Source organism: Colossoma macropomum, unplaced genomic scaffold (genome assembly GCF_904425465.1).
Source record: "Colossoma macropomum unplaced genomic scaffold, Colossoma_macropomum, whole genome shotgun sequence".
In the NCBI taxonomy this organism is placed as follows: domain Eukaryota; kingdom Metazoa; phylum Chordata; class Actinopteri; order Characiformes; family Serrasalmidae; genus Colossoma; species Colossoma macropomum.
In genome coordinates, this window is record NW_023494789.1 from 28,893,849 (window position 1) to 29,008,049 (window position 114,201).

General features: G+C 39.1%; 5 protein-coding genes and 1 non-coding gene across 17 annotated transcripts; 4 read left to right on the top strand and 2 right to left on the bottom strand.

The window, feature by feature from the left end:
• The first annotated feature begins 2,668 nt into the window (after window positions 1–2,668).
• On the top strand, window positions 2,669–13,275 carry stk35l (serine/threonine kinase 35, like). The gene is made up of 3 exons (XM_036570751.1): window positions 2,669–3,295; window positions 5,379–6,135; window positions 10,568–13,275. The coding sequence occupies exons 1-2, from the start codon at window positions 2,824–2,826 to the stop codon at window positions 6,104–6,106; spliced, it is 1,200 nt and encodes a 399-aa protein (XP_036426644.1). The 5' UTR covers window positions 2,669–2,823; the 3' UTR covers window positions 6,107–6,135; window positions 10,568–13,275.
• A 7,370-nt stretch (window positions 13,276–20,645) lies between these two features.
• Window positions 20,646–32,476, top strand: bin2b (bridging integrator 2b). Its single transcript, XM_036570752.1, has 12 exons — window positions 20,646–20,846; window positions 21,870–21,950; window positions 23,807–23,861; window positions 26,117–26,211; window positions 26,293–26,388; window positions 26,671–26,778; window positions 26,899–26,984; window positions 28,049–28,124; window positions 29,204–29,286; window positions 29,886–30,552; window positions 30,635–30,730; window positions 32,177–32,476. The coding sequence occupies exons 1-12, from the start codon at window positions 20,742–20,744 to the stop codon at window positions 32,288–32,290; spliced, it is 1,662 nt and encodes a 553-aa protein (XP_036426645.1). The 5' UTR covers window positions 20,646–20,741; the 3' UTR covers window positions 32,291–32,476.
• Window positions 32,477–34,666: 2,190 nt separating this feature from the next.
• slc48a1b (solute carrier family 48 member 1b) lies at window positions 34,667–39,814 on the top strand. Its single transcript, XM_036570759.1, has 3 exons — window positions 34,667–35,135; window positions 36,434–36,601; window positions 38,404–39,814. The coding sequence occupies exons 1-3, from the start codon at window positions 35,006–35,008 to the stop codon at window positions 38,538–38,540; spliced, it is 435 nt and encodes a 144-aa protein (XP_036426652.1). The 5' UTR covers window positions 34,667–35,005; the 3' UTR covers window positions 38,541–39,814.
• An 802-nt stretch (window positions 39,815–40,616) lies between these two features.
• hdac7b (histone deacetylase 7b) lies at window positions 40,617–67,195 on the bottom strand. 4 transcript variants are annotated; one of them, XM_036570754.1, is made up of 22 exons: window positions 66,921–67,195; window positions 58,470–58,580; window positions 58,166–58,271; window positions 57,415–57,517; window positions 55,864–55,958; window positions 55,570–55,659; window positions 53,769–53,866; window positions 51,528–51,720; window positions 51,265–51,407; window positions 49,655–49,861; window positions 49,405–49,540; window positions 48,037–48,161; window positions 47,774–47,944; window positions 47,396–47,451; window positions 47,092–47,173; window positions 46,869–46,982; window positions 45,446–45,543; window positions 45,200–45,318; window positions 42,168–42,301; window positions 41,999–42,083; window positions 41,303–41,441; window positions 40,617–41,037 (listed from the first exon to the last, which is right to left on the bottom strand). In XM_036570754.1, the coding sequence occupies exons 2-22, from the start codon at window positions 58,554–58,556 to the stop codon at window positions 40,956–40,958; spliced, it is 2,463 nt and encodes an 820-aa protein (XP_036426647.1). In that variant the 5' UTR covers window positions 58,557–58,580; window positions 66,921–67,195; the 3' UTR covers window positions 40,617–40,955. The 4 variants fall into 4 exon arrangements, with proteins under 4 accessions (XP_036426647.1, XP_036426646.1, XP_036426651.1 ...); XM_036570753.1 differs by lacking the exon at window positions 66,921–67,195 and adding an exon at window positions 62,173–62,279; XM_036570758.1 differs by lacking the exon at window positions 58,470–58,580.
• An 11,005-nt stretch (window positions 67,196–78,200) lies between these two features.
• vdrb (vitamin D receptor b) lies at window positions 78,201–102,868 on the bottom strand. Of its 9 annotated transcripts, none has more exons than XM_036570761.1 (11): window positions 102,699–102,868; window positions 101,939–102,080; window positions 100,135–101,242; window positions 88,138–88,282; window positions 87,647–87,777; window positions 87,288–87,472; window positions 86,597–86,696; window positions 83,013–83,199; window positions 82,134–82,285; window positions 81,540–81,656; window positions 78,201–80,602 (listed from the first exon to the last, which is right to left on the bottom strand). In XM_036570761.1, the coding sequence occupies exons 3-11, from the start codon at window positions 100,223–100,225 to the stop codon at window positions 80,349–80,351; spliced, it is 1,362 nt and encodes a 453-aa protein (XP_036426654.1). In that variant the 5' UTR covers window positions 100,226–101,242; window positions 101,939–102,080; window positions 102,699–102,868; the 3' UTR covers window positions 78,201–80,348. The 9 variants fall into 9 exon arrangements, with proteins under 9 accessions (XP_036426654.1, XP_036426656.1, XP_036426659.1 ...); XM_036570763.1 differs by having other exon boundaries at window positions 80,349–80,602; window positions 100,135–100,434; XM_036570766.1 differs by having other exon boundaries at window positions 80,349–80,602; window positions 101,172–101,242.
• Window positions 102,869–109,966: 7,098 nt separating this feature from the next.
• On the top strand, window positions 109,967–110,038 carry trnaq-uug. The gene has a single exon. It is a non-coding gene; the product is annotated as a tRNA-Gln (tRNA).
• Window positions 110,039–114,201: the final 4,163 nt, after the last annotated feature.

Here is a 114,201-nt window from a genome sequence, read left to right on the forward strand (position 1 = left end):
TCATGAATGTGACGTAGACTTTTTCTGAGGACATTTCTTAGAACAAATTTAAGGAAAAAAAACTTGAAGATGTTGGTAAATGAGGCCCAATGAGTCTTTGTCCAACAGCTTAAATCAGGGGTGCACCTGCTTTGTTGGAATGAAAACCTGCTGCTGCACTGGCCCTTTGCAGATACGACTGGTCAGCCCTAGTTTAAACAAAACCTGTGGGAATAGGCTTGTGTTTTGTCAGTAAAACTCCTACAGCAATATCTATATCACTACTCCAAAAGCCTATAAGATTTCTATAGTGCTGTACAATACTACTGTAATAACGTATAGCAGTTTTACCCTCCAACAGCCACGTAGTGCTGTCTGACAGCAATCAAAACATACTATCTTGTAGTCCTGCTTTTTTTTTATCCTGTAGTACTTCCTGAGTGGGTCCACCGAGTGCTGAACTACACACCACCTATCCTCTGTTGCATCACTCACTACAGAGCTCCAAACTGCATCTGGAAGAAGCAACATCAGCAAAAGAACTGTGTGCTGGGAGCTTCATGAAATGGGTTTCCATGGATGAGCAGCTGCACACAAGCCTAAGATCACTATGCACAATGCTAAGTTTCATCAGGAGTGGTGTAAAGCACACTGTTACTGGACTCCAGAGCGGTGTTCTCTGGAGTGATGAATCACGCTTCACTATCTAGCAGCCTGATGGACAAATCTGGGTTTAACAGATATCAGGAGAACACTGCCTTTCGGAATGCATGGAGCCAACGATTCAGTGAATTATGGATAACAGTCTGAGGCTGTTTTGGGGCTTCCTTTCAGAGTCTGGGCTCGGCCCCTGCCAGTGAAGGATAATGTTAATGCTACAGCGTTCAAAGACATTTTAGACAATAACACTTCCAACTTTGTGGGAACAGTTTGGGAAAGGCCATTTCCTGTTCCAGCATTACTGTGCCCCAGTGCGCATAGCGAGCTTCATGGTTTTGACTCCAGTGGCCTGACCTCAACACCACTGAACACCTTTGGGATGAACTGGAACATCGAGCCAGGCTTGTCCAGCATCAGTACCTGACCTCACAAATGCTCTTTTGAGTGAACGAGCACAAATTCCCACAGACACACTTCAAAATGTTACAGAATGCCTTCCCAGAAAAGCGGACAATCATTTTATAGCTGCAAAGGTCCAACTCCATATTAATGCCAATGGTTTTGAACTAGGATGTCCAACAAGCTCATATGGGTGCGATGTACAGGTGTCCACACACTTTTGGACATATTGTGTATCTGTCTAATCAGTAAGAGCTGTTTTCGTAGGCGTCATTAAGTTTTCATATATTAACATCCACTTTATCTGAAATCCCTCCTGATCCTCGTGTTTATAGTAAATTGAGGTATCAAGATCTACTTTTTTCAGCACGGACTATTATAATTCACCCTTTGACTTCAGATCTATCTACGAGGACCGATATATTAGCAACTGATTGCTAACTTACTTGCCAAGGCGCGATAAGCAGTGATGTACTTCACGTAGTCGCTAATATCAGCGACTCGCCTGGTCCAGACTTGCTTTATTCGTAACCACAGTGACAAATCTTTATTATTTTTTTCTTCTGTATGTAATTTTTCACGGTTAGAGCTCTGCACTATGAGCACGAACTACTCCGTTCAGCGTGTTTACCCACGTGCAGGCGACACACAACCAGGCGCACGTGTACATGACGTGCACGGGTCGAACCATTCTGGTGTAACTCGGGGGGGGGTGGGGTTGTCAGTCAGGTGTTGTAGCCGGTTGTTGCCTGCCGCTAGTAAGATGGCAAAATAAGCCATTATTTTAACTCTTTAATGTTCACATCTAAAATTTTAATCACCTTTGGTCCATGTGTTCCCTGAGCTTGCCTGAGTCTGAAGACATTTTTCAAATCAACCAAAACATATGGCTACAATGAGGTTTTATCACTTAATATACCATATTAAAATAAAACACCTTATCAAAACAATAGACAACCCAAATTTGATTGTGAATCAGAGTATTAACATTAAACAAATCAATAAAATAAATCAATGTGACATTTTTCATTATCATACTTATTTTATTTTAGCTAAGGCCAGAAGAACGGTCTAAAACGTATTTTAATCATATTTTTCTTATTTTAATCCATTCATGGTGGAGGGTTATATGAAGGGTGTTCTAAAGCAAAATAGTCCCCAATTTTTTTTTTTTTTTTAGGTGGACCGTTATTTTAACCTTGTCAATGTTACCTTAAAAACCCTTAGAAGACAGGTGTGGGTTCAATGGTGATTTGGATAGTAAACAAATTGGCTATATTTGCATTGTGGACATCTCTGCAAATGAATTATTTCACATTAAACCCATCTGAATGACTTTGTTTACATCTTAACCACTACCCAGAAACTTTGAAAAATCAGTGGAACTCCCCTTTAAAACCTCGACTGCGCTGAATTACAGAATAAAATATTATAAAAATTATAAGAATCCGTTCGATATTTTTAAAAACCATGTAAATGACAAGTTTTGTTGACAAGTTTATCTTTGGTCCCAGCCCTAATAATAAAGTTGACTTAAGTTGAAGATTCGCTACACGGATAAACCCCCCGCCTGGGTAAGTGGGCTGCTCCGGCCATGCTCTCACCTCATTCGAGCCTCATTCAGTTCAAACTGAGCTGAAGTGCTCAGCGGTCTAGCATGTCTTTGAGAGCAAAACAAAGCGGCCGCGAACACCTGCGTTGTCAAAACAAGTCCGCGGCTGTTCTGGTCTAGCTATGTGTGCGGAAGGAACTCCCGAAAGTGCGCTCGCGACGTGAGGAGATGTAATGGACGCAGGGGACAGAGAGCGAAGACGGCTGACGAGAGCCCGCGAGAGGTCGAGCTCCCGCACCGGGTCGGGCAGTACCGTGCTGCGCGCGCTAAGCGTCGGGAACGTGGACGACAATGACACGATGGAGGACGAGCGCCTCAAAAACGACCTTCTGGAGCGGAAGGTCGTGGCGCCGCGGTACAGCCTGGTCCGGGAGATCGGCAGAGGCAGTTACGGGGTGGTGTACGAGGCCATAGCGCGGAGGTCTGGCGCTCTGGTGGCCGTGAAGAAGCTGCGCTGCGACGCCCCCGAGAACGTGGAGCTGGCGCTGGCTGAATTCTGGGCCCTCGCGAGCCTCGAGAAACGGCACGAGAACGTGGTCCACCTGGAGGAGTGCGTGCTGCAGCGGAGCGGCATGGCGCAGAAAATGAGTCACGGCAACAAGCGCTCCAGGCAGTACTTACGCCTGGTGGAGACTTCCCTAAAAGGTGGGAGTAACTTAAAGCTCTTCTCATGGTCTTTATATCGCCTTTTACAGAAAATGTGTTGTTTCGTTTGGAAACAACGAAGTAAATTGAGTTAGTGGTGGATTCAGGATTTAACCTACATATGACGTCAGCCCTGGCCTGTGTGCTCTCTCTCTCGCTCTCTCTCTCTCTCTTTGTTATATTTAGCTCTCAAGCTAATTTCATGACAGCAGTCAAATGCTAACTTTTGACTTCCTGCTTGTTTAGTGACTAAAGCCTTACTGGAGAAGAGTGGGATCTGCTTTGTTTGAGGTGGAAATTGGCCCAAACTGGATAAAACGAATATGAGTGAATGTGAAACTGTGGTTGTTGCTACACTTGAGGATGGCTAGTAATGGAAGCCACGTAGCCTGTTGTGAACAGTTTTCTGTGTTTTAAAAAAGGGTAAATGCGGGTCAAGCTTTGTTATGCAACCTTGATTTTTGGGAAGAGGGTCAGGGAGCAGTGTCCGCCCCCGAGTGGCTCGAGTGAATGGGTTGACCTGATTACTTACGTAATTTTGTTTTTAACAGGTCATCTTAAAACATATCTCAACACACAGCTTCTGCTTTGTCAACACTGTTGTTGATGAATAGTGACCCCATTGTTCACACAGCCTTTCCCCAAACTGATTTTAGAGGTCATAAAAGGATGAACAATGAAGAGGAGCTCCCCACCATTGCTTTTTTAGTGTTATATATACACAGAAATATCTTACTATTGTCTATAACGCATTTAGGCTAAACTCCATCTTAAAAACTGGAGGAAGTGCTGCAGTTTTACGGATGTCTTAATATCCAAACAAAACCAGGCTGCAGTACAGTTACTGCATGTGATGTGCAGGATATGTCTGTCTTCTTCTGTGATCTGGCCTTTTAAAAAATGTGTTGTGTGTAGTATGGAGGTGAGTTGATGGCCATCAGTGTGGACATTTGGACAGAGCTGTCATCAGAAACTTTTTTGTTCCTCTTAGTAAGACTAGTCTTAGTTCTAATTTGGATAAAGGTGTTTTAAATGACTGGGAATGTTTAGTAATGAATGCGCTGTAAATGATGCATCATCATTCTTGTGAAACAGAAATAAACAACTAAAGTACTCTCCAGACTAAAATGATTTAGATTTAGACCTGTAGGCTTAAATGTGTTGTAATCTAATGACTTTCAGTGTGGTTGGGGTTTGGACGGCTGACGAGTTGTATGCATTCAGAAAGAGTCAAAAACAAACAGCCTTAAACTGGTTTCACAGCAAGTCAGCCTGCTGGCACTAATGACAGAGCAGCAGTCAACAACACTCTTCCCTTCCTCACTCCCTTCCTGCCTTCAATCTCTCTTACTCACGGCCACCATCTTACCCAGCTTTCTTCTCTCACTTCAGGAAACAGATAACGTGTTTGCATGTTTTGTTTCGCGTCACATTTGTGTTGACCCCAGTCTCATTAAATTTCTAAATTTTGGATTAAAATGAGTCTGCGTTTTATGACAAACACTGAACATGTAAACTTATAAACCATGTAAAGTGCTTACAAATATTGTTTTCCTTTCAACATTTTCCCTCGGTATTTTAGCAGATCTCATTCCAGGACTGACAGTTCAAGGATACAGTGTGTATTTTAAGGATTGGTTCAACATATAACTCATTTAATCAGTCCATCAATTAAAAGTCTAGCTAGTTCAGTTGCAGTGATTCTCTGATAGCAGGGCCTCATTATATCACATTTGCATCAGCCTGAATCTGTTCGAAAGAGGCTAATAAATGGAATGACCCACATTTTTGAAAAGCATCATCTAGGAAGAATGTTTTTGTTAATAAATGGTTATTGATATTTTTGCTTTTTTTGGCTGCAAAACTACAACTTGACATTACTATATCGAATGTCCATAATTTTGTCATCTCAAAAGGTTTGTGTCCTGTTTGTTTCATTGCATAGAAATCTTTAAAGGAATGTAATGAAGTAGATAACAGTTTACATTATTGAATAATTTCTGATAGAACAATTACCTTTTTTCAAATCACTTCAATGGATTTGGATTGTTCAGTTGCCTCATATATTCATGTCTGTGTGCAGGTGAGCGGGTGCTGTCCAGTCCCCAGGAGCCGTGCTACTTGTGGTTTGTGATGGAGTTCTGCGAGGGAGGAGACCTGAATCAGTTCATCTTGTCCCGTCGGCCCGACCCGCACACCAATGCCAGCTTCATGCTGCAGCTAAGCAGTGCTGTGGCCTTCCTGCACCAGAACAACATTGTGCACAGGGACCTCAAACCAGACAATATTCTGATTTCTGAACGCTCGGGCACACCCGTGCTAAAGGTGGCTGACTTTGGCCTGAGCAAAGTATGTGCAGGCCTGGGGATGGGGTCAGGCTGTCGTGCTTCTGATGAGACAGAGGACAACAAGAACAAAAATAACATCAACAAGTTTTGGCTGTCATCAGCATGTGGTTCAGACTTCTACATGGCCCCTGAGGTGTGGGAAGGCCACTACACAGCCAAGGCTGATATTTTTGCCCTGGGAATCATAATCTGGGCCATGATTGAACGGATCACATTCATAGACGCAGAGTCAAAGCGGGAGCTGCTGGGCACGTATGTGCGGCAGGGTGCAGACATCGTGCCAGTGGGAGAGGCTCTGCTGGAGAACCCAAAGATGGTGCTGAGCATTCCTCAGCGCCGCCGCTCGCAAATGTCTGATGCGCTCCGGAAACTTCTGCAGGACATGCTGGCCGTTAACCCTCAGGATCGGCCCGACGCGCTGGAGCTGCATAGCAGGATGGGGCAGGTCACCTGTGCTGCCTGAACCCAGACTCCTCCCGCGTGCTCACCCAGGTATGCTTTTCACTTTACAGGTTTGGGGCGCACAAGCATGCCTGAACAGCTGGGCTGCACAGATTAGCTGTTATAGGCAAATATCATCGACAACGCTGGTGATGGGGGAGGGGGGGGGTGCTCTGTTTAAAAGTGCTCTGTAATTTTCTGTGATGTTCATATGATGCACGCGGTCATTCCAGTAGTTTGTAGTACAGAAATTGTTGGCGATAGTGTGGCTTATACTGTTTCATTGTACTACAATAGAACAATTTGTTTATCACATGGACAGAAGTTTGAATGATGGTAGGACAAAGTGAGAGGAAAAGATAGAAAGCATCATGGATGAAATAGCCAATTAAACAATTATTAGTTGATAAAGTAATCAGTTATATAGATGATCCCTAATTGCAGCTAAAGTTGAGTGATATGGCAAAACATAACTTCACGATACTTGAAAACATTTTCACAGGATACAATATGGCTCACAATCGATTGATTTTTCTCAGGTATGCAAACAAATTGGAATGGAAAAAAGCAAGAGTTTCAGAATCAGCACATTTTATCACATTTTTCAAAGGCTATAAAATACAATGAATATATATTTTTTTTAATTCAGACTTTCTAAATTTGTTCACCTACGATGAACCTTATTGTAGTATAAAATGTGCATTGATAGACCTTTTAAACCCATAAACTTAGTTTTTTAGTGTTTGGTATCGTTAAAGACACTCATATGTCTTTAGTAGTAACTGTGGGTGTAGGGACATAAGGGCAATATGACAAATTTTTATTGTTATAGTTGTGATATTTATTGTGATTAGTTTTATTTTAACAATATGCTTTACTGAGTACACTGAGGATATCGTCAGTATTTACAGAACACTGATTGACTGCATGTTTCGTTAGAAAAAGATCATAATTAGTGCTGTTTAACTGGATTTAGTGTAGCACATTATACAAAATGAATGAAAAGTCACTGTACACGGAAAGATTTTTGATGGTTGTTTTTAAATATGACATTACTAATGCATTGTGTCTGTGTGCCAAAATACTGTGATACATATTGTATATCATGACCATGTCTTTAAGTATTGTGATATATTTTTGCCATGTCTCCCACCACTATAGAAAGGTCCTCCAACTTCCTCATCTGTTTGCGTGTTGAGGGGATTCTTTTGTTTTTAGAATTGCATGCTGGGATTGCTGTTATGCAACTGAACCTATTCACCCCCACTGCCTCTCTCTCTCTCTCTCTCTCTCTCTGTCTCTCTCCCTCTCTCTCTCTCTCTCTCTCTCTCTCTCTCTCTCTCTCTCTCTCACTCATATTCCTCTCTCTCTCATCTTCCTCTCTCTCTCTCATCCCTCCTTCTCCCTCCCTGTGCTAAAGCCCTGCGGGACTCTTCAGCTGGCAGAGCAGGTGACAGGGAGTGGCGGTCTGAGAGTTTGACTCTATCATACATTGTCTTTAGGAATCTAAAATGGGGCATTTTGGCAGTTTGGGTAGAAAATGTGCCTATACTGACTGGAAACTTCAGAGCTTTGCAGTATAGTAATGTGCTAATGAGCTAATATTAAAGTGGTTTAATAATGTGCCACAGTCTGCGTCACCATAATGCTTTTATGAGTGGTGTTGGTTGTCTTGACCAATTAGTGTGTAGCATTTGTGGAAGGCTTGTTTTTGAAGGAGAGCAGGGCAGGGTGGGGAGGCTCTCAGCCATAATGAGAACATTACAGCTGTCTGCTGTTCACCTCCTTTCCCCATCCCCCGCTCCTTCCCCTCACCACACATACCACTGTTGCTGGGGCAAGCAAGAGAATGCCGCAGTCAGGCCCATTCACCACAGCCCTTTGTGTGAGTGTGGATGGGTGGATGCTTGGTTTTGAAACCATATTAGTAACTTGTGTACATACATGTTTCCATCTAGTTTATACTTGTTGTGGAGATCTTTTGCTGGTCCCCAAGGGCAAGTGATTATTTTTATTTTTTCAGAACACCACATTTGTCCTTTTTTCCTTAAAGAGTTAAATTTCATCTATAAGTTGTTGAGATTAAAGATGGGGTTAGGTCTGAAATCAGGTTTATGGTTTGGGTTAGAGTTAGGACTAGGTTAGGGTTAAGCTGAGTTTAGGTTTAGTCTTTTGAACTAATGATGCAAGATGAATGAAAATATTTAAGGATTATTGTTTGATTCAAAGGAGACCTTGTAAAGAAACTACATTTTCCTTGCCAGTTTACTTGTATGTTACATGCCTTTATATCTAAAATCTGAAAAATACACCATTTTGGCATATTTCACTTTTACAGAACGCCTCTGATTCTGCAGTCTCTTTAGATTTGTTACGTCATATCAAGCAAATGTCCCGCCCCACTCAAATATCCGTGCCCACTCACCCTTTTACTTCACCAAACCAGCTGCTGTTTCACATACAGATGTATCAGAAGGACAGGACTGTAAAATAGTGATGTAATGTCACATAGAAAATGTTACATTTCTGTTAGTGACTGATTCAGTACATTCTTTTTACTGATTCAGTACATTGATGTTAACATACGTTCTGCAGGATAATTTGCACTAAGTCTGCACTACTGCACAAAGGCCACACCCCATACTCTGCCCTCTCCATAGAGATGGCCAATGAGAACAGTGGTGATTAGCACACAGATTCAACACCCTGACAATTAACGCTTTTTCACAGACTAGTAAATAATGAGGTAAAACACATCGTACAAAGATTGATTTAAGGTGTTATTTATTTTGTTATCTTCAGGTGTCCTTCAGAGGGAACTTTGTTAAATTGATAAGAACAATAGGTAAATTTGTGTCATTTAAAGTGTGTTTAATTCAAAGATGATACAAAGATGCATATTTGTCATTTTATGACTTGCTGAAAATTTTGAGAGATTGATTTTGTTTGAGAGCAGCCTTGGCCCACTGTCTATATGTCTGTATGACTTTTGGCATAGTAATGGATTATAGAAGTTTGCACATTTTCCATAGTGGTCATCTAGAGCCTCTGTATCTTACATGGTAATAGAGATACAAGCTTAAAGTATTGAATACTATCTGTTGGGCACAAAGACATTATTTTCAGAAAGCATTAAGCAAATCTGAAATTGTCAGTCAGGAACATTTTCTCTGGTGATTTGAAGCAGTTTTGAGCTGTACACAAATCTACAAGGAGCAGACAGCAAAACGGGTGTGAGAGAGACACAGAGAGAGAGTGATTGCAGTAAACTGCTCTCCTGCTGTTCATGACTCAGCACATAGTCTGAGCTGCAGTGGAGAGTGCAGGGGGAGGGGGCTCGTCATTACTGTATACAGTTAAGAGGATTAAAGAGGGAACAAGATCGTCTCACTCTTTCTTTACTGTGCTGATGAAGTCACAGGCTAGGTGCTGACACCATGCTGTATTTATTTTGATTGTTTATTGCCCATAGACATCTGAGGGTGAGCTGGCATTAACACTCAAACTAGTCCTCGATTTTAAGCTGTGTTTTTCTATTGAGAAACAAAAATGGTGCTCTTATCACACTTTCCAGTATGGTTGTTAACACAGAATGGTTAAGTAGTCAAAGTAGGAATACTGCTACATATATGCTACATGCAAGCTAACAGTCCTGCACATTGACATCTTAAGTAGGGATACACTGTTCATGAATTTTTATGGCCGATTCTAATTCAAATTTTTTTGCAGCCAAATTGGCCAGTGGTCGATTGTTAGTAGCCTTTTTGTTATTATAACTCCAGGCTCACGCTGTGGGGGCTAAATGAATGCATGGATCACACTAGCACAGTTCCAGTAGTTTCTGTTGGCCAAAGTTGCAATCTAAAGAACATTGGGCCTCATTCACCAACTGTTCTTAAGAAGAAATGTCTTAAAATCCACTTACACAGTTTTCACTACTTACTCAAGAGCATGAAAGTGTTCTGCGCTTTAAGAACATGTCATGAATCTGACGTAGTCTTCTTCTTTAGACCTTCTTCTTTCTCAATAAGATTTTTAAGAAAATAACATAGGAAGATACTGGTGAATGAGGTACATTATTTGCTGTTAAATGGGTGACATTTGCTGTTTTTAATTCCGAGAAAAAAAATTGTGTGCCACATTGGAAGTAAGATGCTGTTTATTACAATGAATCAGCTGATTTTGAGCATGCATCCCTTATCATAAAATGTTATCCTAAAATACTTTGCAGAAATCAAAAGGCTTTGTCAAAAGTAGTAGTCAGGTTGTTTTGGCAATAGTATAGACTAATTTGAGTAGCTGATGGTACACAAAGGTATTCTAGTGTAGAACTTGCTTACACAGAACTTGTGCAGGGGTGTTGGCTTTCTCGCAGCCTGTATTTAGCAATATTTGTTTTTCAGCTTCTTAATGACATTAATTCAGTGATCTAGTGGTATTTAGCGATATTTCTTGAACATTTTTACCTATTCTGTCTTTCCAGGTTGTTCCTTACGGGACCCCACATTTCTGCACAGGTGAAGGGACAGCTGCTGTGGAATACTGTGAAGATTCCGTTGCAAATCTAATGTGAAGAAAAGGAAGCCTCCATGCAGTGACCTATTAGGATGCAAAAAACTGAAATGTTTTTTTTTTGTTGTTGTTTTGTTTTTTGTTTTACATTTTTGAGTGTTTCCATTCAATCTTGTTTACAATGTATTGTATGTTTGTAGTTGCCTGAGGTTGATTAAGTCTCTGTTTGCGAGCGGTTGTTTTCTGAGCTGGAGGTGCTTTTAAGTTTATGTACTTTACAAAGGTTAATTGATTCTGCGTTTTGTTTTTTTCCCTCCCTAAAAGACAAGGATTCAGACATGCACACACACATTCTACAATTCTCCAAATTGGAACACTAAGTGCATTCTGCTAAGTTCAAATTGTTACCAAACATGCTAAGATATTAAACCACTACTGAAGAAACTGTACAATGGTTCGTACCATAAGACATTACAGTAGAAGATTTCTAACGGCCTGAACCCTGCTTCTTGTACTATGGGGTATAATTTATGAACAATCCTAAACTAGAACATGTTCTCATTTTAGTGCCCTCAGACATGGGAAAAGTGTGAGATTTTTTTAATATTATTGTAATTTTTTATTTTTTTAGTTGTGAGATTTATTTATCCCCTTTTTTCATGTCTCGTTTCATGCAGTCTCTGTGCCTTGAATTGCAAAATGTGTGGAGGTGGAAATTAACACTTTATTTTCAGCATGTGCAGTATAGTCTCCATACCTTTTACGTACTTACCTTTTACCCTCGAATGCTAACCAAATGCAGTTAAAACCAGTGGGTGCCAGTTGTACACAGAGATTAACCCCCACTAAAAATATCACTAGTGCTCTGCTAAAGAGCCCCAAAAACACTCCCATACAGACATATGCAGTTGCTCAACCTACTGTTCAGCAGAAATAGGGATTTTGTTTTTGATAATCAACAGAAAGCAATGGTGTATTTCTGATGTTTTAGAGAACAAGTATGAGTGCTGTTTTTTTTCCCCCACTTGTTTTTAAGGATCATAGTCAATCAGTGATATGTTTTGTAGTTTCTATTTTAAAAGGGTTGATTGCCTTTTTTATTGGTTGATTGTAACAACCCAACACTACCTTTTAATATAGTTAATTTCTTAGTTGAAGTGAAACTGCTTGTGTTCCTGGAACAGAGTAAGAGTATTTCATCTCACCTTTCACTAGATCTGCCATGGCAGTGATACTGTCACATAAGCCAAACATACAAACAGGTCCACTTATGATTTGATGGGTTGATCTGAACTCTGAATGAGAAAAAAGGTGTGTGTGGGAGTGAGTGACTGTAAGAGAGTGTGTGCCAGCATGCTTGTGTGTGCTGTAGTTCTACCTCTTGTGTGTTTAGAAACTAATCCACTAAATGAACAGGCTTGCTGGTTTTTGGTGAGACATAGTGGTAGCTGGTGTGTTTTCTGGACACGTTTTTAATTCCATTTAACTATTCCCTTTTTGTTCAAGACTTTGGACGAGAAAGATGCCAGTTGAGACTTCGCATCTAACCAGTATTTTAGTTTTTCCTTGTTATTTATCTTTTCTTGTAGGTTGTTATCCGCTGCTGCTGCTGATACTTGAGACTTTTCATCATGTTTGATGCAGAATTCTGAGAGATTTTTTTGTTTTGATTGTGGTTTGGTTTTTGTTTGGAGCATTGGTACCAAATCTTTATCCCTTTGCCTAGCTCAGTGTTTCTCAAATCCAGTTCAGTGCGTAGTCTACATAGGTTCAGATTTACTTCTCCTCAAGCACGCCTGACTTGACTTATCAACTAGTGGATGAACCTTTCAAGGGTTTAGAACATGGAAGCAGAGATGTTTGGTTTGAGAAACACTGACTTTGGTCCTCTCTTACTGGGGAGAGTCACAGAGGGTCATTGTACGTTTCTGTACTGTTCAGCTATTTTTTTTCTGTACTTCTTAGCATGTTTGCTGTCATTGTTTTTCATTTTCCTTTATTTTACACCTAATGCCACTGTACCTCATGGTTCACTACCTTTTTCTCAGTGGCATTTTGAATGACTATTTCTGATGGTTAAGTGCAGACCAGAATTCGCAGTTGATCATCAAGGAGGCCACAATGGGTACAGGCACTGATCAGGCTGTTTTTGGGAGCAACAGAGGATGAAATGGCCAGTCTAGGACCTTCATTTTCAAAACTATGACTCAAAGGAATTACTAAATGGACTATACCATTTTACTCAGCTCAGCTGCCTGTAATCCAGAGTATGAGTGTATTACAGGGAGGAGAGACTTGATGCTGCTTCCTAAAATTGCTGTGGTCCAACATTTTCACTCCATATCGCATCCACGACTATGCAAGCTCTCCACCTTCAGTGAGAAACACTGTGATGTTGCCCTGCTAAGCTCATTTCCTCAGTCCACCTCTTCTCTTTTCCCTGCTCTGTCACGCTTTGTGTGTTTGGGGAACATCTTGTGCTCTTAATGGTTGAGCATTGTTTTTTAGCTGATTTTACATAATTCTAAAACATGTAGGGGAACATCTGTAAATTATTAACGTTATTCCTTTGTGCTTGTGACACTTTTTCCTGTCAATAAACTGTATCAATTCAAAACAAACATCTTTAGCCCTTTTATTGTCTGTTGGGACAGTATGAACTGTGAAAGAACTTTGTTTGTAATAAAAAAAAAAAGTGAACTAATGAACATTGTACTACGTTATAATGTAGAAGTCTATACGTCAAAGAGAAATCAGTTTATGTATTGCAGCGCTGAGAACAGAGGCACAGAGTGCTGATCAGCAGCCACAGATAAATCCCTTTTCAAAACAGTGATCAGCTCAGGCCACAGCCGTCTGGCCACTCACTGTATCAGGCAGTCAGGCGTGAAAAAGAGGATAACGTGTTCCTGTACACGTTCAGAAAGAAAACAAGCACCTGCCTGTCGCAATACACTGGTGCTCAATGTTCATATTCAATCCAACTCCAGTATCAGCATTCACAATTCCAAATGACGGTCTTTCTCATGAATCATATGTAATTCTTTTCAGAAATGAGGCCTAATGTTGAAATGCATTTGCTATGGCCTGAAATCTGAGCCTGGCTGAAAGGTCTGTCTGTTGTGACGGGATCCCAATGGCAAATGAACTGGCTAAAGCCTAGAAAAAGTGCGCGAGACGTGGGGGAAGGGAAGTAGGCCTCCAGCTTAGTGTGTGCTGTATGTGCCCGAGTGAAGGGGGATGGTTTGTGTGTGTAAGTAGGAAGGGGAAGGTTTCGTACTCAGTGACCCTGAGAAACGAGGGAAAACGTAGCTTTGCCATGGATGCTGTTGCGTCACTACTCTAGAGCGCATGCCTTGGAGTGTGGATGTGGTGGCTGCAGCTTGACTGACACACACCTACACTTTCAGTGCTACTTCTGAGGCTGGATGATGAATCAGAATCAGGCTTTATTGGTATGTTTGCACATACAAGGAATTTGTCTTACATAATAGATGATGATACGAGTTGTACATTTCAGGTATTTTCAGGGTGTAAGGAGTCAGCAATGATTTTCTTTGCCCACTTTTTTTCCCATGTGCCTCATCAAATTTTAAAGGTATTCTAAATGTACTCTGAATAGTGTTTTATGTATTGTAATAGAATATGTTACTGAATACATTTAGGACAGTGTATTCAGTTTTTAGCCATCACTACTTTTTCAAAGTATTCTGCCCAGCCCTGTTTATCTTCTTTATTCAACGCTTATTTGACTAACTCCATGTTTATGTGGAAGTGAAAAGAAAAAAAGATGCTGGTTTAAAGAAGGAGACAGATGAGTGCGTGACAGAATCAGGCACGGGGGTCTTACGTAATAAACTGATTCTGCTGATCTAGCAGCTTATATAATGACCAATCCAATAAGCTACATTTCCGTTTGTAAGGTTGTCCAAATCATTCTTGACAGCTTAAATGCTTTGTTTAATGGTCTTTAATTAAGAGCTATCTTGTTAACCTAATTTCTTGTTTTTCTAAACGTGGCTGACTGACTAGGCATGCATCATAATAGTACGTTTTGTGATATGCAGTGACATATGCAGGACTGCAGTGTTGCATTGGAACACTGTGACTATATTATGTGTGCTTTGACCTGATTTGTTCCGTTTGTCACCTTTTCTGTAAAAGAATGAGAAATGAAAGCATTTTGAGACACGTTATTTACCATCTTTCTGCTAATTTCAGTCCATAATTTCTATTAATTTACAGAAGTTTTATCCAATATGTTAAACAATAATTGCTTGTCAGGAAAATAAACTCTCATAAAAAGTAAAGTCAATGGAAACTCCTAAATGAAAACACTAATTAATTCTCCATGCACAGGACTGTAATGATGAGACTTTCACATGGGGAGAGAGGTCAGGAATGCGTGAGGCCACACATGCACTCAGAATGTACCATGAGTCCGCAACCAGGACTGCAGGGTCAGTTTATTTCACACCACTCATTCTCCATACATCTACATACTGCTGTACTGACAGTATCATTACGGGACTAGAGCAGCTGGCACTGGCACAGTCTTACGGCCTCCTTGCTGTTTAATTGCACAGAGCAGAGTGAAGGAGATGTGCATATGTGGAGAGAAACTACAATTTGTCCGTGTTTGTTTGGAGTGGAAGCAAAGGAGGGGGGTGGGCATCAGCTGAATGAATCCATTCATTCTGTGCTTTTTAGGCTGCGGCTCTGACTACGGGCGTCGCTTCATTTTTGGTTGTGCTGTCTAGAAAGTTTCAGTTCGCCTTCACTCTGGCCTTTATTCATGTCCCGTCATGCCATCCAGGGTTAATCTTAATCTCATTGGCCCTAATAATTAGTAGGCGTTATTGGAGAAGGGCTCTGCTTCTTTCAGGGAGAGGATATGACACTGGCAGTCTAATATTAGAGATGTGTGACAAAGAGAGTCAAGAACAAGAATCACTAGCAACTGCAAGAACTTGCAAGCACAAGCTTAAAACAAACCATCCTACAGGAGAACAAGCATACAAGTCAGTACAAGTTAATCAAATCAAGATAAATAACTGCTGCCTGTGACAAGGCAGGGTTTACTCTCAGTCAGACTTGCTCAGTTTCTCAGTGATCCAGGCTTCCTTGAGAAAAACTAATGATAAATTGAATTCTGGAAATTGCAACAGATCCCAAATATAAACAATAAAGGTAAATTCAACTGATCTTTCAAATTTTTCTGCATAATTCAATCATTAATCAATCAAAATCTAATTCTTTAGCTATTCATGGTGAAGAGATACATGCAGGATGTCCCCGAAGAAAATCTTTTTTTTTCACTTATTTATAACTTATTTATCAATGTTTTAAATGTTATGATCAACATTACATATTAAAACTCAGCATACATGGGTAAGTTCACTGGTAATGAATAATGGTTATATTTGAGCTGTAGACATTGTGGCTCTTGGTTCCTATCACCACCACTGTGAAGGAATCTGAGTTGGTAAGTTTCTCTACAATAAACCATTTCACATCAAACCACTCCATTGAAAACAATGTGTTGTAGGCAGTGCGGTGCGCTACCCTTGACCCTTTTTCTGCCCCAACTGTGTTGCAGGCAGAGCCTCCATCTTGCCTTTCTCCACTTACAAGTGCTCTGTCTAGACAATGGAGGGTCTGTTGTATTGCAAAGTGAATAAGATAAGCTTTGCTTTCCACTATTTGTTAAGTCCTTAAAAAGTCCTTATAAAGTCCTTAATAGATTTTTTTAAATAACTCAACCCATTTAAATGATCTTTTTTATAAATAAGATTACATGGAGGCAAGCCACATGTTTTCAGTTCCAAGATCTTGCAGTTTAAGTTCTTTTCTCTAAAGCTAATATTAGCTGGCTAATACACTACTACAATAATATAGGCTGAGTGCATGTCTAATCATTTTGAACACAGTCACTGACTACTGGGTGAGGATTCTCCTTTGAATTCCAATCATGACACTTGTCCCTACATTTCCTTTAACCAGGACACTTAACTCCAAGAGTGCTAAAACATCTCAACCCCATTGCCCTCCCCCCAGGGTGTGCTTAATCAGGGAGCTCACTGACTGCGTTGTGTAAGAGGGCCAGACTGTGTCCCGGAGAGATGAGCAGTGGCATTGTTTGAACTGGCCTGGATTAAGCATTGTCAAATGTGATTCGCTCTGTACAGGGCATCACAGGCCTGGCTAAACATGTTCAAACTTAGACTGGCCAGCCTGGAGCCTTGGTCAACCCATTTAAAACAACACTAGCCAAATTCACACGAATCAACTATTACTTGGCCTGCATTTTAATATTTTTCATGCATTTTACCAATGCCTTCGGCAAAACTAAATCTAGATCTAAAGCCCTCATGTCATTAAACCATTGTGTCAGAAGTGTTGAAGGGTGTTTTGAGATAAGCTGTGGTTTCTGTAAGTGAGTGGGGAGATGTGGTAGAGTTGTCTTAAATGGTGATGGTCAAGGTCTGTTAACGCTGTGATGAATATTTCTGGAAACTTGCAACAGAGTGCAGCCGCGTCTCTACAACTGGGTCAAGGCAACTGCAAATGTGTTAGAGAAATAAGAGCCAGGAGGAAATTGTCCTGTGCACTGAAGAAAGCTAATCTGATATATAGATAAAAATTAAGGCCTAGTGGAATCAGTAAACACTCTGCAGGGTTATTCCTACTATCGCCTACTATGTCTATCTGTTCCTATAAAACAATACTTATTACATGCTGTTTAGAATTACTAAATATCATAAGAAAATGGATAAAGACATGTAAGAATTATGAAATGTGCAAACAACGTGTTCAGCACACCACCTGGTGTGAGTTAACATGGTGGCATGGTAACAAAAACACTACCAACACTGCCCTCCTGTGGTGAAAAGGTAGCACTGTTCACAAACTTGGGCCTACTACAGGATGTTCACCAGAGCAACAGGTGTACTGATGTTCATCAGTACACCACTTTTTCATATTTCAACTGTGTAAATGTGACTTTAATGTGTGTATTCAATGGTTTTTTTAGATATGTATTACATGATAAGTTTATTTACATAAACAGATAATCATGGGTGAATTTTATTTATTTAATTTTCTATGTAACAATAGCCTGCTCCCTAAGTTACATTTGGTACCTCATTGCTAACAGGTGAATGTTAGGAGCAAAACATGTCAAAATGGCTAAATACAGTCAATAAAGTACTGTAATTTGGCAGGTTTATAATTTGTATAAGAAATAAAGACTATCAAAACAAAGAGCAAGCACTCAGGTCAGACAAGATCCGTTCATTTGAGTCAAAGATCTGCAAAACTGGCAATTAACTATTCTTGAAATCAAAGCTGATTGAGCTTACGGATCAATGAGTCAGATTTGAATAGGTCTACATTCTCCCTCTGGGTATTAGAAATAAGATGAAGAGGATGAGTTCATGTACATGTAATGTTCACACTGCTGATCATGGAGGATACTGTGGTGATCTTTTCCATGTCATACTTACTACTTAGGAAACAGGTCATTCATCAGGGTTACAGTTAGTGAAGAAGTCCTTCATTCTTCAGAAAGATAATAACCCAAAACACTTCAGAATTGGGCAGGAAGGAAAGTTAAAGGCAACTACCTCAACCACAAAAGCCCTATTTCTCTGGATTTGGCTGCAGAAGAGCTGGAAGGATAATATTGATTGATTTTCTCTTAAACTGTGTTATTGTTATCATCTGACGATGTATATTTACTAGGCAGAAATTATGAAAAACTAAGACAATTTTTTTATTGTGTATATTTTAAAGTTGTATGTGCTCAAACAAACATCATTAAACTGTCGATTAAGCCATGAAAAATGTGCCCTTTCTTCATTATTATTGTTTTACAAATTATTATTATTTTTTTTGTTCATAATGTGGTTTAGTGTAGGTAAAACTAAACAGCAGGCCTAGTAATCTTAATCCCACATGTCTGTCAGTGACAATCACAAATTATTCAACTAATCTCACTTTAATCACTGTAGCTGAATAAACAGTGGGTAGCCTGGGTTTGTTTCCCTGGCTGGGTGACCAGGGTTTCTGTGTGGAGTTCTGCATGAGCTTCCTCCCACAATGCAAAGACATGCAGTCAGGCAAATTGGAGATACTAAATTGCCTGGTGATCTGTCCAGGGTGTTTCCTGTCTTCTGCCCAATGACCGCCGGGATAGGCTCCAGTGACCCCCCGCAACCCAGGAGGATAAGAGGATTAGAAGGTGAATGAATAAACCATGCTTATTAAGCTAGTTGGCTATTTCATCCATTTAACTTAAAGGAGAATTCCAGCAATTTGTGAAACTATGGGAAAAAACTGCATAATTTAACAGTTGAAATGTAACCAAAGTCATTCACAGTGGTTTGATGTATAATAGCTCATCGTAGAGACACTTGCAGAGACTCAGATTTTTTTGCAGTGGTGGTGATATGAACCAGAGAGCAGAAAGCCACAATGTCAACAAATCAATTATAGTCATTTTATTTACTATCCAGAGCAGCAAGTGAACCTCTTTTAAGTTTTATATGTAGTACTGATGATGGTAAAATAGTGGCAAATGTGGAAAAAAGAAACGTTTTCTTTGGATACTATTTTTCTTAGAACACCCTGCATGTATTTGTCCTTTATAGACCATTTACATTTACATTTAGCAGACGCTCTTATCCAAAGTGGCTTACAAAAAAGTGCTTTGTCCAACTAGAGAAAGTATCTTTACTAAAACAGAATTAAACATAGCCCAGTACAATACATCTCAATAAGTGCAGTACAATACATTTCTACATTTCAATGAGTACTTAAGTAGCTTAGTGCTCACTTAAGTACTGTAACAAGAGATGTGTCTTCAGTCTGCGTTTTGAAGACCGCAAGAGACTCTGCTGTTCGGACAGCCAGTGGGAGTTTGTTCCCCCACCTGGGTGCCAGGACAGAGAAAAGTCTTGATGCTTGTCTTCCACGCATCTTGAAGGATGGCGGGTCCAGCCGAGCTGTACTTGAAGCTCGAAGGGCTCGAGGCACAGTTCCGAATTTTGAACTGTACCTCAACCCTTCGACCAAAATCTTACTGCAAAGCTATCATAAAACAATATCTCAGGCATCAGTCAATGTATTCATAACCATTTTATGTAATAGTTTTCTGTGAGGTAGACTATAGAGGCATTAAACACTTCTGATGTCTGTTTCCTATCACCAGCACTGTGAACAACTGAAACTGTGGAACATCCTGTCAGTGGGAAAAGGTACAAACTCTGGACATCCTTTCAAAACTGGATTAGGACTAAAAATATTGAGGTGCGTCCACTTTATGAAACGCCTGTGGAGGTCGGCCTATTCCTGGAAGAGTGAAATGTGAAATTTTGGTGAATATTTTGATTATGTTATGCAAATACTTTATACACAAGTGTTGGTGAATTCAGGTGATTTCTAAACTAAATACATGGGATCTTCATTTGTTGTATGAGCCTCTGGCTAAGTATGAAAAACAAGAAAGCCCATAGACTGTTTAATTGACCAATTTGTGTTGATTGATGAAGACCCTCATTAAGCTACTTCCCCCCATGGTGGTCTTTCAGTGCCCTGTTTGCATTATGTGCCTTGTATATCTGTACACTGTATAGTAATAATAATAATAACAATAATAATAATAATAATAATGTTTACACCGAATATATTACCCAAAATCTTTAAAATTCGGTCGAATTCTCTTTTACTTCACACCTAGTTTGCTCGACACATCCATTGAGAGAATTAGCCTCTACCTAGAGAAGCTCTGGACCACCAGTAACGCTAACCATGCTGGATTTGACGCCACCTCCAGCTACTTTCTGTGAATCTCTGAGAGGCGCATTTAACGTGTCTTCGCTCGTCATTTCCAGTTTAGCAGACAAGTTTGAACATGATGAAGGTTAACTGCATGCTACACTTGCTGAGCTGTGAGCGGTGTGTCGCAACCCTGAAGTCCTCCAGTTTGTGACTGACTAATGTGTTTTTACACCCCTCTCTCTCCTCCTCACTCCGCCCATGCTAACATTGAAGGAAGTCACAAGAGCCACCACATAAAAAGGAAGCAAAGAGGCGCTCGGAGAGAAAGTGTGTGTCTGAGTGCTGACAGACCTCAACACGTAAAGATGGCTGAGAGTAAACTTAGTGGCAACATTGGGGGCAACATAGGCGCTGGAGCTGGCATCCTGGCTAAACGCTTTCAGAAATCAATGAACAGAGCTCAAGAGAAGGTACGTGGTGGAGTTAGAAATCAGAACAGCGCACATCGTATGATGTGTGTGTGCTTGTGCTCTGTGTTTGTCTCTGCGGTAGCTACTCCTATGAGCCATTCTAGTCCTGAGGATAGAAAGGCAAGACTATATTAGCTGTCCTGAGTGGTTTGTGTGCTTATTTGTGTGGAAGCTGTTGTAGTTGGGTTAAACAGAAAAAAAAGTGCTGCTTCCTGCCCTCATTGACTTCCTCTCCCTCTCTCTCTCTCTCTCTCTCTCTCTCTCTCTCTCTAGTGCTTGTTTTGTTGGCATGGCAGACTTATTCATTGTTTATACTGAAAAAACAAAAATACTGAAAAAAAAGTTGGAAAGATACTGATGATTATGATAAGAATCAATATAAAGATGTTCAGTATTAGGAAAATGATCAAACTGTTCATTATCTATTGTAATATGCCAGCCTATCAATGGCATCAGTACCAGCCACCAGTCCAGCTTGATTAATGCCTGTAAAAAGAAAAGGTTCAGGCTAGAGTATATTGCTGTGGTCAGAACAGAACCTCAGATCTCCAGAAAAGTAACTGTACAGGAGAAGCAAACATGAAAGAGTGTTCTTACAATGGAAGTGAGTTATTTTGGGCCTATCCATAGTCTATTCATGATGGAATTTTGATACAGTCTAAATGGCAGCTTTCAGTTTCAAATGATGTAAAAAGAAAAATGAAAAAGTTTAAAAATGGAGATACAAGGTTTTGTTCCAACACTGACGATGTACAGAGCACTTGAGTCGGGCTAAGAACATTTGTGATGTCTCCACACCTCAGGCTGTTACTTACTGATGCCGCCTTCACTGGAAGTGCTTAACTGTCTTCCTGTCCAGCGATGAGCTGTTTGGATTATTTACTCAGAAACATTTCACAACACTAGAAGAGCAGAAGAGATCAGCAGGATCAGATTCAGTCTCAGAACACGTGTTTTCATTGCTTTGCTCTTTCTGTCTAGATGTGATCTCCATGTTTGAAGTGCTTTGTATTTTTGATACAGGTCCTGCAGAAACTTGGAAAAACCATGGAGACGAAAGATGAGCAGTTTGAGCAGTGCTCAGCCAATCTAAACAAACAACAGGTAACTTGTGCATACGGATCCTGAAGAAGGGTGTTTACATTCAGGAAAGTCAAAGGCTAACATGGCTTATGTCCTCAAATATGGCATGCATATAATACCATTGTTTTCACCATCATTTTTATCTTTAATTTCTGCATAATTCAGTGGTTGAGATGTAAACAAAGTCATTCATAGCGGTCGGATGTGAAAAAGTTAATTGTAGAGAAACTTGCTGACTTCTTTACAGTGGTAGTGATAGCAACCAGGAGTTGTGATGTCCACAATGCAAATATAGCCATTTTATTTACTATCCAAAACCACCAGTGAACCTACATGTGTCTTCTGAGTTCTTATCTGTAATGTTGATAATGGCAAGATGATAAATCTGAAAAAAGCCTTTACAGAGCCCTGCATATATCTCTGTTTAACAAATCTGCTTTAGGCCAAACTCGTATCTCAAAACAGCGTATTTGTGACCATGTCATGTAACCGCTTTCTGTGAGGGAGCTTTTAGAGACATTAAACTCTTGTAGGTCTGGTTCCTCTGACCACCACTGTGAACAATTCTCACTTGTTTAGTTTCTCTAGAATGATGCATTGCACATCAAACCACTCTGAATGAATGATCGTATCCACACCATTATGCAGAAATTTTGAAAAATTGGTGCAGTTCCCCTTTAAGCCGTTAATTATTTTTGTCTTTCGTTAGTGTAATATAAGTTATATATGCTCCATGAAATATGACAACTAATGCTACTGCTGGTCACCTCACTGAAGTCTTAGGCCTCTGAGTGAAATCAGCTTCTGTCAAATGACGAGGACCTTTGTAGGTTACCCTTTGCTCCCAAAGTCCAAATTGTTTAGAGTCTTAATAAGTGTACAGTGTTTATAACGGTTAGTAAATGTCATTTTTTGTATCAACATTAGCAAATGTATCACAGGAAACACCTCCACCCATACTGTGCAGTCAGAATGCTCTCACTCTCACTCACTCGCTCACTGTATGTGAGAGTGTGTCATAGTTTGTTTAATGGGCAAGTCTTTTTCAAATAATTGATTGAATTATAGATTGAATTATGTCACACACACACACATACATAGATATGTGTGTGTGTGTGTGTGTGTGTGTGTGTGTGTGTGTGTGTGTGTGTGTGTGTGTGACATAATTTAAAATGATGTATATCAGCATATAACCCAAAAATCTGTCAATGCATCATTGAATCTCCTTCAGTTCCTTATAATATGAAGGCTGGTAGCTATCTACCTCACTTATATGAATTATGCAGTCGTGAACATCTTAGTGTGTGGTATCTTAGTTCATTCAGAATTGTAACGCTATGAACACTTTCAGATTTCCATTTCTTCAAGATATAGGAATTTCCACATGCATTGCAGTGTGTCTCATACTGACACCTGTCTGAAGTGAAATCCTATGATCAAACATCTATGTGTGCTTTTGCTCTTTCTGCTAAGCTTAAAACTCATTTGCACATTTTCTGGACAATATGTTTCACCCACAGAAAAGGTGTCCCAGTACTTTTGGTAGGGTACTAAACACTTGGAATGGTACTGTTGTGTTCTTGGTTAATGCAGAACAAGGATTTATAGCAAATAAAGAAGACAAAGTGAAATGTACAATACAAGAAAAGTATGTAGTATTAAAGGGCTCATAGGATAGAGGGCTGTATTTTCTTCACTTTTTTGGAAATGAAATAGTCTGATGTGATATGTAAGCACTGTTAAAAAGTACCATTCACTCCCCAGTTCATACAGTGCATACATGGAAATTAAGCTGCAAAGCAGAAAATGTTTAATTAATTGCAATTGTTTTTGAATGAAACACATTTAATGTCAAAATTGCCTTTGCTTTCTGCCAGACGGATGGTACCAGATTGTTCAAGGATGTGAAGTCCTACTACAATGCAGTCAAAGGTACAGTCACCTTTAATAAACAACTTACACGCACAGCTGTTGATAAACTACCCCCCACCCCAATTTGCTGCAGTAATACTCTCTTCTGTGAAGGCTTTATACTAGATGTTGGAACATTGCTATGAGGATTTGATTGCATTCAGGCACAAGAGCATTAGTGAGGTCAGGTACGGATGCTGGATGATTGGTCCTGTATAACAAATGCTACTCCAGCTCATTTCGATTGCATTAATGGCACTATGGCACTCTAAAGAACACAGATCCACAGATTAATTCGTCCACAGTCTAGTGCTGGTGGGCCTTTATACCCTCTAGCTGGCACTTGGCATTGGGCATGGGGACCTTAGGCTCATATTGACTGCTCCAGAGAGTCCTGTTCTATTGGCAGTGCTTTTTTAATGGAAGTTATGATGGAGAGTATACAAGCTGGGTGTTTGCAACTGAACACCTGTGTCAGTAATGGGTGCTCCTTAAAGTAGCTGAAATCACTTATTAGAGGGCGTGTCCGAATACTTTTGGGCTGGTTTCTTAATCCTAGACTACATTTTCCTTCTGATGTAGAATCTCTATTCGGAGTGCTGTGTAGCCCAGAGCTAGGCTAGGAAACCAGTAAAGAGGATAAATGTTTATGTTGCACTTACATCAACACATATGTAGGGAAGTTCACTTATGTTATCATTTATCAGCTAGCTGTTATTTCTTCCTTTTTTATAGAACACTTTGTTTCATGGTAAAAAGTCTTTGTAGTTATAAGCCTTGAATGTCTTTTTCAGCTGTATCTATATAGCTATATTTTTAAGTGTCTATACAGTACTTCAGGTAAATTTATTGGGAGTATGGAACTAAAGAGTTCTCTTAACACAGTGACCCTTCATGACGTTGAAGTGATGTTTTACACTTAGTTGCATGTACGTTACCTGTTCCACTCTCTATAGAGTCATTGCGGAATGTTTAGTGTTATGTCTTCAGGTGGAGAAGAGAAATTGAAAATATTTCCGTGCATGTTAGGAAAGGGGAGTGGCAGAGATGACCCTGGTTGTGTTTCTCTTTTCCTGCATAGGCTGAGAGATAATGTGGAAGTGAATGTAAGCTATTAATAGTGTGCTCAAAATGCTTGTTGTGAAATGCTGTCTATAACTGCATGTGCCAGGCTTTGCCATGTAGGAGTAATTACCACAGTGTCGTACTGTCAAATACAGCAGCTTATTTGAAAAAGAAGAGAAGAGTTTTTGAGAGTGTTCTCTCCTGATTTCACAGGAAACCACTGTTTGTTTTTATACTTGCCGTGTGGTTTCTTTTACATGTAGGTGTAGGGGTGTAGTCTTCATGCAGGAAAGATGTTATGGCTGTTAACTAGACATGATGACTAGAAGGCAAAAATGACTATAATCCTTGTCTTATCACAGGTTTTCATAGCTCTGAATTGTGTAGAGTAGTTTAAATGTTTATGCGTAATAAAGGAGTAAGAGTATACATATATAATGAAATAAATAAATGTATAATTTTGTAGATTTACAGCACACATACAGTAAGCTGCAAAATACTGTTACAGTACAAAGTACTGATGCAGTAATTTCTCTAGCTCTAAATTGTAATGTAGTTACATTTCTTTTCATGTTAAAAGTACAGGTATAAATAAATAGTGTTATAGATTAACAGTATAAATTTGTAGCTCTTATGTTGTAAATTGACATATGAGATAAAGTTACGTGCTGTTTTCCTCTTCTTGTGAGACTTTCAATCTAAAGTAAAATGACCAAGCAGTCAAAACATTATAATGTTGGAATTAGGGCTAGCTTTTAAGATATTAAAAATAATTAGCAATGAAATAACTATATTCTTTATATTCAAGTTCTAGTTTATAACTATATTCAAGTTCTTCACTTGTCTTTCAGTCTGTCTACTCATATGTATAAAATACTCATATAATAAAATACCAGTTTGTGAAGATTTTATGTAAATGTATGACAGAACCTCACATCTGTGGAATAGTACATTTTTCATGAGAAAGAACGTTGTTAACCTTTAATGGAAGTTAATGTATTGAGATTTTATGTCTAACTATTTTACCTAATGTAAAGCAACTGGTGTTTTCAGGGGATGTAAAGTTGATAGTTGGTAGAAAGTGTAGTTGAATCAGTATAGAAGAGTAGAAGAATTCAGGAGGTGGCTCCCGGGCTAAACTCTCAGGGTACTGCCATATGTTCCTTATGGCCTTCCTGATGGTGTGTGCTTTTGCTCTTTCTGCTGTCTAGTGATGCATGAGACGTCCAAACGTCTGTCTCAGACTCTGAAAGAAATCTATGAGTCAGACTGGCAGGGTATAGAGGACCTGTCTGTCATTATGGAGGTGAGTCAGTCTTCCTTAAACCTATCACTGTATATTTCATTCAAACATAAAGCTAAACTGCTCTCTCCCTCTCCTTCTCAGAGTGAGGACCTGCTCTGGAATGATTATGAGGAGAAGTTGAGTGATCAGGTTATTCGCACAATGGAGAACTACACTAGCCAGTTCCCAGATGTCAAAGTGAGAATTTCAGTTCCACTTGTAAACCAAGAATCGTTTCTATATATCAAGAAATTTCACAATGAAGCTTGGCCATTAATGCAAATAACGTCCATAAATTAATGGCAAAAGCAGTTTGCGGAGCTGATCAGATTAACGAATGAAGTTGTCATATAAATACATAATCAGAGTATGAACAGCTTAATATGAGAGATTGTTTTTAGCTCGGAAACTGTTGTGAATTCTAAAGAGCTCTTAATTTAGCCCTCTCCAAAGACAGCTAAGAGTGTCATATGCTTTTAGGAACGTGTAGCTAAGCGTGGACGTAAGCTGGTGGATTACGATTCTACTCGCCACCATCTGGAGGCACTGCAGAACGCCAAAAAGAAAGACGAAGCCAAAATAGCCAAAGTGAGTAATCATTTAATTCATTTTCCTGTAAAACTACTACAGGGATAAACAGCCTTCACTCAGCTATGGTATGTGTATGGTGATGTTATTATTTGGCTGACTATTCCTGGTGTTCCTCAGGCAGAGGAGGAGTTTAACAAAGCGCAGAGTGTGTTTGAGGACATCAACAAAGAACTGCGAGAGGAACTGCCCGTCCTTTATCAAAGGTCAGTGTTTCACTGGATTACAAAATGGAAAAAACAAAACAAGACAAGGCAAAACCTTCTGGATCCCACATGTGACAGCAGTATCTTACACCAACAGAAATGTCTGGATCTTTTGATTAGAATTTTTTATAAGAGCCTGGTTGATAGCTATCGATGAGAGATAAGAAAAAACTGCTAACTGTAACTTATTCCTCAGTAATTCAGAGCCATTTTAGAATAGTCTATTCAGTGAGCCTTGCACAATCTCTAATCTAGAACATTCAGTCCTAATGTAATAAAGTGAATGTTACCATATTCATTTTACATTGTAACAAATGCTTCAGACATGGCCTTGCATATAGAGCCAAAGATGTAGTTCCCCGTATCAAGACACTCTCACCCCCATATGATTTGCTACATGTAGTTAGGGAAGTTCAACCAATTTTTCGAAATTTCTGCATACTTCTGTGGTTGACATGTAAACAGTCATTCAGTGCTCTGATGTGAAATAATGCATTCTGGAGAAACTCTGAATATGAGCCAGGGGTTGTGATGTCTACAATGCAAATATAGCCATTTTATTTACTATCCAAAATGACCAGTGAACTTACGTGTCATCTGAGTTTTTATATGTAATGTTGATAATGGTAAAATAGGGGTAAGTCTGCAAAAATACGTTTTCTTTGGGTACTGTTTTACCTTACAATACCCTGCATGAACCTCTAACTTTATGCAAGTGAGATTTTAGAGGCATTAAATGCTTCAGACATGTGGTTTCTATCTACCACTATTGTGGATAATTCTGACTCAAAGTTACGCTAAAATGGCACATTGCTCTTCAGACCACACTGAATGACTTTATGCTTTAGAGGAATTTTGAAAAGCTGGAGGAATTCCCCTTTAAGTGAATGTGGACGGTTTTTGCACAGTGTATGCAGCTCTGGTTAACAACTTTTTTTCAAAAAGATTTTCAAAGATCATATGACCATATGGTCAAGTTGTCTGCTGCTTCTTGTTTATTTATTGGCTTTAATGTTTGAATGTGAAATGTAAATGAATCTGTTTTCTGTCTGTTCTGCTCTCAGTCGCATTGGCTGCTATGTGACAGTGTTTCAGAACATCTCCAACCTAAGGGATGTCTTTTACAAGGAAATGAGTGTGGTAGGTGTGCATCTTGTCTGTCTGTGCATGTTTGTGTTGGTGTGAGCCATCAAGAAGCATCCATTCATTTCAAACCTGTAGGTTTATAACACCCCCTCAAAATGTTGCCTGTCATACATTTTTCCTTTTGCTCTTTTTACTGCTTGCTAGATTTGAGAGTTCTATAAATGTTTTTATGTTTATTGTTCTTTTTCTTTAATGTTGGCTGTAATTAAAAATCCTAGTCATTGGCTATGACGAAAATGGATCTCTTCCCCCGCAGTAGTACTGTGCTTTATAGGGAACACTATTTAGTCTATTAAACAGCAGTAAAAATACATTAATCATTAAATGAACTTGGGCGCTTTCTCATGAGCCTGTGCCAGTATTCACCAGTTGTATTAACAGACCAACTTTAGTTGCTTGTGAGAGTTTGCACTTAGAAACTTATTCGTAGCTGTAATCATGGCTGTAATATTTTGGAACGTGTGAGGGACAATGAAAAAGTGAAGAAACTTGACTAGGGTTCATATTTAATTCTTGGTCTATGACTGCATTAACCTGCAGTTACCAGGCAGTGTTTTTGCTGCATGATCAACACTAAGGTCTTGGTTATAAGCTGTACAGAGGTGTTGTTTTTAAAATGTTTCTCTAGAGAGTCTTGTTTCATTTCGTCAAGTTTCAATTTCAGTGTTTCAGAGGTCACTGTTCACTTAACTGCTCACTTAACTTCTGTGTCTATTGCATAGTAAGAGACTCATACTGCACTTTGGTATACATTCTGATGAAGAGTGATCTACGGTGTTTACTAGACATTACAAGTGCATTGGGTGCGATTGTAGCACCCTCAGAATAGCTCTGGAATTTTATGATTAGGATTTTATGATCATTTTACAATTTGGTACTAAGAAAAATAGTTGACATACTCATTAGCTGCCCGAAAATGCAAATGGGGATCCGTTTTGGTCATAGCCATTGCATCATATGTCACACTGACATTTGGTAGCCCTTAACACTTTAGCAAGTTTTTGAGATTTTACTTCAGTCTGTTTGATTAGATGAAATGAATGCAGCTGACTGATGTTGTTTTTTTTTTCCAGTTAAATCATGACATATATAATGTAATGAAGAAGCTTGAGACGCAGCACTCCACAAAGACCTTTATCATCAAAGGCCTCAACAGGTACAAATCTCAATGTCTATATGTCATTATGTGCATATTGTTATGTCTGCTATCAATCTCATTCTTTTTTTTGTGCAAACATTTTCACAGTGAATGGACCAACAGAAATGTTCCAAATTTAACATTAATGTTGGGATGCACAGATATGGTAATTGTGGGCTAATGCTGATATCCGAGATTGTTGATGTACATATTTGTCAATGCCGATACATAAACATTTACAAAACTTTAGAAGCTGGATGGATTATCATTACAGAGAAGTTTATCCCAATGTCACCTAAATGTTCTGCTCTTCTTGAGTACAGTAAATACAGTTTGAAATATGGGTCAAAACTAAACATCTGTCCAATGCAGATTATTTTGTTTTTAAAGCAATTACCTGCTGATTCTGCTTGTTCATCTCTACACCAATGTACATTTAATTTAACAAAATTTTTTACTTTCTTCTGTAAAAGATTACCATTTCAAAGATTTGAGAGGTTTTGTTAGGACAGTAAATATTTCATAGCCAACACTACTAATAATATTTTTCAAACGCCATCTGATTAAATAGCCCCTATGCACATTCTTGTGTGTCTCTTTTTTTCTCATTTTATCAGCACTAAGTCAAAGAAGAGGAAATCTCTCACTATCTCTGCACCCATCCCCTGTAACACCGCCTTCCCTGCCGATCATCCGGGTCTGGGCAAGCTCAGTGTGCCTGATGAACTCATGGCCAAAGACACAGACTCAAACTCTACTCCAGTAAAGGCTGCAACCACAACAGCAGAAACATCAGACTCTGATGACTTCAGCTCTGTTGATAGTGTGCCAAATACACCCAACAGGCAGTCTGTGTGCTCAGAGGGGGAGGGGGTCAAGTCCGGGATAGCCAATGAGAGCACAACTGAAATTGCTGCTGACCAGTCGGTACAATCGGTCGATAAAGAGCAGCCAGGAAGTTCAGCTGCCAGTGAGCAGGATGAAGAAGAACAAAGTGAGGATGCTGCATCTTCTGCACCTACATCTGAGGATAGAAATGCATCAGAAGCCACACCGTCTGAAGGTGCAAGTGAGGAGCCTGTGCCTTCACAGAATGAGAATGAGAAAGCAGCTCCAGTGCCTGCTGCCCGATCACTCGCCCCAGTAAAGGTAGAGGAAGCAGCAGATGGTGAGAAAGCAGAAAGTGGAAAAGTGGAGGACCAAACAGAAGAGTTAAAGACAGGAAAAGAGGAGGTAACGAGCCAAAAGGCCAACAGCTCAAACCCTCCGGGCTTCCTCTACAAGGTACAAGGAAACTGTTCTATTGTTCTATTGTAACAGTCCAGACTGTACGTTGTTAGTGATGTAACGTGTTTCGTTTTTTCAGGCTACCGCTTTGGAGAACCAGGAATCGGATGAAGGTGTTCTTCTGTTGTTCACAAAAGGAGATGTGATCCTCATATATGTTGATGAAGAAGAAAAGGTAAGTGTACAAGCATAGTAGTGCATTGGTTGCTGATGTACGAAATGATGTACGAAAGATGGATTATCAAGCAGGATTATCAGTGTCGGTGCTCTCATTAGATTAAACTATTGGATAAACATATGACATAAACTTTTTTTGGATACAGACAGTTCTGCTGCTACAGCAATGTATATAATTAGACAAATATAGACTATACACATTTCCACCAGAGAGGTCTCCAAATCTCCAAAACCTGCTTACTGTAGCTTTAAATAAAACCGTCTGATGTAGTTTGTAAACATTGCTTCAAAACATACCATTCACTTCCCAATCCATACAGTCCACATACGCAATCCATATACATGCCTTGTTCAATTGCAGTGTGCTAAGCAGTGATCTCATCGATATACTTAAAATGTGTTTTAAGATCATTTACAGATAAGCCTGGTTGTATTCATTGCCATGGAAAGCAACATTTACATATATCTGCCAATTTGCCAATACCAATTGCTCTGCCCATTCACACTGACATTATAAGTGTTTCAGCCTGGATTGCTTTTTTGAATGAGGCACAAGGCAGGACAGCCAATCAGAACAGAGGTTAATCACATTAATCACAGAGGTTGGTACATAAACCTACAAAAACATTATAAATAGACATGGAGAAAAAGAATAAAATACAGGAAAAATATGGGTTTATCATGAATTTACAGGAATAAATGAGTTGGTTCTTCACAGAGTTTGAAAGGTCTACTGAATGGAATAAGCTGATATTTCTGATGTATGACTTGAACGGGGAATCCCATATTTACTACTGTAAAACAGATCTAAAATCTGATTGGCTCAGCCATGCACACAAGATTGCACACATGGCTTGAATTTTGTAAAATAAATCCATTGTTAATAGAATAATCTTTGACTGCTGTGTTGCTAGGCAACCATAGCATAGCCACCTGTTAATGAACTACATTGCTTGGCATTATTATATATTAGTATTTTAGAATTAGAATTGTCATTAATAATAAATTAAATAGTTTATTGAACATTGATGTATTATATCATATTGTGTTTTGTTATTTTATTAAAGCAGAAAACCTCACCTATGTGTGCCTAACAGCTCTTAACTGCAGTCACAGTAATCTTTCCCTTTGGGAACCTTGATTGTAGAAAGTACACTGAATGTATTCTTGTTTTTAAATGGACTCATTATTTAAAACAAAACCAAAAATATATACAGATAGATGCTGCCTGCCTAGGACTGAAACACCTTGCTTAGCGTTACTGCTCAGTTCAGCAACTGCAGCCCTGCAGCTCCGATATAAGATCATTGGGGTCGAACACGCTGCCCCCTGATTACTGATTGCTATGTACTTTTCTTGTTGAGACTTGACTGGTAACGCTGAGTAAACCTTGTGGAAACATTGTGCTAAGTTCTGCAAATGTTGTCTGAATTCTTTATTGCAGCCAGAGGGCAGCGTGTGGGGGGTGAGAGAGCAGGACTGGATCCAATATAAGGACTTGACGCTCCTCTCTGGCATCGTCATGGAGACAATGATCCAAAGAATCAACTCTGACTAGACAGGACTGCAACTTTTAGTGACTCAGCTCATAATCTGGCAGCAGAGCAGGGCTGTGTACTAGCCCTGTGACCAGTGAACGCCATAGTGTGGACCTTCATGTTTACTCCAGGGTTTTCCTGGAGTCGCTAACTCACTGGAATCTTTGTGTTTTTTACACTAAAACAGTAACTTCATCTGTTTAAAAGTCTTCCCAGTATTCGCAGAGAATAGTTGATGCTGACAGCTATCCCAATTTTCATAATGTACCCTAAATTTGTGTACCTTAAATTTAAGTCAATTCTATGTTTAAAGTATAACGTCCTTTCTGAAATATTTGAAGTAATTAAATAATAATTTACAAAACCAGTCGCAGATATCTTTGTCCCTTCTTCTTTTTCCTCTTCAGTTACAATATTCAGTTACATGCCTCGTTCAGTTGCAGTGTGCCAAGCAGCCATTGACATGCTGAAAATATGTTTAAGATCCTTTACAGATAATTATAGATGATGACTGTGAAATTTCCTCATGGTTTTATATATGTTTTATATATGTTTTTTAAAAAGGTATTGATTGTTTGGTGTTCAATAAAGATCAAAAGAAACCTGCCATGTCTTGTGTGATTTTTGATAGCCCCCTTTTACCCTGTTCTTCAGTGGTCAGGACCCCCATGGACCCTCACAGAGTAGGTACTATTTGGGTGGTGGATCATTCTCAGCACTGCAGTAACACTGACGTGGTGGTGGTGTGTTAGTGTATGTTGTGCTGGTACGAGTGGATTAGACACAGCAGTGCTGCTGGAGTTTTTAAACACTGTGTCCACTCACTGTCCACTCTATTAGACACTCCTACCTTGTCAGTCCACCTTGTAGATATAATGTCAGAGACGATAGCTCATCTGCTGCTGCACAGTTTGTGTCGGTCATCCTCTAGTCCTTCATCAGTGGTCACAGAACACTGCCCACAGGACACTGTTGTCTGGATATTTTTGGTTGGTGGACTATTCTCAGTCCACCAGTGACACTGAGGTATTTAAAAACTCCAGCAGCACCGCTGTGTCTGATCCACTCGTACCTGCACAACACACACTAACACACCACTACCACATAAGTGTTACTGCAGTGCTGAGAATGATCCACCACCACCTGCTCTGTGAGGGTCCATGGGGGTCCTGACCACTGAAGAACAGGGTAAAAGGGGGCTAACAAAGTATGCAGAGAAACAGATGGACTACAGTCTGTAACTGTAGAACTACAAAGTTCACCTATATAGTAAGTGGAGCTGATAAAATGGACAATGAGTGTAGAAACAAGGAGGTGGTCATAATGTTATGCCTGATCGGTGTATATAATCAAAAACCAATTAGCTGACTTAACTGTGCTTTTTGACAAAATGTCACTTTATTCATGCATTTGCTTTTGTAATTTAATATACTTCCAGTGGATACATTCACTTCAACTTTACATGTCTTTTGACTTAAATATAAACAAAACATCTACAATCACAAGCATCAACAAAGACATGCTTAAAGCTAAACTGATATGACGCCATATTACATATAACCCCTCAATGTAACTTACTGAATTTGGCTTCAATTGAAACCCACCTACCTTCTTTATGTACTGTTTAGTCTTTTTGGGTCTCAACCAAAAATGGCAAACATTACATTTGGACCCCTTTGAGACAAAATGTTTGTGCATCCCTGTCCTAGATCACTGAATTTAAACTGAAATATTTTTTCAAAATATTCTACTTAATGAAATCACTGAGATGTATACAAAGCTATTCAGAGTGGTTTGGTGTGAAACGCTCCGTTCCAGAGAAACCTGTTGAGCCAGAAATGCTGACAGTGGTGATAGGAACCAGGCGTCCACCACTAAAAGCGCCATCACATACATGAAATAATTAGATATATGCAGCTTGATGTCTGACACACTGTTTTATGATAGTTTTTGTCATAACGTGTTTGCCTAAAATTTATTTGAATCCATTTGTTTTAATCCATTCATGGTGAAAGTGTACACGCAGGGCGTTGTAAGGAAAATAGTCCCCAAAGAAAAGTTTTTAAAACCATTATCAACATCACATACAAAAACTGAGAACACACGTGTAGGTTACTGGAGGTCTTAGATAGATAGTAAATAAAATGGCTATGTTCCTGTTGGAGACATGGCGACCCCTGGTTCCCATCACCACCACTGTAAAGAGTCTGTAAGTTTCTCTACAATTAACCATTTCACGTCAAACCACTCCGAATGACTCTGTTTACATCTCAAGGACATAAGTTTTCAGACATTTTTTGAAAAATTGTTGGAACTCCCCAAGTGCTTGGCGTTTTCTTTGCATTGCGTCTTCCGAGCCGGTAGGTGTCGCAGTTTCATCTGAATCCGGTGAAGCGGAATGCTGTGTGTGAAATCCCCTTGGCTGGGAATTGCATAATAAAGCCATGTTATTGGAGCTATAAATTGAGCAGGGCGCTGCTGAGGGAGGCGGCGAGCCGTCTGAAAACCGCTCTGTAACAGCGCAGGAACGAGCCGGTGACCTCGGTGTTTTATGGTGTTTTTCGGTGCGGAACCGGCGCGCGGAGTCTGGACTCAACACGAACTAGCCGCGGGTTCGGTTAGCACTCGGCTACATTTTACACGACCTGCTCTTAGTGGCATGTCCAGTTAATTTGAGCTATTTGACTGGGTTTAAGGACACGTGCCGTAACAACAACAACAACAACAACAACATAATGGCTATCAAAAAGACGTACATTAGCCTCGGCTACGCTTGTGTCGGAGTGCTGGTCGGGTTCTCCGCTTTCCTCGTCTGGAACATCGCCTACAAACAGCCCTGGACCGCCGCCATGGGGGGCTTAGCAGGTAACGGTGCCAGGACCACCTGGTCCAACTGGTCCACTAACAGTTACCTCGAGAACTTTCATGTTTTATGATAAACTGATATCAGACTCGCGCTTATGCTTATTCTCTTCCTCGCCACCTGTTTATTTTGTAAATAACACAGAGATTTAGCCGCCCGTAAGTAACTTGTAGTTACGGTGAGTAACACTGAACGTATACATTTTGAGAGGTGTTCCTTTGGTTCTTCAGTAAATACGTTTTTAGAGAGGTCTGACCTCGCGTGTCTCCTAAAATCACTGTTTCTGAGAACAGTCATATCACTGGTTTAGCAGGAAGATGCTCATGGAAATGTCAGAGGTGTTACAGCGACCTGTAACTCAAACACAGTGACCTCTCCTCCTGAAATCACGGCTACAGAAAAGTGTAAAACGTGCAGAAAGTGTTATTTATACCTTTTCGGTTAGTAATAAAAATTGTACTATTGTTGGGAATAGAACTGAACTTTGAATTGTGTCTTAAAATTTTCTTACATTTTTTTCGCCAAATTTGTTTATCTCAGAACTTAATACACGTCATATTTCTACAGTGTGCTGACTTCAGTTGGGTTCTTTGATACCCGAAGAAATTCACAGTAACGTATTGAACTGTTTAGTCGGGTTCGGGAGGGCAGTTGCTCAAATCAAATCACGGAGAAACACCACAACGTAATGTCCTGCTGGTCTAAGGATCATCTGTGGAGGTGTTCACCATGTAAATGAATGATAATTAAGAACTCTGTGAGAATGACAGTGGAGCAAGTTTCCCCTCATGATGTTTCCCACCGTTCTGGTCATGAAACAAACTGGGCTAAGCATGCATTTATTTATCAACCAAAAGACAGCAAGATGTTTATCTGCTTGGTTAAAGATTATTAAGTATAAGTGCAAATATTTTAAAATAAAGTTTAGAATCACAAATACATAGTCTTGCTGTCTTCGATGCCCCCATTTTGAAAAAAAAAAAATCAATTCGTCATGTTTGGTTTTTTTAGTGGGGTCAGTGGTAGTCTGCTTCGACCCTCTTGTACTTTGAGCTTGAATGAGCTTCCCCTTTCAGCAGCTATCAGATTAAGTGTAACTGACTTCATTGGAAAGTGCACAGTCATGAAAATCACACAGGAAGTGTGTGTGTGTGAGAGAGAGAGAGAGAGAGAGAGAGAGAGAGAGGAAAAAAAAGAACCAAATGCTGCACACAGATAAGGAGTAGGCCTTCAAAGGAGATGTAATCAGCTGGGTCATATTTGTGTTTTTGATCAATGTCTCTGTGTGTTTCTGCTGCAGGTGTTCTTGCACTTTGGACTCTGGTCACACACATCATGTATCTGCAGGACTACTGGAGAACATGGCTGAAGGGGCTGAGGATCTTCTTGTTTATGGGCATTTTTTTCTCCCTGCTGTCAGTCATCGCATTCATCACCTTCCTCTGTCTCGCTGTGTCTCGCAAAGAATGTAAGTAGAGCTCACCTCCAAAGATCAAAGTCAAAGTCTTTTATTTATCATATTTTGTCTTTTATTTATCAGGGTTGGAAAATGCTTAAATGCTTGTTACAAATTTCAACGGTTATGTGATTTTTGTTTTTTCTACATTGTATTATAATAATGCATTTTATTTATAATGCACTTTCATTTAAATTGGAACTGCCCACAACTATGCTAATTCATCTCCTAAGAGGAGGTGGACTTACAAGTGTAGGCGACGTAAAATATGTTCAACGTATGCCCTCAAGTATTTGCCCCAAAGCCGTTGCAGTTTTTCATAAGTTCCTCCCACCTTCAAGAAACATCATCAGACGGGGCTTTTAATATTATTTCAACACAAAGTGTCACATTAGAGACTACTGCTGTAGAAGGCATGTAAGTTTGTTGACAGATGTAGTGGTGGGTAAATAATGCCCTTACATAAATTAGATTTGAATTGTGCACTGTACAGTGACCTTAAAGTCCCCTCATGTATACTAGGGTAATATCTCAGAGCACTGTGGTATTTGAATGTTGATGCTGGCCAGCTGTAATATTGGGACAGTTTGTGATACGTTTCCAACTGAACATGCATTGTATTGTGAAGCCTGCTTGGGCATTGAGTTGTTTCTTAGATCATCCCTGCCTGCAAACAGAGCTGCGCTTTGTGAGAGAGTCAGCAGTGTCTGACTCTATCTAGATATATTGCCTTGTTCCCCAGAAAACACATTGGAACTGCTTGGCAACACAGAGTATGATTAATAACACCAACATTGATTGATAACCATGATGACTTTCACACTAGCCAACGTGAAAAGAGGCGGTTTACCGTAGTCCATTAATAACATGATTTCTCAGTGCTGATGTATAAAGATCTAATATAGAATATCTACAGAATGTGTAGAATTTCCTTTAGGTTGTCACAGCCTTCCTTTTTGAACAAAGGAAACACGTGGATAGGCATATAAACCACACATTATTTGCATTTTATCATTACACTGATTAAACAAAACAATAAGTGTTTGCTGCTCTGAAATAAGCCCTGAATGTGTGCACACACCAGGAAACAACAATAATGTATGTCTTGGTTGGAAGCCCATTCCTGCCAGGCACAAGAGAAAAAAAATGTGTTGTTTTTGTTTCTGGCAGTGGTATGTCAAAACATTGACATATTATCTTGAAATATTGGCTGGCCCAGTTTGTTGAAATATTGAATATTGACTTATTTTTTCAAAACAAACACTATATTTTTCAGAATATTGACTTAATATCTCAAAATTCTCAAAATATCTCCAAAACGTCTAAAGATTTTGAAATACTATGTAGAAACAGGTAATTAAATTTGGTACATAATTAAAGCACATAATTATTTCAACATAATTATTTCAGTTATTTCGACTTAAGTGGCTTAAGTCGATATTTTGAGAAAATAAGTGATTATTTAAAGATTTTAATTCAATATTCTGAGAAAATAAGCCATTGTTTTTGAGATACATGGTCAGAATTTTGACACCCTGCTCCCAAAACAGATGTCGGCTTCCGTAGGCTTGTATATCTTTGAAAGATATAGTGAAAGAAAGCAGTAGCACACAAAGATCTTTTTTCCATGTTGATACATTTCACTTTGGCAAATGTGGACAAAAACATGCCATAAATAGTCTGGCAACAGATTTAAATGAATTAAATGAAATAAATACCAAATATGGCTGATCCTATGTTATTCAGCACAGTGAGAATGCTCTGAATAAGAGAACAGTTTTGTTACTTTAACTGTCCTTGTGTGTTTTTTACAGCCCTGAAGGACCCTAACAGCCTGTTTCTGTCATGTGTGTGGAGCTTCATGAGTTTGAAGTGGGCGTTTCTGCTGGCATTGTATTCTCACAGATACCGCAAAGAGTTTGCTGACATCTCCATTCTCAGTGACTTCTAAAACACACTCCCTCACGCAAAGACACACTTTCATACACTAGATAAAAACACATATCTAACAAGTTGATAAGAAAATGCTGGGCAGTTTTTAATAGATGGACACTTGATGAGCAGGAAGGACTAATGAATCACTTGAGTAACAAAGGTCTGGGTGGACTAAGGATGATCAGAGGTGTAAAAAGAATTGTTATGTATTTCTATGTCTGTCTTTCCCTTCATTTTTTTTACTATCAGAATACAGAGTGGATGAGGGTTAGGTCTTATTTGAATCCTTAGCTTAACGCACATTATACGACAAGTTCCTTGTTTTCTGCATCAGCACTTAAATATTGTTTTGAGTGCATGATCAGTGTGGGCATTTATGAGCCTTTGGGCAGTTGTCTTGTGTCAAATATGCAGTTTTAAATATTTTTACCTTTTATGAAAGGCTCTAGCAGATGTGTCCTGTCCTCCTTGAGATATTTAGGATTTTGTTCCACGATTTCCCCTGATAAGGGACATAGAGAAGCACTATAATTTGTTTTAAATGTTTTAAGGGTGCTCACTCTCTATCCTGTCATAACTACCTAAAAAATTCTTTTTTATATCTTCTATATGTGTGTTTGTCCCTGTTGTCTTGTTCTTTCGACAATATGTGTGGCTTAACCCATTTTGTTGAAAAGGCCTTTTTAGGACCAGCGATGCAGGAATGTGTCTAGTTTGATGACTGTTGATTTTTGAATGAGCACTTTATAACCTGTTATGGATGAGGATCAGTGATTGGTGGAAATGTGCAACCAATCATAGACGTTCTTTCCAGTTAAGAGTGTCTCGACTGAAGCAGGTGGTTTTCTGTTGGTCAGATTGTCGAGTTTTGGTAAAGGCTTTTTAAAAAATGTTCTCATGATTTTAATATATTTTTAGTATATGGAGCCATTTCATCGTTTATTGTGAATGTTATGATTTGATGTGAGAAAGAAATGTAGGTGTTCTTATAGTCTTTTTTGTTTGTTGATGTCAGTGGGTTGAATGTCACCAAATGATGGGCAAAGCTGGGCTGATCAGGTTTTAGTAACAGTTCACTAAATGTACTTGCCTTTTTTTGGTATTGTAGCCATCTTTTTTCTTTTATTTGCAAAGAAGCAAATATGTTGTTTTAATGCTGTTTTGACTTTTAATTGTCTTTCAAGGCATTTTATAAATGTATCCATAAAACTGTGTAAGGACTAAAAATTGTATAAGGATGTATGAGTGTCTGAACACCATGTTAATAAAATAAAATACACTTTTATGTGAGCGAAATATTTACTCTTATACCCAGGTTATAGATTGTTGCCATCCAAAAAAACCTACAAAATGGCAGCTTTGCAGGAAAAGGCAAAAACATTCATTACTTTTAAAGTATTTAAGGAATTTAGAACTTCTAAATTTTCATGCATTTTAAGGCTGCCTTATCAGCACACTCATACACATCATAGAAGAGCACAGTAGTCACATACATAATTTGAAATGCAAATTGTAGTTCGTTTTGATCAGTAAAATGCTATCACCTGAAAGTTGTTTGTTTTTGTTTTTTTTAAAAGACCTTATTAATGTAAACATATTTTGAACGTAAAAAGCCACAGACAAAACTGCTCACAGTGGCCTGCAGAACTAAAAAGTACAGCACTCAGTTCAAAGTACTGTATAAGGCATTACAGGTAGCCTCTTTGAAATGGTCAGTAAAGAATCAGTGCAAACACATTTAGTAAAAGTTTGTTTTGCTCTTGATAAGGAAATCAGTACTCTATTGTATTGACATATCTCTGGCAGAAATTGTCTCTAAAGTACATTCCTCCAGAATCTAGATGCAAACAGCTGTCTATGCAAACTATTGAATCTAATCAAGGTCTGTATTCAACCACATAGCTTTTCTTACATTCTGCCTCAGAGCTGCCAAACTTTAGAAACTTTGACATCAGCTTTTTAGTTTGAGGTTTGAAAAATGTGATAGTTTTCCAAAAGCATTTTACATTCTTCTAAAAATGTTGAATGCTGTATTTAACACTGCAGATCAGCTTTAACACACTGATGCTTTTGGCCATTTTGAAGCCCATCACTCACTCTAAAGACAGCACAAACCTCAACTTATTGTGTTCTTAAAGTCATAAACAAGAAGTGATATTTGTTCATCTAAATGTGTGATAACAATATGCAGTATTTATTATATATATATGAAACACATAAGTATCACTTTAGGTGACTTTTTTACAACACTGAAGGAACCTTTGGTTAGGATAACTGTGATACTGATTGGTGTAAAAACACTGTGTGTCTCCAGAGCTGTGTTCAAGAATTTAAGTAAAGCTGAAAGGTCTTGTCACTGTTCTCCAGTTTCAGGGGGTTGTCTTCTTTTCGCCTTACTAAGGGGGAAGTTTTTATCATCCATCTTTCTGCATCACGTAGTCTCGTTCTCATCGTGCTCCATGGGCTCGTTTTGGATGCGGCGGTAGTAAAACAGGCCGCCTGACTCAAGTGCTCTGCAATGGTTACAGAAATCAGGTAAAGAGTTCTGTTGTGGTATTTTCTTTCCTGATATTTTAGCAGTCCTCTTACTGTCACAATTACATATCCATCTTTAGATATTACACTGTCCATTGTACTATGAAGTGGAATATGTATGTAAGTAAGGTATAACAAATGCATACTAATTACAATAAAGCTACAAAAATCAGAACCATTGCATGTTTAAAGCTGGGTTAGAGTGACACTGCTGTGGCAGATTGAGCAGCACAGTGGTCGTACCTGGTTGTGTTTGGTCCAGTCATGCTGAGAGAGGCCAGTGCTGAGGCAGCATCACTGTCTGTAGAAGATCTCCTCACAGCCTGCAGCCATGACTGAGATAACATATCATCTACAGACTTCAATGAGCTCCAGTACTTACCTGAGGGGGAGAGAGAGAGAGGTAAAAAAAAGCATGAATAAAGGGTGGGAGAAAGGGTAAGAAAAAAGAAAAGAAAACCTTCTGTCTCCAAAATGGTAACTTTACAGGAAAAAGAAAAAACCTACTTTACTTTTAATGTAAGTCAATGGAACCAGACTTTTTTCCAAGTCATTTTGGGACATTTCTTTTGTCCATTTATCATGAAATTTACATACAATTTAAAGGACAACAGGTACTTTCAAATTATGTCAATAACTGAAAAACTACAAAAATGGAGATACAAGGTTTTCTTCCAACAGTAGTGATGTGTATGTGTGTGTATATATATATATATATATATATATATATATATATATATATATATATATATATATATATATAGATATATATAGATATAGATATATATAGATATAGATATATATATATATATATATATATATAGAGAGAGAGAGAGAGAGAGAGAGAGAGAGAGAGAGAGAGAGAGAGAATAAAGGACAGAGGAGGTAATAATGTGAGTTGGCTGAAGTGAGAGCTGTGAGAGCTCACTGTGGACTCACTGTGGATGTGCAGCACTTTCTGCAGGGACTTAAAAGCCTCAGCACAAGGTCTCTTCATCAGCACATCATCAGACAGAGATTCAACCTGGAAACACACATATAGTTCTCATGGTATTGTGTGTTATGGTGGTGTCAGGTTGAGGGCTGTTGATGGAGCAGCATGTATTACCTTGTTTTCCAGCAGAGCGTTGACGCATGCCTCAGATGCGTCACATATGGGCGTAAGGTCATGACCTCCCTCTACAGCCAGGACCACCCGACCTCTGGCCAAATCCATCAGCTTCTGTGTCAGCACTCCAAAACCTGAAACACACAACACATTTCCAAACTAAACTACAACTCTGACACTGTGAATATCTCTGGAAAGCAACCCCTTCTGACACATACTGAGTCATGGTTAAAATATACATGACATGGTAAAAAGAAGCTGCTGAAATGCTACATCATTCCATCACCAAGTTCTGCTTCCCATTTTGAACAACAGTTTCTCTTTTTTTGAGGAACAAAGAAATATTTTTGACCATGTTGCGTTTATATTATCCATGCAAACAGACAAGTGAAAGTGAACTCACATGGTGTCAAGATAAATGGGGCATTGACACGAGGGCAATGAGAAATAAAGCAAGGCTTTCCAAGGCGTCCACAGAAGCAGAACAACCGTGACAAAACCTGACTCATTGTTTTGAAATGCTTACACAGCACACAATAATGACTTTTACTGTGCAATTCAATATACATTATAAATCTGCTTACTGAAAAAATTCTAGTCTTATGATAGAAATCTAGTGACGTTCAGCAGAGTATACTTTAAAGTCAGCATGGACTGTAAATCATGTAAATCATAATGCATTTTCCTTTCAAACCACTGCATATTTCCAATGAAACGCAGTATGAGGGAGGATCTATGAGTTAGCGGAGCATTTTCGCTTAATGTTAGGTGGGGATGGTGGGAGCAGAAGGTGAAACATGATATTTTTGCTTAATATTATATTTCCCTGACTTCCACAGAAACTCCATAGAAATGCACTGCTAAATAGAATGGGATGTTGCATGGTCGCCATGCCCAATGCCAAGTGTCAGCTAGAGCAGTATAATACACCAACATCAGTAGCTGATCTCATGAATGCTCATTTGGTTGAATGTAATCAAATTCTCACAGCAAGAAGAGCAGAAGTTTTTACTGTAGCAAAGGGGGCAAACTATCTGTTAATAGCCTCGATTTCAGAAGAAATGTTGGATGAACAGATGTCTACAAACGTTTGTGCACATAAACTTATGGAAACATAAAATCAGATATTGCACATTTGTTCAAAACACATGAGGGCAAAAATGAAACATTATCACAAAGAAGTTTTCATAATATCAAAAATACAGCCATGTGGAGCAATTAATCAAACCGAGTATCTTACTGGCAATCCATTCTGAGAATAGGGCAATGACCCCTTAAACACGTATAAATCTGCCACCAGAGAAGTTATGGTGCACACATGTTCACACTGGTCAAAGTGAAATGCATCAATGTGTAGAATCAGAGCTTTCTGTGAGCTACAGTGTTTCTTCTCACGGTATAAAAGATACAACGATAAGGTACAGTAATCACTGTATAAAGCAATTATTTCATTGTTGTTTTGCTAATTCAGAGCATTTTGGAACGGTAAATGCTTATAACAAATTATTGATTTGTTTTTTTAGAGTAACAATAAAATGTGACTAATACGTTAAGCGTATTTCTATTCAAGTGTTTATGTTTCCAAAAATATAATTTGTGGGACAATTTTGTTAGAATGTTCTTTATGTATCAAACAAACGCAATAACAGCTTCAGAAATCACTTTATTAAATGAGAAGAACAGATTAAATAGCCATGTTTATAAATAGCTATGGTTTTATTTGGTCTTAAAAGGTTAAATATTTATTGAACTACTCAATTTGCACTGATAAGAACTTGGTGTGGTAAAACTCGGGCAGCTGCAGTTGCTTTAATTTCTCTGCCCTCTCCTCAGTATTTATTGTAATGTCCATGCTTTGTTTCATGTTTATTGACATTAAACTCACTACAGTATTTTGACATATGAGGCAAATGTATTTGCTGTGTTGAAATTTCCATCTTGCCAAAATCACAGGTTGTCAATGTCAATGTTTGTGCTTTATGGCTGCAGGCTTGACTAAACTAAATGCCGTAATCAGGTGAATGGAAAAACTGCAACGTATTGGCTACCAGGCCACTTATAACACCTTCTTAAGCAGAAGCCGTGGGCCACTTAAAATCTGCCCATAGACCGTTTGGACCATTTGGACAATCCTGAATACTGAATTCAGCGACATTTCATAAATGCAAAATGGAAATGTCAGTATGTTTAGAAAACAAAAAATGGCTATTAACTTCATAAATTACATAGTAAGTCTGTACAAGTGAGATTATGGAGTCCATATTTTAGTTTCTGTTGTTGTAGTTTTTTTTTTTTGGTGCAAAGCATCACAGTCAGTCAGTCAGTCACTCACTCACATTTAGCAGGCTAAAAAACTTGCAAATAGCAGTCAAATAGCTTTTGGTGCTTCATAAGAGCAGTGCTTTGCATACATGACATGATCTTGCTGAATTTCTTTGCACCCAAATGTGAACTAGTGTTGTAGGGCTACGCTTAAAGGACTCCACAATAAATGACTGCTTTGATGAATGAATAATAATGTTAAAAATCTATTCTACACTGTTAGAAATAAAAGCTCTGTGCAGTTATATTTTTCATTCAATGAGGCACACACAATGTAAATGTACCTCAAATGTACAACAGTGGTTTTAAGGTCTAATTGTGTACCTTAAATACGTTTTTAGAAGTGGAAAAGTACATATTTGTACCTTTTATAACCTAATGTTTTAAAACAGAACAATAAAATAAAAAGCCTGGAGATGAGATGGGGTGTGTGGAGTCAACACAGCTTAGAAAATATAATTTCAATGGATTATGGTACAGTTATGTTCCCTGACAAGAGGGGTACTGCCCCAGGTCTCATACCTTTATTTCTGAGAGTGTATCATAAAAAAGTCTTTAATTAGACCGTAGGCTTTAGTAAATGTGCACTAAAGTATCTGTTTTCTGTTTTTGGTGTATGACATGAAGTCTTTGGCCCATACCAGTGCTCTGTTTATTTACCAACCAACAAATGCACAGGACTGCACAGTTTGGATGTGTTGGGTACTTACATTTAGCAGACACTCTGTGTCCTCCTTTAGAGGTTGGGTGACCATCAACAGCATTAAACTGAGAGGACACCAGAATCACATCAGGGGAGAACTCCTCTGCAATGGGGGTGACCACAGTCCTGCAGAGAGAACAAAAACACAGACAGTGCCCTTCACACTCTCAACGTATACTCCGACCTCACACTGTCACTGTTACTGTCACTCACACAAAGTCCTACACAAGAGCTGTAGATTATGGTGTTATACCTAAACGCAGCCAGGTATTCTGCATCTCCTATTGGAGTATCCAGTCCACTTGGCCATGCCACGTTAACGTTGAAGCCCTTTCCTTCACCTGAGCCCACCTGCATGAAATAAGCACATGCCTTCACATGCTGAGGCGGTCTGACTGTATGCAGCAGCGCTACGATGACAGAGGTTATACTGGATTTGTGTTTCAGTGCAGTGTTTATGTCTACATTATTTTACCTGTAAAATGCTCTATACTTATTAACTAGGAAAACAAAAGCAATTAAGATTTTCTCATAATTTTATGCTATTTCTATAAATACAAAATCAAATTCCAAAAGGACTATGAAGTCCAAATAAAACACAAACTAGTGATTTGTAAGTCCATTATGACTTGTATTTAAACAAAAACAGTACTATATACTTCATGTTTTACCTTATCAACTTCATTGTTGTAAATATATATCTATTCTGAAATTGCTGCTTGCAACAAGTTCCAAAAGAGTTGGGGCAGGGAAATGTTACAAAAAACGTCTTAAAGAGGTGATGTATTCATGCTTGAGTATAAAAGGAGCGTAAAAGGAAGGCCTTGTCTTTATGAGCAAGGATGAGTTGAGGCTTGCCCCTTTGACAAAAATGCATCAGTAAATAATCCAACAGTTTAAGAACAAAATTCCTCAATGAGAAATTGCAAGAATTTTCACCTGCCATTGTGAATAATAAGATTCAGGAAATCTAGTGAATTCTCTGTGCATAAAAGGCAAGGCCGAAAACCACAGCTAAAATGCCATAACCTTCAACCCCTCAGACAGCAGTGCATTGAAAACCGGCATACTTTTGTGATGGATATCACCACATGGGCTCGGGGATACTCTGCTGAGGCACATTATGCATGTGCAACTGCTTAATCAAAGAGTGCAGATGCTAGATTGGCCTGCCTGCAGTCCAGAACTGTCTCCCATTAAAAATGTAGGACACATTATGAAGCAAAAATAGGAGAATTAAAATGTATGTAGTTGGGCAGCTGAAAATGTATCTCATAACAGAAGAATGGCAAATATTGTGTTTCTGTACTGCAAGGCAAATGTACTAATCACTGCTTTCTCTTTTTATTTGCATTTTGCATTTTACACACTGTCCCAACTTTTTTGGAACTAACATTTGTCCTATAATACTATAATATTACTAAAATACAGTTGGTTGGTTTCCATAGCTCTGATTACTGTTTTCAGATTTATTTTGTTCTAATTTGTGGTTTAAATTTCATAAAGGTTTGATTTTTTAATTTTGTCTTAGTCAATTATTAAAACACTCGACACACAAACCAGTGCAGTTTTTGTTATGACGGAAAAACATCCTCCTGCTTAAACAAACGAAGATGACAAGCATTGTGAATGACCACACTGAAAGCACTAAGGAAGTATAGCTGTGTGGCACTGACTTCAGTGGGCTCTCCTCCTCCACAGCTAAGCTCATCACAGCGGTGCAATGAGATGCAGAGGACTTTTGGATCTGTGTAGAAAATGTTCTGAACGATGTTATCATGATGAACATCCTGAAACAGTGCAGCAAAGACAGAACTGTATGTTAGTGGAGCAGCTGTACAGATAATGAGCTGATAAATCTCACTCGAGTAGAAGACTAAGTGTGAGTGTGTGTCTCACCCAGTTAACAATTATAATCTTTTTGTCACTGAGTCTCTGCTGAAGCTGCTTAGCAGCAATCGCTACTGAACTAGAGAAACCACTAGAAAGAGAGATGTGGAGAGAGAGAGATTAAACAAACTGGACATATGAGTGACAAACCAAACAGATATGAGTGTGTACACGTATTGCTGTCCTTGTGAGGACTACATGTAGGTGTAGGATTATTTGGCTACAGTAATTCAAAAATGAATGTAAACCTATGGAAGTCCTCAGAAGGAATGTAAGACAAGATTGTGTGTGTGTGCATGCATGTGATACTCACACTGCCTCGTAGTTTGACATATCATGTCCATGTGGTTTAACTACTGCAAAACCATTCTAATTGTAGTGGAGAGAGAGAGAGAGAGAGGGAGAGAGAGAGAGAGAGAGAGAGAGAGAGAGCACAAAAGAGAAAGAGGAGATCAAGGGAAACATAGGGAGATGGGAGAAAGAGGACAGCCAAAGACAGAGAGAGTGGAAGAGAAAGATGCTGTTAGCCTTCATATTTCAGACTGTGTGAAGAGCTGAGAATCTACTATATAATTATACTGAGCTGAGGTCCTGGTGGTCCTCCGAGCCCACAGTTGCCCTCCCCTGATGTAGAGAGTCATTTCATATTCAGTGGTGGATGTTGCACTGTTACTGTCTGCTGCAGTCTCACCCTCAGTTCTCCCTGTGCCACACGCAGTGCCAGCTCCGTCACACAGCCCGCTGCCATCCTTGCTGCATTCAGGTGCAGACGACCCAGAGGATTTGTTCCATAAGGAAAAGCATGGCTCTCTTGAGGAACCACCTGGATTTCCTCAACAGTGGCTTTTCTCGCTGGGATCAACTGAAACATGGCACAGCAACACACTGATTGGATCTGTGGTGGTCAGTAGTGTGTTTGAGAGAGATGTTGACAGCATCAGCTCTGGTCTGTACCTTACACTGTTTACTGAGGCCTGAATCCTGCAGTCTTGTCCACACAGTTCTGATATACTCAGGGTGAAGAACGCTACGACCCCAGGAATAATGCTGCTTCATCATCTGTGAGTCATATACCAAACCTGCAGACAAACAATCATACGCTCACTGTCCACTGTTCCTTTTTTTAAGTATTTGCACTTTATTAAAGTGTTTCCATTTATTGAAACTGTAAAATATCCTACTTTTTACTCCACTACCTTAGTTTCCATATATGGACCGTATGAACTGCAGCATGAACGGTTCATTTTTAAACAATGTTTATGTAGTATACTGTATTTCAAAAAAACAAGGAAAGATTGGTTTTTCGATGATATTGGCCCTTTAATTATTGAATATTATCTCAATTGTTTGAATATTCTTTAAAAATAAGGAAAAAAATATGTTCCACTTTTATGATTAAATGAAAAATGAAAAATTATTATTAATATTATTATTATTATTGCAGCATCAGTAGAGGCCATGATTTCCACCATGAGAAATATTCTTTATTATTGCTTTTTATTAAACAACAGGGCAAAAAGGCACATGTAAAGCACTGAACTTGCAGGAGAGGTCAGCACTAGCCATACATTTTACCCTTATGGTGACCAACAATCCACACTAACCCACTCTGTATGGCCACACCTTTGGAGGCTCTACAGCCATGCCAGCCAGTAGTGGGATGCTACATTATTATTATTGTCATTATTATTATCATTATTATTATTATTATTATTATTAGTAGTAGTAGTAGTAGTAGTAGTAGTAGTAGTAGTAGTATTTATCATGAAACTTGAAATACTCCAAGGTAGTGGAAAAACGTCACTGATAATTATTAATTGTACTGCTACTGACTGATTAAAATCGATGCACTGAAGCATGTGCTTTCATAAAAACAGGTATCCCAGTGGTTGAAACTTCTTTTACGTTTTCTCCAAATATTTTAATGATTAAATTGTATTGAATCACAGCTCTGTGGTCAAAAACTGACCACTGATAAAGGGATGGAGGATGGCTAACACTGTGCATCAACAGATGGGCTAGAGTCTCTAACTATATAATAGCGAGGTGGATCTATGAGCTATGTGTTTCTAATAAAATAGCCTGTGTGTGCAGAAGACAGCAATACAAACAGTCTATAAACAGTCTTTTCTGCTCTGACAAAACCAAAATGCTGGCATTTTCCCTACTGTTTAGTATAATGGAAAACACTGCCTAGTCTCAGGGTATAAACTGCAAGTGTAAGTGGTGTAAAGCTGCACTGTGTCGGCTGGGAGATTATAGTCATTTTTGTACTTGTTTTCTGTGGTGTTCACTCCAGCATCGCGTGTCTCCTGTTCTCACCTGTGCCGGGCAACTCTGCGTTGTCAGTAGGGCGCTCTGCGCTGCCAGGCAGGTAGAAGCCAGGAGAGGGTTCGATGCGTATCAGAGGCCGATGGGATCCAGCATTCATCCTCTGTGCTGACCTTTGATCTAAATGCTAACAACAAGATAAGGAGAAGGATGACAAGGAGAGGGAGAAGGATGAGTCCAGACATGAGAACAGCTATAACAGCACCTGAGAGATGGGAGGTGTAAATGATATGTAGGTCACCTTGTCCTGCTCGCTGCTGATTTGTCCGCATTCTTTACTAAACACCAGTTCAACCGCTGTATTGCTTTTCGCAGTTGTTGGCGGTCTGTCTCCATCCCTACAACTACATCTATATTTCTCCCTCCATGTGGTTTTCTCTGGTTGCTGCTCTTTGTTCTGGTCCTGCTGTCCTGCCACGGCCTGGCGTATTCCAGGCTGGACCAGCACCTAGGGAGGATATACACAAGAAATTATATGTATAATTATATAGTAAGGCCGCACTCTTTACTATAGAACCATGCTGTCGTAATACGTGCAGAATGTGGTTTGACTTTGTCTTTGCCTAAGTAAGGCCTTCCCTGAAAAAAGACGTTGTCTTGATGGCAGCACGTGTTGCCAAAACCTGTACATATCTTTCAGCATTAATGGTGCCTTTATAGATTTGCAAGTCACTAATGCCACGTGCACTAATGCCCCTCCACACTATCACGGATTCTGGCTTTTGTACTGTGCACTGATAACAAGTCGGATGGTCTTTAGCCTGGAGAATGCAGCGTCCATGATTTCCAAAGGAATTTTAAATATTGATTCGTTGGACCACAGGACCCTTGTCCACTTTGCCTCAGTCCATCTTCAATAAGCTTTGGTCCAGGAAAGGTGGTGGCATTTTGAGATCCTGTTTATGTATGGTTTCTTCTTTGCATGGTAGAGTTTTAACTTGCATTTGTGGATGCAGTGATGAACTGTGTTCACAAACAATGGTTCCTGAGCCCATGCAGTGATTTCCACTACAGAATCCTGTTTATTTTTAATGCATTGCCACCTGAGGGCCTAAAGATCACTGTCCTTTTTCGCCTTGTCCTCTTGTAATACAGAGATTTCTCTGGATTCTTTGAATCTTTTAATGATACTATGTACTGCAGGTGATGAAATCCCCAAGTTCTTTGCTATTTTATGTTGTGAAATGTTATTCTTGAATTGTTGCAGTATTTTGAGTGGTGAATCCCTCCCTATCTTTACTTCTGAAACACTCAGCCTCTCTGAGATGCTTTTTTTATACCCGATCATGTTACTGACCTGCTGCCAATTAACCGCCAGGTTTATTTTTTAGCATTAGACAACTTTACTGGTCTTTTTTGCTCTGTCCCAACTTCTTTGAAACATGTTGCTGGCATTAAATTGAAAATGGGCATATATTTTTCAAAACACAATAAAATGTTTGAGTTTTAACATTTGATAAGTTGTCTTCCTACTATTTTAAATTAAATATAAAGTTTAAATGATTTGCGCAACACTGCATTTGGTTTTGATAACAGATTTGGGTTTATATAGTAATTCCAGGTCATTGTTGAGGTATTGTTAGGCCATAGCTATGGCATTTCTTTATGATGGTTGTATGCTTATGATGGTTGTATGTTTATTGCATTATTATTATTGCATTTACAAGTGATTTCCTTGCTGTACACCTATTTAGGTTGATTAGTTGTATCAGGTGTGTGAAAACATTGAACTGTAGAGGGCGCTCCACAAACAGGACTTGGAAGTGTGAGTGTGAAGTAAAAAAACACAACACACAAAGTCAGAATGTGTGTGTGTGTGTGTGTGTGTGTGTGTGTGCGCGTGTGTCTCACCTCTTGTGTGTGTCTAGGCCTCTTGTGTCGTCTGCTACTGTAGGTCCGGTACATACGCTGGGTCTCTGGATAATGATCCCACTGAATTACGGGCTGTGATTGGGTTCTGGTCAGTGGCCTATGCTGCCTCACCACCATATGTACTGCAAAATTACACAGTTGTTTCTTTGTTTTTGTTTTTTTTTCCATTGTGACAAGATATGTAGTAAGTCTACATGAATCCACGTAAAATGTTGAATATTCAGTAGATGCGGCAGGTTAACCTGGTTGAACTGGTGTGTGAGGACTGGGGAGGACTGGAGTCTGCAGGAATCCAGTGTTGTTCAGGAAAAAAACTGGTTGTACAGTCGAGGGGAAAGCCTCCACCACACCCTCCTGCCCATGTGAGATATACACGTGTTGAGGAGATCCCATGGGTCTGTTCTCTATCTTTGCAGAATTCAGATGTCTTTCACTCTACAGAGAAAGATCAAGTGAACTGAATGAAAATCAGAGTGGTAAATGTTTGGTGCATTATTCACATCAACCTACAGGTGGGTTGGAAAGAAAAGTGAAGTGGTTTGGAAAAGCATGCCAGAAGATTCTGAGTGTTCGTTTGTAAGTGTCTTTTTGCACTACATTTTCCCTGCTGAAAAAAGACCATTGGCTTAATGGTTACCATAAGACACCACTAGTGTTTTTGTAGGACATCTTTAGATTTCCATGAGAAAACTACCAAATGCATCTGAAATCTGTCCAAGAACACCTGTTACACCATTAGAATCATTTGCACTGCAATATTAACCCATCAGGAAAACACAAAATACCCTTAGTGTCTATTGGACACCAGCAGGAACCAACAGAAACATTTAATGTTTTTTATGATTTTTTTCAGCAGTGTTCTTATATTTTATGTTTCCATCCTGAAGTCTTCTTTTAGATTTACACATTTCTCTATTTATACAGGACCATGTGATGGAGGAAATGTGCAAAACTACACACAGAAACAGACTTTCTACTGTGAAATCTAAACAAAACAGACTCTCTTTAGCTAGTCTATATTTTATATTTTCTGTAACTGGTCTATATTAGGCCCTCATTAAACGTCAGCAGAAACCCAACATGCTAATATGCTAACAGGCCAATAAAATTTAAAGACAGAATTTAAATTCATATATAACTTTAGGATTTCTATTAAAACTCTTCCTACAAATAAAAAATACCTGAAGGTCTGTATGAAGCTTAAATGATTTTTGTTTAAGCCAGAGCTAAAATGCTAACGCTAACAGGGATGGGGATGTGGGGGTGCTGAGGGTGCTGCAGCACCTCCAGATTTCAGGACTGCAACCTCTACAAATAGAACAATAATAAAATATTTTGAACTATATAATAATTTGAGCATAGTAAAGACGTGTTCTGGTTTTAGGGTGAAGTTTGTATCTTTATATGTTCTCAAAACTTGCAGTAGCTGTGCACTGTTTAAATTAATGCTGTTTAAGTTAATGGTGGCAACAATCTGATTGGTCACCTCTCAGTTCATTTGCATAAAGCTCATCCAGAACCAGAAAGCAGAGAGACAATGTGTGTCAGTTTGGGTAGTTTGTGTCAGTTATAGTTTCTCATCTCATAGCACATGACACATTCTGTTTGATGTAGATTAGCAAAAATCAAATGAAAAAAGGCAAATATCAAATCATGACGTCATCGTTCACATCACATCTACGCTGCTTAAAATTTCAGCACCTCAACTAAAAACATGAGTGCTAATGTGCTACCCTTACCCCTCTACCCCTCAGTGTAAATAAAAAGGGAAGTTAATGTAATGTCCGGAATATAATATACTCTGCTTCATGTTCACATGTTTCTGATCTCAGCCTGGGTGCCTTCATAAGGTTGCTGTGCTCTATAGGATGAGCTATTTTGAGTGTTCAGCTCATTTTAGCTGAATATGTCAGAACCTGCTCATCAAACCTGTCGGTTTGAGTGAATGATTATACTGAACCGAATAATTTGGAGAACAATGTAAAGCTGCACAAATGCATACCAGGTAACAGGTTACAGTTACAGGTAACAGATGTAAAAGATGCAGGTCCTAATATGTTTTGTTTTGTGTTACAATTTTATTAGGGCAAATTTGTAAAGATTATTACTCAATTCAAGTTTTGAATGATTTCAAGTGATTCATTGAAAAGAACCGATTCAATAATGTGCAACACCAACATGCCTTATCACTTTGATGTGAATGTGTGAGCTGAGATACTGTAGGCTGAATGGGTGGTAGTATGTAAATATGTTCATGGTTGTGACATCACAGCACTCAGCAGTTGCCATAAGTACACTGAACCAGCCAGTCAAACACACCATTGTAAGCTGGTCAGTTTTCCGTTCTAATTTCTAAACACAAAGGTCCACATTAGCATATGTCACAGGAAAGGGGTAAAAGAGAGAGAGAGAGAGAGAGAGAGAGAGAGAGAGAGAGAGAGAGAGAGAGAGAGAGAGAGTGGGAGAGGGAGAGAGAGAGAAACCTCTTGAGTCAGTCCTCTGTTGTAGTCCCAGACTAGCAATCTACTGTCTGACTGACTGGAGAGTGAAGTGTACTCAGATACTGGAGTGCTAGGGCAGTCTGCAAACACACACACACACACACACACACACACACACACACACACACATACACAAACAAACATTGACAATGGGTTAGAAATAAAAAAGTGACACTGTAAAATATGCACTGCAAAATTAACTCCATACATTCTTCTCTTTTTAAATGACACACACAAAAAGAACTTGCCAATAGACTTCCTCTGAATGCCCCTTATAAGTATGAGAAAACTGCAAAATAATATCTAAGTGTTGGATATCCTACTGGATCAATTGTGAGGAAATTGCAGCTGCGTCATACCACCCAGGCACTGCCTACACAAGGCTGTCCCTCAAAACAAAGAGTAAAAAGGGAACTTGTGAGGGAAGCCAGAAAGAGGCTAACAATCACTCTGGAGCTACACAGTTCAGTGTCTGCAACTGGAGTGAATGTGCTCCAGTCAATGATATCAAGAGCTCTGCATACAACTGACCTGTATGGGGTGGCTAGATAGAAGTTATTACTAAAGACAAAACACATCTAAAATTTGCCAGAAATCAATGGAGTGACCCAGCCGAAATGTGGGAAAAGGTTTTGTGGTCAGATGAAACAAAAATTAAGCTTTTTCCATTCCTCAACAACCAGGATACCAAAAATGAAGTATGGGGGTGGTATCATAATGCTGTGGGGATGCTTCTCCTCAGCAGGTACTGGGCATCTTGTTCAAATCGAAGGATGAATGGATGGTGCAAAATATAGAGGGGTATTGCAAGACAACCAGCTTCAGTCTGCTAAAAAACTAAAGCTTGGGAGAAACTTTGCAGGCCAAAGTAACACAGGAGTGGTTGAACAATAAAAAGGTCTTCAAGTCCAGATCTCAATAAAATCTAGAATCTGTAGCAATATTTGAAACTTTTAGTCGTCATCCAATCATGCAGTGTACTTTCACCAACAGACTTCGAGCTGCTATTGCAGCAAAAGTTGGTTTCACTAAGTACTAGTCTGAAGGGTTTGAAGACTTATGCAAACAGCATTTTTCAGTTTTTATTTTTATTTTGAAAGATCAGCTGACAAATAATAACGTTTGACTTTGAAAATGTACTATATGCGCATATTGGTTTGGGGAAAAAATATCATCTGGAACAATCTGTATAAGTATCATTTGTAAACTAGATAAATCTGATGCCTTTTTTGGGGGTTGAATACTTCTGCAAGGCACTGTATTTCTTTGTGGTGGTAGTTATACACGCAGTTCATTTTGGCTAAAGGTATTTCCATTTTAAAGTAATTAATTAAATGCCACAGTAACAGAGTGTAGAAGAGGTTGGAGAGAAGCTCAATACAAAAGCAGCTGAAAGGACAGGAGCTGACCATACAAGCAATAGAGACAGCAGGGGAAGTGAGAGCTGGCAGCAAGGGACAAAATAATGTAATATGCATTTTAGTATTCTGATTATAAAGGCATGCCAGCATAAACATCTTTCGTTTTTAATTTCTTGGTTATTGCACATGCAGTTAATTCTTTTTTACATACAGGTGCTGCCAATTTTTTTAGTTTGAACCGGCAAATCATTTTTACAGTGTATACTGGAGGCGCTCTGGAATCTAGAGGACAGACTGTGCAACCATGTGACCTATGGTAAAATATGTCACGGGCTCAGCTCCTGACGTTGATACAGTCTAGTCTTGCTCCTGAATGTATTATTATTATTTGTTTTATCATACCATGTGTGCTGGCCGTTTACCTGTAGGGGGAGCACTTGAATTACGGTGGAGAGGATTCTTTCTGCCTGTCACACTCCTCCTTAGCTTCGATTTCAGAAGGGGCTCTGAAACTACAAACACACACACACACACACACACACACACACACACATGCCAGAGTACCCGGCTGCTAAGCCTTCAGAGAGCTGGTATGTATGATGTTGATCTGATGAAAATGTTTGTGGCGAGTGAGAACTACAGCTAATGAGCGAACACAAAGCTATTGAGTCTCTCTGTTAATAATACTGATAATCAGAGATCTGTGCATGTGTCACCTGTTCTCCGCAACTGCTCACTTCTGTAGTTTTGAGATGAAGGTGAGTTCCGTTGATGATGTTGAACCTTCAAGTCCGGAATAGGAGCCAGCGACCTAAACAGCCACAAACTTTCGTTATACCAACACTCACAATCACGAATAAGTCTTCTTGATCTGGAGAACAGCAAACTAGCGATTCTTATGTGGTGTTAAAGTACTTGCAGTGTTGGGACATCTTTTCCTTTTAGGTTTACTGTGTGATTGTGATAGCAGATGTAGGTGGTAGATGGCTAAAAACCCTGCTTTGCTGTGGTGCGAGAGGACCACCAACAGACTACCAAGTTCAGTCATAGGAATTCAGCTCTACAGTTGAGCTTAGATTTTCATGTATGAAACCTTGAAAGCAGATTGGCTTCCAAGTAAGCCTAGATCACCTCCATTAAAAGTGTATCTCTGCGGATGATGATGGCAATAGTTTGCATAGTTTACAGTACTTTTTTTATTCCTTAAACCAACAATAAATCTGCTAGTTCACAGAAGAGCAAGCAGCACAGTACAGTCATTTTTAATTTCATGGGTAGGTTTGGGTATCATTCAAAGTTTTTTTGGTAGTGATACCAGTAGAGGTGGGCGATATAGCAAAAAAATAATATCAAGATATGTCAGAATATTTATTTTTTCAAACATCTGATCAGTTGGAACAGAAAAAAAGAACAAGCAGTGCTACATTTTAAATAATACTATCAAAAACAATAAATATAATGTTTTTTATTCAATATTTGGCATACTGTGCTGCACTAAATCCACTTAAACAGGACTAATTTTGCCCTCTTTATAATGAAACATGCAGTTGGTCATTGTTCTACACATACTGACAATATCCATGATATGTTCAGAAAAGCATACTATATTGTATTATGACATAATTTATCATGATAATGATATATATTATCATATTGCCCAGCCCTAGATACTAATACTATTTAATGACTTCATTACTGATACCTGTATGATACTTTTTTCAATAATAAAGACGCCATATTGGTAATGATGGGTATCAGTTTTAGGCCGACATTACCAGCTAAAGCTAGATTGGATATTGGAGGAAAAAAGGATAAATTCAGTTCAATCCTGTAACAAATCTATCCTGAAATAAGAAACACTCACATTGTGTTATGTGATGTTGTTAGCTGTGTACTTCTTCCTGTAGGGTAGTGTTTGAGTAGTTTGCAGAAAGTTCCACTGTTCCAGTTTTGGCTGACTGATGCTGATTTGACATGGAATTTTTCAACATGGAATTTTGCAAAACTCCGGGCTACTGAAATAGTTCAGACCGTGCCATAAAAGTACTGAATTCTGATATTCAGCTCTGCTGTTAGTTCAAGACTCAGCTTACATTTCCTTTACTTTCATTTACCAACACATAAAAAATCAAAGAATTCAGACGGGGCAAAAGTTGTAACTTCATGTGGCAGTTAAACATTAGCACCCCTAAGAGTCCACAGGAGTACAGTATTCAATAACAGTAGTTTAAATGCTGGCCTAACACTGGAAGCAGTGTTAGTCTGACCTGAATCCTGTGGGGAAGCTGCTGAGGGTGGACACTGCTTGGTACTGCTTGTGTTTAATCAACTGTCGCAGCTTCTTTCTCACCCAAGGACTGGCCACTGCACCTGTCAATCAAAGCAACAAATGTGATACCTGTGATATATATGTAGGAGCTTTAGCTTGTGACTGAAGAACGTACTTAGTAAAACAAACACTTTGTATGCACAATGTTGACTCAAGTGTAGACTAAATCTTACACTCCTGATAAAGAGAGAAAGAAAGAGAAAGATAGAATCAAAAGCCCCGGCGCTAAGCGACTTCCTACTGATTTAATCAGAATTGTGGTGACACTGCTTAAAAGAAATTCCCCTGAATGCCCAAAATATAATACTGGAACATCTCTCTCTCTTTTCTCTCTCTCTCTCTCTATGTCTCTATTTCTCTCTCTCTCTACTTCTCTGTCTGTCTTAAGCACACTCTCTCTCATCACTCTCTCCTTTATGACTCTCTCTCTCATTTTTCTCACTCTCTTTCTCTGTATCACACTCTCTTTCTTTATCATTCTCTCTCTTTCTCTCTTTCTACATCTGACGTTCTCTTCATCTCTGCCTCTCTTTCTTTATCATTTGCGCTCTCATTCTTTATCAATTTCTCTCTCATTTTCTCTTATTCTCTCTCTCTCTCTCTCTCTCTCTCTCTCTCTCTCTCTCTCTCTTTCTTTGTAAATACTGTAAAATCGACATAGTAAGAAAGTTAGATAGGGAGGAGATTACTGTATTGGCTCTTCTCTTTATCCCAAAGCTGTTTAAGCCCCTGTCTCTCTCTGTCTCTTTCCTCCCTCTCTCTCTCCCTCTCCAGCTTCAGGTGCTGCTCAGACATCTGTATGGAGAGAGAGAAACAAGCACTAGGAACAGCGAAGGCACAGAGCAACGCACGTCTACATTACAGGTCTTTGCGCTTTTGCGCTTTTGCACTTTTGCGCTTGACAACAAGAAAGGAAAGTAAAGCTGGTGCGGTGAAGCTCAGCACACTGAACAGAAATAATGAGCTGCACAGCACTGGGTTAAAGGCTGCTACCTGTCTCTGTAGGCTGTTAATGAGAGGGTGGCATGACAGCACAGGGGTCACCAACAAAGACCACCCTGGAGAGGACTGCGGATCCATGCAGAGCACAAAACACAACTTGCACTAGGAAAGAAAGAGAGAAATAGATGTCCATGTGTGGAGTTTATCACCGTTGTCATAAGAAAACTCCATGTTAATGAAAAGGATAGGATTATGGGACAAGAGATCTGTCTATAAGGGGTGTAGCCAGAACCTTTTCAGTGGGGTGACCAGCAATTTTACTGAGGTGGCAAATTACTAAAGAAAAAAGGTGTGTGGTGACATTATGAGAGAATAATACTTGGCAGGGTAACAAGCTAATCTACCGCATTAGCAGGAAGATATACTCAGCACTGGATTCGCCTGATTCGACGAAATCTAGCCTGCATCTTTAGTCGTAAAATTATTTAGCTCACATGATAAACAATAGATGTGACTATACAGTAGTACATGTTAGTAGTTACAAATTTCTGATAGTTACCTTATCTTACAATTGTATTGCTTACGTCATATAATGTAGCTCATGGCGGAGCACTGCTGAAGCGTGCTGGCCTAATTATTACTGTTGTCATAATTCTATGGAACTGGAAGTTCACTATGTAAAAACGGAAAGTGACTTTATCCAGTTCTCTATTATGTTGAAAAATATGTCCAAAATATTGTACGTTTTGTTCCCTGTTTCGAGTGCTGAGCAGTGTTAAAATCTTCAGTTACAGTAATGTCACAGTAATCCACATAGAGCACATGTGATAAAAATACTGTCATACACTTAAGTTTTCTTTTAGGTTCTTTTAAATGTTTTCCTAATGTATAAAGACACTGTTAACTGCAGCCTTAAGCAAAATGAACACAAAAAATGGTAAGGTTTTGTGCAGCATCCACCTCCTGTGAGATATGCAGATTGAGCAATCAGATCAAAAGTGATTGGTAACTGCCCTGATGGCAGATTTTCACTGTAAAAAAAAGTTCACATTTCTGTAGTGGCCACGCTTCATGGGAGGGTGGCATTGCCCACATTTTGGCTACGCCACTGTTGTCAAAAAAAAAAAAAACTTTTGCGTTTTTGCCACTTTAAAAATTGTTGACACAAAAAATAATTTGGTGTGGTATGTAAACACTGTTAAAGTCCAAGATAACCCTTCCACTCCCCAGTCCATATTATCCATATCAGAATCAGAATCAGAATCAAGCTTTATTGGCCAGGTATGCTTACACATACAAGGGACTTGGCTTTGGTTGCTGGAGCTCACAGTGCACAGTATCCAACACGCATTTTATACATATTTATGGAAACTAAACTGCAAAAATGGTCAGTTTTGAAATCACTGTTTTTGTGATTGTCACTATTCAGCCTACATCAGTTTAGCTCTGTCCATTCACAAATTATAAGGAGCGTTTCAGCCCAGACAGCATTTTGAATGATTACCAAAACAAGACAGCCAGTCTGAATGGAGGTCATTCACATACATCAGTCTTAAAGGCACAGAAACCAAAACAGCCTGGTTTCTTTTTTTACTGATAAAGAGAGGTCATGTTCTTTCGGTATTTAAACATAAGTTGACCTTGAAAAAACACAAGAATTGGGTCCTTTAAATGATCAAAAAATGTAGGTTACAAGATTTGTTATGATAGCAATGACATAAATAGTGTAAGACTGCTGTGTTTGTGTTGAAGAGTGCATATTTTCCAATTCACTGATGATATATTTTGTCATCAGTGAACTGGAATTTATATTAAGTTCAGCTTCCCATAAACAAGACCACAATCCAAGCTTCTGAATACATCATGGCATAATAAGGGGCTCTTTTGATCTAGAAGGCCTGTTTTTAAACTCAGCGACAAGACAGAAGGTGAAAAAAGGTGTAAGGAAAAAAAGACCCTTGCAAAAGCTGCAGACACATTTTTGGCTCTAGAAGCATGCTGACTGTAGGTGCAGTGTGGGCTGGCAGTATGTGCACTGGTCTTCCCCTCCAGCTGTTCTCTTAGCCCTCGCTGTCAGCGCACCACACACCTCAGTGCTTGCAGCTCTTCAGGCTACCACAGAAACCACCTCATACTCCATCTGGGGCGAATTGCTATGGTAACCTTTCAGCTAATGAGGAAGTGCCCTATTAAAGTGTGCATGTGAAAAACACGTCTTCTTCCTGTAGTTATAATTATGCTGGGTTTTCCTGGAACGATTAATGTCAGCATGTTCTGATGTTCTCATGTGCAGACCTCCCTGACCTCCACTTAGCCTGCTACTAAAACAACTGGACAGACACAGGTCCACTGCAGATAAACCTGAAGAAAACATGAAACTGAGTTGTTTCGTAAGAGCTCGCCCTGATTTATGTTTTTAGTGAAAGCTTGTGGTGAGCTACTAGTTTTAATAGCACAATCCTGCATTAAACAAGTACATGTTCTCAGATGAGGCGAGATGTACTGTGCATTTAGATTAAATGAAAAGGAGGATTTAGATGTTGACACCTGCAATCAGCCTGACTGCACAAGCTCTTGTTTGTGGTTTTGGTTTCCGTTTCTGATGGCCGATTATCTTGACTGTTAAGTCACTTTTGTTCTATTTTGGTCTGAAAGGCTTCTTATTAGGTCATACTGTTCTGCAGTGTCCCTTACTTGCTCTTTCTGCTTACAGCTGTGCCAAAACAATCAAGCATCATAGTTACAGCCATCATTAAACCATAAACCATCATTACAAATGACTGGTAAGCGATGTGCTCTGCCTTGCAGGTAGTACAAGAGCACATATTTACAGTGAGCCACTGCTTTTCAATTCATAACAAATTTAGTCTATTATTATGATTTAGTTACACTAAGTGAAGGGCTTATGGTTTTTAACCCATTCTTGTCTATGAACTAAATTTAGTAAAAAAAAAACTCCACAGAACATGTTCTGATTGGTGTTTAAATTTTCTATAATTATACAGTGAAGGAACATCTAACAATCTAACAGGATCCATTGGATTTTTTTTTGTTTTGTGTCATTTTCATCCACTCTTCAAAAAGATGGTTCTTCAAGGGCTCTTTAGTAAAGGCAATGGTTCTATATAGAACCATGAACACTCAAAGAACCACTTGCATGGTGAAATGGTTCTTCAGATTGATAGAGAATGTGTTGTATATGGTTCTATATAGAACCTTTTTAAAAAGGGCTTGACATCAAACCCTTTTTGGTGCTATATAGAACCATATACAACACACTCTACATCAGTCTGAAGAACCATTTTACAATGCAAAGAACCATTTCACCATGCAAACACATGCAAATACAGATTGCTTTTACTGAAGAACCTTAGAATAACCATTTTTCAAGAGTGTCCTTTAATTCACAATCAAAAGCCAATTTTTGCCAAATTTAGCCAGTGATATGATCACTTCAGATTTGTGCTCAAGCAAGCTTAGAGAACATACAGATCAAAGGAAATGCTCAAATTTCAGATACAGACATTAGTGGTTTAGTAGGCGGTGTGTGGTCAGGCAGGTGTGTGCTAGGAAGAGAACTTTGTTTGCTTCACTGCATCCGCATCACTGAATCTGTGAGTTTGTGGCGGTGTGTATTTGTGTGTGTGTGTGTGTGTGTGTGTGTGTGTGTGTGTCTATGTGCGTGTACGCTGCGCTTAAATAAAGCAGAAATCAGAGAGCAGGTAGGCGAAGAGAAGAAGCGGAGCGCTCTCACCGTGCTCAGCTCCGGCTGCGTCTCTTCAGCTCGCTGAGGGAAACAGGACGCCACTTCCAGCGCCTGGACCGAACGGCAATAGTTTTTTCCCCACCCGTATTCCGACAAACTAGCAGTAAAGCTCCGACTGGTAGTTCGTATTCACAAGCGGTCCGCGAAAGTATGAATTACTAACCAACCAATCCTAGCGCTGGACCTATCACCCGCCAATCGTAACACACGGGACGAAACATCCGTAGCCAATCGTAGCGCAGGAGGCGGGGTTTATCCTTATACGGGTGGACAAAATACGAAGTCATAGCTGAACGGCTGGATGTAACTGATCAAGAACAAATACATATAAAAACATCTTGCATCTCTTAGTGTTGGTAAGCTTCGGCTAAAGATGCTGAGCTTTTATTCACATCCCTTTCATTCTGCTTTTTTAATCGTAGTTAAACTGCTTGAGCACTGCAGGTACTTCACTCTCTCACAGTTCACTCAGCCAAACAGTAACAATGACCTCTAGGCTGGAGCTGAGCGTCTCCACACATTCACATTCACAAGTACATGAACTGTGCAGCTGAGACAGAAACAATAACAATAAATAAGGTTTTTAAATCATCACCAAATCAGTTCATAAGAGAGTTTATAAGAAACCCACATATCTTTCAGCTTTGCTCCTGAATTGATTCCTCAGTGCAAAAGATAGTTTGCCAAACTTAATCACAAGGCACCCCACCCCAAACCACACAAAATGATGGTTCTTCAAGAGCTCTTTAGTAAAGAAAAAGGTTTTATATAGAGCACTGATTGCGTGATTAAAGGGTTCTGTGCACCATTAAAGTGTTCATCAGATTGATAGTGTGTTTTAAATGGTTTTGTATAGAACCTTTTTGAAAATAGTTCTATATAGCACCAAAAGGTGTTCTTCTACTGTTACAGGCTTGACATCATAACAATAGAAGAACCCTTTTTTTGTGCTGTAAAGATGCCTTTTCAGAAAGGTTCCATATAGAACCATCTACAGCATATTCTCCATCAATCTTAAAACTCTTTAACGATACAAAAAGCCCTTTAATCACACAAAAGCTTTTTTGAGTGTTCATGGTTCTATATAGGACTATTGTCTTTATAAAAAAAAACAAAAACATTGAAGAACCATCATTTTTGAGAGTGCATATATATGAGTGCACCGTTGAGGTCACGTAAAGCAACTGTGGTGCATGTGTATTGAGGAAGATAAGGTGGGCAGAGGACCCCTCACAAAAGTAGGCCTGGTATTGTGCCAAGTCCCACCCGTACCAACTGCTAAGAAACAAAAAACAGGAGAGAAATATGACTGCTGTATCTTTCGTGCTGTAGATCTAACCTCTGTATAGGAGTTCAGTGAAGAACTTTCAGAAAATTTTCCTCACACAAAACCTTCATGTAATGCCAATTTTTTTCTCCAGTAATGTCTTCATTAGAGGGATTAGAGATACTAAAATCTGCACTTCTTCGGCATTTAACCTGTTGTAGATTTTCCTATGGAGTTTCCTACTAAAAGAACATTAAAAGAGGAAAAAAAGAAAAAAGAACACTATTATTTGAATCAATTCAATTGGAAGTGTAAGACAACAAACTCTGTAAAAAAACGGATTCTGTTTTTATTTCAGTTTTCCGATTTTATATTGTCTCTCTCTCTCCTATCAGTACCATAGCACAGATACCCTTCGAGTGGTTTTAATTAGCTTATTAATGGTTATTTAAAAGGTCATAAACACCTTAAAAATCACTATTAAGCAGTCATAACACAAATGAAAAAGGCAACAGTGACCTGTTATACCTGATGAATATGAATATCTTACAAAGCTGACATATATAATGCTGACTGATGGAGACAAAGTAAGATAAGTAACCAGCAAGATCGGAGTTTAACAGTATAGAGGTTTAAAAGCGTGAGCTCACTATCTGACTGATCTGCCTCATTTTTTATGTCTTATAACCTTATTAATTATTTAAAAGTATTCCTTATAGTATAATAACCATTAATAAAATAACATTAAACCATTCATAAACCCTTTATAAGAGTAGTCTTATTGTAAAGTGAGACTGACTTATGTCTTTGAGTCATTTTTTTCATCCTAATGAGAACAAGGCCAGTTGAGTTGTCGACACCGTGCTCTGGACACAGATGGCACAACAGTTCTGTAGAGTAGGGCACTAGCTGGGGCAATCAGAAGGCCAACAAGCAAACTCTAAAGAGCTTCCAGGGTAAGATCACACCAATTCCTCTTGTAGCTGTTTACTGGGCATCAGAAGTGCGGGACGTTTCCCTGAAATGGGCTACTGTCAGCTAGCTATGATTGCAGGAGAACATACTGAGAGGACCCTTGCTATTAAAAATTATGTTAGTGCAGGACCTCATCATGGTACCCTGTCTGCAACTCTCCCTCTTCTTAGGACTGTGCTTGATTTAATGATTACCACCTCAAAAAAACCCCACCTGGACAACCATTCAAGATAGAACCATCACTCCTTTCATGAACACTGAACCCGGCTTATGAACTCCCAACCTCGGATGGAAACTGAAAAGCCATACTTAAGTAAAAGTACTGCTGCTGTAGTGATAATTTAATTAAGTACAAGTATTAAAAGTGAAAAAACTCAAGTAAGAGTAAATAAGTAGTTTCTTGGAAAACTATTTGACTAAAATAGATGCTTTTTGGTCTATCCGCAATCACAGTCTGAAAATATTGTTGACTCATCTACATGATTGGAAATAATCTGCACAGACAAAACTAAAGGAAAGCATGATATTACTGTGCTGAGACTGATCCCAGAATGCTCTGCTTGTGCACATGTAGTTTGCTTCCTTTTAGTTAAGTCTATACTAAAAAAAGATTACTTGATTGAGTCAAAATTGTGAATAGATTGCTTAATTAATAATGTAACTTTTAGTGACAGTCCTATTGTCCATCAGCTACCCTGAACATTAGCCTACATTAATAGGCATCAGCCTCTACAGAAAGTAAACATTGTTGCCTTCTAACTGTATAAATCCACACATTCCTGTATAGCACATTTTTACCACTATAATTATTAGCATCAACAGCAGTTTATCCAGTGCTGATTTTCTCTACTGTGATATATTCCTCTGGTAATCATACACACTTTGAAAAGATGGTTTGTCAAGCGTTCTTTAGTAAAGACAATGGATCTATTTAGAACCGTGAGTTCAACATAAAACCATTTCATGCTTAAAAGGCTCTTTTCATGGTGAAACAGTTCATCGGGTTTATCTGTATATATTTATATTGGTATACGATTCTATATATAGTTTTATATAGAACCTTTTTTAAAATGGTTCTATGTAGTATCAAAAACTGTTCTTCTATTGTTACAAGCTTGACATCGTAATACTTCAAACTCCAAAACTGTGACAAAACCGTAATGCTATTTTATAACGGCTAAACCAGGTTGACACCGATGTTAAATAAAGAAACAGCAGTTCGGACACTTGCAATAAAACACATGGAACAGCTTTTAAGTTTAAATAGCCATCATTTTCTTCTAAAACAGCAAAGCAAGAAGAAAATAGTGAACGCAGTAGGTACCTGTTTAGCTAGGATTAGCTAGGTTAACTAGTTGTCAGCTATGTTTGGAAGCTGATAATAATGGCGTTTACTTCAGTTCACTTCAAAATGAATATGTTTCGTGAGTGTGCTTCTCTTTCTTTCTCCACTAAACTGGACTCGTCAGCAGTGTTTCTGCGGCTGGGCGCTGCTCTGTTTTGCTCTGTTTTTTGACTGTGATTCAGAACCGAGTCTTTTAAATGTAACAATGTTCTAACTGGTTTAGCTGATACACTCACAATTTAATTTTTACTAGGCAATATTTTTAACATGTAAAGTAGCAAAATATGTCATTAAAAAAGAACTCAAGTAAATTATCATTATTATTTTTATTACTACTGGGAAAAATGTCCTCAAGCACAGTAACAAGAGTAAATGTAATTCATTACTTTCTACTTTTGCTCCCAGCCTGCATCATCTATCATCTACTCCTCACCTGTCATGCACTAGTATTTCTCTATATCTTATCCAGGGTAGGGATGCAACTGAATTCAAGTTATTTCTCTGCAACTGAATAAAAGTGGTGAGCCAGTTATTAATCTTTGCGTTACTAAACTCTTTTGAGGGTTGATCAAACTGAACAGTCATCAATAGTGGAAGTGTTTACAAGTAATAAGCTTCACATCAGTGTTATATTGGACTTGTGCATGCGTTTTATGGCAAGTTACAAACATGCCATTATGTGACAATCACATACTTGTCCAGTTAATAGTCAAATTTGCAAGAATTTTTTTATCAGGATATGGCAAATTGTTTGTTAGTTCCTGAGATGGCAGTGGGGTTCTGGAAGCATCAGTGGACAGAAGCAGGTACTTGGAAAGTGCTCTACAAATAAAATTAAACTGAAATTGAATGGAACCTTGCTACTCAATGAGAGCACCTGCAAATGTCCTGTCTGGCCATCTGGCTATGAAATTCTTGTGGTAAAACAGCACTTGAGCTAAGCTGTAGTGCGTTATGTGGGTGAGCTACTAAGGATATACCTTTCAGATATCCACAAAAGCAAGGAGGAGAGAAGGGGGGGTTTAGGGGGTTAGGAAAGACCCCTGAGCAGTTTCCAGTTTCCAGTTTATACTCAAAAAATAAAAAGTTGTGTGTTTATTTTTAAAGTTGTGTTTCTTATTTGTCAGGAATTCAGTGATTCAGTCTTACCTGTCAGTGATTTTAGTTCTTCAGTCTCTCGTCTCCATCTTGTGGTGTTCGGATGTTGACCGATCGTGCTGAGCGTGGGACTCTGTGTTGGGATTAAGAGTTGGATTGTCTGATCTCATACAAGAAGAGGCAAATGATTGATTTAAATACACCTAGACCCCCCCCCTCTCTCTCACACACACTCTCTCGCTCTCTCTCTCTGTCTCTCCTCGCTCTCTTTCTCTCTTTGGTTTTGCACCTGCTCTTGCTGCCTAACTAACTGCCTGTCTGTCTCTCTGTGTTTATGTTACGTAGAATATCTCTACAGGTGTCAGCAGTATCTCCAGCTGGTGCAGCAGATAGAACTGTGTGGTTTTACTCAGAAATATACACACACTCTTGACCCACATCAGGACCACCACAAGCCACTTACAAATGCACTCAAAATAAACCATGTCCACACAGCCCTTTAAACAACCTTGTTTACTCACATAGACTGTGTGATGTTTTTGGCTTCTATTCCCGTAAACATCGCTACTGTCGTCACGCTACACTTGCTGATTCAGTGCACTTATGCAGTGATATTTGAGGTCATAGCAACATGCTTTAGGCGTTTGATTGATTTAATTTCTTAGGCAGTAATAAAATGGGGTAAACGCCAATGCCTGATAGGTAATTTATCAGTTTTGTTTAACATGATATAGGAAGGCTTGTTTTCTTAGGAGGATTGTTAACGTTGTTGTCATACTCAGGAACATATATGTAAAACCGGAAGTTATACAGTGGGGTGCAAATGTCTGAGACCAGGATTTTTACATTTAAACCTAGAGATGAACAGAAAGTTTTCAAATTTTGTAAACAAAGAAAAGTTAAGACAAGTAAGATGATGAAGAAATATTTAGGATTCTGCGCTGCTTCTAGGTCGCTATTCAAATTTAAGCACATTTGTGACACGGACCAAGTTTAGTGTCTTATCCTTTCCGTTGAAAGGGTTTAGTCTAATCCCTTCCATTGAAGCATGTGTTAAAACAACTCTCAGGTGGATTTGATCTACTCATCAGAAGCGTGTTTACATTATTCTAGATCAGGGAGTTTCCCTACTCAAACACACCCACTAAACCTGGCAATTAACAGATAAGTGTGATCAGGTGTGTTTGAGTAGGTAAATCACCAGACTGTGATGGACACTAGTCTGACAATAGAGCAGGCATTATTAATTATTAACTGTTAATACATTGATTTCATGTTGGGTGAACAGGAGTCTACAAACTTTTCAGCAGTATAATGTAATTCAATAAATATTTCCTGAAAAGCTGCCTAAAATGTAGAGTGTCCCTATGTAGTAAAGAGTCTGTGTTTACATGCCAACTGAAGCACTGTAACCGCGCTGCCCTGCGCAATTCTCAGTAAGCAGTACGGTTGATTTTAACAAGGAAATTCATATCAGCTCAGGTCAAACGGCTACGCCCTCAATATTAATATCTCCCACACAGCCAAAAATAGAGAGCAGTCAGGTTCTCACTGCACAGACAAACATGCCTGCTTTTACACACTTTTATCTCAGAGACCCATGATGCTCCACCCTCCTTCTAACATACACACAACTCTTTATCCAGCTCCAGACACTTGATTTAAACCCACTTGCTCCTTCTTTTTATCTATCATTACACTAACTGACTGTAAAACTGGTCAGATTAGTCTGACCCCACACACGCACACACATAACCAGGGACCCTACTGTCAGCGACCCTACTGTCTCTTTCACCTCTCTCCCATGAATTTTCCCATGAATATTTCAAATCTGTATTTCATTTCAGTGGAATAAAAAAGAAAACTAAGTAGAAATTAATATTTTATTTACTTGAACTCAAGATAGTAAGTAGAATTATTAGGCAAAGCAATTGGTATAACAAAAAAAGTTAAATCAACTTGCCTTTTAGGCATGATAACTTATGCTGACTTTAGTTTTCATTACACATTACTTCACTTTTTTAAGGCAACCAATGTTCTTAATTTTTTAAAGTAAATCCGGGCTTACAGATATTACACTCTGCTTTAACCATCATGATCTAAATGACCTGGACAGACACACAAAGACATATGAGCTGACACACTCAAACTCAGAAATCAAGTCTCAGGTTCATTCCAAAATGCTATACATCCATCTGCAGCTATTTTAGAAGTATAATTAAGTTTTTGAAAAGAATAACATGACAGTTTGATTTAACCCCTTGCCAAGCTATGGGCCTGCTGACAGGCCCAAAGTATTATTACACACTTCTATAACCTAAGAATAGCTCCATTAGTTTGCACTGAAGTCCCTGTAGTTAATGAATAATAAGCCTTAGTATGTAATAAGCCTGGAATGTTAAGGTGTTAATAAATGTAGTAATCAAAATTTTGCATTGATATTTCATCTATGAGTAAAGCCAACTCCCAACAAATGAAAACCAAATCTTGAAAGTGGTCTATAATGTGTATTAGAATGAAACACCTTCAAATGTGCATGATGAACAGTTCTTTATAATGTGCTATTTATCTGATCACATAGGTCACACCCTTCTAAACATATACATCAGCACCAAAGATAGAAGATCATCAGTGTTTTTTTTTTTGTACTATTTTATTTTTTTTTGTTGCAAATTTAATGCTATACTACACCATGACAAACTGCATACTGTCTGTCTCAGCTTTCAGAGTTCAGCACTACAAAATTCTGGCATAAAGTTGGTCATAATAATAATAATAATAATAATAATAATAATAATAATGGGTAGTATATTATCTACGGACGTATACCTTGATATTGACACGTTTTTGCTTTTCAGTATTGGTACCATATTTGATAGATAAAGAGTGTTACAACCATGATATAATACCCAGAATGGTGTTTCTGTTGCCAAACAATTTATTTTATTTTATATTTTTGAACCTCTTAAAATCCCAGGCTTATTACATACTAAGGTTCGTTCAGTAACTACAGGGATGTCAGTGCAAACCGGTTGAGCTATTCTTAGGTTATAGAAGTGTGTAATATAATGTTGGGACCGTGGGCCGTGGCCATTGAAAGAGTTAATTCTGTTCTATGTGCTGTACACACAGTATCAAGAAACTGACAGTTAACCACAATATATGACATTTGCTGGTGGCTCCAAAATGTTTTGAAAGAACTCCTCGAAGCATAAACAAATAACTAAAGACATAAGTTTTCTTTCCGTAAATGTTCTTTCTGTTTGGCTGGCATTTACAGTGCTGTGTGTAATCATAAAAGAAGAAAATAAAACATATCAGTCCAATCAAAACAAGCTGTGACAGGTTTGTAAGACATTCTTTTAGTGTAGAGTAGCAGCACTCTGGAAGGTCTCATTAACTTTTTTAGCTGGCATACTGCAAAGTGTCATCAGAACAACAGGGCTCAGCTCTATACTGCACCACCAGCACCACTGACCAATACCGACCCTCAGATTAAAGCAAACTGATATATAAACGGGCTACCAGAGTGGATGTTAAACAAGAGATACACATTTTCTCCTGTATGAAACAATCATTCGGTTTGATTGCACTGAATAAAAACTATAGGAACAATATGCAGTGTGTAAATCTGTAGACATACAGTAAAACTTACAGCCTCAGAACTGCATGACAATGCTTATGAGCTGAAGGGTAGTGTTCATAAGCCTACATGGCATCTACATAAGCTCATCATGAAAATTGATATAACCCTGTATAAATGTTTGTAAAGGCTTATTCCAATAAGCATCATCTGCCATAAAGGATACTTTGGCTAACTTTGATCAAAATTAGCACATGTAACCTTCATAGTGCCTAAGGGAATAAGCGTTTATAAACATTTATGTAGGGTTATGTCAGTTATCATGACAAGCTTAAGTACCCTACAGTAAAGTGTTACTGATTGTTGTTTGATAGTTTATATCAATATTTATCAATGTTTAACAAGAAAATCTGCTTTTGTGAAGTGATTATGTTGTGATCTCAACAAAAAAGGACAATGTTTCAAAATGACAACAATTGTTTTAACAAATAAACAATGAAAATAAATAAAATGAACTTATTATTTCAGGAAAATGTAATGAACCTATGGCCTTTAGGGTTTCTGTACAATACCACCTGGCACTTAATAATAATATATAGTATTTAGTATATAGTGTATAGTAAAATCAACAGCAACAACAACAACAAAAATGAAACAGCAGGAAGTGTGAGACTACAAATGATCTAAGCATGTCTTGTGCATGGCTGCAAGGCCTGATTAGAAATAACCTACTTTGGATTTAGGACAGAGATCTGTTTTAACTGGCGGTTTCCTGATCATTTCTAGAAATGAGAAACCTCAGTGTGACTGTACTGCCCCACTGTCTGGGGCTCAGGCTAGCAGCCCGTGGCCTCTGCTGTGGCCCAGATCATCTCCTATCTCCTCTCTCTCCTGGAAATGAACATCAGCCCACACAGTGCTAACGATTAGCCCCTGATAACATCCACTGTCTCTCACTGTCTAACACATGTGCACACACTTCCACACTGACTCTGCAACCACGAGAAGGAAATCAGGCGAGTGTAAAAGCACGGCTGCTCTGGAGGAGATACTGACGAGCTGCTTAGTAAGTGTGGAGATGCAACTCAGCCTGACTCAAGCAACAAACCATCACTCTTGCACACAGCAACGCACTACAGTATAGCCTGTAAGAAGCTGAACAGCTTCGCTCCAAAATGCTGTATATCCATTTGTAATCATTTTAAATATAATGAGTTTTTGAAAAGAATAACAGCAGATATATAATAGAAAACACTTTAGCTTTGTTTCTCTAGTAAAGGTGATGTTCATCAATATAATGCACTAATATAGCACTGATACTTCTTGTATGTGTAAAGCCCACCCCCAACAACATACACTGAATCAGTTTAATAGAGTCATTGAGCTGAAAACACATTTTGGATCTTTAACTGACTTGGACTTAAGACGAAAATCTTCTCGCTTTAAATAACCCTATACTTTAATTATGTTCATTTTATTTAAAAAAATAATTAAACATTGATTTTATCACCACCAAAACAATCATAACACTACATAAATATGATCAAATGTTTCAGCAGTGACAGTTTAGCTGAATTTGAACATAAGTCAAAAACACTAGCCAGTACATGACTAGCAAACACAGCTTTGAACAGCTGGACACAATATTTTTCACAAAAATGCCAAAAAGTGTACTTAATTGCAGAGAATGTGTTTTAGTGACAACTATTAATGTTACACACTAATTTTCAGATTTTGGGACAAAAAACTTGTATCTAACTGCTCACCATGAGGCCATGAGGGACAGGGATGCAGTCTCACTTACTGCTGTAAAATACAGGGGTGTGGCTAAAATAAGGCTCCACCTATGAACTAAAACTCTTGTAAACATGGAACAGCATTTTTTAAATAAGGCTGTTTTTATAATTCAAAAATCAAACTCATGAAAAAATTCAAATATTTCAACTTCACTTTAAAAGGCAGCAAAAAGTTTTTTTAAAAAAAGAAACAACATGAAAATACAAAAACGTTTAAGTGTTATTTTCTCAAGTTGGGACAGTCACCTCCCAAAAGAAAGTACCCTGTAAATTATAATTTTATATATATTTAACTTTCACTATCTTAATTAATATTTTGGGTTTATATTGATCATAACAATCTTTGTAAGTATCTAAGGCCTGAATACTTTAATTGGTTTTCTAGAAAAGGTTTTACTGCAGGACTGCAGTTTGAAATAATTCAGTGGAATGATCCATATCATGAAAAAAAGAAAGAAATTATTTAAAGCTGATGCATTCTGGAACAGAACATTTTAACTGCAGAGTGACACGAGTTTTGTTGTTTTGTCTCTATGGCCAGCACATTGGATTTGAAATGAAACGATGACTGACCTTAAAGTGCAGAAAAATATTTCCTTTCAAAACACATTCTTCTTGTTTCCCTATTACATGTTAGCTCTTGTTCTTTTTAAAAACTTGCTATATTCAAAATGGTTACAAACAGATGTACAGCATTTCGGAATGAAACTGTCAAAACTGATGTGTAAGTGGACACATCTGTATGTCTAGTTAAGGATACCATTTTGTGTTACTTTGGGCAGCAAACGTAATTGCACTATGATTGTCAATTACAGTATCTGATTATTATAATTGAGATTAATCGCATTCATTTGTGTAGTTAATTATGATTACTCACATTTGTCTTTTGGCTCTAAATCGACTCCAGTCAAAAAACATGTTAGTTATAATTGAGTGGACAAATTAAACTTCAGCAGAATGTATTTATTCCATTCAATGCTACAACTTGATTCTGAACATAAAATCGCATGAACAGAAGATGAACATGAAAATAAGGTGAACACAGTTTCCAAATTTCATCACAGACATCCAGTGAGAGGAACGGTGGATGTATGCTCCCATTCCTCAGCGATTGTAGCCTCTCACTCGCATACTGCTGTGTCACGTCCTGTCGTGAGGAAAACCCAAGCTTTCCACATTGCAGTTGCTTACAGGTTGATTTATCCATAGTTCTCCCATTAGTACTGTTTACTGTAGTCTGCAGAAAGCATCTGGCACTGCTTATGTTACTGATATCGCTTATAATGCTAGAGTCAGTGGTGTGTTTTGCTTGTAAATAATAATTTGGACTCAATGTACTTTGGTGCTAAACAAATTCATGGCATGACAGTAGCTGGAAATGACTATTTTTATCAAAAGAGCTATCGATAGTCACTTAAAAGCTGTATTTGAATGAGAGGCTACAGACATGGTGTCATAGTAACAGCATGTAAACAGCTTTGCCTATTAACACGTTTGACACTACCAGTGAAAACAGAAAAATATATGACAAAATGTGTTAAAGAGATAACTATGGAGCCCAGCTGGTGATGTTCCTTCTTAATAAAAATAATGTGTGACCCAAGACTTAGTAAGGCCTGGAAACAAGATAGATTGTTATAGCTAAGTCATGGGCACAACTTAGTATGGCATGGGAATGAGACAATTAAGTAATTCCCAAGCCTTACTAACTTGTGGCCATGACTTAACTCATTCCCAGGCCTTACTAAGTTTTGGGCACCTGTTCCTGTTCCCACACCTTACAACATGCACCGAACTTGGATGAGGATTCTGGTGTGGTTCTTTCATACTTCATTCTTAAAGACACATAAAAGGCATTACACACGCTGGAACCCATCCATCATCTAAACTGCTTATCCTTCTGGGTCACGGTGACGCTGGAACCCAAAATGACTAATTCTAACCAAGCAGACTATCAGCCCCCTGAAGCCATATGCAGGTAAATGCTTTGCTTAAAAGGACAAAAGCAATAGCCAGCATGCAAGATCAAACCTGTGACCTCTATGACCATTATGAAGTTTACTACTCTATTAATACCCAGATATTACAGAAATCTGTTATAGAACAGTGTAAAAGTAATTCATTCACAACTCTTCTTTTTCATTCTCACTGCAGTAGTGAACATTACCTTCAGAATGGTTAACAGAATTTCGTCACCTACTCTGATGGTACAATGTCAGTGGTACATCGCCACCTAGTGAACAGAGAGGAGAAAAGCAAAAGGGGCCTGCTCCCTTTACTGCTTGTGTGTTTATGGCAATAATAATAATTTTTATCTATACACCTTTTCTCACACTTGGGCTTACTTTAGGCTCTGTTTTTCATAAGAAAATCTCACTGTCCCTTGGAAAACATAGACTGGAAACAGTGCAAAACATACAGTGGATGCTGAATATGATCAGGTCTCTTTGAACTGACCTACATATTACTACCACCATTTTTTATCCCACATATCCACGTTTCAGCACACAGGTTGACAGAAATACAGATGTTGAGCCCAGCAACCACCACAATGTGCCACATTGAAAGATATCAGGCATGTTCGCAAGCTTGTGAAAAAGTACCTTCAATAGTCTGGGCATCAGGTATTCCAGTGCTTGCCAATCCTGGTCCTTTAGTCCACCTACACTGTACATTTTATTTATTTTATATAAAAATCACATTTTGAAAATAAAACAGACCTAATGTGTTCTTGTAGGTCTGCACAGGCGTGAAATTGAAGCCTGGACTCTACTCATACCTGGGATATTGAGACCGGATGCGACCAGGCCTGACTAGTACTTCCAAATTTGAAACCCAAGCCCAAATCCCAACCAGCTTGCACTGCTACGGAACAGCTACATCCATTTATGAATACATTCATAAATTAATAATAAAAAACAAGTCACTCATTAGAAAACAAAAAACAAAACCCTGCTCAGGCAGAGTCCAATGTAGTGCATAAACCATCAGCATGAACCTGGCCCGAAACCTAATATTCAGGCTCAAGTCAGGCAGCAGACCTCTATATTGTTGCCCGTTTAAGGATTGAACTGTATTAACAAAACCTAGATTTGTGACATGTTTCATAAAAAGATTTTGTTTTGAAACCTAATTATGTGAAAATAATGAAATGTGCACTTTTTGTTATCATATACATTGTTATTTATTGTTTGATTTGTAAAACATTAGACAAACATTACATGAAATCAAAGACATGAATTTACAATACTTAATGCTGAAAGAAAAAGGGGGGGAATGACGACCTTTGCTGAATTTTGTTAACAATTTTACCAGAAAACTGACTTCCTGGTGAGAAGGCATACAACTGTTTGACTGTGAACAGAGATGGCATCTTTAGAACAGTTCATTTTACAATGCCTAATCACTCAGGCACAGTGGAAAGCTCTTCTACATGGTTTTTCAAACAGTTTACTGTCGTTAATGGACCCTGTGCTTATGGTGGCCCATGAGGGTCAGACAAGAGAGAAAATACAAAGAGAGTGAGTCTCCCCCTTTTAAGAGTGAAAATGTCACTTTTCCTTTAATGTGATCTGATCTGAGTCATGGACACTTTAGCAGCTGCGTTTGAATATTTGTGAAAGTGGTATGTAGATACCACTGATTCTGAGGTCTCGGCGTTATTATGTGGATGAGTTTATGTTGCATGTTTGTAAGTCCCGTATGTGTAAATGCCCATTCACAGTCAACCAGATCAATTTGTGAACAAATCACTGCTAAAAGGGGAAATGAGGGAGACTCAGAGGTGATTATGTTCATTTTTTTGTAAATGCTTTTGTGGAGCAGCAAAATCCAACTGAGCAGTCAGAATCAAGATGGGGCGGGGCCTGAGGGAGGCCAACCAATCCCAGCAGCTACTGAACACTGTCAGTCACAGGAGTGACCACACCTACAACAGCTTTCAGCTTTCTCTAGTTTGTGTGTGCTTGTGTGTATGTGTGTGCATGTGTGTGTGTGTGTGTGTGTGTGTGTGTGGAGAGAAAGCTGAAGATAAAAAAACACTGTACACAAAGATAATAAACAAAGAGCCGTTATGTTAAGGCGATTCTGTTGCGTTGTGTGAAATTCATAAAATTTTGAGGTACTGAGTCGTCCATGTGAGCCACTGGATGGCAATAAATACAAACATGAATCATAAAAAAATACAAAATTAAATGTGTCTGTAGCCCTGTGAGGTAGTTTGTTTCGGATACATTTTGGACTCAAAAAAAAAAGAAAAAAAAAAAAGAAAAAAGACCAACATCAATATCATCCTCATCATTATCATCATCATCATCATCATCATGCGTAGAGTATTGTCATTGTTGAGACTGCTGCGGTTTTCTTTCTGTTTGGATTTGTATAAAACAGGTAGATGCTGGTGTCGCAGACCTTTTTTCACCATCATCACAAAACCAGATATAACAAAGAATATTCAGAAGTCCTGTATTTTTTCAAATTGCTGAAACTTTAAACTGAAAGGCTTTGTCATTTCTCCAGTTTGAAATTGAGTGAAAACATAAAATTACACACAGAAATGAGCAGCTTTAGATGAAGAAAACAAGACAGAAAGAAAGAAACTATGAGTTTTCCTTAACCTGTTAGGTAGAGAGGAGTTACCATAAAGCTAGACCCCCCCAATGTCCTATATCACTGCATATCTACAAATACACACACACACACACACACACACACACACACACACACACACACACACACACACACACACACACACACACACAATTATCTGCCATTCTATCCCTCCGATACCTATCAGACTACCAAAACTATTAAAAAAGGTGCACGTGGCAGGTGCAGTAGTGCAGAAATACACTCTGCAGCAGGGATTTAGGTTTGAACCCCAGCTGTGCCATGTGCCTTTGGTGGCTGGGAGGTCTACAAAGACATAACTGTCAGCATTCTCATCATGAGAGAGCAGGACAACAAGATATCTGATGCTGCATCCTAAACTGTACACTAAACACTAATTCTAACTGTGTATGAAAGTATATAGTATGTAGCATATTCATGTGTACTCACAAAATCCAGCATCCATAGTTTTTTGAGTATGGCGTTGTTCCACAATGCAATAAAGTGGAAAAGTAGAGCTCCATTTTGATATATATATATATATATATATATATATAGTGAGACACTAATATTAGCCTGAGCATAAGGCTAAGTGGCTACAGATGGTAAACTTTGTGACATTCACAATTCCGTTCTTTCTTACTAGATTAATTACAGTTTTGTGGCCAAATTACAATGTACTACCACTTTTACTGAACCATGGTATAGTTACATACTTTCATAATAGCTTACTGTATACTCACATGATTAGTGATTCATATACAGTTCATATACAGGGACACAGCATAAGAATCCCTCCCCTTCATCACCATATGACATCCCAGTCTGGAGAGCATCAAGATGGGGTGAAGCTAAGCACAGAGCATTCCCCTCCAAGTGCAGGGAGGTGTTCAGCATGCTGCATGGCCAATAGTCTAAAACGATGTATAGCCAAGTGTCATATATGTACGAGGAGGCACATGCAGGCTTTGCCCACCCAGACTGGTGGCGATGTTGGGGAGAGAGACTACAGGATGAATATTTGGGCAGGGGCTATAACTAATTTAGGAGAGGGGGAAATAAATAATGTAAAAAAAAAACTCGTCTTTTAAAATAACATTCATAGATATATGTGAATAACATTGAATTTTGAGTGCCATGACTAAGTTATCTAATGCAAATAACTGTACTGGGAAACCATGTTATCACACTCTCTCCCACACACACAGACATGCAAACACCCACACGTATCACTAGCAACCCAGGCAGGGCTGAGTATGCCAGGCCCAGACGGAAATATGAATATACATAGTGAATACATAAGTGCTTTACAGTTCTGATGTTCTACACCCCCCCCACAAAACCTCACACACATTCAAACATCTGCACTACTGAAATCAGTTCAGTCTCCAGGTAGTTTTGTTTTCCTTTCGGGTTAAGCAATCACAATATCATCATCCCTACTAAAAACACCAAGCTCATCTCAAAAGCAGTACTCTATCAGCTCTAATAGTAAATCACACAAGAACATTCTGCCATCGACCCTGAGCCTAGACCAAGCAGCTTCGGCCTGCCATCGCCACGCTGACCACACACGCTTCCTTCACCAGACGCACAAGGAACCAGTGCAGTCAATGCTCTGCAATGAGCTTTTCAATGGATGAGCAACATCCATCCACAGCGAGTCTAGCCATCCCCCACACAGATATACTAGGAGCCCAGATGCCACCAGAGCAGCAAAGGATCCATATTTAGACTTTGTAACATGCACAAGTCATTGATAAGTGGTAAATATGCACAGATGTAAAGAATCAAAGTTCAGGCATAACGCATTTCATTTTGCACGGATCACAACTTGCTGCCTTTTGAATGAGCATTATTTACCTACGTTTAGAGTTGCTCTGGAGGTTATGTCTCTGAACATATTACAAAACTGTGTGGTGCTTGTGTGGTGCCATAAAAAATACGGCCTTACCTCACTACTGACCGAACTTATCTCTTTCAACATGATTAAAAGGAGCACACACACACATCAAACTCATAAGCAGTTATGGTAGTATCACAACTTATTCTACAAAAAGAGGAATTGCCACAGAAATGCATGATAGGAAATACTGGCAATATGAGTAGTATTATATACGATACAGTAAATCACTAGCAATACTCATGATTAGCCGTTAGAGGGAGTTAGAGCAGCAAATCTACCAGAGACTGGAAAAACAGTGAGAGTGTGAAGAGAGAATCAACAACTCGGTCTCAACTCCCTGCAAACTTAAGGAGCAGCCTCATGGTCATGTTTTCCCCCATGGAATCTGATGACTGGAGGGACATGCAATGAGGATGGATTTATAAAGAATTACAGGAGATCTGTACCTCAGGCCTCACTGCAGGGGGTGACAGCCCATCAGCATCAACTCCCTAGAAAAATCAATTGCAATGGATAGGTTTTTAGGGCTTGTAGGAGATTTCACAGCAATAATGAGCGAAGAGAGAACAAAATATCTACAGAGAAATGAATGAAGAAATATAGGGAAGTTATATTATGCAAGCCAAGTTGATGGTAGATCATCTTTCAAAAGCCTAACAATTCACTGTACCTATGACAGCGCTAGGAAGGAAAGTATACCTATACCTTAAAAACCCCATTAACAGTTCCATCCTAAGAGGTTACATGGTAATCAGCTTATGGTTTGAGTATATATGTGCATTTGTGTAGCCATTATCCAAACCAGTCATTATAGAACATTACTGTCCTGCTAACAGCCATAGTAAGTTTAAAGAGAAAAGTTATTTATATGTACAGGTATCAGAGGTAAAGAATAGGTATAGAGTAAGAGAATACAGAGTTAAAGATTATAGTCATATTTACACATTAGCGACAAATGCTGTTAAAGCACTGGCCACTCCACACAGACCTAGAGTAATTACTCAGTCACTACAAGGTGCATAACAGGAAAGGAATCGACAGAAAAGATGAGCAGCTAGCCAGAGCCCTGGGTTGAGGGTCAGAGGGGGGCAGCGCTGCTCTGTGATTGGTTCAGTGGCTAGGCTAATGGTGCTGTGTGGAGCATTAGCTCTGGTGACCGTGTGCATTTAAAGGCAGGAGGTGAAAAGAGGGAATCAGCAGTAGTGGACAGCACTTTGGGGACCAAGCAGAGCTTCAGAATAGGTTTGTCTCACACACTCACGCAAGAGCTACACACACGCTGTAATACTGTTGGCTAGTGTTCCTGGAATAAAATAAATGATAGTTTGCACCACATTGGCTGATGGCGCTCCATGACTGTCAATATACTGTGATAAAAACACCCATACATCTTCTACCACCCAAAAACTGTGTCTGTGAATGATAAAAGACCGCTCATTCACTCACTCACTCGCTCTCTCTCTCGCACGCTCGCTCTCTGTGTTTCTCACATGATTGTCCATACATTCGCTACTTCTCCACCACAACCCCTTGAGGTCATGCCCACTGACCCCCCCCAACAACCTGTGATCCGAATGGGGCTGTTGCTAGGTGACCTGCCCCCCAAACACCTCCAGCACAAGGGGTGTGAGCTGCATGCTGTGCTCGGGCTGGAAGGAGAGCGAGCGGTACTGTTTGGAGTGTTCCTCGTTCAGGCTGCGCAGGTCCGCCAGCTTCTGGATCATTTTGGCGTAGAGCAGGTGGCCACCGGAGTGGTGCACGCGAATGTACGCCTGCAGGACATCTGACAGCTGGTCCTGAAGAGCCTCCACACGTGCATGATCCTGCACACCAGGCCGATCTGCAACAGCAAACACAAACCACCTAATTTACATGCTCACAACGGATCTATGCTTCACCCGCAAAAGTATTGTATCACTGCTATTCCTGCAAGGCAGCCGAAGCTTTTCAGAAAGTTAACCTTTTTTTTTGCATAATCAGGTTTTTCAGACATCTCCTAGATAGGCTAAATAGTAAGTGGACTAGCATCAGCTTCAGTAGGCTAAAGTTACTCTAAAGACTATCTGGAGGTGAGGTGGGATAATGTCAATTTACCACGGGACGTCTCTAATGTTTATGATCGGTTTGCGCATGATCAGAAATCTAGATATAGTGCCAACTCTAATTTACGCTTGGCCGTCACACAAAAAAAAAGCAATATGTTCAGCGGCTCACAAGTACAAAACATTTCCAAACACTTAAATTTACTCATAATTTCCTTTAACATAACCACTTACCTAGCTGTAATGTATCATTAACATTGTCATTAGCTTGGGAATTTACAGCCAACAATTAACATCACGGCATAAAATCAGATTCTTCAACTGCCTCCATTAAAATGCAAAAATTCCTATTTCACAGAATATGATGGATTATCTGCCAACATGGTAATTTGCATGGAATTAATTTAACTTTCATATTTTTCACTATTATTGTTATTTCTACAATTTGTTTAATGGTAGGTGAAAGCTACAGGAATCTTTACTGACACAAAAGCACGCAGTCCATAAAAATGACTGATATGGTGGAATCAAGTGGGACTAGACTCACTGAGACTCTCTGGTAATGATTAAACTACCCCAGTAAAAACATTTCCCCACGTTTACTTAATGGATAAACCTGTACACTATAACAAAAAACACAAACAGACAAACAAAAGAACACATGTGTGGGCTGGGCATGGATAGATAAATTCCATGGACAGCAGGATCAATTAGCAACACTAGTAGGAAACGCACCAGGAGAGAGCAGGCAGATAGCCATCAGCAGCACATGCTCTTCCTCATGCAGATTCAGCTTCTTCAGGCCAACCTGAAACTTCACCAGAGGCTCCAGCAACTCCAGGGTGTGTCCAGCTACACACATACAGAGGTTTAATTCATCAGGCTTATGACAAATAGTGTGACCAAGACATCATTTGGACTGGAGATTTGTGCATGTGTCTTACATCACTACATCTGTACTGTGAGTATGTAATTAGACTTTGTCTGACACTTCTGAACATGTTTGTGGTTGTAAGTACTTTTGTGATGTGATGTTTAAATGTACAGTGTTTCACTCTCTTAATTGGGACCAAAGGTTGCAACAACTACAGGAAAACACAGAAAAACATGAATATTTTTTTTTATATGTACATTTTGCTGGTTCCCATGAGGGAAGATTCTATGTTTTTATTTTCTTGCATAATCTTTTTTTTTTAACTGAGCAAGTTGGTTATTGATTTATATCTAGGTAAACTGGTTTACATTTAGGTATACTGTATAGAATATAGCTGCTATGCCTACACCTACAATTTGGTCCATGGAAAACTCTATTGTGTGTGTTTTATGTACCTTTAGTGACATCATTGACACAGTACTTGAACTCAGGCCCTCCACAGCTCCAGCTCATGTCCTCCATGTTGAAGGACTGGTTAGACCTAAGCATGATCACTTCAATCACACTGGACTTCAGCAGAGCTATCTGATCCTCGGCAGTTAACTCCCTGTAATAAACGCACACACATGTATAATTGTATTTGATGATATGGTCTATACTGCACTCAAACAGACAGAAACAGTTTGTGAAGTGTTTCTCTCTCTCTTGCTACCATGACAACATGAGCTTCATAATGAATGTGCAAATGTGCAAGGACATGTTAACTCATTGGGCTAGATAACTCACACGTAAACATGAAAATGTGCAGGCAAACACATATTCAGGGACATTGTTTCTTCTCCTTCTCTAAGGAAATCAAATTGATCTGTTTAGCATATTTTTAATCTTTTGTAGGTTAGCTGTTCGGTACTTTTAAGTGTAAACAAACTGTCTATCATACTTCTGCACACTTCACACTAAAATATACAAAGCCATAACAAAGTCAGGTTGGACTGTTTCTCAGCTTAGTCTGAAAACAACATGACTTCACATTCCAGGAGTACAGGACTAACTATAGGCTGCATCAACAGTTCATATCATCTCGTCAGCTTTTGGGTCATGCTAAATGGGTGTTCTTAAGAATTTTACTGCTTCATTTCATGATGAACCTGAAGAAATGACGCACATCACAATGTGCAACAGAGCATTTCAAAATGCTTGTGTGATTTTGATGGGAAGACAAACTGATAAAGCAATAAGCCAAAAAAACAAATAAAATGAATAAATGGAAACTTGTTTGCCATAATGCACACAACATAAACCGTCATGTGCTAATCATGCACAAACAGCTGTACCTAAATCCAGGAATCATCTTGGCAAAGCCGATAACCTTCTGGATGCTGTAGCTGACCAGGTCAGCCAGGTGAGGCAGCATGGAGAGGCGAGAGCTGTTCTCATCCGGAGACTCTGGACTGCTGGCCCCCTGATCCTGATACATCATCAACAGGCTACTCAGATTCATTTTACTGTCACCAGACTCTGCTGACACACAGACAGAAAGAAAGAAAGAGAGAGAGAGAGAGAGAGAGAGAGAGAGAGATTCTTATTGACTTATTTGTATAACTATTATTTCATATCAAAAAGCATCCTTATATTTGGTTCCTTTTTGTTAGACAGCGAGTTTTGCTTGGCCTGCCCAAAGAATCAGCATACACATCCTTATCTTCTGAGAGGCTACATATTTTGGCATAATGACAAAAACGCTGTCTATCATCACCTTTCCAACCCCCCAAACCATGCCTTCAGCAACGTAAACAGAGACAGACAAAAAGACAGAGAGAGACAGAGAGTGTGGGGGGAGGCAGTGGTGGGAGGGGTAATTACTATTTTAAACTTTTAGGACACACACACAAATACATTTGTCCATCCACAGAGCTGTGTCAGGATTGGACTGCTTATTGATGAAAACTGGAAGTTTCTAATGATGCTGAAAGAAAAATAGGGTGAGGAAAAAAAACAACAAAAAAAGGTGTTGTGAATTGACCAGAGCTGTGAAAACAACTAGTGATTTGCGGGGTCCGAGTGTGTGTGCGTGCATGTGTGTGAATAATCTGTTGTTCATTAGAGTGTTTTTCTTGTGAGGTCAGGCCTGTTCAGATGGAAGGAGCCCACTCTGTGCAAGGAAGATGTCCTCTATCTATTTAAGAACAAGACAGACAAACACACTGCAGGTGACATGTGTGTGTGTTGCAGTGCTATATTTGAAGAAATATGCAGTAAAAGGCAAAAACAACTTTTTCTACTGGCTTGTTCTACTTTGCATATTTTTTTAAATGCACACAGCCCACTGGATCAGTACAAGTGGGCGGCATTTGCAAAGAAACCTTACACCGGAAACCCTATCTGGCAAACGTGTACTTTGTGGTATTTCTGATTTGCTTAAATTTCAAAGTACACATACCACCTCCTAAACCTCTCATCAAGGGATCGGGTGCTTGCAGATAAACACACCTAGCTGTTATCTGAATATGCATCATGACAAATCACAGGACTTATGGGTCTTATGAGAAATTAGTAAACTAGTTTCATGGCAAGCACAGACTTCCAATTAATATAGGCAGGAATTAGGGATGCCCCGATATGGGAATACTGGGCCGATGCTGATATCTAATATTTTATATGTACATATGTTTACATTTTGAGCATGCAATACTGCCTTCTGTAAAGGCCACTGCATACCAGACACACCATGTTATGCAGCGTCCAAAATTCGAAACCATTGTTTATATGAAGGCATGCACACCAGCGCCAACACTGCGCATCAATGCTCTAACACAGAGAAATGTACACAGAGAAAGGCAGTCAGTCTTTCGGATAAACAGACGAATGCTAATGGTAAGTCACCTCAGCTAACGTTACTATCTCAGCTCGTATCTTTCAGCTCAAAAACAGCTACTTTGTGAAGCGGTAGTAAACTGATGTCAAGCGTGATAAATAATGCTGAATGCTTTATTTCATTCAATTTATACAAGTAGAGTGTAAAAATGAACTTGAACCTGGCTTTTATCGGCTCTCCCTGCTAGCATTCGATGGCAGTACTCCAATGCTATGCTACAATGTGTGGTGGCCTTAATTCAAAATTGTTGTCTATCCACTGTGCTGTCAAACTGAGAATACTCACAGAACTCACATCAGATGTCCAAATATCTGTGCTAAGGTTAATGGATGTCATATTATCAACAAAGAACTTGTGAACCTGAGTCGTTACCATGTTGTGTAGCTCCGGTAGGGCTACATTGGAACAATAACGACAACTGGGTATGGTGTAACAAAGCTCAAGATGTTTTAAAAGCCATCCTCCACCACAGAGAACGGATGATCATCCAGAGCGATAAATTCCAACATCTTTGCTGTAATAGTTGTAACTTTTGGACTGATTTTGTCTTTTTTTTATTGCGTGTGCGGTGCTATGGGAGACATTTTAGCTGCACTGGTGTAGTGCAGTCAGCATCGGCTAAACGTTACCAGTTCACTTCCAGCATACAATAATGCGTCATCAAATAACAGTTTGAAATATCACACCGAAAAAAGGCCTTAAAAAAGCGATATTACTGTGCATCTCTAGCAGAAATTATTGTAATGAATGAAGTTGGAGACAATCGAGATGATAAGTCTAGGGTCTAGAATCGGTACACATAAAACACTGCTTTGCTAAAATTAACCCCTTAAATTTTGAGGCTTACTGAATGAATATTACCACAACTTTTTATTCAGTAAGTACAAGGAAAACAATGCAAACTGGCTGAGTTGTATAGGTGAGTGCAAGTGCCTCAAAATTACAGTAAGAATCACTTTACTGTCCAAGTACACTTGCATGTAATAAGATCTTGTGTGCACAGTACTGCGCAAAAGTCTTAGAAACCTGAGAATATTGGACTTAAAATGTTATTTATTTAGGCAGTAAGAATGTACACTATATGAACAAAAATATTGGGACACATATTGCACTTACAGGAGCTTTCATGACATCTCATTCTAAATCCATAAAACCATGCTGTGGTTCCTACACGATTCCACTTTTTTTAATAATACCTCTCACAGATCGTGGAATATCTAGGAGGGAAGACATTTTGTGAACTGACTTGTTGCAATGGTGGCATCCTATTACAGGATCAAATTGAGGGTGAGCTCTTTAGAACAACCCATTCTTTCACAAATGTTTGTAAAGGCAGACTGCATAGCTAGGTGCTTGATTTTATACATCTGTGGCAATAGAACTGAATGAAATACCTGAATTCAATGATTAAGAGTTGTGTCCCAATACTTTTGTCTATACAGTGTATTTGCTCAGATAAAAAAAACACTAGTATTAGAACACATACAAATCAGAATAATACAATAAGCAATGGCATGTCAATGTGTTCATTTAGTCATTCGTCCTCGTGCTTAGAACTTTAGTGTAAATGGGCAGGGCTATACTGCTGCAGGCTGAATAAGTTGACATATGTTATTGAGTTGGTTCTTGTGACATCACAGAAACAATAAACTTAAAAAAAGTTTTTGCTCCATAGTTTCCATAAATGGACTGTATGGTTGTGAACAGCGTATGTTGAAATTTTATCAGTGTTTACATATTACTTCAAACTCCTTTATTTTAAAAACGCAAGGCAAATTCTGTTTTAAAAAGCTTATTCTTCTACCCAGCTCACAGGAAATCAACTTATTTTTTCCAAAACAAGCTAAAAAGCCACTGGATTATTGGATTACTGGATTAATGTTTGTTTACATTTACTCAAATCATATATGGTGTTTTTATAAGAAAAAGCACACTTACTGCCCAGATGAATGGTTTTAAATTATTTGCTTATAATTATAAATTAAGTGCCTAAGGCTTCTGCACAGTACTGTATAGGCAGATGTGTGTGTGTATGTATGTTACCAGGAGAGTGGCTGAAGGAGTCAGAGGAAGCATCTGATAATGAGTGCAGAGAAGCAGCTCGACTGGCACTGCGTGTCACAGGACCTTCTCTCACTGGAGGCTGCAACACACACATGCGCACATCCACACACGCACATAGACAGAGAAACACACACACATACAAATTTATGAGCCCCTTGAATTATGCTTATTATTCAGTTATTATCTGAAGTCTAATTCAGTAATTACTATAAACTTATTTAGTATCTACTAGAAGTGGACAGAATACTTTGAAGAAGTAGCAATAGCTAAATACTGAACATACTGTCAAAATTTCACCAGTAACACATTCCTTTCCAATTTATAAAAAATAACGTATTCAGAAAACCACTGCCTAACGTGGGGACCTATATAAACACACAAGTAAGCATATTATTAAATAATCAAGTTTAAATACGACAGCATGTAATAATAACTGTTACATGCTATGGTTACCTTGCTTTTCATATTTAGTGGGCAAGTATTCTAACTGTAACTGTATTCCAAATACAGCATTTTCAAAAGATATGGACTGAATAAAGTTACTGTATTCTGAATACGTATTCTGTTACATCCCAACCCTGGTAACTACTGTGAAGCTATTATATAAGTGGGTAAAACAGGCATTATTGCACAATAGCAATCATGAAACAGAGAAGAAATGGGGGATTACTCGAAAGCGGTAGAAATCAGAGTAAGAGTCGTCATAGGTTTTGTGATGAGCCTCCACCAGCGTGTTGATGATCTTACGCTGCTCCTCAGTCAGACGGGGCTTCTGCGCCTCCTTCTGTGCCTCCTCGTCCTTCCTTCTCTGGATTAGATCCTTCTTTCTCTGCACCTCCTCATCTGTCAGGATAACTAACACAGAGATCTCATAATTATCAAGTGTAAAGGGCCATGGAAGGTCAAAATAGAATAATAAGACATTCCAGTAAAATAATGACAATGTCAACGGCAGTAGGAATTCCAGGGCATGTATGTGAGAAACCACAGTCTTCAAAGTTGCAAAATGTGTGCCGTGTAATTACTCACACTCCTTCATCATGCCAATATCCAGGCAACGTTTGAGTCGGCAGGCCTGGCAGTGGCGGCGGTTATCCTTAGTGATGGTGCAGTTTCCATTGAACGGGCATGTAAATGTGGCCTTCCTCTTCATACTGCGTCTAACATACATAAACAACAATGCATAATTGTAAGAATTTGTGCTGTACGGTGCAAGTTTGGATGAACGTCAACTCTAATATACACTCCTGGGTTTACTAGCAACCGAAGACCTCGTTTAACCTTCTACAGCATCCAGTTTTCAGATAAGGGAAAACCAAAATATCAAAATGAAAAAAAAAAAGTACTTTATTATTATTTTGTTACTGTTAATGTTTTGACAGCTTTACGCTATTATAGCAGTCTGTAAGTCAATTTGCACTGGATAAAAGCAAGGAGTTACTACCCGATGTGCGCGCGAATGGTTGGCGAAACGCCCAGGAATTTAATGGTTAAATTTGTGTGCTCGTGTGTGTTCGTACCTGAAGAAACCCTTGCAGCCCTCACAGGTCATGGCATTAAAATGGAAGCCAGTAGCTTTGTCTCCACATACGCCACAGATCCGTGGAACATTCCGGTCAAACTCATCAGGCGCCTGCGTGGATGTAGTAACTGTGGACTCCATCACTAGAGAGACAGACAAAAAGAAAGAGAGAGAAGAGAGAGAGTGAGAGAAAAACAGAGTAATTTCATTCCGTACGGTAAGCAGTGGGTTTACTGATTTACTGAGGGACAGACTGAGGGGGAGGAGCTGATGGAGAAATTGACTGTATGTAATGGGTAAAGCAGCTGGAAATCCCCGTTCTTTAACACTGACCAATATCATAACAGGACCACAAATCATAACTGACATGCTTTAGCACAGTGCTGAATAATTAAAAATGCTTTAATAGAACTGTAAATCATCTGAACTGAGATACACCAACGGGGACAACAGTCTGTAAACTGAGAAAACATCTAGCGGATTCTTTACATAAGCAGTGCTAATGCATGCACACTGAAAATGAACATCAACAGACAAATGGGAATATTGATGAGCTACCAATGTTTCATTACAAAAAGACTGGGAATCTAAGAAAGGCAGTGATGGCAGTGCGATTTTGCATGACAATGCTTAAGAGTTCATTTGCTGATCATTTTTACAGCAGCATTCAAATTCAATCTGGCACTTTCGTAATCGTTATTTTATGGTAATCAATCACCCTTTCGTCTGTTGTCTGAATACCAAACTACCACAGCTCTGCAACTCAACATACTGAATAGTCCTAGATTTAAACCTCTTCACTGATGATGATCAAACCATAAAACCATCCAAGGTTTTTTTTATCTTCAACACAGAAACCTTTAGTGAAGCACCTACATGTGACACCACGATAATAACATCTTCAGCAATTCCACAAATGAGCAGAAGGCACAATGCTGGTGATACAAAAACACAGTATCTCACAGAACGGCTCAGTGCCCTCCCTCTGCAATCACAGAGCTGCAGTCCAGTCTGTGAAAGCTCTGGAGACTTGACAACGCTACACGTGCAAACAGGAACAGCGCTGGCTAAATAAACACTCCGCTGTGTAGGGAATGATGTCACAGCATTCCTGTTTTTACTCAGAATTCCACGTTCTAAGGAAATTCCAACTTTCATGAGAGGGAAAAAAGGGTGGGTTTTTAGAACAAACACAGTACATGTTCCGGAACACACGCTGAGTGCCCCATAGTGTCCCTTATGCACAGACCGTATAGAAAAGCTACTGTAAAACAACACACTTATGCATGCACACACAACTGCCTTGCATCAATCCATGTACAAAAAACTGAAAAAACTAATCACCACAAACACACACACATCAATCAGAAGAAAAGTAATTTAGTTTGATTATATTGGCTCCTGACTGATTGACCCACACTTTCAACAGCCTGTGGAGAAAACTCTTAAATAATAGACTAACCTATTATGGTCAGAAGTGATATACATGCACCAACACAAAGCAGACTGTGACATTAATAATTTGTCTATTTAGAGGATGAAAAAGTGTTGAAATTGGAAGGCTAGAAGAGGGTGAACTGCACCTTCATTTTAGATGTGAAACTAACAGCACACCTCGTTTCTGTGGGAATTAAGCTGGGGAAAGCTTTGATTGGTGGCCTGATTTGTGCTGAAAGAGCTAACTGAACAGAAACAATGTTCTGTGTGGATGTATTTTTATTGTTACAGTTATGTATGTTTAGTAACGTGAGAGGGATGCAGCAATATGGAATTTGTGAGTCAATACCGATATCTTAATTTTTTTCTACGTATGTATCTGCCGATACCCATGTCGATATACGAGCACTTATAAAATGTAGAAATCGGGCCTAGATCTATCTGCATTAGTATTACAGAGAATTGTAACATTTTCTTAGAGGGTTGTAAGTGCCGTTAACTAATCAAATACAGACAGTTTAGCACAGCAGCATCAGCTAAACATTCTTCTGTTGCAGAGTACAATTATCTATTAACGGTTTGAAATAGAATTGGGCATATGATATTTTATCATTATTACAATAACTGTTCTTATCGTGATAAAAAAATACGCTTTTCTAAGCGTATCATGATCACTGACTAACTGCATGTTTCATCAAGAAGAGAACATATTTAGTCCCGTTTAATTGGATTAAGTGCAGCGCAGTATGTGAAATGTTGACTAAAGGTACAAAAGTTTTTGTTGGTAGCTTTTAAACGTGATGCTACTTGTTCAATATGTCTGTGTCTAAATATTGAGATATGCATCATGAAAATGTCTTTGTATGTCATGATATGACATTTTTTTCCTGGTTTGAAATTTCAGTCAAATTTAAACATCTGATGCCACCATTTCCTTTAAGCAAATATCTCCACTATTTGCTTACACTGGAAATAATTCCACTATCATTGCACATCCCTAATGTGTAAATGCAGCAACTATGTCCGTTGCTGTTGTTATATTCTTGCAACTCACATTAGTACACTGGTCAAGAACAAAAGTCCTGTTAGGGACTAACCGATACAGAAATTCTGGGCTGTAGGAAATTTATATTTCTGAGTCAATATGTGCCAAGAGTAATGCTGATATCATATTTACATTTATGCACCAATACAAAGATGAATGCTTCAGAGAAAAAATATCTATGTGTCGCAATCACCTTCTATGACATTTTGTAGTTAAAGAAGTGTTGCTATTGTAAAACAGTTGTAATAGAGATTAATAACCAAGGTTTCCTGTTGTTGGTTTTGTAAGATTTAAGCTGGCCTGACACGTAAAAAGTTTTAAACAGCTGCATAATTCATCATTTGTTAATTTAATCGCAATACTAGCCTCAGCAATAGACTGACACTGCAGAAGATTTTAATACGTAAATATGCACCCCATCAAAATCACCACAATCTCTTGTCTGCTGTAAGCACCCTGACTATCCAGTTGCAAATCTTCCTGATAGTTTTTCTGTGTTTCAAAAAGGGCAAGGCATTCATGTGACTTAACTCATGTAAATCATTTTGGCCAAATCATTTACAAGTTAATATTTAACCATGACACAATAACCATTCTCAAGAGTGTGTTTAATGTAGCACAATATGCGGCAACAGGGTTGCAATATGTTTTGTCCATTCCGAGCAACCACAGAAAGACTGTTTCTCTGTATGCAAACAAAAGCTTTATGAACACTACAAGAACACAACTGTTCACACAGAGTCAAGCTTACAGAATGAGCAACAATACAAAATTGCAAACTTGCTGATTAGTTTAAAATTTCAACCATTTCATACAAAACAGCAACTTCAACTGGAACATCTGAAGACATCCAAGTCATGGAAACATCAGGACATGTTTGGGCAGCGTGACTCACTACTTCTCTAAATGCATAATCACAGTGTACTTTAAGATCGTACAGAGTTAACCACTTAACCAACCCTGCTGCTGTAGTGTGAAAGTAGGCCAAGGCATGCTGGGAGTGTTGAGCCTGTTTCAGCACTTTGACCCCATTCTGGGTGACACAGCCTTTAGTGTTGCTCTTGTGGCAGCTGACCTTCAATATTTTGTTCATTGCACATTCTGAAATTAATCAGTTGTGTTTCAGTGTTGCAGTGCGCCAACAGAAAGAAAAAGCCACCAATGTTTTCCTGTTTTGTGTCCGTCATTTTTCATGAGCAAAATAAATATACAACCATATTTGCAACTGTGGAGTACACTGGAAAAAACACAGCCTATAAAGCAAAGGCAGCTCTGTACAATTCCTGAAGCACCAAAGCTTACACATTTTCCCCTCACTTTTAGATTAGCCCTTTGGCCACTACCAATATATATTTTGTTCTGAGCAACAGAATCAGACATCATAGCTTTTTTTTTGTGTCTGCATTGCTGTGAGTGTGTGTGCGCAGGTTGTTTTTTGTGCCTGTTTTGTGTGTGTGTGTGTGTGTGTATGTGTGTGCACATGCATGTCCTTGTGGGAATAAGTGTAGCTGTGTGTGTGAAGGTGCATACTTGTGTCAAACACTTGTAAAACATTTTGTTAAAAGTCAGATCATGTTTGACAAAACACCAAAAGCATTAACATTTGCTGTACCTAACTACATGGACAAAAGTATTGGGACATGTACGAACTACACCCACAAGAGCTTTTATGACAACCCATTCTAAATCCATATGCATTAATATGAAGTTGGTCCCCCCTTTGCAGCTATAACAGCTTCGACTCATCTGGGAAACTTTCTACAATATTTTAAAGTGTGTCTGTGCGATTCTTGCTCATTCATCCAGAAGATTATTTGTTAGGTCAGACACTAATGTTGGATGAGAGGGCCTGGCTCACGAGCTCCGTTCTAGTTCATCCCGAAGATGATCAATGGGGTTGAGGTCAGGGCTCCGTACAGGCTAGCCAAGTTCTTCCACACCAAACTCACCCAGACATGCCTTTATGGACCTTGCTTTGTGCACTGGGGTACAGTAATGCTGGAACAGAAAAGGGCCTTCACCAAACTGTTCCCACAAAGTTGGAAGCATACAACTGTCCAAAATTACTTAATATGCTGAGGCATTAAGATTTTCCTTCAGTGTAGCTAAGGAGCCTAGGCCAATCTCTGAAAAACAACCCCATAGCATTATCCCTCCTCCACCAAACTTTACAGTTGACACAATGCAGTCAGACAGGTAACGTTCTCCTGGAATTCGGCAAACCCAGACCATCAGACTGCCAGATAGAGAAGCGTGATTCGTTACTCCATAGAATACGTTTCCACTGCTCCAGAGTCCAGGGGCGGTGTGGTTACACCACTCGTGGTACCATGAGTTGCCCTGACAGCAGCAAACCCCGTCATTTACATCACCATACACTCCCTGGCAGGCTGTGCAGGGGTATTTGCCGTTCTTCCTTTATGTTCTTTTCCTTTGGTTGTTTATTGTTCTTTTTGGTAGTAATGTAATTGATGCAGTATATGCTTGTTAAATGGTACGTGGGGGACTGGGCCCTTGTTCTGAGCCTCCTTTCCCATTTTGGAATGCATTAGATCACAGAAGGTGACTGGTCTTGTGCTGACCTCTATAGAAGACCCAAAAACAGAGGCTGTTCATCCTCCTCCTGATTGTTTAAGGTGTCTTGCTCATTAATGAAGACTTGAAATAAGGGCCTCTTCATATCCTCCTGAGATGTCATCATCACCACTTCTTCAGAGACCACATCCTCACTGAAATTTAAGATTGGTGTACCCTCTACCACAAGCACGGCCCTCTGTGATGAGATGCGTGTTGCGTACACATTATCAGGGATTATGTACTTGTTAACAGGGAACATCCCTGTGCCCCTGATTCCAGCCTGGGCATTTTCAACTGTCAGAGTCTTCTGCCAGACCTGGCGAAAAGAACTCTGTTTAAGGGAGCTTCTGTCTGGCCATCCTCCTTGTCCACTTCTACCAAATGTGTTTCAAACTTTTGAAAGGTGCTTTGCCAGGAGGCCGGAGGGCATTTGTGGTGTGAGGTGGATAGGCCATCACATGCACATTTTTGGTTTTCATCAGTTGTATTGTAGACATGGCTAATGTGGCCATCCAACAGGAGGACATGGGGCCTTGGGTCATCTCTTAGCAGCTGCTCTGTAAACATCTGACCCCACTCAAGGAACAGGTCAATGTTTATCCAGCCGTTGTCAGAGACCCTAACGGCAACATTTTCCAGGCAACCATAAAGCCACTCACACTTTACTCGCTTCCCTTTAAAAATGGCGACTAAATGTTCCTGATGCATTGAAGGCGGCAAGGACAGTCGTGGTCTCTCCTTCCTCCCTAGCAGTTGCCTGTACACAAGGCTTACCCACCTCCCCAACCAAAACTGATCTTGCAGGCCAGACTCATCACGATTCCAAAGATGTGATGGAACATCCTTGATTTCAAGTTCTTCCAGCAGATTTTCATACTGTTGAGAACACTTTCTTACCACCTCAGGGTTCAGCCCTGCTGCTCTTGCTGCTGAATGAGCCTCTGCTTTCTTAATGCTGAGGTCTCGATTCCGTTTCAAAAAATTTTGAAACCAGTAATACCCAGCAGTGCCTTTCACTTGAGAGAAGCCTTTGATATAATTGGTCTTGTATAATGAAAGGCAATTTCCTGGACATCTCTTTTGGTAAGGGGGAAACCTCTTTTGGAGAGGAGCTTGATAAGACTGGCTAGTTCTTTCTCAGATTCCTCTGGCAGGTACTGCTTCCTCCCAGATGCATAGCCAGAACCAGCAACTTTTCCGCTCATGCGCCTTTGCACAGTGGTCTTTGGAATATTCCAAGCCTTAAAAAAGCAAACATTTGGTGTCTGCCCTCTCTTAACTAATCTACTCATTAATGCCCCCCCCATTCTGTCCTTTCGCCACTGGTTGTGCTGACATCTTTCTTCCTTTCCCTGTCTTTTTCTCTTCTCTCTTCCTCTTTCTCTCTTCCTCTTCTCTGCCAGTCATCCTGCCACAGCTACTGTCTGCAATGCATAATTTTTAAGATTAAGATTTTACATGGATACATATCTAGATCTATAATTTTTTTTTGCACCCTGAATTCTGTGTAACTTCTGCATAAGAGTGTGTGTGTGCGGCCCATTTTAACTAGCTGGTTAAGCTAAAATGGGCCAGTACCTAAAAATTACTTTTTTCACACTTAACTTTTTTTGGCAATTAACTTTTTTATTTGAAAGAGCATGTCAAAAAATTGTTTATAAACATTTTGCATTGTTGGTAAACTTACTTATATTTGGACAGCACCGTCCAACATCTATGACAGGGAATCAAACCCACAACCTTAGTCTTCAAAGGCAGATGTTTTCATGGTGAGCTACAAGAGCTTTATCACCCTTATTAGTGATAAGTGAAAACTGCTATGTCATGCTCAATTACCATAAGATTTCTCAGACGTACTTAATGTAACACTATGCCCCGCCCTTAGCAACCTCATACCTATAAAAACTATTGTTATATGTGTTGTAGCAACAATGCAAGACCACTTATTGTGATTCACTGTAAAATGTTAAAGGGCTATGATGCTCCAACCTTATCTGGCCCATTTTGCAAGAACTATGCACAGAACGGCTGAAAAACAGTCAGCATTACCTTTTCGATTACCGTAGCATTACAAGTTTTTCTATGAAGGCTACAAAAATAAATAAATAAATATTTATTTTTTACAAAGGCACACAGTAACAAATACGCTTTTTATTTCTTCATTCATTTTTGTTATTCAAAAATTACTTAATATGCTTGTTGTAACAGTAGCTATTACTACCTCATACACCTTAAACACATCCTCAGGTTTGATGTGTTTTTACAGGCTAGTAGTTCAGTGGATGGAGCGGTTTTTGAGCTGTGCATGTGCATGCTTTGTAATTGGCCATTTAGCTTAAGTTATTTGCCCCCCACATGGGACAGCAGTTCAATGCAAGTGCACAGAAGCACTCGTTAGGCTTCTAACAGTTTGTGCTGGCAATGTAATGATGTCTTTTTTGTGCTGTTTATATGAGCTCATCATCACAGCTCTTAACAATGTGTTTATCACGATAATGATAAAAATATGACTTACTGTGCAGCCCTAGTCATTATTAACCGAGTTGCTCACACAGTTTATTAGGATGATATGCAACATATAGAGGAAACTATTTGCTACGATGGAAATACCAGAGCAAAACTAACCAAAACAATGTGAAAATTTAAGGTTGTATGTACACTGAAAATAAAACGTTCATGATTTTCTTGTGTTGAGTAAGAAAATGTTACGTCAGTGTAACATCAACTGTTTTTCTATACTTGTTTTTGCAGTTGTTGTGTTCATGCTTTTTTCTGTATTTTATTTCTGTTCAGCCACTTGACACATTTTCATCATGTCAATTAAAAGCACAAATTTTTTAAAGTGTAAACAAGTAAATGAAAGTTTCTAACAAAAATGTGCCTTTTACTTCATTAGAATGACACAGGTGTTGATATGGCTAACACTAGAACACACCAAGCACAAACAAATATAAGACATACAATATATGTATGTATAAACAGCAATTAAATAATATAAATTATCATAAATTAATTGCTAAGAAAAAAGTAGACACGCACTGGCAAAGCAGTTTGATTTATTCACATTAAACACATTTCATATTTCTGGTGATTAGCCACTCAACATTCAGTTTTACTGAAAAGCATGGTTTGTTACAGTGCTCATGAATTTTAACAGAGCTCACTGCCATGTCTCCGTACTGCATGACTAGAATAAATGTTAAAACCCAAACAGAACTCTTTTATTGTTCCCATATTTTTAATGACTTCCTGTAAAGATCTGTTTCCGTTCTAAATCAATCTGTTCGGTGTACATTCTAAGAGATGCGATTTGAGAGGGTAGAGGAAATGCACTTTAAGGGTTTTTAGAACTCATTAGCTACAAACATAGACACTGACAGATTCACTGCTACAAGAATGTCAGCAGCAGCACAGAGACTGTATGAGAAAAGCATGCATTCAAAAAACATTTCAACAATGATCAGAAGACTCATAAAACACTGAAAACAGGAGAAGACATGGAGACAGAGAAGGAGAGACATACTGTCCTGCGCACTTCCTCAACACACAATAACAGTCACACGATCGCCTCCGATTCCAGTGCTACTGCCCAGCACATACACACATACACACACACACCAAAGCAGTGTTTGTATGAGTGTAAAACTTAGAGCCAGTTGGGTCAGCTCAGGTCCAGAACACTCATAAAACTGTGCTGTCCTCAAACGAACCCTCTAGCTAAGACACAGCCAGGCACATACACACATATACACACAAACCCACTCACACAGTATGAGCCTCTCTCTCAACAACACAAGCGCACGAGAAGAGTGCAATTCAGCAGCACTCTAAAAGCATATTTTCCACCAAAAGTCTTCATTTTTCCTAAACCTTAGCATCAACTAAATATGCTTATTCCACAAACATGAGGTTATACTCCAGAATCTGTGACAAGAGGTAAGGATAAGGGAAGGGTGAGCCAGTGTAGAAATAAATCTACTTAGATTAGCATTTACAGAGGATTATGATATCTACTTTTAAAGGAATACAAATGCAGTAAAATGAGTAAAAAGACTACAAGCATAGAACCATTTTAGTGTTGCAGCTCATCATTTCCTAAATATTCTGCTCTTCTGGAGTAACAAATAAAAGCATCTTCAAATATTGGGTTAAAACATCGAATCTAAACATCTGTCTGATGCCAGTATTTTTTTAAAGCAAACATCTGCCGATACCAGCCAGATTTCTATATCATTTTGCATCTAAAAACTCAAAACTGTTCCTCTGGGCAGTCTGTGTGTTTTGCCAGTAAATGCCAGATTTAATATAAAATCATAAAAACATAAGTTTTTTATTTAATATAAAATATAAAAAGATAAGTTTGGTTCTTGACTTCTCGCTGCACTCAGGTGGAAATGGTTAATCTAACACGCTCACACACATCAAATCACAATGTTTTGTTTATAAATAAAGATAAAAATAATTACATAAAGAGCTTTTCATATCATTTTCTCTGACACCTAAGACTTCTGCACAGTACTATTCATACCAGACCTGCAACAGAGAATCACTCAAATCAATAACGTTGATAATCACAAAATGTGTGGCTACAAATTATTATCGATTAAGTTTGATAACATTAACGCTTCTCATCTACATCACTTCATAAAAGGAAAATACAGACAGTGATTGTAGTGCAGGATTGAGGGTTCTGCACAACCCAGAAAGTAAAAAATATGCAAACATTTAACTTTAACATTGCCTTTACAGCTGGTTTCCTATACACTGTGTAAAACTAAGCTCACCTGTTTTAGCAGCACGAGTGTTACAACACAGTGCATCCACAGTGGAAGTTTTTAAGTCACTGAAAACTGAGCTTTAAGAAAACCTTCTCCAGGGTGGAGATGGAGAATTTTAAAAAACTGCTTTCTTTTCTGATAACCTGGCTGTTTCTGTGTGGTCACTAATTTTAAGTTTGACTATGGTGTTACAACCACAAAGAAGCAAATTAATTCAGCTTTGCTGTGCTTTGCTTACCATTAGGAAAATTAATTTAAACAGAAATGCAAAGTTCTGGAAGATTCAAACTACCTCCATGTCAGTATTTGTATTATTTGCCTATGATATATTTGTGTTGCTCCTTAATTGTTGCTGCACCTTTCACAGTGAGTAAAATAGCATTTGCAATGCAGAAGATCTGTTGTGTCCTTGATAAAAGTCTAGTAATGCACCAGTATGGAAATTCTGGGCCAGTGCCAATGTTCAGTATTTTCTGTGTATGTATCCATCAATGGCAATACATACACATTCAGAAATGTAGAAAATACAACTACAACAACCTGGAGGAGCATTACAGAGAAATGTAATTTATTTTGAAGAGGGTGACAAATGCAGTAAAGTTAATATAAGGGTGACATTTTAGCACAGTTGCTCAGCATCACTTAAATGTTTGGCTCTTCTTGAGTACAACTAGTATATCATCAAATATCAGTTTGAAATATTGGTCCAATGTAATTATCTGTCTGCAGCGACTGCAACCGATATGATTCCTGATAGCATCATGCATCCTTATATAAAATTTAGAAGATTTTATGTCTGAAAGAGCATTGTGCAAAAGAAAAAAATGCTTGTTTTTACTCTTTTAAATGAATAAATGTGTATAATGTTAAATATTTAACATTAATTATTGACAAGCTACTAAGTATGCTTTTTCTTTTCCTGATTAACCGATTAATGGAAATTATAGTGAACTGAATAATCACTTATAGAAATAATCATTATTTACAATCTTATTACATACATATATTAATGCCATCTCTGCATGCTCCACTAGGAGGCCTAAATCTTATAGGCCTTACATTCAGGTCATCTATTAAAACAATTCTGACAGACTTCTCAATGCAGTCACGCATGTTCTACTGAATTAAATCTTTGTATTATAGTAATTCAAGAAATTAAAACATTTTCATATTATCCTAAAGAAAATTCACTGAAGATCATGTGAAATTTTACTTGCACCGATTGTGAATACTGTCCTGAAAAAACTGACAGCACTAAATGAAATGTTTTGTTGTGCCATATTAAGAAAAACAGCCTCGTTCATATTTGCTTTTGTTGTTTTGCGCTGCTGTTTTAATCTAATTCATGACTGCACATTACCTCGCTGAATTAAAGTGGTAAATGAATCAGGTCTGCGTGTGTCAGCGTTGCTGGGAGATTGACAGGAATACAATTCAGACAGGACGGCCCACCACTGCAACAGGAGAAGTAATGTAAAGTACTAGACTGTTGGGAAAATATCTACTAGTCTCGCCTAAGTTAATTACAACCACTTAAGTTAGTGGAAATGCATCAGCCAAGATTATTTCATCTGAACAGAGGGAACCTTTTTGGTCCCAGGTGATGTGTTGAGAGTAGTCTGCTTCCAGCTGGCACGAACTACAAAAACTAAACAGTAAACACTGGCACAGTCACTGCTGACTTACTGTGAAGACAACCTTTCTAGTTCACAACAGTACATGGATGGGAATATGGCTCACTATTCGCTAAAAACTGTATAAGTATTATGATGATGCGAATGAAATGTTTGGAGTGGATTTTAGACTGAGCCCTTAAAAGTTTTATGTTCAGCTCTTTGCTGGTGACTGCAGCTATTATTTAAAGCCTTCTAAAATGCACAGCCTTACCCAGGCAATCATTTAGTCTCGCCTCAGTTTATTACAATCACCTAAGTAGTTGACAAAATTAATATTTAAAAAAGCAAAGACCTGTAATTTGCACTGCATGTAGATTTCACTTCATATTGACTCGAGTCAAAGGTGCACTGTTTATACAGACAGATTTATTGTCCTCTAGGAGGAAATTTGTTTTCACTCTGTATCATACCAACATTTTTGTTGAGAATATACATAAATCATTATATGTACAAATTCTATACAAATATATGTACAAACTTACCGCTTAAACAGCCTATTTTAGCCAAGAATATCCTTTTACTGTGATTCTTTCTGTAAGTCACTCCATATAGAACAGGAGCACGAACACACATGACCAGAAAGCGTGAGTGACTCCTCCTTCCTCTTTCCTCCCTTTTCCCTACTTCCGTACGGGGGTCCCTCTATCCCGTGTCCAATCCCAGCGGTCTGCACGCAAACACACATACATACACACACATACACACGGCCAGCCTCCCCTTCGACGGGCCTCTGTACAGGGCTACAGTCAAGGCCTCGCAGCTTCTTTCTAGAGTTACAGAAACTGCATACAGACACACACACACATTCCAACTCCCAAAATGAACATGACTACAATAACAATCAGAACATACAGCCAAATTCCACTTCCAAACACATGAGCTACATCAGTAAAACACGTCCGCACACACTCATACAAACACAGCCCCAGACATGAAGATCATGGTTATGAAACAAACACAGAATTTAATAACAGTTTTCATACCGAAGAGGCAAAATAAGGGTTATACCAACATACTAAACACGGGGCCTGGACTGTGTCATCAAGACAGAGCAAGACGAGACAAGGGACCATTTTAAAGCTTTTTAAAGCAAACTGTGACCTGATAACCCATTCTGAGGTAAAACTGGAACTGAAGGATCTTACTGTATCATAAAAAGGAAACAGACAAAAAGATGAAAGAGAGTGAGAGAGAAAGCGATTTGGGACTTCTCCAGAGTATCACAGTTAATCCTGTTACATGGCTGGCTCATCTTATGCTCCTTCACAGCAAATGAGCAAATCACAGTCCAGTATTTCTACAATAGCGCAACACCTAGAAGTCAAACACGGCTATTGATTGTGAATTAAATTCTCAGTTTAAAACAATCACAGTTTTACGCTGCCCCATCTCAGCACAGCATACCTATCAGTGAAATAATAAGATGACCACCAATTACAGAGTGTGATAACTTACACAGAATCACTGAGGTAATGCAACAAGATATGCTTGTGTGATAAGACACAGGCTCTAACCTTACCAGCATTGGTGTCAAAGCTGGACAAACTGTTTAACATCCACTGACCACATTCACTGAAGCCTGATCCAATTCTGCAGACAATAAACAAACTGTAAGATTTAACTACCAGTACAATATGTGCAATACAAATATATTTGAACTCCATTCAACGTGCATTTACAAGACAACTTTGTGCAACAAAACAAAATTAATAACTGCAAAAGCGCATCTTCTGTATAAAGGGTAACAAAAGTGACATAGTAAAAAAGTGAGACAGCAGAAATGAAACAGAAACAGCAAAAGGCGCCACTGAGAAGCAAACAGGTTTACAACCACAACACAGCGTCACTTTATCAGATTCAGTGCCCGCAGCTTCGTTAATTCAGTTTTATCAGATTCGGTTATAAACTCGGTTTACATTTCATAAGCAAACCTGTTTTAATCCTTTACGAAATATCTGACTCAACACGCAAAGGGAGTAGCACAGACCAGAGCCTCATCTCTTAATTCATTCGCCAGTGACTATTAAGAAAGTACAGCTCGGTTCGACAACGCCTCGACACAGAAAAGTACTTACGCTCGACACCAGCATGAAAATTCAGGCCCAACTCGGACGCCCAAAGTTTGCTATCAAAGCAGAACGTGAGTTAACGCGAACTTACATCAACTCACATGCGTGGCTCTGTGTGATGTCGCAGTTGCAAATGGCTGCAGTGAGCCGAGTGCCAGGAGGATGTAACGACAGTGTTAACTGTAACAGGATTAAAACACCACATACACGTCCTTACCTGAGTTTTTCTCATGCCTTTCCCGATCACCGCCGTTTCTTCGTTGGTTTCTTTGCTCTCCTCCTTGAGGTAGCGGGGGTAACGCTGTGTCTTCGCGAGGCGTGAACCAAGTTTTCCACGTTGCCGAGATCAACGTCCGTGTCTGTAAAGCCAGCCAGTCAGGACAGTTTAAAGTTAAAGGCTTCAACAACCAAACACCGTAAACAGAAGCAGAGATTAAACCGCCGTGTAGGAGGTCAAAAAACCTTACAGTCCTGTTTGCAAAGCGCGGCTCGAGACAAGTTCACGCTTCGGAAAGCGCAGTGGCTCGAGCAGGTTACCTAACGTTAACGTTAGCGGACTTACGCTAGCAGCTTTTGTTTTCACTCGCCTCGGCTAATGTGTGTGTGTGTGTGTGTGTGTGTGTAATGTTCGCTTCTCTCTGGAATCTCAGTAACACACGGTGAACCGGTTCATACCTGACTGTAACTTTGTCCGCGGTGACTTTCGCTTCGCTCCGCTCGTCGCCCCGTAACTTGTTAATCGCTTCTGCTGTGCTGCCTTCATGCACGTTTAATAGGAGAACTTGGCAGCAGCTCCCGCGCTAGCACGCCGAGGCGCGGGCATGAACACGCCCCCCGCCCGCGCTCTCGGAAGCTCGAGCCGCCTCGCTGGAGCTCGAGCTCGGGCCAGCTAAGCTACACGCTAACGGCGCTGCGGCTGCGGGCGAACCCCGTCCCCGTCCCGGGCGAGATGTGTGTGTGTGTTTTTTTTTTCTTACCGATTCTCCGCGTCGGCAGCGAGACCCCTCCGCGTTCGCTCTGTCGTTCGACGTGCCTTTCGGCGCGGGGCACCGATATCGCGCGACGGCTTTTATTATTTTTTTCCTTCACCGGAGGGAGGCGAAACAAAACAAAACTTTGAACCCACGCTGCTTGTTAGGAGGCTGCGAAAAAAACAGAAACGGTTGAACTTGGACCTAAATAGACGGGGGCTCGGTGTAACGAGGCTCCGCCTCGCGCGCGCGGCTCTCCGCCAATAACGGATGAAAGGCTCGGCCGGGCGCGTGCGTCCGGTGTTTTGGTTGGTGTGACATCCACGGCCACGCGCGCGCTGCTTGGTCGGGTTCGACGCTTGTAACGCGCGTGGGGGGACAACTCCCACATTCCGTCTACACACACACACGCACGCACGCACACACTCGCTCTCCTTTTCTTTCTCACACACACAGACGAGGGGTGTGTCGTGACGTCACGCAGCAAAGAGGTAAACAACCGAGTCCGCGTGAGAAGCCATGAAAAGCAGCGTCGTTTTCACGGTTAAAAAAATGAGCGCTGCTGCAGCATCGTCCACGTGCAGTTGGCTAGTAGTGCAATGGCTGAGCTACTATTTCGCTCCCTGCTATGATGTTCAGTTAAATGAATGAAGGACGTGTTCCTCAGCCGTGCGTGGTCAGTGGGCGCTTTTGAATGCGTGTGGGTGGATGTGGGTCAGTGTTTATTTCACTTGGGTGTGTCCCCTGTCTGAGCAGTAATGCACCAGAATGCATCTGGTGGAGGGACCAAAATGAATACGCTTTGTGTGGTATGTATGTGTGTGTGGGTGTGGGAGTGAGGGAGACAGCAGGAGAGAGGAAGAAGAGAATGATGAGGCTGAAGTTGGCTTCCTATTCACCAGCTTCTTAGGATTTTCTGTTCCACCTTAAATGGTGCAGCATTTACATTCCGCTGTACAGGTCCCAGATGGTGACTGCTGTACCATTTAAGGTGGAACAGAAAATCAAATAAGAAGATAAGCTTCTTGAGAGAGTGTGTTCTCGTGTGATCGCGTGAGTTGAAGTCTCATAAGGGGAATCCAGCCCTGTGGCACTTGGAAGAAGGGGGGTGGGGGTGTTTATGTGCGTGCAAGCCTGCATGTGTGTGTGTATATGGTAGGGTTATGCCAAGGGCAGAGCTGCTCAGTTTGTGTGAGTGACAGAGGACGAGGTGAAGGGAAAAGAGGAAAAGAGCTGATGTGGAGGAATGAGAGGAAGAGGCCGCAGAGCCGCGAACGATGGTACGAGTTGCATTGTGGCGGAGGGGGGAGGGGAAGGCAGTGGCTTTCAGTTTATCCGCCCGTTTCCATCTCTACCCCCACAGCGCAGTGTGTGAGCCATTGTCTGGAGCTGTGAGAGGGTACGCTGAAGGTGTTTCAAAGACTGGATAACCTTGTCACAAATCTGAAACGGTAGCTCTAGAGTCAGAATCAAAACCAGGCCTTACTGGCCAAGTATGTTTGCACATACAAGGAATTTGTCTTTGATTACGCAGTAACTGGCAGCAGAAATCTCACACTCACACTGAGGGCAGAAGGAGAAACGTTCTTAACTTTTAAGGCAGTAGATTTTATTCCAAGCACTTTTAGACATTTCTGTTGGTCTGTTTATTATGAAATGTTCACCCAAGATAAACAGAAGCTGGTTTATCAAATGGTGTAAAGAAATAAGTATTACAAATAAAGATTAAGAGGTGTAATGTGAAAGGGATGATAGTTTAAATTCTCCCATCGGTCTCTCTCACAGTAATAAACAGCCTGATGGGCTCACCCATACTGTGCAAAAGTCAGAGACCACCCTTTTATTTATTTAGTTTTCACACAAATCAAAAATGTATTTTTTTCAGTATTAATACACTCACTTTTTGCCTTAAATACCCTTCTACTCTTTTCAGGAGACTTACTTCCAGTTTTCAAAAGAAATCTACTGCAATATTTTTCCACTTTCAAAGGACACCCGATCCAAGTAATCCCAAACACAATCATGTTCATCAATCCTGTTGAGGTCTGGACTCTTGACTGGTCAGTCCATTGTTCTGAGAACACCAGCAGATTCTTTGTTTGATTTGCAAATGTCCTTTTTTTGGATTTCCTTTCCTCATTCTTGACAACTACACATCTTTTCAGACCCTTAGTGTTGAGGTGTCTGACTGTATGTATCTTTAATTAAGCCTTTTCAAAAGCTTCATAGCTTAAGATTTTTCAGTAAACTGTTTAAGAATATTTAAAAGGCCCTGTATGGGTTGTTATTGGTCACTTAAAGCCCATTTATATTGCTTGGCCTTTTGTAAAAACTAAGATTTGTCAATTAATTATCAAGATAATCGATAGATTACTAATATAATCGACAGTGACAGCCTTAGACCAGATACTCTCATCAGCTCACAGATTAATACAAGCACAGGGAGAGAGGACACAGCATAAAGGAACAACATATCAAATTCAGGAGTGTGTATCATAATACAGATGTGCAGCAAATTTGATACGGAAATATAATGCTATGGACATAGTTGTGGTGTGTTTGTCACCTACTGTAGATCTTTGTCCTAGTTGGCATCATCTGGATTAACACAATGGTGGTTTAAGGCCCTTGCCCTTGCCTTGGTGGGAGTATCTGCAGTGAATACTGCAGTGAATTACATAACTGTATGTTGTACATGTTTACACTGGGGTAAAGCACCGTCACTGCCCTGACAGTTCCTTTCAGATTCAGTAGTCACTACAAGTCAAAGTGAATCTGTTCTGTATGTAAAACTAGCACACAAGATCAAGATAGAATTTAATCACTGTCATTATGAGCTAACTAGTGTCCCTGTATAGAATTAGCATAGCTCAGAATACCACAGCCATAGATTTAGTTTTGCATGGTCTCAGGAAACCACTTACTACTTCATCTAGGAAGGGTTTGGTCAGGAAGAACTAAATAAAAGTTATCTTTTATGTCATTTTATGCACTGCAGGCTGGTGAGATAATTACTTTCCATTAATTTGACAAGATCCAGTGTGAAAAGCCCCTTCAGAAGCAATGACTGGGTCAGCACAATTGTCAGTGATTCTATTTAAGTGATTTCTGCTGATTTATTAAGCTCTCCCACTGTTTTTCTATTATAACCATCCCAGACCTTTCATTTATAATGAATACAATATAGAGACAAGTGAAACTTTTGAATAGCTACAAAGATGAGTAATAATGCGATAATAATACATCAGTAAATCAATAAACACATTATCACTACATGATAGTACTACATAGTGTTTTATCACGAGTAAACAGTGAGCTAGAGATAGAAACAACATAATCACAACTTGGAATCTGATAGCGTAGACTGGAATATTATTGGTGCCAACATTCAAGTGAGCATTATGTCACTTTTTGTCTGAACAATCTTGTGGTTCACTTAAATAAAATTACAGACTTGTATTTTAAATTGCTGTGTAGCGCTTACATCCAAAAGGAAAGGGATTGTGGTCTTTGTGGCCTGTGCTACAGAGTGCCCAGGTGATGCAGTTGCATATAAATTTAAGGCTATGACCTGCTATACTCACTCGGATGCGTTATGTTATTGTTCGAAAATCTGTATTGTTGAAGCACCAAACACTGTCCTGCCACTGATTAGGATTTGTAAAATTCATGAGACAAATGAAATAAAACAAAATTCCAACTTGTCTTATTTTGTTTCTTTATCAGTCCTTTAGCTCAAGCTTTGCATTTTTTAAAGTCAACAGAAATCATAATGCATTAACATGATATTATTGGTTAATATTATTTTCCCTGCCTGCTGGTGTACAGTGGTGTAATCAGGTAAAAGTTGCTACACCTTAGTCAAAGATTATGGAAAAACAAGACTTTTGTCATTTTGAATCGTGCTTAATACGACCACAGACGTAAAATAAAAAGGTAAGAAAATGGCCTGTTTTGAGTTCAGATTGACTTGAACTCACCTGCTTTTCTTTGTCCATCTCTCATGTACTACATGTTCTAGTTGGACATGATGTAACAGGTCATGACCTTTGCACAGACCACAAAGATTGTTCTGGAACGTGCAGAGAACACAACTTACAATAGGATTACATCATTGTAGGGCAAAGTTCAAGGTCAGCCAGCCAATCGTGATCCAGTATGGAAAACAGAGCCGGATCTGAAGAAGCAAACAGGCCTGCTGCCTGTCTATCATCGCCTGTTTAAACTTTTAACAGAACTCTGCTTTGCTCTTTCTCTGTGCAGAAGGTGATCATATTCTTATCTACTATCAGTTAGATGTGGAGTGTGTGAAAAATAAAACCTAGAGAAACAAATTGCATCTTGTAAACTGAAACTCATTTGATTTCTTATGGATTTACAGTTTGATTAAGAGAACATGTCAGAACGTTTATTTTGTGCCTTTGCACCATATGGAACCACATCTGCATTTCTGCTGCAACAACTAGCCGACACTTACAGCAAACGCACATGACATAAATTCTCAAAGCCTCCTCTGAAGTTGCAGAGGTATGTTCGTAACAGTGTTTCCAAACCAAGCCCAGAAAAGAATGTCGCTTATAGAGGCTATTTGTTTGAAAAGATCTTCTTTGAACAGAAATAGCACAAAAGACTTCCTGAATTAGGCACAGCTACAAACAGTACGCTGGTCCCCTGACCACTCAAAGACCTCTCAGAAATACAACACTGTATTCACAAGCACAGCACTCACACACGCTTCCACAAAGTGTTTTTAAATCAGTACATTAACAAATAGGTTTACTGCATTTTGTGGGATTTAATACAAAAAATGTGATGTGACGCTCCAGCTCCCAACACATGGCAGCCTCGCCTCAGCACTGCTCCCAACACATGGCAGCCAAACCTAATAATTAATCAGATCATCAAAAACAGCAAGAATAATTATTTGTAACATTTGGAAAATTATATTAAAACTCAAAGTAAACTAGAGTGCTATCAGGCCCTAAAAAGAGGGCATGAATCAGAAGAGTATCTCCTGACTGTCAGAGATCCAAAGTAGAGACAAATTACAGGCTCAGCGAGTCTGACTACAGAAATGGGAAGATGCAAATAAATAAATAAAATGATAAAAAAAAAAAAAACAGGCTGCCCAGAGAGGAAAGATTGTGATCACTGTATGCACAGATATGTTGTCTTCACTGTAAAATATTCAAACCAACACATAACTTTTCACAAACAAAATTAAACAGCTAATCCATTTTTTTTAAATATACAACAGTGGAAAAATTAAGCATTACTCTCGGATGCAGGTATTCAGCTTCAAAACATTTATCAACAGTTCACCCCTGAGATACCATGGGTAATGCACTACACCACCCACTATTCCACCACAGATACGCAGATACATGACAATAAAAATATATCTTATTAGTTTACTACTTATTATTATAAGTAATACTATGATTACAACTGTAGTTGTTGTGGCAACATTGCACATGATACCTTCATACCAATAAAGCTATCTGGAACTGGAACACACAGAGACAGAGAGAGAGAGAGAGAAAGAGAGAGAGAGAGAGAGAGAGAGAGAGAGAGAGAGAGAGAGAGAGACTGGAGTGAAAGAGATACTGAGGTAACTGGACTGATGAGAGTCTACTTGTTCCTGCAGTAGGTATCTCAGTCTGTTTGTCCTTCACTTTGTAGACACGGTCACGTGTATGTTTTAATATTAACCTACAAGTGCAATTCTATGCCAATAATCATAAAATTAGACAGCACAGTTTGCAACCCTGATTGTGTGTCTTAAAGTCTGATGTTACTTATTAAGCGCAGCATGTGTGATTCTTCATGAACTAGTAATCCTGCCTCTCCAGAGATGCCAATTAAACCAGAAATCCTGTAAAGCAGCTTACCTCATTCTACAGTCAACAGTCCCAGAGCAGGACTAATAAAGAAAAGGAACAGTACACAAATTCTAGTTTAAAAGTGAAATAGAATATTTGAATAGTAGAAAATGTGAGTTACTTTAGAAGCTGTGAACAATGACTCAACAGTGAGTACCAAATGCACCACCCTTTCTCACATAGTCAGCAAAAGGCACAACACAGAGGGAACGCTGTGTTAGTCAGCTTAGTTAGTTAGCTAGCTGGTTCTTTGTTGTGTGTTCGTTTGTGCTGTTGTAAATAATATGAATAATTCACCAAAATGTGCCTCCAATAAAAAGGGTGTTTGTGGCTACTTTAACTTTAATGGAGGCTGGCCACTTCCTGTTTCTCCCATTATATCAAAACCATGACTGCAAAATGCCAGAGAGTGCCTGTAAGCGAATCTTCAATAAATGAGGGTGAATGGAGCTAAACGGCTAAAAATTAAAACTGTTAAAATGGTTTCTAACCACTTGTCCAGGACCTTTGTCTACTCTTGGAAAGTAGAGGGGTGTATTTCACTATAAAAAGCAATGCCACCTTATCTGTATATTTCCTTTTTCTACAGCAAACAAGTTCTGGGCAGTAGGGTGCTAGCATTACTACTACTGAGCCCTGATTGGTTGGCAGCTCATTGGCTGAGTGAAGCTGTTTGCGCTTACTGACGTTATAAATTCTTTAGAAGTTCAGAGGTGCTCATAAATATACCAGTGGTGTTAAACTGTTTTATACTGTTCTGTGTTCAGGAAATGAAGGCACTTTTCTAAATAAAATGTTCAAGCATTTACAAACTATGATTTTGCTCAAAGGCGCCATATTAACCCATCCATTATGGACTCGTTCGGGGGCGCCCTCTAGCGTTGGACAAACCCTGAAGACATGACAGAGTGGCAGCTCTGCTCTCTACACATTCTCTGGTTTGTTATCCTTATATGTAAGCTAGCTAAGAGCTAGCTAGACAGTTTATCTTACTAGATGCTAACCAGTTCAGTCAGAATGTAATAAGGTTAGCAAGAGAGCTTAGCAACTACTGTTTTCACGATAATTTGCTGAACATCGTAAAAATACACTAATAATAGTGAGCACAATGACAAGTTGCAACGGAAAACGGCTTTGATCAACGCTCTGTTAATACAGGCGACAGACAAATCGCGAATGGATGGCAGTGTTAGCCAGTTAGCTAATGTTTGTTGACAGAAGCTGTAAGTTAGTTAACTGAATATAGTAATGGTTGTTGCCTTCTCTATGACAAGTCAATGGGTAATGCGCGCCTTCACTGCTCGTCACAAAAAATAAAGTAAAAACTTAGGAGCCAAAAAGAACGAAACAATATCATTTTAACAACACTTCCGTGAGTGTGTGCACGCGCATGGTCCCATGGTGTAATGGTTAGCACTCTGGACTTTGAATCCAGCGATCCGAGTTCAAATCTCGGTGGGACCTCGTCCTTTTGATCGCTCTGAAAGAACGTGAATTGTTCTTCCAGTAAAACGGAAAAGAAATCGACAACCTAACGAACCGTGTAATTTATAGCAGTGTTTTTTGTACTATTGTGTACGTAGTAAATCTGAACATCTGCTCCTTACACAGTCTTACTTACTGTAAGACTTCATTTGCAAGTACAGCACATCAAGTGCCTGTCCTGCTTGATCTGCACACCTCCAGAAACAGGAAGCGTGGTTTTAAAATCACTGTTGACCCATCTCACCCTGGTCATCACCTCTTTCATCTCTTCTCCTCTGCCACACGCTTCAGCCTGAGGGTTAAAACAACCAAAATCCAAAAATGTTTCTCATGCCACTAAACTTGAACAATTACTGCACATAAACAATGACACACTGTTTTTTTTTTTTATTTCATTGTATTTATTTATTTTTATTTTTATTTAGTCAGTACTGATGCCTCTTGCAGCTGTACTTTGCATTTCAAATTCGTTTTTTCTTACTCTTTAATGAATGTGATTATCAACAGGAATGGATGTTTTTATATTCATCATAGAATGAGAAATTCTGTTGCCAGCCACTGTGTTGTGAGTCACCATGTAACCAAAGACAAATTCCTTGTATATGCATATATATGAGTGTGCGTGTATACAGCATGCAACACTATAACAAAACACATGGTCCCTGAATAATCCTTCATTTGTCCCTCCAGCAGTGCGAGGCAGGTATGGATGACTCTTGTTCAGAAGACACGTCACCACTGCTACAGAAGTAGGGATCAATATAAAAATATTAGGCTATTAGCTGTTGTATTCCTTTTGAATACTGCCTATTCCAGAATCTAAATACATTGTGTTAATTTCATTATTTATTTCATGCATTGATTTACACGTAGACTTTACACTGTGATGACCATAACTGTGCAGAGTAAGAGAGATCTACCTGAAGGCGATGCTATTAGTTAATTATTATAATTAATTTTGCTCCTCATTGTTATAATTGTTAGCAGCGAGTTTAAAATGCTGCAATACCCATCCATTCACTGTTTGACTCTGTACTTGTTTAAAATGCAAATATGGCCATTTTATATATTGCCCAAAATGACCAAGGAACCCACACATTTTATGTGTAATGTTAATTAAAGTAAATTGATAAAAAATACTTTTTCTGCCAAAACCTTATTGCACAACTATCATAAAACAATGTCTCAGGCATCAGGTGGTGTATTTATAACCGTTCTGTATATTAACATAAAATAAAACGACACTGTACACATGTAGGCTTTAGAAAGACTTTAATGTTGAGCTGCAAATGTCATAAAAATTACAGAAGTAAAGGAACAGCCCAGCCAAAAGATGTTTGTGTCACTAAAAAATTAACCGTTAGCCACCAATTAGGATTATGCAGATAAGTCATTGGCAGCTAATAGCCTTTAGGCAGCTTTCAGGCTAACAGGTAGCCATTAGCCTTAATTTATTCTTAGCCACATAAGTGCTTTTTTTCCAGATAATTGGTTAAATCGTTTTGCAAGTACAAATATATAGGAAATGTTTCCACAATAAGCCCTGTTGTAAAGCTGCTTGTGAGTGAAACTGTATGAAAAAGATACTGAAAATGGAATTCATTTTTACAGTATATTAGCAACACTGAATTCCCAAACACTTGGATTTTGCTGTGTACTGTTGCGTGGGCTTTTGGCTGAGTGTGTATTTGTTATGCATTTCATACTTTGTGGGGACTAAATGGCCACAAGAGACTGGAAAACATGACAGTATTGGACATTTTGGTTAAATGAGAGAGATCAGGCTTCATGTTTGGTCCTTGGGTGGCATATTTCATGTTTCAAGTGTGAATGAGTGATAGTTCTCTTGTAAATTGTAATTCTGTCAGCTGAGACACTCCAGACTGGACCAATGCTAGAGCAATTGCCACTTGAGGGTGAGTGTAAGCTCAGTGTAACTGTTTGCAGTTCCAGTCATTCCACTGAATCATTTTTTACATTCTTTTTCTTCTGTTTCTTGATGTGAAGCTCAGACAGTGCAGGAGTGTAAAACAGCAGAAGTATGATGATGTGATTTCTAAATCTGAATCAATTTGTTGAAAGGATCATTTTGGCCTAAAACTAGTATTTTATGTTATTAGTCATGTTATGTAATACAACCCCATTTCCAAAAAAGTTGGGACACTGTTCAGAATGTGAAAAAAAATAAGATGCAAATCATGTAAACCATATTTTTAAAGGACAATACGACAAAGACAACATATCAAATGTTGAAACTGAGAAATTGTATTGTTTTTTGAAAAATATATTCCCATTTTGAATTTGATGCCAACAACACATTCTAAAAAAGTTGGGACGGGGGCATGTTTATCACTGTGCTTCATCACCTCATCTTTTAACAACACTCTGTAAGCGTTTGGGAACTGAGGAGGACCAATTGCTGTAGTTTTGAAAGTGAAACGTTTTCCCATTTTTGTTTGATATAGGATTTCAGCTGCTCAATAGTTCAGGGTCAAATGTTATCAGTGGTGACAGGTCTGGACTGCAGGCAGGCCAGTTTAGCACCTGTACTCCTTTAATACGGAGCCATGCTGCTGTAATATATGCAGAATGTGGTTTGGCATTGTCTTGCTGAAATAAGCAAGGCCTTCCCTGAAAAAGTCGTCGTCTGGATGGCAGCATATGCTGACAGAACATGTATCTGTCGTTCAGCATTAATGGTGCCTTCACAGATGTTCACATCACCCATGCCATGCCCACTAATGCACACCTACACCATCATTAATACTGGCTTTTGAACCGTGCACTGATAACAAGCTGAGTGGTCTTTAGCCTGGAGGACACAATGTCCATTATTTCCAAAAAGAATTTCAAATTTTGATTTGTTGGACCACGGAACACTTTTCCACTTTGCCTCAGTCCATTTTAAATGAGCTCAGAGGCCCAGAGAAGGCGGCGGCGTTTCTGGATCCTGTTTATATATGATTTCTTCTTTGTGTTTTAGAGTTTTAACTTGCATTTGTGGATGCAGTGATAAATTCTTTTCACAGACAGTGGTTTTCAGAAGTGTCTCTGAGCCGCAGTTCTACCTGAGGGCCCGAAGATCTTGGCCAGCAAATACTGGTTTTTGGCCTTGTCCCTTGCATACAGAGGTTTCTCCAGATTCTCTGGATCTTTTAATGATATTATGTACTGTAGATGATGAAAAACAAAAGTTCTTTGTGAACCCCTCCCCATTTTTACTTCTGAAAGACTCAGCATTTTTTATACTCAATCATGTTACTGACCTGTTGCCAATTAACCAACAGGTGTTTTTTTAGCATTACACAACTTCACCAGCCTTTTGTTGCCCCCATCACAACTTTTTTGGAACGTGCTGCTGGCATCAAATTCAAAATGGGCATATATTTTTCAAAAGATAATAGAATTTCTCAGTTTCAACATTTGATATGTTGTCTTTGTACTATTTATAGAGTTTAAATGATTTGCACATCATTGCATTTTGTTTTTATTTACATTTTGCACAGCATCCCAACATTTTTGGAAATGGGGTTGTATTTTGTAGCACTGCATTGAATCCTTGAGCTTCATCAGTCTAAAAAACAATTCACAATTTTGTATCCTGTTAGTGTTTTTGTCCATCAATGTTCTCTCACTACAATATCCAGCACGTACTGCACAAATACACCGGATGGTGATGAAGAAATGCACTGATGTAGAGGTTAATAAATACAGGTGTGATGTTCCAGCAGAAATATTAGCTATGTGGCTTTGTTTTGCCTCAGCCCACTTGAAGGAAAAAATTCAACCAGCCCACCTTGAAGTATCTACCCCAAAGTGCTTGTAGTTTTTCAGACTATTCCTCCCACCGTCAAGATACATCATCTGAAGGGAGTTTTCCTAGTCTTGAAACTGGAATATCTCTCTAGAGACTGTGGCACCACTGCAAAGATGTAGCAATGACTAAATTTTTCAGTTTGGCTGGAATGTCAATTTTAATCAATAGGCAGACCAACTGTATATGTTGTTCTCTTAAAGGTATGTTTATTATACCTTTTGTACAAAAACCTTGTTCATTTCCAACTTTAAGAGCATTATCCAATCAAGGAGTTTATTTTAGGGAAAAGTGGACATTTCTTACAATATATATTCAGCCAAGCATG

Bases quoted from the DNA above. Each gene is read 5' to 3' on its own strand.
- hdac7b (XM_036570754.1), bottom strand. From the start codon at position 58,556: ATGGATCCGCAGTCCTCTCCAGGGTGGTCTTTGTTGGTGACCCCTGTG. The intron at 47,174-47,395 runs GTGAGTATCACA...CTCTCTTTCTAG, and splicing joins ATGTCAAACTACGAGGCAGT to TGGTTTCTCTAGTTCAGTAG. The intron at 45,544-46,868 runs GTCAGTGCCACA...TATTTCATGCAG, and splicing joins GAGGAGGAGAGCCCACTGAA to GTGGGCTCAGGTGAAGGAAA.
- vdrb (XM_036570761.1), bottom strand. From the start codon at position 100,225: ATGTGTGTTCGTGCTCCTGTTCTATATGGAGTGACTTACAGAAAGAAT. The intron at 81,657-82,133 runs GTACATAAAACA...GTATGTGTGTAG, and splicing joins TGTCAATGATGTCACTAAAG to CTGGACACACCCTGGAGTTG. The intron at 80,603-81,539 runs GTGCGTTTCCTA...TTGCTGTTGCAG, and splicing joins TATCTGCCTGCTCTCTCCTG to ATCGGCCTGGTGTGCAGGAT.
- bin2b (XM_036570752.1), top strand. From the start codon at position 20,742: ATGGCTGAGAGTAAACTTAGTGGCAACATTGGGGGCAACATAGGCGCT. The intron at 26,985-28,048 runs GTCAGTGTTTCA...TTCTGCTCTCAG, and splicing joins CTGCCCGTCCTTTATCAAAG to TCGCATTGGCTGCTATGTGA. The intron at 30,553-30,634 runs GTACAAGGAAAC...TCGTTTTTTCAG, and splicing joins CTCCGGGCTTCCTCTACAAG to GCTACCGCTTTGGAGAACCA.
- slc48a1b (XM_036570759.1), top strand. From the start codon at position 35,006: ATGGCTATCAAAAAGACGTACATTAGCCTCGGCTACGCTTGTGTCGGA. The intron at 35,136-36,433 runs GTAACGGTGCCA...TTTCTGCTGCAG, and splicing joins CGCCATGGGGGGCTTAGCAG to GTGTTCTTGCACTTTGGACT. The intron at 36,602-38,403 runs GTAAGTAGAGCT...TGTTTTTTACAG, and splicing joins CGCTGTGTCTCGCAAAGAAT to CCCTGAAGGACCCTAACAGC.
- stk35l (XM_036570751.1), top strand. From the start codon at position 2,824: ATGGACGCAGGGGACAGAGAGCGAAGACGGCTGACGAGAGCCCGCGAG. The intron at 3,296-5,378 runs GTGGGAGTAACT...GTCTGTGTGCAG, and splicing joins GGTGGAGACTTCCCTAAAAG to GTGAGCGGGTGCTGTCCAGT.